General features: G+C 52.5%; 2 protein-coding genes and 1 long non-coding RNA gene across 3 annotated transcripts; 2 read left to right on the forward strand and 1 right to left on the reverse strand.

Annotated features, from left to right (window-relative positions):
- Positions 1-16,984: 16,984 nt before the first annotated feature.
- On the forward strand, positions 16,985-18,917 carry LOC119112813 (uncharacterized). The gene is made up of 3 exons (XR_005095788.1): positions 16,985-17,620; positions 18,105-18,280; positions 18,872-18,917. It is a non-coding gene; the product is annotated as an uncharacterized LOC119112813 (long non-coding RNA).
- A 12-nt stretch (positions 18,918-18,929) lies between these two features.
- Positions 18,930-51,457, forward strand: LOC119111246 (kinesin-like protein KIF9). The gene is made up of 11 exons (XM_037235066.1): positions 18,930-18,965; positions 19,526-19,708; positions 20,224-20,412; positions 25,369-25,485; positions 26,896-26,996; positions 34,502-34,646; positions 48,541-48,717; positions 50,369-50,511; positions 50,563-50,710; positions 50,930-51,144; positions 51,406-51,457. Exons 2-11 carry the CDS (start codon positions 19,607-19,609, stop codon positions 51,455-51,457), a joined length of 1,389 nt encoding a protein of 462 aa, XP_037090961.1. The 5' UTR covers positions 18,930-18,965; positions 19,526-19,606.
- Positions 51,458-55,893: 4,436 nt separating this feature from the next.
- Positions 55,894-111,357, reverse strand: LOC119111247 (homeotic protein empty spiracles). The gene is made up of 4 exons (XM_037235068.1): positions 111,173-111,357; positions 110,722-110,920; positions 77,855-78,027; positions 55,894-60,171 (listed from the first exon to the last, which is right to left on the reverse strand). The coding sequence occupies exons 1-4, from the start codon at positions 111,278-111,280 to the stop codon at positions 60,007-60,009; spliced, it is 645 nt and encodes a 214-aa protein (XP_037090963.1). The 5' UTR covers positions 111,281-111,357; the 3' UTR covers positions 55,894-60,006.
- Positions 111,358-144,179: the final 32,822 nt, after the last annotated feature.

The following is a 144,179-nucleotide window of genomic DNA, read 5'->3' on the forward strand; positions in this document are numbered from 1 at the left end:
GGGACCGGTGTGCGACCGCAGACCTGAGCCTCCGGTGCCCCGGTGCCAGGGACGAGAGACATGTAGTCGATAGCCGGAGACTGCAGGATCGCCGCCTCTAGTAAGGTGGCTGGAAGGCAGCGCTCTGCTCTGACCGCGGGCGTGCGCGACTGGACCCATGCCGGGAGGAGGCGCTGCGCCACTGCACATGCCACCAGCCCGTCGCCGCGAGCCCCGCCACTGGGTCCGTCCGGCGGCTGCAGGGAAAGTGGCAGAGTCAGTGCGGTGCGGCAAGGCTTGCAACAATCACCCCAATGTTTTCCGTACGCAGGTGGATGCGCTGCCTAATTCATGGCTGGCTTTGAAATTACTTGGCAGTTCTTTTTCTCAGGGACGCATCATGAGCTCCTGCACCGGCGACAAGACCTGTTTATGTTGCAACCACGGGGCTTGCTTTGACCTGCTTTACTGGCATTCCAGGCTACGTACTGGGCAGCTTAGAAGCTTTATATAATTGGCACTGTGTCGCAACGTCACTATCGTCCTTGCCACTCGCCATGTATCTTGGTTATATATATATATATATATATATATATATATATATATATATATATATATATATAGAATCATATGGTTGACATAAACATTACTCCATATGTAAAATTTGGACAAGGTTCTAGCTCAAAACTAGATGCATTTGCAACTGATTGATGCCGTCAGCGGTGTATGCATGAATTTGCAACGGGGAGTGCGGCACAACTCAAAGTTATATTTCTGAAGAGCCGGTTTGGCGTACCACGGGCAAATTTCTCGCAAGGCGCAAAACAACATCGTGTCCTCTCGATTTTTACATGTCTACTGCGATTATTATTAGGGTTTACACTTATTCGCACACCTTATAATCTATGTCATAACTTGATGTGGAGGTGGGACATATGTTGCTGAGCCCGCCATGTGGATGCCATTTATGCGTACCTGGAATTAATCATGAGCGTTTGTGGTCATGAATGCTGCCGTGAAATGACGAGTAGTCTCAAAATATCAACTAATGATTGCCCACCCCGCCGTTCTACATGTACTTCCCGGTATATCGATGGTCGGCTATTTTCATCATAAACCCTAGTCATGTTAAGTGTTGTCCGAACCTAATGCACGCCTTTGAACTAGACATGCCCGACAAAAAGTTGCGGGTTCTGTCAGTACAAAAATATTTTTATCCGCACAACAGTATTGTCGGCGATAGCTGCTTAACACTGCGGCAGCTGCTGTCGAACCACCATCATACTCACTGAGTACAACAGCGCTATGAGTACTAAATATGGCCTTCATCGTGAATTATACGGTATTAGTCTGGGCATGGCTTAGAACTTAGAAGAACTTGGATTAAGACAGCCGTATTAGCCTTATTCCCCGGAAAAGCCAGGAGGAATGGAAATATAGTTGAGTTGATATTTCGGACACATGCCTTCATCGAAGCAATTAGCGCAAGTCTTGCACTTGTGCGCGACTGCACTGTGACACATCTGGGTGCGTAGAAATTATCGGGTCTATGCTCCTGTGCCATGTAGTTGGGTGTCAATGTCGGCGGCATTCCGGCATTTAATGGCAAAATGCTACAAAAAGTGTCAGTTTCACATTATTGTATATATGTGCAAAGCTGCCAATCGTTTCAGCAAAATGGCCGTCCCGATGACTTATTATCCTCGTTTGGCGCCCATCTGGCCCAATCACATTCTACACAATGTTTTGAAACTTAAAGCCGAATCTGCTTCCAATGGTTGTCGGAGAATGATTGGTCAAGCACGGCCATGACTTATGTTAAATTTTTTGCAAACTTGAACAAGACATTACATACCTGACATTACTGTGAATTTCATTGTGTTGCAGGCATGCAGCGGTCTCGATTGTTTCCGCTGTACTGGTAGGAGTCCAAGTGTCCTTTACCCAGTTCAAGCCTCACAGCCTCATGTTGATCCAAATGCGTACGTAAAAATGTGTTATGCACTTAGTTACCAAAAAGCGGGTTAACTCTTTCTAGGGCGGTCGTCGTAGGGCATTCGGTTCCAATGGTCTGGTAGCTGATGGTGATATAAATGCATATCCCGTAGTTAAGCGTTTCAGCTGCGACTAGGAGCGTTTGCAGAAGGCCTTTTACGGTGAGGTGCTGCCTCGCCACCAATCTCTCAACCTCCTTTCTCAGGTCATTTACGTGCTTCGAACTTTGGATATTAAAATCTGCGGCTGGGTCTCTCCGCCGTGTTTGTTGTCCAAGATATTTCGGGACGGTCAGTATTGCTCCGACAAGGCCTTCACGTCACTCTAACTGCACCAAAGGATGACCATGAAAATGCAATGTGGCGGAAGGAGTCTAGTTTAATCTGCGCGAATCGTAACACACAGTTCACTTGCATTTCAGAAGTAAATGTCACCGGACATTTGAAACAGTTCCACAAGCACACACGAAAATTGCAGCTAACTCACTCTCCTCTCCGCACCGGTGTGGATATCCTGCTCCACGGACACCGCAGCTAACTCACTCTCCTCTCCGCACCGGTGCAGACATCCTGCCCCAGAGACATCGCAGCTAACTCACTCCCCTCTCCGTACCGGTATGGACATCCCCCTTCACGGCCATCGCAGCTACCTCATCCGCCTCTCCACACCGGTGCGGACATCCTGTTCCACGTCATGCAGACATGCAGCCATTACTTCGCCTGATCACACAGCAGCACGGCGGCGGCACGGCCGCCCAGCTGGCGTATCGACTGCGGCCCCTCCCCCGGGCGCTGCACGTATCGACGGCTGGCACGTGTCGTCAGGGGGGAGGGTGCGAGCCAGCCACCGTGTCGCCCCGCCGCCCGCCGGCCGCCCACCTGCCGCGCGTGCACGCGGCCACCATCGATCCTGCTGATCCTGTTTCCGCTGTCTACCGCGCGTTGTGACCAGTCTGCCCTTGGACGCTCGCAGCTGTCTGTCCAGCTTGCCTAACACGGTAACGTCACAATTTTTATGACCGCCGGCAGCCGGCGTGCCTATCGTGTCCTCCCCGGAGACAGTGCAGTGTGATGTGTGGGTTTGGTACCGGTTTAAGAATTCCACTGCTATTCCACCTTCACCACTGTTATTTCGCCGTTTATCGCTGTTCTTCCACGCTGACGACCTGTCGCTCCCTCTCTATCGAACGCGCACATCCAGCCCTCTTTCCGCAGTAGTGTCCGCCGCCAGACTGGCTATCACCACCTCTGATCTGGACCGTCCATGACTCGCAGCTCCTAGATCGGTGGTAATGGCCGCGAGATGACGGGGCGCGGGATGCTCATGAAAGGGATTTCGTGTTTTCACAGGATCGATTTCCACTGAGACGTGACTTGCCCCCAGCTCGGATCTATACGTTTTGTTCTCGATGACCCCAGGTCTTATTAAGATGCCGTCAGCCTGGCCAGTGACGGATCATTGCACACTTATCCTCCCCCGTCGTTTGTCAAGCAGCGACAGTTTCTCAGCACGACCGTTGACAGTCTAGCGCCGCGTCTTGCTCGGTGACCTCCTGCTTGACCAGTGGCGGCTCGTCCTGCAGCTCCAGCTGCCGGTCCTGCCACTCCAGCACCGAGCTCAGAAGCCGGATGTAGCGGATGGAGAGACGCAGGATCTCGTTCTTCGAGAGCTTCTTGTCCGGCGGGTGGGCGGGCACTAGGCGGCGCAACTCCTCAAAAGCGCCACTGACGTTCTGCTGGCGCCATCTCTCGCGCGAGTTGGTAAACAGTTTTCGGATGACTCGCCGCACGCCGGACGGCGGCGCTGCGTACGCGGCGTGCACGAGCGGTGGCGGCTTCCAGGCTGGGCACGGGCGAGTGACAGGGGGAGCCGCAGTCGGAGAGGCTCAGCTCGCTCTCGGTCTCCGAGGCGGCCGGCGGACCCGACCGAGGTGACTCCTCCTCCATCAGCATCCTGCGGCACAACGACCGGTCACGCTGGTGTCATCGTCCAAGCACCGGCAAAACTGCCTGGATGCGCTGATGAGCGTCGTGGATTTGTTAAAACGAACGTGCTCAGGATTTGGCCCATGGGCACATCTGTTGAATGGTAAGGGTAATAAATAGATAGCCGAGATGGTCAAAAGATGTGGTACGGTTACACAACAGAGGATCCAGAAAAACACCGAATTTCCATACAAAATAGACAATCGACCAACAGTATCGGTAAAATGGATTTGATTCACATCAGGTTAGCATTTGTATCACTGAATGACATGCGTCCACGTCCCTGTTTTAAAATAGAGGTATTCTTTTCATGGATGTGGCATCACAAAATAAGGTGACGGGATCGAATACGGAGAAATGGCTTAATTTGTCTTAAATATAGGAAGAAACCCTCTGCCCGGATTGGGACAACTTCTTCTTGAAGTTGGCGGGGTTCAAGCCGACCAACTAAAAACGCTACTATACTTCTGTCTCTTTAGTAGGATCACCTTTTTTACCTTTCTTATGGTGGACACCTTCAAGGTTGCTCCAGAATCTATCCGCGCTGCACTGGTCTCTGAAGGCCTTAGGGCAGGAACGCTTTCAATTAAATGAATCAGTGCGCCATAATGAAAGCCTTCTGTAGCCGATATTTTGGGCTATCATTTGTGAATTGAGGCCTATTCTTGGAGTGCCTTACACAAAAGTGTTGTGAACGTAGTAGTAGGTTACGAACGTAGGTTACGTAGGAACGTAGTAGCAGTAGGAACGTAGAGTATTAGGTAACCGCAACCTAGGTTAAAAAGATGCACTATGACGCAAAGACACGTTAAAAACATGACGTGTATGTGAACGACAAACCACTCGGCAAGACTTTGTGCTGACTTTTGAAAGATATGATAAGAAGTAAATATAGTACAGAAGGGCCGTTCAACGTTGGGTGCGGTCGAAATAGCAACGAAAATAGCATTGTAGCATCCCTTAGCTCACGTCGGGGAGGGCGGCTTGGATTCTGTGTGTGGCAAGGTTGTGGTTGAATCGGCTTAGATTCAGATTAATACAAGAATTATTCAGATTTTCAATGAACTGAAGTGGATTCGACTATCTAGCTTTTAAATTGGTTCTGAATGAACTTTGCTCCGATGTTGTGGCTTGAATCAGGTGAGTCTACACTAAATCAAGGTGTGCCACTTGATATGTTTTCAGAGGGTGGGGGTCTTGCCTCTTCCAGTGCTAAATTAAACCCGCTTCCCAATGCTCCTCTGAGACCGCTCAATGCATATGACTAAACAGAAAACCTTGGTCAAAAAAAATGTGGGATAGTTCTCTCAACCATCAGCACACTAAGTATTTAGGCACAAACTTCATGGTGGGGATAGAAGGGAGAGGTGTATCAGTTTTTACACTGAGCCCCGATCCCCTGCCATAGCTAGTGAGGCCAGGGCTATAATTTTTATATCTGCGAACAGCTATAACATTCTGCCTCAGATGTAGTGATAAAGTATTGGTGAGGACGTCTTCGCTGTTTTGTAAATGATTTCTGAATGACCTCCTCCCAAATGACAGAACTTGCCCCGCCTCGGGGTAATTTGTATCACATGTTAGGAGTAGCGTTTACTGTTTTGATTTTTTGTTATAGAGTAAGTTGCATCGCAAGCAATCTGCATGCAGTATGACATGCAGACTAGATGCTCTCGTCTGTGCTGTTTCGTGATTCGTCGTGATTGCACTTTGACAATGTTTTGCCCTTTTTATTATCGGTGTTTGTTTTAAGACTACTGCCACCTCGGCTTTAGTTGCCCATGTGGAAATCATGGGTCTAAATAGGTAATGTAAGTGTCGACTTACATTCTGGATGACAAGAAGTCGTAGCCATCACGTGAGCCAATTCTTAACGGGAAGTCAGTCAATGACAGACTGCCAGTATATTTCACCACTGATGTAACAGCCCCCCCCCCCCTTACACACAGCCGATACATGCACCGGCCGATATCTTGGAATAAAGTTCGCACCACTCTGGCAAGCAGGTGCCAGCTGTTCCATAATACATACGACACCCTGTTTTGCATTATGTTCTTCCCCGCCACTCGGCAGAGTATTCAGATTGGTCTCGTTGTACCGAAGAGTTCAAACACACTTACACCGGTCGTTATAGTTTTCAACGATGCGCAAAAACTACCTTTGTCGCTCTCGTCTCAAAACGTATGGATGTATGTGACCAGAAGTACGCTGAAAGGCAGGGGGAGCTTCTGTGCGTCAGCTGAGTAAATCAAGATTGCCCCCCCCCCCCATCGCATAGATTTGAGATAAATTACCTTGGTACTCCACAGGCATCACACAACTTACCCCACGCTCTCCTATCATGTCCACTTTATACCAAACAACATCCTTTACCTATCTCATGTTTTTGTCAGGCCAGTCCTCTCATGGTAGGCCAGTCTGCAAATGTCTGACAAGTCAAACGGCGAAACACGATTAACGAAAGCAGCAGTGTAGGCAGCGCATCGACAGCAGCAGTGTAGGCAGTACAGCGACAGCAGCAGTGTAGGCAGTGCAGCGACAGCAGACGTGTAGGCAGCGCAGCGACAGCAGACGTGCAGGCAGCGCAGCGACAGCAACAGTGCGCAGGGCAGCGGCAGCACAGTGTAGGCAACGAATCGACAGCAGCAGTGTAGACAGCGCATCGACAACAGCAGTGTAGGCAGCGCAGCGACAGCAGACGTGTAGGCAGCGCGGCGGCAGCAGCTGTGCAGGCAGAGCAGCGACAGCAGCAGTGCGTGGGTTTTCTTGAAGTGTTAAAATACGTAATAACACCCCGACCAGCGGTGGAGATCTGCAGAGTAATAGTTTGAAACCTAGATAATCGCTGATTCGGCTCAGTAAGCCGACCACGGGGGCAATGCAAAAAATTCCACAAATGGTTTTTCCGGATAATTAAACGCCTAATCAGCTTGGATGCATGACTGCGTGACACGAAATCAGCAACCGCTCCTGTAACGTTTATCTCACTTTCGAATTAATACTATTCCCTGGGTTTACGATCGCTTATTGAAACATATAAAATGATGTTTTTCAGGCTTTCAGAACAGCTACCTCCCAGCACACCAACGCGCATAAAGAGGGCGAGGGAGATGTGGGCTGTCATCCATCAATTTCTGTCAAGACTGCAAGCGATTCGACCCATGATGCTGCACGAAAATTGGCTTCAAGATGCAGTTTGCTTCCCATAACCCAGCAACGTCCCTGACAGGCAGCACATCACACCCAGTTCCCACCAGACATCCCGGCAGTCGGGCAGGGAATCCTGTAAATGATGTTGATGCATCCCGAAATGACGTTTGCACAGACCATACATAGAAGCTCCGCCGCTTAGTGAAGCAGGCCCGCAAGCGCTTGTTCATTCCGATTTACATCACATTGATTCGAATCATGATTTAGGCGCCACTCTGTTCGATTCACAATCAATCAGAAGTAGCCATGCCAATGTACTTGAATCAAGAACTGTCTGGAATCATTCATGGAAGTGATCCAAACGCTGAATCGGCCACAAAAATCTTTCGTCCTAATTTCTTTATCTTTAGTCGTACGCGTTTACTCGCACATGATACACATGATGTACAATTTTTTTTAAAAATGAGGCAAACAGCTTGCTTCGTTAAACAAGACGAAGCGAATGCCAAGGCTGAATTTCAATGACATTTAGGTCTTAACCAGCAATGCAGCTGTACATTTGTCCGCAATATTTTGTCTATAAATGCAAGTAGTGAAAACTTTAAACACGTGATGCTAAAATCGCCTGTAAACCTATTTCTGTGCAGAATATCATCATGTACTGGATCTCATTTTTCACACTCATCCTTTTAGTGGCATTATTGTGGATTTACGCTCAATGCTCCTAAACTACAATGTACGTCACTGAACTGGAATATATCAACTGCTCATGAAGCATAAACTTGATTTGAGAATCTACTGTTGGCGAGGTATGGAAGAATATAGAATGCTTAGCTTCAATTTGTTTACTTCCACAGGCGTAGCCAAGAGACGGGGAGAGTGGACAGTCAGCCCCTCAGAAACCTTCATGGATGGCCTGTGGGGACCCTCAAGACCCCCACAGGAATCCCCCATGGAGACACCAAATGCCGGGGCGTCCCCGAAAAAGCCGTATGGGACCTCTATGAGCCCCTGGTTATTGTAGCTTCGGGGGTCTCCAACCGGCTAAAATCCAGTAAAAAACCGTATCCTCAGGGGGTTTCGCAGTGCCGCCAGCGGCTCATGAGTCCAAAGAGGCCATTTCAGTCATCGCCCCCTCCCCTCTCCCCCACGCTACACGATAACCGACGACCTGGAAGCTACCCTCGAATATGCTATCTGTAGACTAAAAATGATGGAGGGAAGAGGATTTTATTCCGCGGTGGTCGTGTGAAGATGGTGACTGAAGTTCTGCATTTCACCACAATACCAGCTAGAAAAATGCTGTCATGCTGACTTAAGTTTTGCATTCTGCTACAATACCAGCTAGGAATAAATACTGTTATTTTAGAGACTTGTGACCCAATCGATTGCTGCCCTCCACTAATCATCCGCTTAAATTTTTTTCTGCAACGCGTGGCGTAAACAGTTCTTTAAATCCATGAATTCCTTGGCCTCAGAAGTGATGCTTGCTTGAATGATGTAAAGCTGTTATACACAGTTAGGTGTTACACAGTTACACAGTTAGACCTCAGAAGTGATACTTGCTTGAAAAATGTACAGCCGTTACACTCAATCATGACTCGAGTTCTTTGCAATTAACTTGAGTTGAACGGAACAGCCGTGAATAAGTTGCGGTGCTTTGAAAAGGAATATTGTTCACTTCACGCAATTTTACGGAAATTCATCGAAATGTCAATACCGCCAGGTACCCACTGAGCAACTTTTCAAACTCGCCGCGCCAAACAGAGAATTTTTCAGGTGTCTGCACATGTGTCTGAAGTCACGGACGCATGGACCGTAAACGATGCCTCTCTTGCTGTTGCCCCCCTTTTGCCATTCGCGAGCTTCCAGAGAAGCATTAGTTACGGGACATAGTGGGATCTAGGAGCGGCAGCGCAACCAGAATTCGCGCCGGAGGGAGGGGGGGGGGGGGATGACCATAATTTGCGATTGGAAGAGCTTCCAGGATTTGCGATCTTTACGACCGAGTCCCGGCCGTACTGATAAACCTGCGAACTGTGAACAAAGAAGCAGACCTCACAAACGCTGAAAGGTACAGTACTTAGCGTATCAGAGAGCTCTTGATGTTGTTTTGCCCTGGTGCCTTGAACAGTTGTTTCAGCTATGTAGCATACATATCCCCTGGGGTATTCGCCAGTTTCCTTTCTACATCACGGCTGTTGGGCTGTGCATGTCACTGCCCTTGACAATATTTATGTTGTTTAAAAAGTTAAAAAAGCTTCCCTGATCACCAGATGCCAGCAATATCTTCATTAGTATCGTGAAAAACGGCGCTCAAACCTGACTGGTACATACCGGCAATGCCCCGGCAGCTGGTACATACCGGCAATGCCTCGGCAGCTGGTACATATCGGCAATGCCTCGGCGGCTGGTGCATGCCGGCAATGTCTCGGCAGCTGGTGCACATCGGCAATGCCTCGGCAGCTGGTCCATACCAGCAATGCCTCGGCAGCTGGTCCATATCGGTAATGCCTCCCAAGGGCAGCCAGCGTCTTTTCACCAATGGTCCAGCGCTTGGCGCTGGTCAGCTGGTCAGTGGGCAGCCCACTGCAGTAATCAGTGGCGGATCCAGGGAGGGGCACGGGGCCATGCCTCCCTTGGGCCCCACAGGAGCCCCATAGGTTCCCAAAGGGCCCAAAGCTGGCAAAACAGACGCAATTTTAAACACATGACAACAGGATTGGACGTCCATCGCCTTCCAGGCAACCGAGGACAGTAGCAAGCGAAAGTGAAGACCCACGAGCTGACGTAACTTATCATTCGCTGATTGTAAAAGTAGTGATTGAGAGATCTTAAGTCTCATTACGCTCTCAAGAGCCCTTACGCTGTCCCTGGGAGCCCTATATTTCCACTTGAAGGGTACAAATTCGATCGCCAAGAAGTCTTCCACGTCGCCCTTGATTTTTTACATTTTATCGGAGGACCCTGCGCTGTTGGCGGAGCCCTTTCTACTAGCATACCGGGACATTCTTGTCGATCAGGGGTCTTCCACGGGTTTTCTCCATTCATCCCAAAGGCTTTATACACTGTAGCCGGGGGCCCTATCCTGCAGGGGCATTCTCTGTTGTTCAGTGGCCCTTTATGTTAGTTTCGATTAACCTACCAACACGCTCACGATATATTCATGGGCCCTCCACACTGCCCTAGGGCTCGGTCAGCTTCCTGTCACTTGAGCAGGGCCCTACGCTTCTGTTGGGGCCCCCATTTCTTAACCTGTTTGGGCACACGTGATCGTTCGGAGGCCCTCCATATTGGGTCTCGGGTACTTTCCAATGGAATGAGGAGCCCTACGCTCATGTCGGGGGCCCATCTGTCAATTTGTTTGGGCGCACTGTATCGTTCCGGGATTATTCACATTTTGTCTTGGGTGCTTCTTAACTCCCTTGGAGGGCCTGTGCTCTTGTCAGGGGCCCATCTGTTAAACTGCTCGAACACGCTTGACCGCTCGGGGACCCTCCGCGGTGGGTCTCGGTAGTTTCTTATAAATGGAGAGTCCTGCGCTCTTGTCGGGGCACCATCCATAAACCTGTTCGAGCACATTCGATTGTTCACTGGTTCCCCACATTGGGTCTTGGGTGTCTCTAATTGTCTAATGTTGGGTTCTTCCTAATTGACTGAAGGGCTCTATGCTCTCAACGGAGACCCGATCTGTTGAGCTGTTCCGCCGGTGGCGGATCCAGAGAGGGGCGGGACCATGCTCCCCTTGTGTCCCGAAGAGGCCCAAGGGGGGGGGGGGGGCTGGAAGAGGTACAGCCGACTGAACGGATGCAGTTTTATGACACAAAACAGAACAAAATTGAGCGACTTTGGGCCTTCAGACCACCAAGAACAGTCGGAAACAAAAGTGAAGAACCCGTGAGAAGACAAGAACAAGTCTTCGCTGATTCAAGAAGTGGTGATTGGGAGAGACACTAAGCCTCGTTACGGTGTCCAGAGACCCCACGCTGCCGAGGGCCCTGTTTATCACTGGCCGAGTCAATGCGATTGCTAAGGAGCCTTCCACGTTGACCTTGATCTCTCCGCATTTTCTCGTAGGGCGCTACGCTGCTGCTGGGGCACTATCTGGCAACATGCCTGAGCACTCTTGATTGATCAGGAGCCCTCTATGGTTTCTTCCCACTCGCCCGAAATGCTATATACGCTTTTGCGGGGCCGCATATGCCGTAGTACATTCAGCTGCTCAAGGGCCCTTCATATTAGTCTCGGGTTCTTCCCATTTGATCGAAGGGCATTGTGTTGTTGCCGGAGCTCATATACGGTAAGGCACCGAACCACTCAATGCTCAGGGCCCTCTACATTGATCTAGGACTTTCCCTTTGATGTCTTTCGCGGATGACCCTTCACTCCTATCGGGGCCCTTTCTGCTTACCTGTCCGGGCACTCTTGATCGCACAGGTGTATTCATTCGCGCACACTGATCTCTGGTAATTTCCCTTTGCCCAGAGGGCCTGTGCTCTGGCCAGAGTCCTATATGTCAGCCTACGGGGCACTCCCGATCGTTCAAGGGCCCACCACATGGTCTTGGGTTCTTCTCGCTTGCTCTGAGGGCCCTATATTTGTTGACAGAAGCCTCTTTGTCGGCCTGCGCTACCCTCGAACGCTCAGCAGCAGTTCCCATTGGTCTTGGGTTTCCCCAGCTTATCGGAGCGCCTACGTCGTCGACTGGACACTCTTGATTGCCCTCAGCTCCTCCACACTAGTTGTGACCTCTGCGACTTCAGAGGAAGTCAGAGGGATCTTACACTGGTGCTGAAAGCTCCAGGTGTGTTTGCGAGCGTAGGGGCGTTTCGCCCGCCCGTGTGCACGAACCTGACTAAACTACTCCATGTACACTAGTCCAAGACTACAGGATGACAATTTCCCCTGACGCCTCACCCTCGCAGCGGCAGTACGGTACGCCTCGATACAACTGTACGCACCATTGTCGGACATAATTTTATGCCCCGCCAACGTCATGTGTCTTTTCTTTAGTTATTCAACTTGTGACGCATACCATGCTTGCGCATTACGTTCTTGATACATTTTGAGTGCTAGGATATTTTGTACTTCTTTACAACAAAGGAAAAGCTCTTTAACAGTCATCAGTCATCGGCTGATCACATCGCCCAGCCGTCCAGCCGTCAACAAGCTAGGAATCAAGTTCGTGTTTGATTTTGATGGTATTCAGCAGGCAAATTTAGTTTATTTTTCCTGTTTTCTCTGAAATACTTCACCTCAAAATGACGGAAATCACCACGATCTGGAGAAAATGAACAAGCTCCATGTATGTCCTTCCGTAGCACACCTAGTTTTCTAGAGGTGTGGACAGCAAGATTAGTTCCGTATAAAACGTAGCGGATATAAGGATCTTAAAATTGTAGGACCGGAATGTCATGATTTTTTTTAGGGAGCCCAAGTTTTAGGGGGCCCACAATGTTGCATGCAGCCCCCCCCCCCCTGACGAAATCCTGGCTCCACCAGTGGCAGTGGTCAGCCCGGTCTGTGCTGTAGCGGTCAGCCCAGCGAACCCGGCGTGACTGTAGTCTGCGACAGCGAACCCGGCGTGACTGTGATCTGCGACAGCGAACCCGGCGTGACTGTGATCTGCGACAGCGAACCCGGCATGACTGTGATCTGCGACAGCGAACCCGGCGTGACTGTGATCTGCGACAGACCAGGCCTGGACGCAGTGTGTTGGCCAGTCCGTTCCCCGGGCCGGGCCGCTTTAATGGCCTGGCTGAGAGGTGGTGCCGTAGAGACGGGCGGCCCACGCGTCCAGCTAGCCGGGTGAGGTGGTGAGGACACACGTTTCAAGAGACCCGAGAGTCGCGACAAGAGAAGCATGGTTTCCACCACACTTAACCATTGTAGGATGCAAGGCTGCATGTAGCGCGCCAAGGCGCATAGAGCATTTCATAAAAGAGCGTGGTCAGAACCTGCTTGGAAATTCGATTGTTTCCATGCAGGAATATATCATGATAGCTCAAAATTGACGGAAGTCTGTTGAACCATGCATCAGCCGCTCGCTGTTTTTACGCTGGTTGATGCGGCAAAGCGGGACATTGCCACAACAAATGTAGATGCTTGCCTTCGGCCTCACCCGGGAGTCAGCTGATTCAGCCTGCGGCCTCACCTGAGAGTCAGTTGAATGCCTGCGCCCTCACCTGGGAGTCATCTGCATGCCTTCGGCCTCACCTTTGAGTCAGTTGAATGCTTTCGGTCTCACTTGGGAATCAGTTGAATGCGTGCAGCGGCCGGACGTAGACAAGTCAAACTGAAGTTGACATTGAGCCTGGCCCTGCTGGCTGCTCTCGCCGAGCAGCCAGACCAATGGCGTCTCTTCTGGCTGCGGTGGGCGGAGCCGTGCGCGTCGGCATCGGCCGGAGCGGCACCACCGCTGACGACGCGCTCGTCTGCAGATCAATGGCACCGCTTCAGAGCCCCGAAATCACGGCTGGAAAGTTCTCAAAGCAACTAGGGCACACAGTAGGGCGTTGTGACGGTTCACAACGCTCCTCGCATTTATGACCCAATTGAGGTGTTTGGGGAGGCTCAAATTAGCAAATGTGTGGAAGTATCGTCGATACCAGTAATAGGTATTGATCGAATATACGCTACAGAGCAGACCTGAGGTAGCTTCGGATGGAACAAGTCGGTCAATGCGCATAAGCAAATTAGGTAATATCTTGGCAAGTAACCCAAGGCATTGCGAAATATGAAAACATATCTCGAACAACAACTGACTTACACAAATTCAAAGCGACCAAAGGGAAAGGTGAATACAAAATGAGCGGACGAAAAGATATGGAATGTAGAAGGACACAAATGAGAAAGGTAAAAAGACAAATGGTTGAGGGGAAAGCATTTCTAAAGAACAATAGTCCAAGCTGCAACATATCAACGTTCTGAACACAAAAAGGTTCAGTCATCTTAGGCTAATAGAGTCCAGACATAGACAGAGTCCAAACCAAATGAATGGTCTTTTTTGCGCAAATATAAACACCATTTATATACATACGTCTGCTTTGCTCGGCTATCGACTCATGTCACTGTGCAGATCGAACGTGTTGCATGAATCAAAAATTTTCACGGAAGCCAGGTACGTATGTTGGATGTGTAATGGCAACTGAACTTCCTGTATTGGGCAGCGGTGTGCGTCTGGACACGTGTAACACCACACACTTGAGGACCTATGGGTTTACCATGGTTGTGTGAAAATGCGAAGCGCAAGAAGCTGGAAAATGCCAATTCAAATAGAGATATTCCATGGGGTCACGATTTGTCCCGGGACAAAACCATCAAACTTGGCCGACAAATGTAATCACTGGCGTATGACACGAGTTTAGTGTTGCACGTACCACGTGTCACGTGCAAGCGCTAAAGGATTCGTCCTTGTTTTTGAGGTTTTGGAAGCTATTCATCTCAGGCACAAGGTTTGATTAAATCAACAGGCCGCTGTAACGTGTCCCGAATCATGTGAAACCGACTTTAAAAAACATGTCTCCGTTGTTTAATACGGGACAACGGATTGGTTGTCAAACGGGGTAGTCATCGAGAAGCTTATATCTTGCCCGCACAAGTCAGAGCACATAAGCCCCGCCTTAACCTGGAGCTATTGCTGCCTTAAATTCAACGTGTTGATTTAACTTGTTTTCGGGATAGTCTTCACAAAGGTGATATCTTGCCCTTTTCAAGTCAGAAAACATAAAGCCTGCCTTAACCTGGAGCTACTGTACCCATTAGTTCAACATGTTGATTCAAGTTGTTTTCACACTGGACCTCGTCGGGCCGGGTGCTGGTGCTTCCCCCATCGACTGTCAGCTGAGGCCCCACCAGCCCCCTACAGAGCTGGCGCGGCCCCCGCGGCCGTCACGTGCCGGGCTGGGGCGCGGCCATGGGGCGTGAAATCGCTGGCGCTGCCGACGGCGGTCGACCGGGCGCCGTTTCAGCGTCGCTGAGGTCGGTTATTGGTGCCGCACGTGGCCGAGTTGAGCCCTAATCGGCTTAGGCGGCGGCTCATAGCGTGGTGGACCCACTCTGATGCCACAGAGAGAAAGTTCAGACGTTATTGAATTGCGATGTTTCAGGATGAAGGCAATAAACTGTGAATTAGTCGAATAAATTGATGGAATTCGCGGAACGAATGGTGGTTGGTACATCTACCGTGCGTGAATTGTAGCTATCGACTAAAGCAAGCTTGAAGATGATTAGAAATAATATTTCAACAGCTTGTTATTGAATATTTAGCAGTTCGTTTTGCATATAAATCTGTTAACCGACAAATAATCGAATAGAAAACTGTTCATATTTAGGCTTAATGATGAGTGGTATTCAAGCGTCACTGCAAAACTCTACATGTATGGTATTGTTATTGACAGATAAGGTTTGTTGTCCGCGAATGAACCACATTATTTTGGTTGCGACTTGCGAGCCATCGTATAATCTTTGCTCCCAATGTTAGATCTGCTGGTTTCGTTTCACTTATAATCTGAATTTAGCTAAATTCCACATGTTTCCCTTTTGTAGACGATGTTTGATATTCGCCGTGTAGACGATGTTTTTCCCTGGAAAGCCTGACATGTCCCTGACATTGAGCCTAAGGGAATCACCTCTGTTGGAACATCGGGTCCGCAAAGCCTTTACGAGATTGGTTAGAAATGCAATGCGTCACACATTTATTCCGACCATTTATTTTGTTCGCAGTAACTCAAAGCTAAATGCTTCGTAACTAGCATTGACTTTGTTGTTTATGCACAACCTTGGCCGGTTTTCCCTCCCGGTCCCCTTGGTCGTCCCCGAAGTCCCTGGCATTCGCGGACTCCAGTGTCGTCCCAACCCTGCATGTGCGGTATCGGGAGTGCGGCCCGCAGACCCTCCTTCGACTCGACCCGGAAAACGACCCTTCGACCCGACCTGTCAAAGCTTCCTAACCGCCAGCGAGTTAAGGGGCTACTTGACAATCGTTGTGCCCCTTCCCCTGGTTGTTTCTGGAGCTTCGTCACGATTCATCAAATTCAGTGGCCATGCATCATGTGGTCACATTCCTCCCTAACTGTCGCCAACGCGCGTACTTTTCTGTGAGACAACTCGATCATTTCGTAGGACATCTTAACTCCTTGGCGGTGCAAACCGTCCCGGTAACACTGCACATCCCTCCAGGGTTCTGGTTAGTTTAGCGGCCAGAACTACCTCAAATAACACCAACCGTTTCTGGGTGTGGGACCACTTGACCTGAGCAACGGCTGTCTCCTCTCCTTCTCTCTCCATTTCCTGCTCCGTCTTCCTCCACTTTCCAGTCTCTCGCTCCAGCGTTGGTCGACTCCTCGCGGCAACCGGCCGGATTGGCGCCTTATCAGCGGGCCGCAGCGACCGCCTGCCCCGAGGCGATTACGGCCCAATCGACGCCGTCCTCACGGATGAAGGCCTCGGGGCCGCACGGCCGGTCGACCTGACGCAGAGAGATGGCGGTAGGCGTCGACGGCGTAGGTGAGCTGCATACTTTTCGGCATGTGCGTCGTAGGCTGGAAGAACGCTCCTGTCTTGACGCGAAGTATTGAAAAAAGAACAACGGGAAAGGATTCTCCTTATCATGCCGAAACATTGTAGACAAAGATGTGACGAAATTTCAACACAAATGTTTGGGTAATGAGGTACATGCGCGATAGGTACAGCAATTAAGTACCTTCGCAGGCAAAAAAGAACAGCATAAGTTAGACGTAACGTTTATAAAACGGCTAGAAAATGGCTCCAATTTTCAGATTCTTATCAGACATGATAGTTGCCATGGCAACGGTAACAGCATTTCGTGATTGGCACTTGCATGCCTTACAAGCATTTCAGTCCCTTCACAAAGCCGTGCTGAGAACAGATCGATTCAGTATTGAGTTGCATTGGTTTGGTTATGATCAAGGAAGTGTTGCTTTGAGCACAATCGATTCTAATTTCATTATGCTGGCGGGTTGTTTTCCAGTGGGCGTTAGTGATGTGTCTTGGCGCCACAGCTTTCGAATGAACAAATGAATATTGTGCTAACGTAAACCCATCACTATAGTTAAATAATAGCTGACATATCACGGAAAGATTGTCCTGTCGCTTTGCTTGTTCGCCTTGGAGAGCGTGGAAACGTGCATATTCTAGTCTCTTCATTCAAACTGGCTATGTGCTTTAAACTTCTGAAATTAGCGTAGTACATGCGCTTGAGATTTCAACTCCTTTGAAACAGAACCGTCGGCAGTGAAGAATCTCAGTCTATGAAGATGGTAGCGCAGTCGACAAACGAAAACGACACCATGCAGGAGAACGCCCCTCGCTTCAGCTCTCCGAGCTCGAGCTTTCCACAACCTTCGGACCAGCAGCGGAGACGAACGCTGGGCAAATGCGAGCCCTACAAACCTGACCCTGTCGGCGCAAGGCCTGTCGCTACTTTTGTCAGATTCTTGCCAACATCATCCTTTGATCACGAATGCATCAAGGTGGACACGGAAGCCAACGTAAGATAATCTATGGCCTCGTGCCTTAACTTTATGGTAAAAAACAAATATTTACGAGAAAAGAACCATCATTCCGAGTGCTTTTTTAAAGGAAAGGGATTTGAAAGATTATTGAAAAAGAATGTTGTGAATTCTAGAATATAAGAAGTCGTAGAAGTTTCGGTGCATTGTCCTGCTTAATTTCACATAATTCTCTTCTTGGGCATTGCCTTTCATGACTCAAAATTCTGCGAGGTCGTTGTGCGTGCATGGACACCGTCGGGTGACAATGCGGCAGTTGCGCTCTTGTTTATGATTATGCTGTGTATAGGGTTACATCCGGAGGCAATGTGTGGAAGGGGCAATATTTTGATTGTTCTGGATTGCTCTGGCTGCAAAGTTGCCTTTTGTAAACTTGCTCCGGTAAACGTTTCCAAAGGATGGAAATTGGGAATGTTTATTGGGAATGTCCCTGCATGCAGTCGTTCCTGTGTTGCTGTTGCAGACGGTGGGCATAGAATGCGGCGCGGCCACTGGCAAACTTCTTTGCTCGAAGAACCCTCCTCGATCTCGAATGATGTCTTTGAACCAGAAGTTCTTGTCCTTCGGTGCAAATAGTGTGTTCCTGAACGCAAGTCAGGAGGACTTCTTTAACAACGTCATGCAAGATATGGTGGACAAGTAAATACGCCATCTGTGATATCGTCCTTTTCGTTCGCCATTTAGTTCTCACTTGGAGCATGAAGTAAATATGTGGTATCGTCTCTTTCGATTGCCATTTAGTTCCCATCTGAAGCACATGAAATCGTTTCTGGCCCCTTTAATGTTTTTACGTGGTGAAATAAACAGCATTCTTCAGAAACCACTGTAAATGCATTGCTGTACTACACAATTAATCGCGTTATGGACGAAACTGGCACGTCTGATGATTTGCCATTCAAGGGCAAAGTGATGTTAACGACGCAAAAAACGCATTTCTCTGTTCTTTGTGGAATGCTGTTGGCCACGAGCACCTCAAATTTTTCCACGACCCCAAAAATGTCAGTAATGCTCTGAATGTGTGACTTTACTGGGGAGGCAAGCTGGCGCTGTTCGTCCGGTTGACTCAGCCCTTGTGACCGGGCCCAGACACGTTAAGAACGTGTGGGCCTATACCACTGACCGCATGAGGTAAGTTGCCTGAAAACGCTTGAGAGTGAGTGCAAGTACGTGAATGTCGGGACGCTTTTTGTCGTTTGCAAAATGTATTGCAAGGACGTGTGTGCTTTCCAGATCGCTGGATGGCTACAGTGGAACTATCATCGCCTGTGGATCGGTGGGGACTGGCAAGACCTACACCTTGTTCTCTCCCAAGGAGAAGTACCAGGTGCGAACCAGGTGCCTGACTTGTCGAGCTGCTGTGTCCGTCACCGACAACGAGCCGGCCGAGCCGTGGGCTAGAGTAGAGCGAACAGTGATGCGATGTAGGGAGGGGCACAGTCGAGAGATCGCAGATGAACCAACTCGGTTAATACATGGGCTCTTCGAGTCACTTCCAAGAGGCATCTCAGATCATACAAAATGGCTCGAAAAATCGCTCAAAAGATCAACGGCTAGAAGCTGACGTGAGTTGCTGTCATGCATCCTTTCCGGCTTGAAATAACAAAGCAATGCTCTAAGTGTCATCTGTAACAAGAGCTGTCGCCACATCAATTATATTTAATTCCATCGTGTCATATCACTCGAAATGCGCACGCCTGACCAACGCCACCTTTGTGGCGTTGGTCGTCTGTATTTCGTTCAGGGTATCGTTTAGGGACATAGCTTAGGGCCATCTGTATTTCGTTTAGGGTATCATTTAGGGTATCGTTTAGGACATCTGTATTTCGTTTCGCCATTGCGCGCTGCCGCGCTGCCGCAGCCGGACTGAAGCTGCCGCTGTTTCAGTACCGCGGCCTGGTGGCGCGCTGCGTGGAGCGCCTCTTCAAGACACTGGCGGAGTGGGACGAGCGCACCGCTGCCATCTCCATGTCCTTCATCGAAGTGGTCGGCGAGACTGTCTATGACCTGCTGCGACCCAAAAAACCAAGCGTCACCATCGTCGATGGCGGGAACACCCTGCGCTTGAATGTAACGTGTCGCAAGTACCATGGTGCACCGTGGTGCCTCTAGGAGCTGACGTGTAGGAGCCAGTCCGAATGACGAAGTCTTGCCTCCGTAGCGCTCTTGCGGTGCCACAAATATGTACACAAGGGTTGTCGATTTGCCAAAGCGGATACGCTACCAACATTGAACTAGCTGTCGACAGACTGCTACTTTTGGACGCATCCACGAAACCACAGTGAGAGCAAAGTACAACGAATTAAGTGATGTGTAGATGCCAATTGCAAGCCAGTAAGCTATAGATGTTTTGTGACTAACAACCAGGGTATCAGTTGAAAACACTACAAAGGAAGGTTTGATGCCGAAATGTGTACCTTAGACTATATCATGAGTGACTGTGTATTCAACAATGACCAGCCAGCCCCTGTAAGCTGCGGATTCGCTTCCACTTTCGGATTATGATGTCCCACAGCCGAAGGTGGTACTAGGCAGCACACTGGGCGGCAAATACAATACAGCCAGCCACAGCCATACCGTTGCAGGGTATGTTTTCTGAGCGAGTGGTGACGGCGGAGTCGGCGCTGGTGGCGCTGTTCCGTGGCTGCGCGCTGCGCACGACCCACCAGCACCCGCGGAACTCCGCCGGCAGCTCCACCGGCCACGCCATCCTCACGCTCAGCGTCGAGTCGCGCAGCCTGGTGGAGACAGAGCCGTTCGACCGGCACGCCGAGGTGAGACATAGCAGCCAGTCAGCAGCGCTGGAGCCGTTTGACCAGCACGCCGAGGCGAGGAACATCTGCCAGTCAGCAGCGCTGGAGCCGTTTGACGGGCACTCCGAGGTGAGGCACAGCAGCCAGTCAGCAGCGCTGGAGCCCTTTGACCGGCACGCAGGGGTGATGCATATCAGGCAGTCAGCAGCGCTGGTGCAGAGCTTGGTAGCCATTGATGCGATCTACTCTGGCTGTGCATCCTCTGCTCCAGGACCGAAGTCAGACACCACTTTGTCCTCCGCGTACAGCGTGGTATGATCTGAGCAAGGAGACTTCCTGGAGGCAGGACGTCCAAAAAATGCTCCGCGCCTTTGAAATACGTGGCGAAGGTGTACGGCTGCGTCATCTAAAAAATAATGTTAGTTATTCTGCAAATATAGCTCAAAGTGAAGACGAATTAGATGAACGCATATACACCCGACTGCCCCATGAAAACAGCCCGCATCGGTGCGCTAGAACATGAAACCGTTTAATTTCATCTAGCCAATCGGTCGCACATTTGCACAGTTCTGCAGAAGATCACGCACGACTCCTTGGGGTGCCAAATATACATGTCGGATGATCCATAACTTTCACCAACCATAGAAGAGGCTAACTGTCCCAGTCGGTTGTTGGAAGATCGTCAAGAACCAGGGGAATACCAAGAGCCAAGGCCAAAGCTTGTAAACTTGCCGTCATGGCGTAATCAAGGGCAAAATGCCTACCTACAAGCTCCGTATCTCCCTCAAATTTGTGATGGGCTCATCGATTTTGCCGAATTTGCAGGAGTGGTAGGATGTCATGTGACCTATAAGAGCTTATTGCTTATTGTTGGGAAAAATTCGGGATCAAGGGCCAGGGGTCAGGTTCACGTTGTGCCTTTTTTAGCATTGACGTACACTTGAGCCCAATTTAATCCTGCATGACCATTTGCTGTCGACGCGTCCTGAAACTCCAGACACCAGTTTGATGCCCAGATGTTAACAATAGAACTGAGAGGTGCTAAAATGCCGTCCAAGCACATGCAGCCTGGGCTCAGTTTCCGGCCCACTTCTATGTGACCGTGTTGACCCCAAAGTACGATCTCTACAAAACCAAAACTAACTGTCCCTCTGGCCTTTGTTTGTCACTGCCCCAATTCCATTTGGTTTACTGTTGACACTTCGAGATATGGAAGCTATGTCATGTAGTGAAGGAACAAATGGGACTGACAAACACCGAAATTTTTAGACGGACGCTAGTGCTTACGCTGGTAAATATTTTGATCGTTGTAAAGCTTAAATCGACCATTAAGCTTTTTGGAAATATTGAGCACTCGATCCTTTGAGCCTGAATTTGACCTTGAACAGTAGCCTTGAGAGATGGGATACTTTTACTAATGCCAATGCATGCAGCGGTGATTTTTCCGACATGGAGAAGACTCAAATCGACTGGTAATTTTTGGGTGATAGAGTTTCCGTCTTCTAAGAATAAATTTGGCCTTGAAGGGTGACCTTGAAGGGTCAGGACTTCTTAACGGATGCTAGTTTATGCGCCAGTGATTTTCTGATGCTTAGAATTCCAGATCGGCCGGTTGTATGTGGGTGGTATGGAATTCGCCGGCCATTGAGCCCGAACTTAGGGTTTTCAAGTATTATAATATTCACCACTACGTGAACTACCATGCGTCAAAAACCAACACCTTCCGAAGTCCTCTTTCAAGGCCATATTCAGGATTAAAGGATGGAAAACTCCATATTACCAAAAATAACCGCCCGATTTGTACTTTTCAAGCATTACAGTATTCACCAGCGCAAGCGCTAGCGTGCGTCCAAAACTTTGACCCCTCAAGGTCACCCTTTAAGGTAAAATTCAGTCTCACCGGACGAAGAAATCAATAACACGAAAAATTAGCGGCTGCTTTGGGATTTTTGAGTGGCAGAAAAATCACTAGTGTATGAAATAGTGAAAAGGTCCTGACCACTCAAGGCCATTATTCAGGTTAAAATTTAGGCTGAAATGACGGGAAACTCAATGTTATCAGAAACTCTGGGGATTTCGGATTTGTTAGTACCAGAGAACCCACTACAGCATTAACTATCATCCGTCAAAAAGAACTTTTCTTATGGTTACCTTTCAAGCTCAAATTTAGGCTCAAAGAACGGGAACTTGATATCACAAAAAATACCGGCCGATTTCAACTTTTCAAGCATCAGAATATTCACCAGTGAAGGAACTAGCGTCCGTCAAAAAGCCCTTACCTATCAAAGCCATCCAACAAAGTTGAATTCAGCCTCAACTGACGGAGAGCTCGTGTGATCAAAAGCTAAGTTGTCAATTTCAGCTTTTCAAACATCTGAACATTTGTCAGCACAAGAACTAGGGTGCGTCGAAAGGCCCTGAAGACTCAAAGTCATCCTGCAAGGTCAAATTCATTCCGTGATATAGGTAGCGACGATTTACGATGACGATGACGATGCATGATGACGATGATTTCAATGTTACTGAAAATGCGCCTTTTGGTCAATTATGGCACGAGAACAGCAAAAATAACCTTTTTGGGAGGATGGGAGGGGAGAGTTCTTCCACATACGAAAAAATCTTGAACATGTGACACCCCAGTTTTGGCCCCCAATTCTAGTGTCTTGGAGAGGATGCATTTCTCGCTTGTTTTGAGAATCTAATTGCTGACTGACACTGATTCCTGACTTCATGGCAACCAATGGATCCACAAGTTCATGGACGAAATTAGGGACAGGATTACACCGGCGTCATGTCCACCTTAAACATCCGCATCGACAAGATTATTATTACTAGATTTAGAAGATTTACAAGATTATTAAAGATTATTATTACTATTGCAATTTCAGAATCAGAGTAACTCCGAAAATTTGCTTACGTTTTGAGCGGTGCCCTCTTCCACCTAGTGGGCGTCTAAAAGGATAGCGTTCAGCGCAACTTTGCTGGCGGAAAAATATTTTTTTCGTGCACGAATCGCTCAGTGTCAGTCATCTAGTCGCGCGGAAAGAATATTCTGGCTGCCCTGATAAGTCATTCCAGAGTTTGTGGTAGAGTAAAGTGGTTACTCCCGACAACTTAGTCGTAGCGGGAACTCTTGCATCTACCCGGCCAGTGGGGGTAAATGTCGCCTACCCATGTACTGCAGATGACGTAAGCTAGGATCAGGCATTGTTTACCATGACATCATGTTTTGACAGGGAAAGAAGCAGAAAGCCATCTCATTCAGAATTTCAGACTTGGATTAAAACACGTTAGGGGAGACAAGGGAGAGTTGCATCATCTTTATTCAGAGCTCAGCTATAACATAACTACTGAGGATGGTGGACCAATGCGTGTATCCCTGCAGACGATTATAGCCTTCAGCTACATATAAAATGTTAAAATCTGGGAGAACGTCCTCACTTTTTGTTAACTGACATCGGTACGAACACGTTTCAATGATACAACCTGGCCTGCTCTTGGAGCAACCGTATCACATGGTGTGGGGAAGTTATATCAATTTTGTAACTAGAGTAGGTTGAATCGCGAGCAAGCTGAACGTGTTACGATATGCGAGTAAAAAATGCCCGTCACAATTCGTCGTGATTCCCACATGAGAAATATTTTCCCTTTCTAGTCAGCTAGTGTTTACTTTACAACTACTATCACCTCGGTTTTGGTGCTCGGGTAGGTATTGTGGATCTGCATGGGTACTGCAGATGCCGATGTATTGTCTGGATGGCAAAGAGTGGCGGTAATTATTTCATTGAATCATTGATAATAAGCCAGACAGTGACATCTTTGTCGGTGCAATGTATCACTGACACAATATGCCCCATGCACAGCTGGTACAACATGTACTGTCCGCCATCTTGGAAGAAAGCTTGCACCACCCCGAAATCCTTTGCGAGCAGTCGCCAGACGTTTTGCGGCATGTACAACACACGCGCTTCCTACCAATCCGTACAACATTCCACTTAGCCTGCCTTTGTCAGAAAAGTTTGAGAACGCATTTCCACCGATCACTAGAACTTTCAGCGATATGTAAAAAGATATCTGTCGCGCTCACCCCAAGACGCGAGCACGCATGCAGCCGGAAGCACATTGAAAGATAGAGGGGGCTGCTGTGCGTCGGCCGCGTGATTCACGACCATCTGCCGCATGTGTGTAGAGTAAATCGCTCTGATATAACTCATTCCACCCTCCGCTACTTTCCAGCAAAGATCACGCTGTAGGAGTAACGCTTCCGCAACTATACCCTTGTCATGAGCTTTTTAGCCATGAGTTATCTGAGCGTAGGCAAAATTGTTCTTAGTGTAGGCATATGCATGCTTTTTTGTCATGTATCTGACAGAGTGTATCATATCATGATAACCATCCACCTTTGAGAAGGCAAGCTCAAAGAAATTTTCTCACGATTAGAGCTTAAATACACCGGTCTTTATATTCCCTGCTTGAATACACCGGTCTACCCACCTCGTGTTCTGACTTGTTTATATTTAAGCTGATTCACACATATTTAGGCCCAATGAATGTATGTCAGTTTATAATACTGAGCTGGATGACGTGCTCATTCTGTGAATGACAGTTTGACGTGTTTATAGCGTAGTTGACATTGGCACTTTGTCAAGATGTTTGCAAAAGTTCCTGTCATGGTGTCCATGGCTAGCGTTCATGCGTTGCACGCACTGCATCACTTACTTCTGCACTTGTTCTGGCTGCTGGGTGTGTATTTACGGCGTCCGTCTGGGCCACACGCCCCGAGCTGTATTTCAGCTGACGTTTGTGGACATGGCCGGCTTTGTTTCGGCTGCTGGGTGTGTATGTATAGTGCTCGCCTGTGCCACATTTCCCCGGCTGTTTTCCAGCTGACGTTTGTGGACATGGCCGGCTTTGTTTTGGCTGCTGGGTGTGTATGTAAAGCGCCCGCATGTGCCACACTTCCCGGCTGTTTTCCAGCTGACGTTTGTGGACATGGCCGGCTTTGAGAAGCTGCGCAGCTGGGAGAGCTGCTCCGGCCGGCTCATTCCCGGCGTCGTGGTCGGCGTCAACAAGTCCATGACCTTCCTGGAGCAGGTAGGCTTGGAAGGAGCAGACGCGTCTGACCATAGCCAGGGCGTTCAGGCCCACAACGGTGGCCGCAGGGGGAGCTTAACACATTGATCGGCACAGGGTTGGGGTGATCATTTTGGTCATGGTCATGCGTGCGGTGCTATTTGAGGACGCGTTCAGCGGTACAGCGGTGCAGTGGCTGGCAGTGGTGAGCTGTCGGTAAGGGACGCAGCAAACAGAGCATCCGACACACTCAGCGTTCCGTATCAGTTCATGAGCCCTGCACGCATCAGATTGCAGGCATGGTACTGCGGGCTCCGATGATGTATACCCGGATGACTGAATGTGTGGCCATTATAGAAAGCTGTTTTGACAATAAATGCTCATACTTCTACGTCCGGACATATCTCCAGACTCAAGCTCACACGGAACAAGCGTGCACCTACTGCCTTCGCAATGGAAAATGTGGGGTTGAATTTAACTGGTTTAACTAGCGGCACGTACCTCTGTTTAAACCTGCTGACGACTTGTGAAAATTAGGTCATTCCTCGGTCATTCATGAATCTGACCTTTGATACCCGCGCATGGAAAGTGCTCATGCTGCTGGGCTGTGAAATGTGTACTGACAGCAGTTTGGCATATTTTGGAAACCCGCAATATCGTGACCTATGGCCCGTGGTTTAACACCGGGCCTCACGGTCAGTTCGACCTAGGTCATCGGATTTGGGCGTGCTGTGATCTGCCTGACCATGCCAGGCTAAGGTAGGCCAGGCCGAACCTCTCAGGTTGATGTGACCTGTCTGACCATGTCAGGCCGGGGTAGGCCAGGCCGGACCTCTCAAGTTGATGTGACCTGTCTGACCATGTCAGGCCGGGGTAGGCCAGGCCGGACCTCTCAGGTTGATGTGACCTGTCTGACCATGTCAAGCCGGGGTAGGCCAGGCCGGACCTCTCAGGTTGATGTGACCTGTCTGACCATGTCAGGCCGGAGTAGGCCAGGCCGGACCTCTCAGGTCGATGTGGCCTGTCTGACCATGTCAGGCCGGGGTAGGCCAGGCCGGACATTTCAGATCGCTTCAGAGGTTTTTGAAAAAATTCTGGAACTTTACAATAGAACCGTGTAATTGGGGTGTAAAACAAATAAATTACTTCTTAAGAAGGAGATTTCCATGTTTAGTTGTTCCATCCACGACTGCACCGATGGAAAGACAGGCAGTGGATGCACCCAAATTTCGACCATTATCGGAAGCAAATGGAACCTGCCATGCTCCCGTATCAGAGGATTGTTATAAAAATAAATCTGTACCGACGTAGTGTGTCCGCAGCGCTAACTTTTAAGCGATATACACAGCATTTGTAAGAATCGATCGTCTTGCAATAGTTCCAGTCAAACTAAAACTCTATATAGTTTGCTTAATGTAACTTCGTTTTCAGCTGATCATGTCGATGGCAGAGAAGCGTTCATACCTTCCAGTGCGAGTTTCGAAGCTAACCCACATCCTGAAGTCGAAGATCGGTAACAAATGCGACACAAGGTAAGCTGCGACATCGGTTTGCGAGGTTCTTAAAGGGAGTATCCCACATTTGGGAAATGCTCCAGAAGCCTACTCCGGCGAAACCTCAGTACCAGTTACGCCTAAGAATAGCTCTGGGTAGTGCTGACATTTGATGCCTGTGCTAACGCGGCGCCATCAAGATATTATGGAATGATTTATTTGAATTATTCGCGAGTCAAAATTACGCTGACAATGTTTTGACACGGCACCGCACTTCTTTTTCTTAGTAGCCCCAGAGTGTCACCCTAGGTTGGACGAGCGACTATTCGCAGACCCTTCCCATTGAATATCTGTCAATCCTACCGCCACCTATCAACGCGTTTTCAAGTCAACTACGTGACCGCGGCGTGTAGCAGAAGTCTGGCCGGGGCCACCACCATAATATGCATCCATTACGAGTCGTTCTACACGAATGGCTTAATGTTCCGTTCGAGTCAATGTGCTGTATGTTGGATAGCAAAAACGACGATGCAACCATGATGAAAACGCATCAGGAACGTAATGAAGGGCACACAGGAAAACACTTCTCTCGATGTCACGCTAGTAAAATCTTTACAAAAACATAGCGCAACTATGGGAGGTCACAACGGCTGGCGGCAGGCGGCTCCAGGACGAGGCCACAAGATATGGAAACGCCCTGTGAGACATGGATAGTCAGAAAGAGGACAGCTCCAACGAGCCGGTCGCCGTTGGCCGGACACTCCAGGCCAGCAAAATTGCCATCCTTTCATCTTAACCACTCCTACATTACATCATCCCCCTTGCCGTCCGTGAAGATGCTGGGAGCTACCTTCGGCCGTATCCTCCCCTGATAAAAGGCCATCAACATCAGTTAAAAGTACAACATCATTCTGTTCAGCTATATCAATATCCGATTGATCATTTGATTTCATTTCAATCCCGCAAATTCCTTATCGGAGTTGACGTTTCCCTCTCGTCGAGTGCTGCTCTCAGTCTGGGGCGCGGACGCTGCCTGCTATCTCAGCCGCATGCGAAAGGTGAATATCGTGGTCTGGGTCATCCCGTGGGCACGGGGCCGGGATCACATCTCATCCACTTTGGAGTCGCTGGGGTGGCGCGGCATGAATAACTTTGCTACGCGCCTTCACCACACTGGCATCTTCCGGGTTATGAATGACCCTTGCGCTCCGGTGGCGGTCGGTCCGGTCGCTGCCCACCCCTGCACCGTTGTTGGTCAGCGCCTCGCGAGATCGGTGGCGGCTGCCGCCCTCTGGCTGCCCGCTTTCCGGCTGAGACGAAGGAAAGACTGTGTGAAAGACTAAGATTGGCCCGCAGAGCGTCGACGTAATTTGTGGCCTCGTACTGAAACCGCCCGCCGTAGCCGTGGTGGATTCCCGGAGCCGTGCTGTGTTCATGTCCACGCCTTACGAACATGACGTAGAGGAGAGTCTTTGTCTTTGTGCGCTTTTGTTACGTTATTGGTTTGTCTTTATCATTATTGCATATCCGTTCTTAAAGGACAGTTTGAAGCCAATTGACTAGAATGAAACGTTAAGCCACAGATATCGAACGAACCGTGATGAATACAGGATAATGATGACCATTACGGTAGCAGCCAGGAACGTCGCTTTAAAAACCTTCGGAAAGGCCTGAGCCCCTCACCCCTCACCCCCACCCACCCAAGTGCTGACTTGAACCCCCTTAATGCGTATGAGCTAAGAGGGAGCACTGGGCCAAATGGATGCGGGAAATTATCTTAAAAGTTGGAATGCTAGGCAGCAGGCACCTAAACAATCCATTGATATTTTCATGTTCATTGTGTACCAAAAAGTTTCCTGCGGGCATCTCATGCCTTTGCCATGCGAACACCGTCATATGTTTAACCAGTCTGCGTATTCTTGACACGTTCGGACATTCTTGACGACAATAACTGCGTAAGTATTTGTACAAAGAGTAGTTTACCGCAATATGTGGCAATTTTTAAAAGTGCGAGATGGTCCAGATAAACCTTAACGCACGTTTTCCCCAAACAGTGTCAAGTGTGTTTGTTGCATAATGGTGGCTGTGGTGGTTATGCGATACGACCAGCGACGGCGGTAGTCATGAGTGATCCGTTATTAAGATTTATTACGATCCTTTTTTACTGTAAATTTTACTCCATTCCAAGCAATTCATAAAACGCAGCGTATATTTACTTGAAATTTGAAGTCGTACCTCTGCAGAAAAACAATGTTAAGCCTACGAAATCTTAAAGAAGTGTTTTCAATTCTAACATTGAGAGCGGGAATTCAAGAAAGCCAAAATCCGTGGGGGAATCAGGTTTTGGGATTAGGTTAGGTCGACATTTTCTGACAAGTCCCCCCAACTGATTTTAGAAAGTGACACCCCTGGGGTAACTTGTAGCCAAGAGTTCTGTTGTGACGAGCTGCGATCACACCATGTGATTTGAAAACTCGTTGGCAGATGGCAGAAAAATCGGCAAGTATTCCCTGTTGAGGATCCACGAACAGTCGCTCCTCTAGTCCGCGACTGCTGTCGCCATGACAGCGGGCCGTTGTCAGCTATTGTGGACTAGAGGTACCACTGTTGAGCTGTTTTAACCGGCACATTTAGGGTCTGCAGGCCTAAAAAGTTTGAAGTGGTGCGTCACTATCAGAGTTAAAGAAACCGGGTGGAACAAAGTTCAGTTAAAAAACTGCAGTATAAAACAGAAATACACTACATGTACAATGCATGCTAAATCTTCAGTTCATACTAAAATATAAAACATCTAGTTCATACCAAAAACTCCTTGATTTGACGATACGTCTCCCCCAGTTCTTTCTGTGCTATTACCTGTTTCTCGGGAGGTGCTGGGACACACTGTCTTCAGCATGTGGAACTTTGCGGCCTGTGGTTCTGGTGGCTTGTGTTTCCGCTTGCTGAAGGGCAGTTTTCCAGCTATCGGTGACGTCACTTTCACATTGCCAACCCCTGTCTTACCCATTCATATATCCGAGGCGTTTGGAAACATTCCCAAGCCTATTCCATTTCCAAGCCCGGTAGCCTATCTAGCCCACCCGACTTTCGTCCAATATCCCTAGTTCCTATTATCAACAAAGTGGTCAAGCGAGCCATGCAACGGTGGTTTTACCACCACCTACCCCATAACCATCTCCTTACATCTTCCCAGCACGGATCCCGTCCCCGTCACTCCGGAAACCACTCTAGTGTCGGTCTCCGACACCTTTTTGGCGCCACTAATGGAGGGAGGTCTCACTTCTGCGCCTTTTTGGTTGAAGTAAATGTTTTGACGGTATTTAATCACCAAATTTTTATTCAGAAGCTGCAGATGTACGGTGCTGAGACCTCCTGTTTGGCCGCCTATCTTCAGGGGCGCAACTAGAGTGTGTACCTGAATGATGGGTCAGGACACAGTGTGCTGTCACGGTCGGTTGTCAACAATATGGGCGTCTTCCAAGGTTCGGCATCAGGGCCAGTTCCTTTTCACAGTTTGCTCGAATGGTCTGTCTTTGTACGCAGGAAACGCACACGTTTTCTTCAATATGCAGATGACATCCAGATTTTTGTGAGTGGTCCAAAGGACGACCTGGAGGGACTAAATGTAAATAATAGTAATGCAAATGTAAATGTAAATAACAGCAATAGTAAATGATCGCCTGAGCACGATTTATTACTCTCTAGCTTAGTAAGCTACTTTCTTTTTAACTAACCTCACCTCACCTCCTTTACCTCACAGTTCGTCCCGTTGCTCAGTTAGTTAGATAGTGTTCCTTACGGTCCAACCACCTAGGAGGGGAGGGGGGGGGGGGGAGCAAGTCGTTTTAGGCGCTCGCTATTTGGCCTTACCAGGTATGGCCTGCGGCCGACGGCAACGGGCGCACTAAAGGTCAGGTGGTGTCAGAAGGCAGTACGGACCGTGTCGAGCATTGCAGCACGTTTCATTTTGGCCTCCAAATTCTGCCGTTGACCTGGCATTGCACGATCGGATGGCAGGGGTCAGGGAGTCAGACAACAGCCGCCGCTTGGAGGTAGCTCTGGTACCAGAAATTCATCCACTCAGAAGGTTCGGATCAACTTTAAAAAACAACTACGGCGGTGGTCATTGGTCCGCGTATGGCAGCCGTGCACTAACGGTGCGGGTGGCTCGCCGACCGCTATCAACGGCCGGGCATAACCGCTGCAGAGCCAATGATGAGGCTTTGACGCTGCAGGTCGGTGACTATTTCAGACGCAGAGGAATACTGCACCAGGCAACCCTTGAGCTGGAAGGCTTTAAGCTAACATTGGTATCAAAATAAAACATTGCAAGATGTAAATTTTTTCCTTGAAATACTAATAATAATTTTTACTTTAAATTTTCTCTTTTAAATAACGCTGCATAATATAAGCAAATTTTATATGGTAAATATAACTAAGCGTATACGGTAAATGATGCAAACAACCAGGCCGTGATCACAGAAAGTTAAACGTGCCGCCAGTGATGTGCTCCACGTTCACGACACCGGACGACTTCACCAGCTCACTCACCACCAGCTTGTTCATCAGTCGTGCGTGAGACCAGGAGCACGGGCACGAGACTGGGTCTTGGTCGGCACGGTCCCAGGGGCCGCGCGATGCCACCACCAGCGCCCTCACTCGGGCATGACGACAGCGCCACCTCGGCCGCTCGGCAAGCCGCGCGATCCTCTGCCTCGGCAACACGCGGCAGCAAACGACGGCCTCGGCTGTCAACTGTACGACGGCCTCGGCTGTCAACTGTCGCAGCCGCCTCCCGCGGCCCGGCGGCTGCCGTCTTGATGTGCCGGGAGGCGGCGTGGTGCCGCCGTGAGCACTTGCGAGAGGCTAGAAAATATCGGTGGCTCAGGCTCTCCAGACAGTGGCCGCGGTTTTAGGACAAAAGGGGTATGAAAAAGTGCATGTGCATTAAGTGTGTACGCTCAAGTACGTATGTTTGCAAGCGGACGTATATAAGATGCAAAGTTCGTATGGGATAAGTGCGTATGCAAAAGTTCGTACGCAAAGGCTCGTGCGAGAATGTTCGTAAGGTGTGGAACACGTCTGTATAATACTGGTCTTGACTTAAGCTTGCGAAAACAAAAGTTCACACGGAACATGTTCTTAGGCATAAAGGACGTGCGGAAACGTTACAAGCAATTGTACGCAGGCAGAGGTCCGTGACCGATGGCGTTCGTTTCGCAAAAATACGCACGAACAAAATTCGCATGCATTTATCATACAGTGATACGTTTGTATGGGTAGTTCTCCTATGGGGGAGTATTCCATAACAGATGGACCACCCGAGTACCAAGTGATCTTGTCGTCCGCTTTGAGAGTTCAGTGAAAGTTGATCTACATGGTATGTTAGGAGCATGAATATAGCTGTGTAATTTCTGACTCTATCCATCTTACATTTAAAAGTTATACCATCGGGCAATGCTGATTTGGGTGCGGAAGTCCTTATCACATCTGTTGCAACGTGTCCATATTTTGCTCTGGGCTCTGCGGTTCACATAAGTACCCGCATACCGTGTGTTACTCGCGCTTCTGTCCATCGTATTGAACAGGGGAGCTGGCTTTCACCGCGAGCGTCAGCTGCGACCGGCGCGGGAGACGACGTTCCCTTCATCACTCACCCTCACGCCGTCACACTGAGGGATGAGGGGGAACACAACAAACACGGCGGATGATCTGCAGTGATTTTTTTCTTTGCCGGCGGTCCATTCAGTCCCAGGATCAGTTTGCGTCACTCCCATTCACTCTGGCTCATTTCCGGCAACCGGAGGGCAGCTAGCAAATGCAATTGCATAATGGGAACCAGCAAAAAAGTACAAGTTCATTTCATAAAAATTTAGGCTTATCATCAGACTTGAACCAAGATACAAAATTACCTCTGTTCATCGTCGTCCCCAACCTTCCTCCCTCCCTGGTCGACGGGATGTGGTGACTCCCGCAGTGATCAATCATCCAACGCTCGACAAGGATGGGCAGGGCTTCCGCACACGAACATGCAGTGCATACCTGTCCACAATCTGTTGCGTACCTACCTGTCAAACGAACTTTATCCCTGAGCAGCATTTGCATGCAACGACTGTGTTCTTACATGATACATTTGCGTACGAACTTTTCAGTAGGTACTTTTGCTAAACGAACTTGTGGTTGACGAACTCTAGGCGCATGAACATTGTCCTACGAACATGTACCATGGGAGATTTTTCTATGCGCACTTTTGTCCACAACGACGTGAATATGAACGTCTAGACGCAGTTCAACAAAACATTGTAGAGAACGAAATCTTAGCAAACAAATCCTTGGATGCATGCGGACCGCGTTAGCTGCAATGCGTGTTATTGTGCACATGCCCATGCATGCATAACACCATGCGCGAGGACGCTGGCGGTGCGTCCTCGCTGTTGATTGTAGCACGCTTTATTTTTTAGCACATACGTATGATTGCAGTATTTAAGTTACACGCCCGTGCTTGGAAAGGATCCCGCACCGTGGTCATGGTTATGGTGCTGCGCCGGATTATTCAAATACGTTGTGGCCGGTTATGAATTTAAACGTGTGGCCACAATAAGGTAATGGGGTGGTAAGCATTTACAAATGGCACTGTTTATTCTTCAGCAGCCTGCAAGTGGTTAGCAATTCCACTGGCGGGCGAGCAAAGATGGACGTTGACATTTAGCCCATAGCTGTACCCCTGCGTGCAGAACTCGCCTATGCACCCTGAATTTAAAAGACATGGTACTTGCGTGTTATCTTCTGATCTACTGTTATCTTCTGATCTGAACTTCCGGTTCCGATGGAGCATGGTTTATTCGCAAGCAGTGCGGACGACAGGCTGACCCATGGCTGACAGCCGCAGCATGCTCCTGATGGCTGACGGTCGCAGCTGACGACCTGTGGCTGACGACCGCAGCTGACGGCCTGTGGCTGACGGTCGCAGCTGACGGCCTGCGGCTGACGGCCGCAGCATGCTCCTGATGGCTCACGGTCGCAGATGGCAGCCTGTAGCTGACGGTCGCAGCTGACGGCTTTTGGCTGACGGTCGCAGCTGACGGTCTCTGGCTGACGGTCGCAGCATACTCCTGATGGCTGACGGTCGCAGCTGACGGGCTGTGGCTGACGGTCGCAGCATACTCTTGATGGCTGACGGTCGCAGCTGACGGGCTGTGGCTGACGGTCGCAGCATACTCCTGATGGCTGACGGCCGTAGCTGTCGGCCTGTCAGGTTGACGGTCACAGCACGCTCCCGAAGAGACCATGTCTTGAGAGATGCAGGATCAAGCAGCGAAGAACAAACGAGGGAATGCTTTTCATCAGCTTAAAGGCACGGGAGATAGTCCCGAAAGACGGGACGAACTGTACCAGCCTCCATATGCTGACAAGGGCGCAATACTCAGTCGTATGTGCGACGTTAGCAAACGCGGTGCGTCCTTTTTGTGAGCAGTTGCATGAAGCATAACGGCGCTATCGAACATGTGACGTGCCATCTCTTTCCTTGTTTTCATGCTCTGCAGATTGATCGCCTGCGCGAGTGGTGAAGAGGGACATCTATCGGAAACGCTGGCTACTCTCAGGTTCGCTGTTCGGCTACGAGGTGTCGTCTGCAGCCCCAAGCAGGAGCTGATCGACGACCCGACGTTGATGCTGACTAAACTGCAGGTAGGCTGGTCGTTACGTGTGTGAGCGGCATTGTTTTAGAAGGGATCGGGCTCGGGAATGGCGGAGAAACCTTCGGTATCCAATGGGTGTGATTGCTCTTGGCGCTATTAAAGTCGTGTAAATCGTCATAGTCATTAGTCGTTAGTCTTAAATACATGTCATTATGGTCGTAACTTTTAGTCGGTGGTAAATAATAAGTCGGTAAGAAGTGGTTAAACGTTCCTGATCATAAAAGAACTTACCATCCAAGTATATTATCGAAAGTCACTTTTGTTATATTCGCCCTAAACACGTGACTTTCGCAGGTGTACGCCATTTTATTATTTTCCCACTTTTAATTAGTGAGCTACACTACCGAGAAGCATGGCTCATGCAACAGTATACTGTAAATTTATGGTGCACTGACAGTATTCAACGCTTCGAGGTGAAGTTATCCCAATCGTGGCCATAAACCGCAGCCTGAAACGTCTAGTATTGTCAACATAGTAAATGCTGCACTACAATGTCGCTTATCAGTACTGCTGGCATATCGAAGGTTGATAACTCAACACAAGAGCTCGGAACACATCAGGCCGAAAAAACAAAAGCTGAAGTCCTTTCTGTTAAGCCAAGGATTATTTTCCCCGGTATGTTTGTTGTGTGAGCTTGCAGGCAAAAACTTGGATCTCAACGACTTAGGTCAAGTTAGGCCTCATAATGTATTCGTGCTAAAATCCAGCGTCGCCCAATATGTGTACTGAGTTGGCCGCGGGTGTAGTTTCGTAAAGTAAGTTGGGTGAGGGGGACGCTGAGCAGTAAACAATGTCTAAGTTAATACCCAAAATCAGCAAAAAATGGACTTGACCTCGTATTTGGCCCGTTAATTCTCAAACTTACGGGATGCTGAAGACCGCACGCGAATGGAAAGGAGACAACCCTCTAGCATTAGCCCACTTCTTATCTCTCCCTTGAACTTCACTGCTCCTGTCTTGTGCAAGCCCCTTGAGATTTCCACGAGTGGACTGGCTGCCCCCTTGCAGTCAGAGGAGGTATTGGTCAATGCCCTAAGGGTCCTTTATCACCCCTGTCAGTCAGTGCATACAACTTACGATACTATGTCACATAAAACAGACCATACATAAAACGTTTGCTGATGTAACATCTGACGGGCCATGGTACCCCTGCAAACTTCTCGAGGAGGGGCGTTTCGGCCCTTGAAGCCCTTTTTGTTACCCGGTGGCCCTCTCGTGCATCGCATGGGCCCACACTTAGGTTAATGTGAATGCTCGTTGTACATGTGTGCCACTGTTCCTCTCTTTTTCAAACGAGGAAGCAGCAAACAACGTCAAACCTGCCTTCTAATAACGATGAACGCATGCATGACGCATGCATTCGACCACTAAAGGTGCGCATGGGTGCTTTATTCTATTGGCGTTGACACAGTCTGCTACCGAGCCATGGCTTCAAACGTCCAGGATCGCGATATAATCTGTCAATGGGGAACACGTGACCGAGCACGCCTTGCTCAAACTGCGAGAAGAATGTCAAGAAAGACGCTTGCCCAAAACGATCCGACCACTCACCAGACTTTCCCTGACATGACTGGACATGATCTGACCTGACATGACATGACCTGACATGACCTGACATGACATGACGTGACCTGACATGATCCAACCCTATCTAACCCAACTCAACGCAGCCCGACCCGACCCAAGCCGACCGGGTACCCCGGTCCGGGTCCGAAAGTAAGTCAGTCAGTCACTGGTCATGCCTGCACTCAGGAAGTTTTCGGCAAAAAACAGCGCAATTATTCAAGAACTTTGCCCATTGCAGTACTTCACAGGCGTTCTCATACAAGCTGTTCAATCCTGACAAGCGTTATTGAAACGCTGCAATATAACCACAAATAAGTGGGAAATAATGGGCTTTCACGCTATATATATAGCCAGAAAGGGGTGGCGAAGGCGCGAGGCTCGATAGGAGTGGCACTGAGCACTTGTGGCGGGCCAGACAAATTGACATCAATGCATGTACCTAGGTATATAGGATGCTGACGTGTTCCATGGACTATAGTACCCAATGGCTGCAAGCGAATCACACATGGTCATAAGTGCGATTTTGTGAAATACAGTCGGGCTCAAGACCCCTTGTGCCCTTCTCAAACATGGCTTTGCCGTTGTGCGAACAGTACTTTAGGGAATTTTGTCAGCTTGAATGAGAACTGATGGTGGCGGGAACAACCGTTTGGGGAGAAAGGCGCTCCAAAGTAGTGAAGTGCTCCTTCGACGCATGTGGTTGACGTGCATGCAGCATACAGTCCAGGGGTGGATCTAGAGGGGGGGGGGGGGCACGGGATTATGTCCCCCTTTGGTCCCTTTAGGCTCTGAGATGGCCCGTAGCCGGCCGAGCAAACACAGCTGTTTTTTACTCAAAACGCAGAAATTGGACGTCTTTGGGCTTTCAGCCGACTAATAACAGTCGTAAGCAAAAGTTAAGGGCTTACGCGCAGACACAAAATATTCTTCACTGATTGAGAGGGTGGTGATTGGGAGGTCTTAAGACTGCTTACGCTGTCCAGAGGCCCTACGCTGTTTCCGGGGGACCTACATGTTTACCTGCGGGGGTCAACCTGATCGCTAAGGAGCCTTCTGCGTTGCCCTTGACTTCTTTGCATTAGCTCGGAGGGCCCTGCGCTGTTGCTGGGGCTCTTCTTGCTAGCACGCTGGGCACTCTTTGTCAATCAGGGGACTTCCACGGATTCTTTCCACTCGCCCGAACCGCTCTATACGCTAGAGCTGGTGGGCTCCATATGTTAACATGCCGGGTACTCTCGGTTGCTCAGGGGCCCTCCATATTGGTCACGGTTAGCCTACTGGTACACTCACGACATGTTCTCGGGCCCTCTACATTTGTCAAGAGCCCTTCTAATTTTGTGTCACTTGCTTAGGGCCCCACGCTGCTGTCTGGGGCCCATTTGTTGACCTACTCGCGGTCACTCGGCCGTTCGGGCACTCCAAATTGGGTCTTGGGGACTTCCTATTTGAATGGAGGGCCCTATGCACTTGTCGGGGCCTCTATCTGTTTGCCTGCTCGTTTGCACTGGATTGTTCGGGGGCCCTGAGCATTGGATTTTAGTATTTGAATGTAGGGCCCTACGCTTCTGTCGGGGCCATCTGATAGCCTGCTAGGGTGCACCCAATCTTTCGGGGGCCCTCCACACTAGGTTTTAGGTACTTATCTGAATAGATGGCCTTACGCTCTTGTCGGGGGCCCCATCTGATAACCTGCTCGGGGCCCTATCTGTTAACCTGCTCGGGCACACTCGGTCGTTCGGGGGCCCTGTACATTGGGTCTTGGGTGCTTCCTATTTGAGTGTAGAGCCCTACGCCCTGTTAGGGGCCATTTGATAGCCTGCACGGGCACACTCGATCATTCCTGGGCCCTCCATATTGGGTGCTTCTTATTTGAATAGATTACCCTATGTTCTTGTCGGGGCTCATCTGTCAAACTGCTTGGGCTAATGGCGGATTCAGAAGGGGGGACACGAAATCGTGCTCCCTATTGTGCCCCGAACGGACCTATAGGTTCTGAGTGGGCCCATGACTAGGCGAACAGACGCAATTTTCAGACATAAAACAGACAAAAAATGGACGTCTTTGGTCCTTCAGACGATCAAGAGCAGCGACGAGCGAAGGTAAAGCCCGTGAGCAGACAAACTCATTACGCTATCCAGAGGCGTTACGCTGTTGCCGGGGCCCTTTATGTCTACTGGCCGGGTCAATCCGATCGCTAAGGAACCTTTCACGCTGCCCAATATATCTTTGCATTTTCTCGTAGGGCGCTACGCTCCTGTTGGGGCACTATCTGCTAACGTGCCTGGACACCCTTGATCGATCAGGGGCACTCGCCAGGTTCTTTCCACGCGCCCAAAATGCACTGTATGCTTTTGCCGGGGCGCCATATGCCGGGTGCACTCAGTTACTCAGGGGCCTTTCATATTGGTCTCGGGTTCTTTCCACTTGCTCTGAGGGCCTTGTGCTGTTGCTGGGACCAATGTAAGGTGAAACACTGAGCCACTCGATGCTCAGGGGCCTTCTACATTGATATCAGGATTTTTCCTTTTGATGTCGTTTGCGGATGACCCATTTCATATAATACGTTTAATGCTAGAATATGTTGTACTCCTTCATAACGAGCAAAGCAAAAACTCTGTATTAGTCGCCAGCTACCAGCTGATCATGTCAACCAGCCGACTAGCTGTGATTATCCTTGGAATCAAGTTTTTGCTTGATTTAATAGTATTTATGAGCTAACTGTAGCTTCTCTTGCTTTTTGAAAAAAAACTTTGCCTCAAAATGAGAGGATTCATCATGATCTGGAGAAAATGAATAAGCTCCATGCATGTGCATTCGTAGTACGCCTAGGTCTCTAGGAATACGCACGGAAGAATGGGTTTCCGTATAAAAATAACATACTAAGAACCTTGAAATTTAATTGGCGGACTTCGAGGATTTCTTTTGGGGGTCTCTGAACTCTATGGGGCCCTGCAATTTTGCATGCCCCCCGACGAAATCCTGGATCAGCTTCTGATACAATATTTTTTGAGTTAAGGTTTGATCCTTGTCACAGGGCTGGGATGCCCAACGAGATGTGGTTATTCCTTACAAGCTGTAGTTCTAAAAATCAACATAGATGTCGCTGCAGGTATTTATTGCGGAACGATGCCATCTGGGCAGGTGGCTGGACGAGATCATTTCGAACATCCCGCACGTCCGGCAGCACGCCGCCGTACCAATCAGACGTCTCTTTTATCCGCGCATCGTTACGGAAGCCGCTGTTTGGGGCGATCTCATCTGATCGGGGCGCGCAGGCATGCATGGCGCGTCCGTCTGTAAAAATCAGGTCGACCACGTCCGGGCACGGCCGCGTCCAGACATGTGTTCGACTTATATTTTTTTAGAATCTATGAGCCATTGGCTCATTATCCTCATTGCCCGGTTTGAATATCATTTAAGTGATAACATAGTGTTCTTAGAATTGATTCATTGTTGATTCACATCCCAGGTCAATGATTCAGTCATGATTCAAATGTTAATTTTGCAGTGTGTGAATCGATTCGGCATCGATTTATTGTATTTATTTAAATATCATGTGCAGCTTTTATTCCGTTTCAATTGCTTATCATTAATTCACCACCGGTGTGCAGTATTTTTGGCCACATTTTACGTGATTTCAAGTTGCTAAAGACCTACCAACTGATTGACAGGGTTCCCGATAATGGCACTTCATGTCTGCTGTTATGACGATTTGAACCGCAGTGTTTGGATCAAGCAGGTCAGTGTACTTTTTTTAGGTCATGACTCACTGAGTCATGCCTTTAACAAAGGCATACGTTGTGTCCCGAAGTAATTAATAACTCATAGCTCATTTAGTCAATAGCAAAACTCAAAACAATTACCTCAGTTACTCAAACAATTCCTTACTCAGTTACCTTAATTATAAAGCTACTTTAATGAAAGGCAAACCAGTGAGAAATAGTCCTTTTTACCCACGCATGAAATAGATACATGAACAAATTACATGGGTTCTGCAGGCTACATAACGAAGTGTTTCATGCCTATTATGAATTTGTATATTTGTAAGATAAGGAAACGAGGGATCCCGGAAGAAGTGGGTTTTAATACTCCCAAATGCCTCAAATGTGACGCAGCATAAACAATACGCACCACAAGATATATGAGCCGCTAATATGCTTTTGCCCGACCAAGGTAGGCATTACATATTTGGCTGTGAAACTTTGGAACTCAGATAAATGTGAAACCGATTTCAGCTGATACTGGATTCAGTAACCGGGCAAAAATTCCAAGAACAAAATTCCAATGTGACAAAGTAAATGGCAAAACGTCAAAATGGATCAGTCATGTGGATAAAAGTAAAATGATAGTAAGTCAAAAGGACAAAAGTGAAATGGCAAAAACCTAAAAAATAAAACTAAAATGAAAAAGTGAAGTGGTCAAAACATTTAAAGGGATAAAACTGACGCAGGCAAAATTCAACGGGATACAGTAAAATAGCAGGTCAGAAAGATGATAGTCAACTGAGCCAAAAAAGAAAAAGGGCTAAAAGTTACCCGCATAAATTTCAAAGATAACAAGTAAAAACAAAATGGTGCACCACGCCACGGGATTCTGAAGTAGTTAATCGCGCAGGGCCCCTGCTGGAGCAAATCCGGGGCGCTCCGCGCCCTCTGCCCTTCCACGAGGCTTGTTCGCTCCCTGTCGGCAGGCAGGGAACAAGAATATGTTTGCCGCCTCCAGTTTAAATTATTTCTTTTGGCCCAAACTTAAAGTTTTGCGGTCACACACATATGAAAATGAAATAAAAGTAAAATGGAAAAGTCAAGAAGTCAAAACATTCAAAAGGATAAAAGCCACATAGGCAACAAGCAAAAAGGAAAGAGCAAAATAGCAGAAAATCAGAAGGACAAAAGTTCACTAAGCAAATAATCAAAATGGCTTAAAAGTAAGCCGCATAAATGTTAAAGGAAACAAAAGCTAGCAAAGGCAACAAGTGGCATTCCAATCAAGGAGGGCCCATAGTCGAGGTAAAATGTTCTTAATTGTGTTCAGGAAGTCCTTTTCTGCATTAAGAGGCCATTTTCTAGATCACAAAGCCCCATTAGGATTAGGCCTGATTCCAAGTGGGGATGATTGACACTTTGTGTAAGGGAGGGTGCTGACTCGCAAGGTCACCTTTGTGAATCAGAAGGCTCCTGTTCTGGATAAGGAGCTACCCTCATTTAATTAGGAGGCCTTGTTATCGATCAGGAGGCCCCTTAATCACGTGACCTCATTCTTCAAAAACTCTCTGCTCCGGAACAGGAAGCTCGGGTTGGAATAAAGAAGTTTTTCACTGGATTGGAATCCCTTTTTTACACCAGAGCTCGTGATCATTGCACTTTTGGTAAGGCATGTAGCCGCGAGAAATCATTTTTTCTGCACCTCGACGCGCAAGTTTTCCCCCACCCACTCCCCAAATGTTGTAATCAGACACAGTGATTCCAAAACAACTTTACTCTACAGCATCCCGCACGAAAACGCGGCAATCCTTGCCCACAAATCGGTGCTTTGTTGCAGTGTTGTCCCGTTCAACCCGTTTTAGTAACATAGCTGGCGCTGCCAGCCCTGCGGCGACACCGGCCCCGAACTGTCAGTATCATGGGCAGAACGCCCAAGGTTGGAACGCCAAGCAGCGGCCAGGGCAGCTTTCAGGAGCCCGGCGAGCGTCACACCAGCTTGCCGTTCGCCGTGGCGCCACGCACGCCCCCTGTCGGGGTGGCGATCGGCGTCGTGCCACCATCTGAGCAGCGTCCACCTGACCTCAGGTGCAGTCAGGCGATGCAGTGTGAGGCGCTCCGCGCAGTGTGAAGCGCTCCGCGCGGTGTGAAGCGTCCCGCGCGGTGTGAAGCGCTCCGTGTGGTGTGAAGAGCTCCGTGTGGTGTGAAGCGCTCCGCGCGGTGTCAAGCTCCACTCCGTGTGGTGTGAAGAGCTCCGCGCGATGTGAAGAGCTCCGTGTGGTGTGAAGCGCTCCGCGCGGTGTCAAGCTCCGCTCCATGTGGTGTGGAGAGCCCCGTGTGGTTTGAAATGCTCCGTGCGGTTCAAAGACTCCGTGCAGTGTGAAGATTTCCGTGCGGTATGATCCACTCAGTGCGGTGTGGAGCGCTCCACGTGGTATGAAGCGTACCGTGCGGTGTGAAGCACTCCGGGCGGTGTGAAGCGCTCTGCGCGGAGTGATGCGCTCTGCGCGGAGTTAAGCGCTCCGTGCGGTGTGAAGACCTGAAGAGTCAAACGATGCCAAAAAAATGTGGTAGGCATGAAAAGTTTACCTTGGATTTTTCTTAATCGAATTCTAAAACACCGTCGGAAGTAAAAACAGTGCATTTAATGAAAAATCGACTGGTATTACTAGGTTGGAACGGATGAAAGACTCATGGAAGATATGGTGAACTTTACGACTACAGGTTCATTTTGATTTTGACGCATAGGCCGACAGGAGAACTGCCGTTTCAAAAAGTACCATTTCAGCGCAGTTTATTAAAAACGTCTTTGTCTGCCGCAGCACGAGCTACAACGCAATAATGCCTACTTCTTGTAAATACTGCACATCCATGTCGCCTGTCCAATTCGGCACACGATCTCGACGTCATTTGATCATGTATGAATTTCCTCAGTTATGCGTACCAAAGGTGAGCTTATCTCTGGAAACCAGCAAATCGTTCTTTTAAACATGACTTAACAAACCAGACTGCCTGCAATAGCCTTCCTTGTCAGAGCCGGTAACATGCCCGTTTAGCCGATTGTGTCGTCGATTTCGTTCGGATGCAAACTGGAATTGCGAGCGGAGCTGGTGCTTATCCAATGAACGCCGCGGCAGGAGTCGGCTGTCGCCACCAAACCCAAATGTGACCAAGCAGCTTTATCGCACATCACAGACTTACGTGTCAGCTTGAATCGTGTCTGGCGCAGGTGTCGTAAGTACTGATTGTGCACCGGACTGGGGATAAATACAGTGCATACATACACGTGAGAGTCTTGAACGCCTACCAAAGTAGCTTTCTAGGCTCACCTTCCATAGAACGGGCAGAAGATCAAGATGATGAAAGCACTCCATCGACCCCGCTAGATATAGCACCGGGACCATCGTCAGTGTATGTCGCAACTTTGCAGACTCAACTCAATCAGGATTTTTTTGGGAGGCTTTTTCTCTGCAAAGGCCATAAAACAAGCAAATGCTGCTTTCTGCCACTGAAAGGAGCATTTGCTCATAATTGCACGACAGCGAAATCACCCCTTTGTGATCTGGAGGGGCCCAGTGACACCTTGCGAGCTGGCTACGCGCCAATACGTGTACTTGGACCAGCCACGTAGACAAATGTTTTCGCAAGAGAGGCGAAAGTCGAATTTTTCCAAAACATTACGACGTTGGACTTATTCCTTCCCAATTGCCCGGTTTTAAGTGTAAACATTTTGGCCGAGGGCAGTGGAGGGCATGACCCCATTAGCCCTCTTTTTTTACTACATCCCTGACTCAGACTATGAGAGATCTGGTACTGCCAGTCACAACCCTGATAATGGAAGAAATCAACTGTTTTGACCAGACGTCGTATTGCGAGCAGCATGTTTGCCACGCAAAGACAATCAATTTTACTGACCCAGCTGCCGAGGCCTGACACAGGTCTTCAGTGTCATATCTAACCTAGCTGCCGAGGTCTGACACAGATCTTTAGTGCTATATCTAACCTAGCTGCCGAGGTCTGACACAGATCTTCAGTGCCATATCTAATCTAGCTGCCGAGACCTGACACGGGCCTTCAGTGTCATATCTAACCTAGCTGCCGAGACCTGACACAAGTCTTCAGTGTCATATCTAACCTAGCTGCCGAGGTCTGACACAGATCTTCAGTGCCATATGTAATCTAGCTGCCGAGACCTGACAAAGGTCTTCAGTGTCATATCTAACCTAGCTGCCGAGACCTGACACGGGTCTTCAGTGTCATATCTAACCTAGCTGCCGAGACCTGACAAAGGTCTTCAGTGTCATATCTAACCTAGCTGCCGAGGTCTGACACAGATCTACAGGACGCTTTGAACACGGCAAACCATGGCTTCTGCAGGATGCGAGTAACCTATCCCGAAAAGGCGCGGACGCTCACACGACTAAGGGTGGGCATCCGTCCGGGTTTCTGTGCCGCCTGTACACAGGGTGTCCTAAGCATAGGGTCAGGCTCGGATGTGTTAAGGTGATTTCCGAAAAGTGTTGAATGTTTGTGCTTTACCCACGAATATTAATGAGGCACGATGAGGTTGTGCTTTCCATTAAAAACAAGGCAATGCGTAAACAGCACAATGGCGCACTTCCGGATGCAAGCCAGGTTTTTTTTTAGTGCGGGGCGGGGGGGCAGAGCTTTGAGTGACGATTCACCACGCTGGTTTTTATCCTTCTGTTGGGAACTATCTACATCTACGGAGTTAAAAGAGCGCCGGCTTAAGGGGGGGGGGGGGGGGAAGGGGCGCCATCCATCGTTGGCTGCACCTCTGGCGGCACCACGCAGCCTAAACTAAATAAAAGCAGTGTTTAGCAGACTGGTGAGGTGGCAATGATTCAGCTCAGCGTTTGTCTTCATCTCATCCCACGTCTCCGCGTCACGTCAAGCCTAGAATTGGTGCATAACTTGTGTGCAATACACATCCCTTCTCCGAGAGGGGCGGCCCTGATGTGAAAATGTGGAAGGAGGATACAGCACATGACCTCAGTCAATGGTGCCTGAAATGCTGCTGATTCCAGCAAAACCAGCAACCACGATCACTAATTTTAGTCATCTTTAATAATATTAATCGTCACACTATCTTTTAATATGCTAAACGCAAACGGTCTTAAGTCACTGCGGACGGTGAGGCATTCAGGATCTTTCCTAGAAACGGCCAAATCGAGTTGCTTTCAAACGAGAGGCTCCTCTCTAGGGGCCCTGTTTCGTGACTGAAAGGACCTTTTTAGGCTTGAGATACTATTTGGAGGCCTCGGGACCGTTTGTATGCATTAAAAGCCTTTTGGGCGTTTCAACTGCAAGGGCATACTACGACCGACAGCTCCAGTGGGCCCAGTCATCCCAGGGGGCGAAGGGGGCACGGCTCCGAAGCTTCGCTTGCTTACGCCACAGATTTTAAGGTGGCCGTGTCAAGCACTACCGGCTGGTCGCAGCGCCAAATAGCAGAGTCATACTGGGCATGATTGTACGAGGCACGCGTTCAACACTCGGAAACAGTTGCGAGGGTACGCAGGTCCGGTGGCTACTGACACCACCCGTACATGCCATCTGTTTTATGAGGGAGATGGAGAGATAGACATTGGTGGGATTTCCTTCCTAAGATCTACTGACCCTACTTTTCTGCGCATCATGTATTTTGATTACACTAGAGGCACTTGGGGTGGACTTTCCGGTTGCCCTACAGTAGTCTTTCTGCAACTCCATGAGGATTCCAATGATTTTTTTATATTCCGAACAATGGTTCAGCAGCAGAGGTTGTTTTGTAAAACTGCCGGATCATGCAATAGTGGCCAAAAATGGCATGGAACACATGCTTTGGAAAGCCAGCAGTCGGCAATTAAAGCCCGATTTGCAAGTGAACAAAGGCATACATCAGCGTCATTTTTATCACGACGCTGAATGTGTTGCTGGGCCACCACGCTGGCCTCTGAAATTCGGGATATGTAGAGCCTTTGCGGAACTGCCGCTGAACCTGAACCGTTAGCGTGAGCCCAGAGAATTGGACCGGGTGTCAGCCAGGCGCTGCGTGCGCTGACATGACATGCGTCAATGTCATCGGAGAAACGCCAGTGTCAGGCCACGGGCTCTCGTTGCCACGGAGACCGGCACATAGGTTAGGTGCGATCAATAAAGCGGTATAGATGAAGAAACTTCCGTGTAAAGACACGGGTTATTCAGAGAGTTCGTTCAGAAGCCTGTACATTCACAACGTGGGCACAGTGAGTGGCGAAGTAGCCAGCTTCAGCGAACCGCCCGGGTCGTTGGATGGCAGAAGCGATTCGCCCCGTCTATACCGAAGGAGTGCTGCAGGGTAAAGGTTATATTTATTTACCAAAGATGGAGGGTTTCCGACCTACCTATCGATTCCGTCACCCCTGGCACTAGTGGGATGAAATTTGGAACATTGCACAGACGTTTGAAATGCATATTTACAACCGAGCGAGGATTCATCAAGTATTGTCTTCAACAGCCAATCAGATACATTCAAATGTTATCAAAAGCCATTCACGCTTTTCACCTAATCATGGTCATTGCCAACCAGTCAGATATCTGTCATGGACTGCCAGATCGGCCTTGTTTCGAGGGCTGACAGCTCGGACAGGCAGGAGCCAGCTGACTGCGTCACGACCTCACTCAGTAGCGTGCTGCTGGCCGACATGGAGCCACGGTATGGGCGGCCTCGCGGTTTACAGGCACAGCGTCGGCACTTTGCGTGAGGACGGATGTCACAGCATGACAATCGTTTGGGGGAAATTGGACAAGCGATTGACAACAACGGTCCTATCAGCGACATAACCAGCACACGCCCAGGGCGGAACAAGGTCCCAGAGATGGTCTCCTCCAGGTGGGGGGTCTCTAATGACGTCAAGCTGGCCGCCCAGGGCGCAGGAGCGCGCGCGTCCTTGGTAGCTGACGATAGCAGCCAAACACGGCCCTCTGGTCCAGCGGCTCCGAGGTTCGCCGCTGGATCTACACCGCTGGAGTCCTGACGGTGTGGTAAACCACCAGCTTCGCCCTGACGTCCGGGGTGTCTGATCATCCCCACCCTCGCCCAGCTTCGGTGCGTGTGAATTATCTTGACTGTCGCCCGGCTTCTATTTGTGTGAATTATCCCGGCTGTCGCCTGGCTTCGGTGCGTGGAACTACCCCGACTGTCGCCCGGCTTCTGTTTGTGTGAACTACCCCGACTGTTGCCCGGCTTCGGTGCGTGTGAACTACCCCGACTGTCGCCCGGCTTCTGTTTGTGTGACTACCCCGACTGTCGCCCGGCTTCGGTGCGTGTGAACTACCCCGACTGTCGCCCGGCTTCGGTCGTGTGAACTACTACCCGACTGTCGCCGGCTTCTGTTTGTGTGAACTACCCCGACTGTCGCCCGGCTTCGGGTGCGTGTGAACTACCCCGACTGTCGCCCGGGCTTCGGTGCGTGTGAACTAACCCACGGTTGCCCAGCTTCGGTGCGTGTGAACTACCCCGACTGTCGCCCGGCTTCTATTGTTTGTGTGAATTATCCCGGCCGTCGCCTGGCTTCGGTGTTGTGAACTACCCCGACTGTCGCCCGGCTTCTATTGTGTGAATTATCCCGGCTGTCGCCTGCTTCGGTGTGTGTTTGAACTACCCCGACTGTCGCACGGCTTCGGTTTGTGTGAATTATCCCCACTACTGCGAGGCGCCGGGTCTGTCTGAATTATCCCCAGTGTAGCCTGGCGCCGTGGCGAGTGAAATTATCATTATTCTCACCCAGCGTCGGATCCGTGTAAATTATCACCTATCGCCCGCGCGCCGGCTTGGCCGAGTTACCCTCGGTGGCGTCGGGCGCCGGCTCCATCTGAACATTCCCCAGTGTCGTCCAGCGGCGGGCCCGAATCCGCCATCTCAGAGCTGTACCTCAGAGCCTCAGAGCCGCGACGTCTGACTCAGAGGCGCGCTGTTTGTTTTGCCGTTCTGCGCAGTTTGCGTTGCTGCACTGGTCTGAGCTGGGCTCGGTGAACTGCTCGCTTGAGTTGCCCCGGGAACCTAGCCTGCGAGAAAAGTGTGCGCCTCTGTGCACCGCTGCCCGGCGCGGGCATTGGAAACTTCTGATTTGGAAACTTCTGATTTGGAAACTTCTGATTTGGAAACTTCTGATTTGGGCAGGCCCCAGGGCACCGAGCCCCGCCCACGCAAACATGGAGACGTCACAGGGCGGCAAGAAGCATCGAACACGAGTATTGCCCTTTCGAACATCGAAACACTCAGGCGTGGTAAGAGGCCTCGAACACTAAGGCTTGCCTATGCGAACAGCGAGACACCCTAGCGTAGCAAAAAACATCGAATACTGAGGCTCGTTTAGGTGAGCACTGCGACCTAGTGGCGTAGGTACGGTGTATGACCTTGAAGACTCAAGCCTCACATCCCTACCCCTTCCCCCACCTCGGCTCCCCGTCGAGCTCTTGGCTGACCCGCATCGGCGGCACATTCAGGATTTTCTTGCCATCTATGATGAAGCGCCCGAATTTTTCGGTCCGACCTGCGGCCCCGCCGCTTCCCTCCCGCGTTCCTGCTTGACTGCGCCCCTGCTGAGCCGCCTGCTGTGTTTGCCCCCGCAGAAGGACCTGGTGAGCCTGCAGCAGGAGCTGTTCATGCAGGACATGATGGCGCGGCGCGCGCCCAAGCTGCACGGCGAGCTGTCGCACCAGGAGCGCGCCACGGTCGAGCAGCAGGTGCAGCTCTACCTGGACGGCCAGCTCGACAACATCCAGATCGTCAGCGTCAAGCAGATCGAGGTGCGGGACGCGCGTGGTACGCCTGACTCCGCACGCCGATGGCTTTGTTTGTCCCCTTGATGACCCCCACCATGACTTCCGGGACATCAACTGATATAGCACCAGGCATATGTAATGCAATGAATCGATACCGTCCCATCGCATGTGGCCTGGGTAACACCGTAAATGGGCGCAGGCGCGTCCACCGTCGGTATGTCCTCAGTTACGTTTGGCGGACCATGGAAGGTCTTATGGAAATGTCTTGACATGCACTATAGATAGGCGTTGTTTAAGTGCGCCCGTCCATGCACTGCTGTCATGAACGCCGCCGTAACAACCGCTTCACTGTGAACACGCATGGAAGGAGCTCATGGTGACTGGTCAACTTACCGGGTTTGTTTTAATGCATTCCGAATACGTGAAATTAATAGTCCCAAAATGTCTTGCAAGTCCGCCAAGGATTGACATCTCTCATTGTCATGTATAATGCAGCGTCAGTGTCAAGCGTAACTCAGTGTCAGTGTCATGAGAAACTTAGCATCGGTATCGCGTGTCACGAGTTACTGAGTATCAGTATCGTGTGGCACTCAGTGTCAGTGTCATGCGTAGCTCAGTGCTACTGCCGTGTCCAATTTATCGCCAATGTCATGTGTCACTGACATTGCCAGAGATGCGTGGCCCCTATTGGCAGTGTCTGTATTATTTGCACTGGTTGTCGGTTTTGTAACGAAACCTGTGTTAGAATGTCTTGCAAAAAAGCCCACAAGAAGTTCAATATCAGTATCGAGTGTAAATCAGTGTCAATAGCACGTGAAGTTCAGTGGCACTGCCATGCGTACGTCGATGTCAGTGATGGGGCATCACATCTCACGATCCCTCCAGATATCTAGCACAGCGTCCGCTCCATGCGTGACCGCTCAACGATGTATCGTAATGTTAACACCGTGCGCAAATGTCAGCCTCAGGTGTCTGTGTCACTGTGTCAGTCGTGCAGCCCAGTGTCAGAGTAACTCTGAGCACGGTGCGGTTATGATATCACCTTGCATCAGTGGCGTCACATGTGCTTCTCAGCATTATTAATTTGTTTAACTTGGTAGGAGTGCAGTAGGGCAGAGTTGTAACTTAATGCCAGTGGCATGTGCAGATGTGTGTGGATGTTGCGGGTAGCACTGTCATCGCCTTGCACAGCTGAGTGTCAGTGTCACGGGTAACACTGACATTGCCTCGCACAGCTGAGTGTCAGTGTCACGGGTAACACTGTCATTGCCTTGCACAGCTGAGTAGTGTCACAGTGTACTGCCATTGCCTTGCACAGCTGAGTGTCAGTGTCACGGGAAACACTGCCATTGCCTTGCACAGCTGAGTGTCAGTGTCACGAGTAACACTGCCATTGCCTTGCACAGCTGAGTGTCAGTGTCACGGGTAACACTGCCATTGCCTTACACAGCTGAGTGTCAGTGTCACGAGTCACACTGCCATTGCCTTGCACAGCTGAGTGTCAGTGTCACGGGTAACACTGCCATTGCCTTACACAGCTGAGTGTCAGTGTCACGGGCAACACTGCCATTGCCTTGCACAACTGAGTGTCAGTGTTACGGGTAACACTGGCATTGCCTTTCGCAGCTGAGTGTCAGTATCACGGGTAACTCTGCCGTTGCTCCGCACGTCGCAGGCGGTGCTGGAATCGGTGAAGACTGTCCAGCTCCAGCGGGAGGGCGCGTTGCGGGCCGAGGTGACCGCCGACATGCAGCAGCAGATGCAGCAGCAGATGCAGCAGCTGCAGCAGCAGCTGGCCGCCGGGCAGCAGCCGGCGGCGTCCACCGACCACCGGCCGAGCCTGCCGTCTCACGGCCGGGAGCGCGGCAGCAAGCGCAAGACCAGCCGCGGCCGCGTCAACCGGGAGCCGGCCGACGACGACCGCACGACGACCGGCGAGCGCAGCCGACGTGACGAGCGGCAGGTGTCGGCTGGCGCCGCCGGCGCGGATCAGAGCGGGCCCGGCTTCGGCGCCGGCGTGGCTGACGGGCGGCCGGCCGCCGCTGCCGTGGCCATGTCGGTGCGCGCGCGCGGCCGCGGCGGCGGCGCGGCGCGCCCGACTCCCTCGGAGCGGCCGGCCTCGCCGCCGGCCAGCCTGCCGGACGAGCCGGCCGAGGAGACGCCGGTGCCGCTGCCGACCGAGGCGACCGCCGCCGGCAGTCAGGAGGCGCTGCGCCAGCTGCCGAACGGCGCCCAGCTGCAGGCCGAACTGGACCAGTGGCAGCGCACCATTGCTGAGCGCCACCAACAGTACGCGACGCTTGCGCGCCAGCTGCGTGGGCAGCGCTGCCAGCAGGGTGGCCTGCTGACCGACCTCCAGCTGCTGCAGGCGGAGCGGCACGTGCAGGGCGAGCATTACGACGCCGACGACAACGTGGTGCTGAGCACCGACGAGCGCCAGCTGCAGCACCGGCTGCGCGACCTGGCCGGCCAGCTGGCCGACAGCCAGGACCGTCTGCTGACGCTGCGTCGCGAGCTGGTGGACGCGCAGCGCCAGCAGGCCGAGAAGAAGGCAGAGCTGGCCACCGCGCTTGCCGACTTCCGGCTGCGTAGCAATGTGGTGCCGGAGGAGCCAATAGCAGCGGCGGCGCGCGTCTCCAGCGCTACCGGCGCGTCGGCGGCCGTGCAGGTGCCGCCGCCGGCGGAGCGCGGCTCGCCCGGTGTCTACTACAGCGCGCAGCGGCGCGCGCGCGCCCAGCTGCGTCGCACGCGGTGCCCCAAGTAGGCGCTCTCCGCCTGTCAGGGGACTTCTCCGCACGTGGCACGCTCAGCTGTCTCCGCCGAGGGCTTCTGGATAACTTGTTCGTTGTGCCACATAGCATTGGGCGTGTATCGTATAGTCCTCCACATGGTCCTTTCTATCGCTTTGCGGCAGCTGTTCCACAGCGGTCTACAACGTAGGCTCGGTGCGAAATGCCTTTGGGGCTGGACGCCAGGCTGCTTGGCCTTAGCCGTCCGTTCGTAAATTGCCGGGCGTGGTCCCCGAGCTCGCCGGCGCCCTCTGCTGTAGAGTTCCAGGTCTGTCGCCACGTCATCGCCTTCCTCTGCTCCCGCCCCTCATGTTCGCCCGCTGCGTGAGCCAACTCAATCACGGGTATAATTGCCAGCCCATGCAAATTGAGCTATCGAATCAATCAAGATTTCATGCTAATGTGAATTAATACGCGTGGCCTTCGCCGTACGTCATCAGTCTTTGTTCTCCATCGTTAATTCGGCCTGGTCGTGCGCTTGATTTCCCGGCTCTATGGCGGCCATATTTGAATAATACACCATAATGTCGGACAGCCATTTCTAGCAATTAATGCCACCAAAGTACTGAGTAGCGGTGCAGAGGGCCGGGCCGTATTTTCGGCGGCACCCGTTATGATCAGGGTGCTGTCGCGAGCCCCGCTCGTTAGCCAGGCCTCCGATGACGGACGAGCGTCGGGCCAATCGCCGTTCTTCACACCTTGTTATTAGCACACGCCGTATTTACTCTCCAATCGGAGCGCACGGCCGTCTCTCATTATCAGCTGGTTTTCCCTCAAATCTGCAAAAGGCTCTTTGGAAGTGGGGTCACGTCCAACTGGCGTCTCAAGCGCGATACTCGTGCCCCGGCTGATGGAGGGAGCCTGGCTCCCCTCCAGACTGCAGACGGGAGCCTGCTCCGCGTGCCGGCTCCGCTCGGAGCCCTGACCTGGGAGGACACGCGATGAACGCTGTAAACCTACCGGGATTAGCATGACGGGTCGGAGCCGGTATGCCCGGGAGCGGCTGGCGCCCGGTTTTTGTTTGCCGCCGACCGCGCCATGCGGGCTGCACCTGCGGTCGAAAACGGGTTCTGGTGGCGGTTCGACGGGCCGGCTGCGACCTGGTTCCACGCGACCTGGCCTGACATGACCTGAGGCCGTGGCGCCCACGGAGGGGACCGCCCGCTGAGCGCGTGTGCGTCGGTGGCGTCTCCATCGGGCCCGTGGGCTCGGCAACAGCGGCTCGGAAGGCCACGCACCGCACCGAGCTCAGCGGCGATAAAAACTCGCCCCGAGCGGCGACCGACACCGCCCAACGAGCCGCCTATTGAAATATGCCCAGTGTTAATGGCTTGTAACGAGGTGTTTGCTGTACACCTGTGGGGCAAATGGTTCAGCCCCTCTACAAGGCTTCATTGTGTTCCCGATTACAAAGACGACGTCTGGAACGGTGTTTACTGGCCAGAAACGCTGTCCCGAACAAACCCGGCCCGACTACAAATCCTTTTTATGCACTGTTAAGGGCGTATTAATTGGATTTGGGGTACAAAAGAAATTATGAGGGACGCATAAGTAATTACCATCGGTGATCCTTTGATGATGAAGGCCCATTGTGTCAGTTAAGTTTATGGTCTCGAGGGAGAAAATTAGCAGTTGAGGCAGATCCATCTGGATCTATCTATCTGGCCCGGGGTGCCGTCAGCCCTACACCATTCTATTCAAATAGGAGGAGCGGTTAACCGGCGCGCAGACCGCTTATCAGCCAAACAGGCGGCGGGCACGGCTGACAGAAACGGCCCTTTGGCGGGGCTCTGTGGCGGGCACGGCTCTCTGGCGGGGTCTGTGGTGGGCACGGCTCTCTGGCGGGGGGGGGGGGGCTCTCTGGCGGGGCTCTCTTGCGGGGCCCTCTGGCGGGACTCTCTGGCGGGCACGGCTCTCTGACGGGGCTCTCTGGCGGGCACGGCTCTCTGGCGGAAACGGCTCTCCATCCGTCCGCCCGTCCGCAGGTGCAGTCCGCAGCCGTGGCAAGCTCCACATCGCTGCGTTCACCATACACACGACACACGCGTCGGGGCGAGGACGGCGTGTTGTGACAATTGGTCGTTTAAAACTACCTGCCAATCACGAGAAGACCCAGCACTCGGCAACTGATTCGCGGCGTACGCAGGCTGCTGCACTCTCTCGTTGTTCCGCGGCTGTGCGTGGCTGGCTCGAGGCTGAGAAAGTTCTTGCCTTGAACTTCGCCCGCCACCCGACGTTTTTTCCTGCTTTTGACTTTGAACGTCGTCAGTCTGGTGCAAGTTGCGTGTCTGGCGTTCGAAGGAATTCGGACATGCGAGCCATCGTGCGTGCGTCGGACTGCCCGGCTGTTGTTCCGCGTTATCCTGTTGTGCTTGTACTGCGGCACTGACGTCCGATGTAATGACGACATCAGTTCAGACATCTGCCGTCAGCCCATCAGATACGCGGGGATGAGGAAAAACAACGGCCTCGATTACAGCAAACCACCCGCACGAAAACACCCGGTTCATTAGAACGCTGGCGGCAGCTGGACCGCGCGGCCGCGGCGGTCCTGCTGCAGCTCCGGTCATCACGCTGCGCTCCGGCGGACGGGGTCCGGTCGGGTCCGGGCCAGACCGCGACCGAGCTGTCCCGCCGTCCGCCGCGCCGCCAGCTGACTGACTCGCCCAGGAATGTCGTGTTAACACTGGTCCGGTATTTCAACGGCGTCCACCTGGCCGGCGTGATCGGTTATAAATTAATGGCCGTAACCCTTCTGGCGGGCAGCGGCGGGACGTGGGACCGGCCCGCCGCCGATCGGAATGGCAGACAAGCGCCGGCGTCCGGCGGAGCGGCGGCCAGCCGGCGGTGATACGGCCTCTGGTCAGGGACAGCCCCGCACCGGGCACATCTACAGGGACGGTTCAGCTTACCGTGCAACGACGGGGCCGGTCCTGCACTGGATACAGCTACAGAGATGGCTCAACTCTTGGTGCAACGACAGGGGCGGTTCTGCACTGGATACATTTACAGGGACGGTTCAACTCACAGTGCAACATCAGGGAGGGTTCCGCGCTGGATACCGCTCCAGACATAGTTCAAATTCCGGTGCAGCATCGGGCACGGTACTGTACTGGATGCAGCTTCAAGGACGGTTCAACTCAAAGAATCACGGCAGGGTCGGTCTTGCACTGAGGACAGATCACCTGACAGGGCCAGTTCCACTCTGGGTCCAGCAGATTAGGAAACAGCCAGGAACAGGAACATGAACAACTCACCTGTGAGCTCAGCAGCGGGATTAGTTCACCTGTGAGCTCAGCAGGAGGAACAGCTCACCTGTGAGCTCAACGGGAGGAGCAGCTCATCTGTGAGCTCAGCAGCAGAAGAAGCTCACCTGTGAGCTCAGCAGCTGGAGCAGCTCACCTGTGAGCTCAGCAGCAGGAGCAGTTCACCTGTGAGCTCTGCAGCAGGAGCAGTTTATCGTTTGGTGCAGTACCATGGATGTCGGAAACAGCAGCGGCGTTTCATGGTCTTCCATGGGTACAAGGTCGCAATGTACTTAGTGCAAGGTACGCAGGTCTTCCATGGGTGCAGCAGCACAGGTATTTCGGTTTCGGGCGCATCCGCAGGGTCCCAAGAATGGCATGTGGAATAGACAGGACGACAGCATGTGGAAGAGCACAACAGCAAGGCCAGGTCCGCTTTTGGTACAACATCAGTGAGTGAGTGAATCAACGTAAATAGTAAGAGTCTAGCTCTGCGCACGGCGACAAAGACGGGGCTGCTCTGCGTATAGCACCAGTGAATGGGTGAACCATAGTAACAGTCTGGCTCCGCGTATAGCGGCAAAGACAGGGCTGCTCTGCGTATAGCACCAATGAATGGGTGAACCATAGTAACAGTCTGGCTCCGCGTATAGCGGCGGAGGCAGGACTGCTCTGCGTATGGTAGCATGACCGATATCCCGCTGGGTGCAGCAGCAGGGACAGTTCTGCTACGGGCGCGGGCGGTGCCACCGGATGGTACGCCAGGGCGAACCATCCCCAACAATCACGACATCTAAATCACTCCTCTGGTGTTGCATGGCAAAAATGAGCTCGCAATGCCCCATCCCCCAACCCGCCAGTCTCGTGCGCGACACCCTTGGTCCTCGGTAGTCAGCCTCCCTGACCGTGGTAGATAGATGGTAGCAGCCATTCGTGATATCGGGATCTATTAGTCGGGATCTTATATATATATATATATATATATATATATATATATATATATATATATATATATCGGGATCTCTTAGTCTTCACATCGCATTTCTTCAACCGCTCACTTTTCCAAAAGACGTCGGATGTTTGGTTGCATGCGCATTATAATATTTGTCATGCGAGGTAGTCGTTAAAGCTCCCACAACCCCCTCAGAAAATGCCACATCGTACGACACTGTATTGTCAGTTTTCTGTCAGGGTTCATCGACACACACACAGACGTACACTCCCACACAGACAATCACACACACACATAGCATCAGGACAAATCGCTGGAGGGTGGCGGGAACTACGAGCCAACCGCCAATATATATGCATGACACAACCAGTATATGAATACTACATATGCACACGGGTGGCGCCGCGGTAGGTGACTGTACGGGGTCCTAACACGAGCTCATGGTGGACGCCCAACGTGATACGATGCGGACGACCTTCGCAAATCAATATTAGACTGGTTTACAGATGCAGCAACGTGTCACACTACTCAGGAACAACGTAACGCACAGGTGTCGGAGCAAATAAACTATACGCTGAGCTGGCTGGGCCAGGTGGTCACATCCGACATGGACTCTCTGAACGGTGCGAATAAATTCAGTGTTTGTCTCTCCAGCACCCTACGCTTGTTCTCACCAAGCGATGCGCCGACCCTCGACAACATAGGTCAAGGTCAGTGTGGGCATAGGCAGAGCCCGGCCCAACCATCGTTCGTCGATGACAGTTATTGGAACAGCCGTGGATAAACCAATCAATCAAAATTCAGAGCGTTGGCGCGAAAAGCCGGCGGCACAAGACACGCTTCAGTTCTAGAAGTCTGCGAGCGCGGCTGTTCCATCGACTCAGACATTTAAACGCAAGCCTGCCCTGTGGAGATGCCCATGACCTCAGCGCATGACGAGGCTCAGGCTTGGTCCTGCAACCTGTTTGCATAGGTCTCCAGACGACGAACGAGCACGGCGTTGATACACCATCCCGCCTTTGTTTTCAGACCCGGCTTGAAAGGGGGACGTTTCACGCCACGCTGGCCCGATATTGACCCCGTATGACCCAGAGACAAGGTGACGCTCCGAATCAAACGGCTTCTGGCGTTGAAATGATCGGACCTGCCATACATTTCTGCAATGACATTGTTCCCAGAGGGAATAGAGCATTATCGTGCCACAGGCGGCTGTTCAGCCCCAGCAGACCCGAAACACCTGAAATATTGCCCCTTTTGCACTTGGTCTTAGGACGTAACGCTATGAATGAAAGGCATTGTACGGGTTTCTTTCCTGAAATGGAATGTACATCTTTGAGTTAATTTAGCTGCAAATGCGCATTTCATTGTCAGAGGCATACCACTGCTTATAAAATCCGCTGTCTTGGTAATTACTAGCGTTGGAACTTATATTGTTTTTAATACCTGTGGAAGGACAGAACGTTTAATCAAGGGTGTTGTATAATAGTACAGCACGATGCACTTCAACTCATTATCAATTTTGAGTATCTGCGTATTCCATTTAACCAGCGGTCTAATGGTATGATAAAAGCCGGCATATCTTAAAATGGATAGCAAGGAAAAATTGGTTTTACACGTTAAAGCTATAGCTGAGTTATTTATGTTAACATGCTAGAGACGGACAGCATGGTATCATGTGATCCTGAAGAAGGCTTGTGGTGGCATCACCGTACATCCTGGAACGCCATCTGGCGCTGATGACGTCATGTCTAGAGAAATGTCGTTACAACCGCTATCTTGATCTTGTTCCTTATGAAACTCTATTTTTTATGGAAAAACGTTGTTTTCCCTTAAAACTTATAAGAGATGCAGCTTGGGCCACCCCTGTATGCTGTTCATTTCCGACATTTATAAGGTCAAAACTTTGGAGGTCAAAACTTTGCAGAATTATTGCAGTGTTAAGACAGATTGGTGAGAGGGAAGGCATGCACTGAATGAAAAGGATGTGCTGCTTTCCAGTCGTCAAACTCTAAAATCACTTTTAGGTACGCTACTCGCCTTTAAAGCAGCTTGAAATGACAGACAGTGAAGAAATTGCTAGCACGCCGTCCCATGCAGCACACATGTGACCTGTCTCATGGGGGGGGGGATCAAAAACATCTGAAAGGATGCATGTTCAACGGAGCACACAATGTACGCTAAAAGCTATAAGCTGGCTTTGTTGGCAGAATAAAAAGGCGTCCGATCAACAGCGCAGAAGCCAGGTGCAGCACCCGGCAGGCATTGGATGAACACCTGATAATCACGTAATGGTCTGATGGGGACGTGTGGCGGAAACGGTTCCACTGACCCATAACGTGCTCAGGATCACGGCCCTGAAAACACGTGAGGATGACCTAGCCAAAAAAGTGCCGCGATCCATGTTAAACGGGGGCGGGAGGCGGAGTTTGTGCACACAAACAACAGCATGACCGTAAATTGCTACAACTTTAATTTTAACTGACCTCAACTTAGTGGCGACACTGTCCACACTCGTCACATCCAGAACCCGTTCGAGAAGCCATCCGGCTGGGTCGCAGGATTTAACAATGCAGGGTTTAACAATGATTCGTACCAATGGTTTGTACGAACACCCACCCAACCCCACGGGTACCTGAAGCTGGCATGGGGCCGAAAGCCCTTGTTTTTCCTCGTAGTCATTGGGCCATTAAGCTGATTCGTATAACTTTATAATAAAAGACTGCAGACGCACGACTTCAGGGTTTTCACTTGAAGAGGTGTGACACTGTGCCGTCATGAGGCTGACAGATAATTTTTTTAAGTTTAGACCGTATGCTGTTTTATGTGGTCTTGAAATTCCGATAACTAAAAGAGGATAGGTCTTTGAGCTATACCTGTCTTTGGCTCAAAAGTTGTTTCATCCCTGCGTAAACTGGCGCGCAATGTCACCGCACACAACATGATGAAAGCCAAAAGACCAGGTGTGAATAATAACAGAGGCCCAGTGTGATGCCCCGTCCGAGGCGTTACAGCATAAGTGCTAGAAAACCTGTCTGCCATTGAGGACCGCGAATTATGAGACCCTCCGCACACTGTAGGCGCGGCCACGCATCGCCAGGCGGTTACGGCAGGGACAACCACCGGACTCGGCCGACGGCATCGCCACGTGTGGCAGGGACATTGGACGTCACATCGGGCCGTGACACTGACAGGCGTCTGACATGGTGTCGAGCCGTGACACTGACAGACCTCTGACGCCGTGTCGGACCGTGACGCTGATGACAGGCGTCTGACGTGGTATCGGACCATGACACTGACAGACGTCTGACGCCGCGTCGGACCGTGACGCTGACAGGCGCCTGACGTCGTGTTGGAGCTTGACGCTGACGGGCGTCTGACGTCGTGATGGAGCTTGACGCTGACGGGCGTCTGACGTCGTGATGGAGCTTGACGCTGATGACAGGCGTCTGACGTCGTGTTGGAGCTTGACGCTGACGGGCGTCTGACGTCGTGTTGGAGCTTGACGCTGACAGGTGCCTGACGTCGTGTTGGAGCTTGACACTAACAGGCGTCTGACGTCGTGTTGGAGCTTGACGCTGATGACAGGCGTCTGACATGATGTCGGACCATGACACTGACAGACGTCCGACGTCGCGCCGGACCGCGACACTAACAGGTGCCTGACGTCGTGTCGGACCGTGACGCTGGCAGGCGTCTGACGTGGTGTCGGACCATGACACTGACAGACGTCTGACGCTGTGTCGGACCGTGACGCTGACAGGCGCCTGACGTCGTGTCGGAGCTTGACGCTGACAGGCGCCTGACGTGGTGTCGGAACGTGACGCTGACAGGCGCCTGACGTGGTGTCGGACCGTGACGCTGACAGGCGTCTGACGTCGTGTCGGACCGTGACGCTGACAGACGTCTGCTCGCTTCTCCACCAGTGACGTTGGTGCTGACATCGGGCTGGTACGTCACACGATAACGTCATACATGCCCCTATCGATGACAGCGCTGCGCAGGTTACGCCGCCTCAGTCGGTGTCGTCGCATAGGCCCCAGCTGAAGACACCGGCTCGGGTGGTGTCGCTGGCCCAGTTGGCGGCGTCAGACATGCTTCAGGTGGCAACGTTTACACGGTCTGTGATATGCTTCCGCTGATGATGCTCGTGAGGATGGCGTCTGGTATGCCTCAGCTGGCGACAGCGGCAGAAAAGCCGGCTGAGTCACTGACATCATCCTTCCTTAGCTGACGACAGTGGCGCTTCGGTGACGTCGGTGGGTATTCGCCATCCCGTACCGCTGCTTCACCTGATGACGCCAGATATTCCTCAGTTGATGACGTCAACTCAGTTGGTGACGTCGATGCCGACGCTGGCATTGTCCTCCGAGTCGGACCCGGAGCCGGCAAGCGGCTGCTCGGCCTCCTTGCCGGCCTCGTCGGCGGCGCCGCCCTCGCCGTCCGTCGTCGACCGTTTGTGCTTGGTGCGCCGGTTTTGGAACCACACCTTCACCTGCGGGGGACAGAGGCGTTCAGTTGTGCAGCGAGGTCGTCGCTGCGCTGGAGCGCTGCTGGCAATCGATGTGTATTGGCGATTTCTTAACATGTCTAAGACGCTGGACTTTAAAAAGCGTGTCGAGCACATCATGATTTATAACGCATTTGGCCTGCACAGCGTGTGACGACCTCGATGGCCTCGGGTGGGGACCGCGGACCGCGATAGCCTAGGGCAGGGACCGAGAAACTCGATGGCCTAGGGCAGGGACCAGGGACCTCGATGGCCTAGGGCAGGGACCGAGAACCTCGATGGCCTAGGGCAGGGACCGGGGACCTCGATGGCCTAGGGCAAGGATCGGGGACCTGGCCACAGACGGCGGGACAGCCCAAAGCCAACAGCATGTTGTGTAGAATGGTATGTGGATGCATGTGTTGGCCATGTTGGGGAGGTTAGTACTCGAAACGGTTTGGTATTTTCAGTTCAGAAACGTTTCCCGGTTTGGTGTTCATCAGAAATGCCGAAGTCGAAGAACGCAAATTAAATGATCCAAAAAACAGACTGCAAGACCTTGAACGTGCTCGGAATGAATGCTGTTGTGTCCATTCTCTAACTTTGACCTATCCTGAGTGTGTAGGTGGACAAGGGCTTGGAGCTTTCAACATGGACCACTCACTCCCTTCTCCTTCAGTCAGTGGTACATGCTCGCCTGATCCATGTAATGTTAACGCGAACGCATCTACCACAGCCTTGTCCGTAAAAACTTGGCTGAAAATGAAGATCAGGTTGAACAAGGAGTAAATAAGGTAGTACAGCCCTATCGATCAAAGTATGCCCAAGTGAGGAAACCCTTACATCAGGAATGTTTCAAAAACTTGGCGCATCTTTAAGGTAAACTGTCCTCACATGGCTGGTTTGGAACGTAACCAAGGTTTGCAATTGAGCGCAACGCGACATAAAGCGTTGCTGTCGTCAGATGCGTAAATAATGGGCCGTTTCATCACCCCATGGGTGAAATCCTTTACATTGCATGACTTTGCAAATGTTTAACAACATAGCTGGGATCAGCCCGGATATAGGAAATCTCTCTAGCAGATGTTACACAAGTTGCAGCAGCTTATGGTCGGGCTAATTGTGAAACATAAACTCAAGGCAAGGCAAGACTTATAGTAAACGCATGAGACAGCCCATTTAGCTCGTGCAGATAGCTAAAAATAATATTTACTACTCGTGAAACAATCGTGTCCGTAGCAGTGTTGTTGCTGGTCTAACTCAGAAATCACCTACACGAAACGCAGCTTTCTGACCTGCTAAACTTATCTACTGGACCTGTCCTAAGCAAAGGAGGTATTTGCCGGGTTGAGGGTCTCAATGCCCGGTATCCATCTCATGGTAAATGCTGGCAAAATATGACCCCGTTCCACTGTTTTCCAAGCGCGATTATTTCCAAGACATTCTTATAATTGTTTGCTGTAATTGGAAAAGCAGTACCATGAATCCTGCAAATTGGCCACGCTTAGCAACAGGTGCAGGGCGCCACGCTAAGCAGGGAGCCGCACCTGGAGCGTCTTTGCGGTGCCGCACCTGGGGCAATTAGTCCGGTAAACGGGATAATTGCGGCACGCCGGGCTTTCGCAGGTTAAGACCAAGGCTGGCCAGAGCCGGCGAGACGCGCCGAAGTTCTGGAAAATGCCGCCTTTCTGGACGATTCGACGCCTACTCGTGCAACGCAGCAACAGATCCATTGCGTTTGGCTCTAGAACATTCTACTCAAGATTATGGTCATGCATTTGGAAGCACTCTAGCTTAAGTGAGCTGTCTCTCGGGCTGCCTGGGCTGGTTGTAGCTGTACCGTATCGCATCACAAGCACAAGCAGAGGAATATATCATGATTCCCTTGCATGCTGTACGTTTCTAACGAGTTTAAATGACGTTGATACCGTTCATGCTACGGCAAAAGCAAAAATACGGACCTGGTAATCACCGCTCAGCATTGTTTGCGTGATGACTGTGAGCTATAAAGGCAAACCGAATCACGTGGTCGGGCCATAAAACCACGCCCACGTCTTGCCATCACGGACAATGAATCGCTAGCATTTGCGGGGTGTCGTGCAAGGTGTCCAAGATCAGACAAAGCTGGCGTGGACACGAGCCGAACAGAGATCGGTCGTTGCTATACGGACGTCGGTCATGCCTGTCGCATGCAAAAACCGCTTGCGCCGGCCCTACCACCGACACTCAGATACCACTTTTCGCTGCACGAGACGCGCGACGGCCCACCGGCCGGGCTGCGACGCAGGCGGAGCGGCCGCGCCACCGCACCGCACCGCAGCCACCGTTCGCAACCGGTGACAAAAAGACGCCAGCCGTATTTGCATGATTGCAACTGCCGACCGGTAATGTGATTGCACGGCTACGGACTGCAGTGGGGGTGGGGCTATTGTGTCGCGGTGTTGGCGGCGCGCAGGCTCGCATTAATCATACACATTCTGCTGTAGCTCAACTAATGACCGCCTGCACAATGCGGGCTCAAATTGATTCGGAGGTCGTGAGTGGCGCGCCGGATATGCAATTACACCCCGACTGCACCGAGCCGCGGCCCCGGCCGGCCAGCAACAACGCACAAGCGCTGAGGCGGCGGCAGGCTCCCCTACATCCGGGGCACGTGAACAGCTGCTCCACGGACGCGGTGCGCGACGGATGCGCGGGAGACGAGGGTTCACGTCCCAGAATACGGGCTTTTGTGACTCGTTTGTGACGGCCAAATGGCGAGTCCGCGCGAATGAGGCTGAAAAAGATCGTCGAAGCGTTAGATGTCAAGTAAAAATCCTCCGGCAAAGACAGATCGCTGAAATGGCATTGCTTCACTGGGCTGATGGGGTCGTAGTCTTCGCAATCAGCCGCGCTCAGCAGATGATCTGATTCTGAAGCTATCTCGGCAAAATAATCGGTGTAGCATCGGAATCAAAATGTAGGGGATAGCCGCTTCCCCCCAGCAGTCTGACGTCATGCCAATCACATCTGAGGGTCTATGTATTCGACGGCCCGGTTCAGTAGCGCAGCCAACCGAGAGCTTTTGGTGCCACGACTCCGCTGACCTAAAGGTGGTGGAGGCCTCCCCCAACTTTTTTGATTGTCTGAAAGCCCTGAAGGCTTTCTGAAATATAACGGTGACAGCTGAAACATCAAAATAGAATCCCGGGCCTAAAAAGCTCCTCCCAATTCAAAATGGGCCCTCAGAAATACGAAATGGGGACCCCGCTGCTGAAGAGCCCCTTGTGACCTGATTTGGATCCTTCCTGGGTGAAAGCCTGGCTACGCAACTGGCCCGGTCACCGAGCTGAGCCTAAGTCTCCCAACCGGTCGTCATTGACATGTGACGTTATCCAGCCCGGGTTATGAAGTGCTCCAGATGGCGGGCATGTCGATTTGAGTTAGTGTCAGGGAAGATGCTGCCCAGCCAAGTGAGCTAATGGAGGCGCATTACCCTCTACGTCCTTGTTTAAGCACATTGGCTGCGGGCCCATTTAAGATTTACAGACGCGGGCTGGCGGCTCTGAGCTCCCTTTCATGCGTGAAAGCTACACCCATGGTTGACATCGTCCACGTTTCAAGAGGACGGTTAGAGTCAGCCTCCCACCGAGGGGAAGTCTGAGCACTTGGCAGCCAAATTGAGGGTCATATGTAACTCGACCACCGCTAGGGGTCTGCTCATTTGGGGCCGCAGCAGCGTCGGCTGACCTATATCGTGATCAAGTCACTGGTTTGAAAGGCGACGCTGGCATATCATGCGGGCTTAAGTGTAACTAGGCCACGGCATGTCATTAATCTCTAAGAAAGAGAGCTTATCAAAACGCTCGCGGGTGCCGAGCGGCAGTTCAGCTCGCTGTAAGATGCGTCTCCGTCTCGCCCCTGCTCTCCAGCGTAACGTTAAATCCCCCTCACCCCCACCCCCCGCCCTCACCCCCGGTGCACGTGACAGCGGCCGGGGCTGGTAATCGCTTCCCCTCTGACTACGAGTGCCGTCACACCAGAGCCTGCTCGATATCTCCTCGTCACGGGTGACTGGACCTCACTGCAGGCGACGCCTGCCATGACTGCGCTCCCACCGCCGCGCGTGGACCGCCATGGACGGCAGTGGACACTCGTCCACCACCGCAGCGCGTGGACCGCCATGGACGGCGGTGGACACTCGTCCACCACCGCCGCGCGTCGGCTGGCGCAGCTGTTACAGCTGCACGGTGAGATAGCGCAGTCGGGCTAGATCGCTCGCGAGTCGTAACGCGGCAGCTCGGTCGCGAGTCGTAACGCGGCAGCTCGGTCGCGAGTCGTAACGCGGCAGCTCGGGGCCCGGTGCGAAGCATCATGCAGTAACCGATCGTTACGTTTGTTGCATCGAATATTTGGACGTGGACGTAGACCAACATCCAGTTGCTAGTGTATCGGGTTCTTCAATGGTCCAATGTCTCGACATTTTCACGGTCATCAACTGCAAAACATTTCATCGCAAGAAGCGTTTCGGCTAAGCCGGAGCTCTCCAAACATAAAACATATCGACATGAGCCAAACTAAATGACGAGAGGCACATATTCCCAAAACATTTGTACTTAAGCATCATAGAAAGAAACCCGACCCGCACATGTGCCCCACTTACTTTGCGGAAACGAGCCTGGAGTAGCTATCCGGCTAATATATATATATATATATATATATATATATATATATATATATATATATATATATATATAAACCAGTCAGTTCGATGTAAGGAAGGTCAATCACGTGTCAGCTGGGTTGGCGTCCGGTTCTAAGTGAAACCATCGGTAATAACCGGTGTACAGCCAAATTAAAACATCGGGCGAGCGGAGGCGTTTTTCGGCGATTACCGGCACGAAGCGGGGCGATTTTTCGTCGGCTGGACCACGCGTGCTCCAATAGAGCTGTCGGTGCGCCTGCATGCCACCGGCTGGCAGACTGTCCAGCTGGGGCCGAGGGCGTCCGAAGGTCCAGGCGCACCGGTACTCCGGCGCCAGCCTGCACCGAGCGTCGCAGCCCTCTTCTCCTCGCCCAGCGGGGGCCGAGGGCGTCCGAAGGTTCAGGCGCGCCGCTTAGCCGGCGCCACAGCCTTGTACCGAGCGGTCGCGCCCCGCTTCTTCCTCGTCCAGAGGGGCCGAGGGCGTCCGAAGGTTCAGGCGCGCCACTACTCCGGCGCCAGCCTGTACCGAGCGTCGCAGCCCTCTTCTCCTCATCCAGAGGGGGCCGAGGGCGTCCGAAGGTTCAGGCGCGCCGGTACTCCGGCGCCAGCCTGCACCGAGCGTCGCAGCCCTCTTCTCCTCGTCCAGCGGGGGCCGAGGGCGTCCGAAGGTTCAGGCGCGCAGGTATTCCGGCGTCAGCCTGTACCGAGCGTCGCAGCCCTCTTCTCCTCGTCCAGCGGGGGCCGAGGGCGTCCGAAGGTTCAGGCGCGCCGGCAGTCCGGCGCGAGCTTTTCCGGGTCGTTTGCACCGAACGTCGCAGCCCTCGCTCCTCGTCCAGAGGGGGCCGAGGAGCGAGGAGGAGAGCGGGGTCGGAGGGTGCTAGTGCAGTGATACTCCCGCGCCAGCCTCCCCGGGTCGCTTGCACCGAACGTCGCAGCCCTCTCTCCTCGTCTAGCGGAGGCCGCGGGGTGGGGGGGGGGGGGGGGGGAGAGGAGAGGGGCACTCCGGTGCCAGCCTCTTCGGATCGCCTGTACAGAGCATCGCAGCCCTCCCTCCTCGTCCAGCGGAGGCGGCGGGGGGGGGGGGGGAGAGGGGCACTCCGGTGCCAGCCTCTCCGGATCGCCTGTACCGAGCATCGCAGCGTCGCCACAGGGCCGTACATCACCAGTCCTCGTCCATATCCCGTTGCAGCATCTCACTCAGCTATTCGGGCGAGTCACCAGGTGGGCGAGCGCCCCGTGGTGTGCCTTAATCCGCGCCTATCTTTTGCAGGTGACTGTGAGCCAGACGCTAATTGTCACATCCGTGCAAATCGTCACTAAACGGACAGCAAATAAGCAAACAAGCTGTCGCGCGTAGCGAAGGCACGCCTCGGTCCGACCGGCGAGCCCCGCCCGCCACAACAGAGCGGCGCCGACGGCCGAGTCCCCGCAGCTGGGCCGGCGCGGTCCGGGATCGGGACTCGGAGAGCAACCCCGCGCGCGCCGCCGCCGACCCCTGGCCGCAGCTGGGCCGGCGCGGCCCGGGATCGGGGCGCGGAGAACAGACCCGCGTGCACCGCCGCCGACCCCTGACCGCAGCTGGGCCGGCACGGCCCGGGATCGGGGCGCGGAGAGCAGACCCGCGCGCGCCGCCGCCGACCCCTGACGCCGTTCGTTCCGCGCGGCCATTAAGGCGCCGGGGCCGGCAGTTAAGAGCCGCACTCAGGAGGCTGGCAGCCCGCCTTAACGGCGCATTAATGCATGCGCCATCGCAGGACGACTGTGAAAATGAATAATAGAATTAATCAACAATTAATAACTTTTACGACGTAGTTAAATTTCGTCGCTACTTACACGGAATGAAATAAGGCTGTATGGCCAGAATTCAAATTGGTGCTGGACAAAGCGGTGCGGATTTTACGATAAAGGTAAACGGCATGGGCGAGCTCGGCGTCTTCATCGCGGTTTGACACGAATGCCGTGAAGAGCAGGAGGTGGCCGTGCGGCACCGGATAATCCGCAGATAAATGACAAACACGGCCGCGGAGCGGCCGGGGCGCCGCTGCACGCCGCGTGCAGCCGCGCTAAACCGAATGAATGCGCGTGCCAAGTGGAACAGGCACGACAAAGCGCGAGAAGCGATGGCGCGGCCGGCTGCGAGGTGCTGTTCTTGGGTCTGGACGGTTTGTCAGGCCGGACGCGGTGTCAGCGCGGCGACAAGCTGTTCCAAACTCTTCTGAGGGCGTTAAGGTGTTAAGAACGTGTGTCTGTAGTTAAAAAGAGTGTGTTCTGAAGACGGCAAAAGGGCAGGAAATATCAAAATCTGAATGGTACCAGGCAACAACGAAGCTTGAAGGCACGGAAGCAAGGAGGGACAACAACAGGTCCAGACAAAGGTAGCATGGACGGGGGTACTTGGAAGTGTACACAACACGCACAAGAAGAGATGATATATGATGGAGAAACGAAAACTGGTGGAGAAAAATGGACGGAAGGCAAGCAAGAAGACAAAAGCAGTTTGGGGCCAATGGTGCTTCAGTTGAAATAATTTGCCTTACGAGCTGAGGACATCCAAACGTCACGTAGGCCCATCCAGAGTTGAAACATTTGGCAGCATTGCGCATCTCTTACAATACGAAACATGAGAAGCATGATACGTAATGCAACGTAATCACGCAATCGCAACGTAACGTAACCTATCGTAATTACAATTTCGGACATCTGCATTCGCTTTTCATAGCTAAATGCTGGCCATCCTTGCCAGCGGCTGTACATTTCAGAACGCCGACGGAAACTCTTTGTACGAGGACGGCTGCTGGAACGTTCCTGTGTGTCTCGCAAAAACACGTGCACATAAACTGCTGTAATTGAGCCACTTAGTCGGTAAGAGGTTAATTTTGTTTACTGCCGGAGCTGCTAATTCTAGTGGAGCTGTTTATTAATGCATCAAATCGAGTGTTTATAAGAGACGATTGTATGCTGTCTGTGCTGATAATGGATTGTTAATTACCCTCCCCAGCAGATAGCATCCGGTGCAGTGTTTCCTCCAAAAAATCATCGGCCGTAGACTGGCTTTACCGGGCACACCGTAATTGGCATCAGTGTTCCAAACAATTACCGGCCCCATTGTGGCAGTCTTGACCGGACCTTTGCGCCGACGCCGCAGCTGCAGCAAATGGTGCCGTATCGTATGGAATCGGTCGAGAAGACGCTATTATTAATTCTGCGCCGCTCGTGACTGAGACGGAAAGATGTGAGCCATCACTGTCCGTTCCTGTCGGCGCAGATATCGTGATAAGGCATGGCTGTCGCGGTCAGTCGTCATGACAACGGCGGGCCGCCGCTCAGACCGGCCGCTGGCGGTGCAAGCACATCTGACAACGGAAGCTGAGAGCTGCGCCTAACCCTGCAATGTGGAGCAGGGACGTCGGTAAGGTGTGGCCACTCCGACATTCCTCGTGAGGAATCGAGTTGCGCCGTGAAAGTGAACTGAATCGCAAAAATCCGACCCATGGAGATATGTGGGGGTTATCTGGTGACTATCTGAAGGCTATCTGGAGACTATCTGAGGACTTCGCCAACTTGCTGGTATCGCTGGACAGCGTTATACTTCCCTGGTGATGGGAGCACCATTGGTGAAGACGACCTTCACAATTGGTGAAGTGACGCACCCCTCTCCCACGCCCACATTTACACGGACGTCGAACTGACTCCAGAACTTTCCCAAATTGGATGGCGCGCCTTCACCATCCCTCGTGAAAGCGCCTTGTCGTTTGTCTCGCCCAACCCGTGGGCAGCTTCACGCCCTTTGATTGACAGCCTCAACGCACCCGTGACTCTTGCTGTGACTCGAGCGGCTCCTGACCGGCACGGCAGGCGTGGCGGCCCGGCGGCGCGTGCAGTGATGAAGCCGTGACCAGCGCGACAACTGTCAGTGCCGGGAACGACCACCCGCCGCGCCGCCGCCACTGCAGCCGAGCCAGGGCGGGCGTGACCCCGTCCGCCCCGACAGAGGACGCGGCGGAGAGATGGGGGGGGGGGGGGGGGAGGAAGAGCGACGCCATGGCGACTTCTCCGGTCCGGTCCGTCACTGCACGGTGACCCCGCGGGCGGTGGGGCACGACGCGGCGTCGCTGGGCGCTTCGGACCCGAACCCCGGCCGTGCCGGGAGCGAACGTAACTCCTCACTGCGCTGGATCTGTATCACGGCAACGAATATCGCAGCGGCAGGCGGCCTACCGTGTCGGCCTCCGCCCGGTTCGTGTACACGTGCAGTACAAAACAGCGTGCAACGAGTCATCATCAACTTGCTCTTCACGCGGTTTCACGGTTTCCACATCCCCCCCCCCCCCCCGCTCTCTTGCCCACCTTTCGTCCAGCGCGGGCCTACACAAACACAGCTGGAGTCTGCAGCAGACATGGGCAAACTAAGAGGACACAGGTAGTCATTCTCCTGACACCACGAAAATATTACGGGTGATCACGTAGGATCGGTTGTTCGGAAGCCTATTCCAATGTCGCCGTCATCAGACACGAGGTGAGGTGATGGGAATGATCGTCCAGATCGTGCATCCGGTCAAATAGCCTCGTTTCTCCGGCAGTCGGCCCCCTGGCTGCCGAGGGCCGAGCCCGGGTGCAGGGCAGACCCGGCGGCCCGGTCGGACCGCTGGTGCTGCTCCTCCGAATCAGCGAGCGGCAGCTTAAGGGAATGTTCCACAATAAGACAGTTGCAATCATCTTATATTCAATTGTGGCTCTCATGACCTCGATCGCAGCATGGCCAATGGAATGGCAGGATTTGAATCACGTTATTATGGCGTCATGGATGCCTGGCTGACTTTGAAATAGTCTGCACATCTTCGCGGGCGTGTGGCTCAGGAACTAAAAATGTTTAGATCTTAAGAAGGACAGTGCTGTGAACTGCAGCGGATGATATTCAAGATGAATATTTCAGCTCAAAATCCCATATAAATGTGAAGCATTACCTTCAATAGAGCGTGTGAACAATATTAAACAACTAAAATTGCCGACTGACATGTTAGAACACCACGAGAAAGGCCAAAAACACGCACACATGATGATATTAGGGTTCTGCCAACAACGCACAGATAGCACAACAGCTCTCGAGAAGTTGAAGCACTTCAGATGAGTCAGCCCGTCCGCTGCGGAACGGTTACGGTGGCAATTTTGCACGGCCAGTTTGGCATCCCCTCCGGCGCCATACAAACGCTCCATGACGCAATCAAGGGATGACGAATTGAGCAGCATACCTACTTAATAGTGAAATTTGGTTCTCTTTAGCAGTCTTCTGCACTTAAAAGTATGCCAACAGCGACAAGTGATCTTATTTTATAATAGCTGAAGCTTGCTTCAATACCTTCAAAATGTGGAACATCCAATCCAAACTTTGCGGTAGCGTTTAGGAACGCAAGGCTGCGCACCAGACGGTCAGGGGATCGTTAGACGGTGCGCATCTGGTCTGTCTGTCCGGTACACCAGACAACACAATCCAACGGTGACCGGAACGTTGGCCAATATGGGAGATAAGCTTCGAAAGAGACGACCACAGGGACGTCAGCCTGACGGCCAGACCGGACACAAGACGGTCTCACTTCAGCGTCAGCCTGGACACAAGACGGTCTCACTTCAGCGTCAGACCGGACATCAGACGGCCGCTCTTCAGAGTCAGACCGGACATCAGACAGCCGCTCTTCAGCGTCAGAACGGACACCAGACGGTCACACTTCAGCGTCAGCCTGGACACAAGACGGTCTCACCTCAGCGTCAGACTGGACAACAGACGGTCACACTTCAGCGTCAGACCGGACACCAGACGGTCATACTTCAGTGTCAGACCGGACACCAGACGGTCATACTTTAGTGTCAGACCGGACACCAGACAGTCACACTTCAGCGTCAGCCTGGACACCAGACGGTCACACTTCAGCGTCAGCCTGGACACCAAACGGTCACAGTTCAGCGTCAGCCTGGACACCAGACGACTGCAGTCCAGCGCCAGACCGGACACCAGGCGACCACAGTTCAACGTCAGCCCGGACATCAGACGGTCACACTTCAGCGTCAGACTGGACACCATACGGTCTCACTTCAGTATCAGACCGGACACCAGACGGTCACAGTTTAGCGTCAGCCTGGACACCAGACGGCTGCAGTCCAGCGCCAGACCGGACACCAGGCGACCACAATTCAACGTCAGCCTGGACATCAGACGGTCACACTTCAGCGTCAGACTGGACACCAGACGGTCTCACTTCAGTGTCAGACCGGACATCAGACGGCGAGGGCAGCCGCAAGCGCGGTGCAGGCGGCCGAGCCGCCGCAGCTCCTGTGAATAACGCGCGGCCAATGCTGATGGGACAACTGGCGTCCGACATTGATAAACGCGGCGCGGGCGGACAACACAATGGACAAAAACGACGCACCGGAGACAATCATCTGAATCAGCGGCGGCCGGAGTGGTGACTCTCGGGCCAGCCGATCGGTCGCCGCATCCGAGAACGCCGTGGTGCGTGCCGCGGCCGCCGCAGCCGGCCGGCCGGCGGCGCCCGGACGCAGCGGGCAGGCTGTGGGCGGCACGCCTGAATGCACGCGTCGCCAGAGGGCTCGTGGTGCGGGCTCAAGACGCGAAAAGTCGGGGATGACGTGGAGGAGCTAGGTAGAGCGGTCAAGGATGACGTAGAGCAGCTAGTTACTGCGGTCGAGGATGGCATAGAGAAGCTGGGTACAGCGGTCGGGAATGACGTAGAACAGCTGGTTGCTGCGGTCAGGGATGACGTAGAGCAGCTGGTTACTGCGATCGGGAATAACGTAGACCAGCTGGTTACAGCGGTCGCCCGCGATCCTTTACGTCATATTGCGGTTTAGAGCCTGACATCCGACTTAGTGTTTCAGTGCCCCCGCGTTGGCTGGCGCGAGAAAGCGGACGCGAAGCAGCCAGATCAGGGCAATGTATCGTTAAACAACTCAGCAATTAATGAAAGGTCAGTTTCGTCGAACGGCCGGATAATACGCCAGCAAATTTTCGTACACGACACATACATCTGGTTAGTATTGGTACGTGCACAGATCACGGCGTCCCAAGGGGGGCAAGTAACCACGAAGCGACGCGGTCTCAACGCGGTGAGATGAATCGCCATCGCTTACTTAGTTTGCAGTTAGTACTTAGTACAGTTAGTACAGTTAGTACTTAGTTTACTTAGTTTGTAGCAACAAAAGCGTCATGTGCGTTAGCATCCGATCACTTGATTAGAGTTCTGAATTATTCAGGTGTGAACAGCCCTTCATTAGTGTGTGATAGGAAAATTGAGCGCCTGCAGCAATCGTCCGTGAAAGGTTGACGGCTATAGATTGCTTCGGTGTATGATCGAAATTAATTGCCACCCATTCCCTTTATCAAACGTGCTTCACTGCGCCATTCAGATTGCTCGTAACCGAGCTGGTAATAAGGCATGTCTATGCACGGTGATAAGAATAGCATGCCAGCATAGATTAGTATTTATCGACTGCCTGACGGCAACAGAACCGCTGGACAGAGATCTGCAACACGACTGAAGGCAAGCGATGTGGCAGAGAGGTGAGGAAAAATGAAGTTCTCCCAAAGTAGAGCAAAGGTAGGAAGGTAAACAGCAGGGGTAACATGCAGTACGATAAAATGTTGAAGGTGGAGGAGGGGGGGGGGGGGGCACAGACAAAATCACACGGAGAGAAATCGTGATGAACTTTACGGCTTTTAAACGCTGTTGTAAAAAAATAATGAAGGCGACTGGGAAAAATTAGAGGAGAACGGAAAAACTTGAAGGGTTAGACTATATCAGTTATCAGACAAATAGCATTTACGAATAACCGTTATCATCTACACAATGAATACTAAATATACGGAGGGAGAAAGGTGTCAGGCAAAGGAATGAGATGATGATAAAACACAAAATGTTTTAGGAATGTAGCTCTGAAAAATGGCCATCCCAGAAATGCGTATGAAATGAAAGGCTTATGCACTATTACCGCGTCGTAACTGCCAGAAGGCTCGTGCACTAACAGCACTGGTGATCCGGTTATCTGGCCGGCCGACGTCGCGGGCGCCAGGGCCGAAAGCCCCACGCGCCGCCGACCACCTGCCCCGCCGGCTCTGTCACAATTTAGCCAATCAGACCGACAGCATGCAGCCGGCGGGTGATGTTTCAATAACGCGGGCCGCCATCTTGCGTGCGCTCTGTCGGCCTGACAAATGGTTGCCGGCAGTTCAGGGCGTGCGTTTGGACGGATCCCTGACACATGCGGAGCCAGGCGGCCAGTGCACGCTTTTGGATGCGTTGTGTACACATGACATGTATGAGAAGTGATTGACACATATCCATACGTTCCCTGAAGGTGACCAGGGTGTTCCACTACTGGCTCTTGGGGTTACACCTATCAGCGGAACAACCGTCTGCGATGTCGTGGCGGTGGACAGTGGAGCTCGACTCCTCCCTTTGGGACGCCGCAGCCACTGGGAGATCCAGCCACAGAGAGGTGCAGCGTGCGCACGCGCGGTATGAAGAGACGAGAAACAACGTGGTGGATCCTACCATCTAAAGCATACAGGTAGTGCGGAGAACACTCGGGAGACTGCCCAGCATACTTTCCTAATTGCACACATTGCTGCAAAAAAGGTCATAACCGAACACGATAGGCATGTCAGACACGGAATTTTAAACGACAGACCCGGGTCGGCAGCAAAAAGCAGTCGTGGATTCAGATGCTTGATTACATATATTCCCTGCCTAATCGAGCCATGTGTCGTTCCCTTTGTCGCTGTCGTAAACGTCACCGGTTTGAAGAGTCAATGCATCATCGTACCATACACCTCTCCGGAGCCGCGCATCAGCGGGCCTTTGAAATGCCACGGCCCCAACGCAGCCGCATCCCTGCGCGCCAGAAAAACGGCCGCAGAACGCGAACATGGACGGCGGACCGGATGGCCAGGTACATACATGTTCCATTTATCTGGGCGGAGGCTGTAAGAAGTCGGGGGGTGGCGGGAGTGCTGTCTTGAAGGCGTGCTTTGGCGAGCAATTGCCTGGTAAATTTCCGGCTGGTCTTTTTGACAAAGCAAGATGCTGGATCTTGACTCTTGCCGGCTCTTTTGATAAGGCAAAATCCTGGATCCTAGTTCCCACTGGTTCCTTCGACACAACAAAAGTTTTGATCCTGCTTCTTGCTGGTTGTTTTGAGAAATCCAAGATCCTGTGGCTTGGTTTTCGCTAGTCCTTTCCACAAAATACTAGATCCTGGTTCCTACTGGTTCCTTCGACAAAGCCAAGCCTTAGATCTTGGTTCCCTCTGGCTCTTTAGCAGGTCATGGTCCCGGTTCCTGTTTTTCCATTGGATCTTTCGGAAACACGGGACCTTGAATGCTGGTTGTCACCAATTTTTGTGGGTACAAGACCCTGGCCCATGGCTCTCAGCCACAAGGTAATGCAAGCTGCAAAAGACAGCCAACATATTTTTGTTTTCACGTTTATTAGAAGTTGCACGCCACCGACAAGTCAACCGGCGTGCCCTGATAGAACCAATGCAACTGACAAAGCTTAACTGCTTATTGTAGATTATTTGCTTACAACTTAGAAACGGGTGTCCGACAGCTGAAACTGTCACACCAGAAAGCCCATATATTTCTCCCTTCACGCCACATAAAAGTCGCGCATACAGGTAAGTCATGCAGCATGTCCTCATACCACTACTGCTACCCATAAAACTTGACTGTCATTTGAAGAGTATTGCCTACAGATTAGAACTGAGTGTCTGACAGATGAAACTGTCATGAAACTGTCATGAAACTGATGAAACTGACTGGATGATGCACAAATTTGCTATAAAAGCAATTAAATGTCACACACCACAGACAAGTCAAACAAATCAGCATGTCCTGGTACCATCACTACAGCTAATATAGCTTTACTGTTGGTAGGAGTTCATTGCCTAACATTTACTGATGGGTACCCGACAACTGAAACCATGTGCTCATCATTGCAGAATAGAAGGGGTCTATTATGGTTGGTGCACCAATCAACCACACTAGAATCTTGCAATACCAGACTCGATTTCAAGGCAAAAGAAGTATTCTTAAAATTTCAATTATCCATTCATCAATGCCCCCCCCCCCCCTCCCAAAGAATGTTGTCAGGACTGCAGCTTCCAGAGTTACAATAGTTTTTTTTTCTTGTAAAAACGTTTGTATTTCCATCTGACAGGGTTGTGGCCGATGTAGGCGGCAGAGAGGGCTGAGACCCCTGATTTTTGAAAGATTCAAGATTGGCCCTTCCAAGATAAGGCAAATATTGACTATGCGCTGACTGAAAAGAGACAACAAATATGGATCACCGGGGCCCAAATTGGGTGTCCTTCCATTGTCCCTGCTTTCCGATCTCAACAAAACGTGGATAACTGTATAACCTCTCTATGCTGTGTTCACGCCCTTTTTGCTTATCAGACATGTAAATTGCTATCGAATGGTGCCATTCTTTTCATGTCAAAGTGATGACACGAAATGATATGAGATGGACCGAACATAGATCACAAATCAGATGCTGAGAGAAACAGGGTAGTGTCAGCAGTACGGGTCGGTCAGCTGATGATCGGCCCTCCATCCATTGTCTACAAATCGACACGGCCTCCGGGAAAATGCATAACAACGGTATGCTCACTGCCCTTGCAGACCAGATTACTTGATTCTGCATGCTTACATGCAATTGTAGTTTTTCGTAACATAATGATTTATAGACTAGTTGTTTCCAAAATGGTGCTTAGAAAAACGCTCGATGCCCAAGGCCATCTAGCGAGGTCCGTGTTTTGCGCTGGGTTCAGAGCTACCAGTTTCTATTACGCTGGAATAAAGGAATATCAACAAAGCGGATGGTGGAATACCAGTTGAAGTGGGGTCAGATACCACCGTTATTTTTGTGTTCTGGCAGGTACTCTCTGGTCTTGTCGCTAAGATACTGTTGTGGAAACATGCGGTCGCCTGTGTTCGCGGTTGCGGAGGGCTCATTGGGATGGAAAGAAGCTTCCATGACAGCCGTCGGTGAAAGAGGAATTGTTGGCAGGCACGATGTGAAGCAAAGAAATACTGATTTTACTGAGTTTGGAGATATTGTGGCGGAAGCAGCAGATTTCTACGCCTGTGGACATTTTACTAACAACCTTAGAGGAAGGTTCATGTCACAAGGGCCAAAAGTAGATGTTTGAGCCATCTATACAACATGGCATGCACGCATACCAATGCAATTATCAAATTCATACGACTACATTACCCATGTTCCATTCGGCAAAGTATGGCAGATGTTTGCAGGGTCTCATTGTGACAAGACTGCATCATACAACTGAAATTTAGACCATTTTTAAAATGGTTAATGTTCATTAGTTCCATTCATTCTTATCAGTTTTCAGGAACACCAGGGGTGCACTTTTACATTGTTAAGTCAACTCAACCGCCCCCCCCCCCCCCAGGTCTAAAGAAAAAAGTGGAAGTAGGAATAACCCTTTTCACTGCTTAGTCTCCCAAGCTTATTAAAAGAATGTGTCTCTGAGTAACGCCTTGCTGAGCCTCGAAAACAAGGCTAACATGAGTGTCAGGCAAGATGCTGGCTCTTGCTGCATACTTTGGCACCACCCCATACCAAAGACTCGTTCTTGCTGGATCTCAGCTTGATCCTGAGTTGTATCTTGGTTCCCGCTGAACCTCTATTTTTTCCAGACTGTGGCTGGATTTTGGTTCTTTCTGAGTCTCTTGATATCACGTTAGGCTGGATCTTGGTTTCTGTTGAATCCTTCAACAAAATGCCAGGCTGGATCATGGATCTTTCTGGCTCTTTTGGTTTTTGCTGGTTCTCTTGGTTTGGCATCATACTGGATCTTGGTTCTTGCTGGGCCTTTTGACCTATTGTCAAGCTAGATCTGGGGTCTTGCTGGAGCTCTTGACGTCAGATGAGGTAGGATCCTGGTTCTTGCTAGATCTTTGGCTTTTGTGAGGCTGGATCCCGATTCCTGCTGAATCCCTCCGCCTAATACCAGCTGGTTCCCAGCTTCGTCCCGGTTCCGGAACAAGGAACCAGGAACTGGTTCCCGGGAAGATGCATTGCGAACCTGGCACATATCTGCGGCAGGCAATCCTACGCAATGGCCGAGAATCAATGTTACATTTTCCAAAGTTCAGGGTCAGCGTTAAAAATTAGACATCGGTCGTTTGATGTTCTTTTAGCTTATATTCCATCATCATAATTTTGCCCCAAAGGTGAAAATTATATCTGTCTGATGCGATACGAATGTGTATTTGTATGTGTATGTGTTCAGCTCCACTGTTCTCTCCGTTATGCAGCAAACGGAAGGTATTATGTAATGCTGGCTGTGCTTTCAGCTGGGCGAATGCAGTTGCATGGGTCGCTCAATCATCTCTATTCAGGGTTACGAAGACCACATAGACAGCGAGGTGCAGAAACGCGGACAGGAGGGGGAGGGGGGGGGGCGTGCCCGTTTAACTTGCATACTCTAACTTCCAAACATGAAAATTTCACCATTTTCCCGTAGCGAAAACGTTGTTTCCATAAAAGCGTCATTGTTGCCAAAAGGCCTCCCGTCGCTAGCGCGTGGACAGGGGCACCTAAGGATGCATGCCTTATGATAAGATGCATCATTATATACTGGAATGCTTACAAGAGGCGATGCAAAAATGAATCTGGGTTCAGCTCTCCTTGGCAGTTCAAGAGAAATAGCAACATCTGGGCGAGACGAGGTTCAGCTCGTCAGTCGTTAGGACCGAGCATGCCCAGGTGAGGCTAAATACCGTTTACCTGCAGCTGAAGGAGACTCCACACTTCTTACCTGCTTCTAGGGGGGCTATCACTGCTCAGCAATGCCTCGAATGGATTAGCATTGCACATCTGCCTGTCGGAGTGTCTCAACATCGCTCACCTGCGTCACAGAGTGTCTAAATATCGCTCACTTGCGTCACAGTGTTTCATCGTCGCTCACCTGCGTCTCAGAGAGGCTCAGCGTCTGCGCCAGCTGCTTTCGTTCTTGGCCCACCACATAATGGTTCTTCTCGAAGGCGTGCTCCAGCTTCAGAAGCTGCGTCGGCGAGAACGCCGTCCGGATCCGCTTCGGCTTCCGGAACGGTTGAAAAAGAAACTCGGGGAGGTGCGGTCCTGGAAGGTAAACGAGGCGTGAGAAACTCGTGCGGCTCGAAAGTCGTGGAAAAGTCCGGCCTGACTCCCGAGCGGGCGCCGGACCCCTGTGTGGACATCACAGGCTGAGTACATCCACAGAAAGTGCGCCCAGTCATGACAGGTGACTCACAGCATCAACACAACAGGATTTCAATCAAAGCCAGTAGCCCGTGTCAGAAGCAGGCTTTGTGGGTTCTCGTAAACCCTGGTAAAACTGGTGCCCAATCGTAGCACAAACAGCTTCCGCAGTCCTGTCCCGTGGTACGACCCTCATCACTCCGATTCCTCGATAGTCCCCCGTCCCCGAACCCGGCAGCACCACTGACTCCCCGACAGGCCCCCGTCCCCGAGCCTGGCAGCACCACTGATCTCCCCGACAGGTCCCCGTCCTTGAGCCCGGCAGCACCACTGATTCCCCAACAGTCCTCCGTCCCAAGCCCGGCAGCACCCTGATTCCTCGACAGTCCCCCGTTCCCGAGCCTGGCGGCACCACTGACTCCCCGACAGGCTCCCGTCCCCGAGCCTGGCAGCACCACTGACTCCCTGACAGGACCCCCGTCCCCGAGCCTGGCAGCACCACCTGACTCCCCGACAGACCCCCGTCCCCAAGCCCGGCAGCACCACTGCTTCCCAGCGCCGGCGCGTCCGCCGGCGGCCACCGCTGCGGCTCGCCCACCTGTCCGGCCGGCCGATGAAGACGCACGCCCGACCGGCGCCTGACCCGGCGGGACGGCCGGCCAAAAACGGCGCGCAGCCAACTGCCGCCACTGTCAGCTCGGCTCAGGCCTGCCGGCGCGCACCGCGGCAGCCGACCCGCTTTTTACCCGGCCATATTATGCTAAACTGATTAGTGAGGCTCGGCTTATTGTGACCGTCGGCCGGTGCGGAGCGGCGTTATCGCGCTGCTGCGCGCCGCATACTGAGCCGCGGCTGCGCGCTGCCTCCCCGACAGAGGCAGCACGCAGCCAGTCAGCGCTGCCTGGCTGCGCGCTGAGGCGGCGCTGCCCGTTCGCGGTCTGCTCCGCGCTCCGTCGTCCTCGCTGGCGTTCCTGCTCGCTCTCTCGCTCACGCGCTGTCGCAACGGCACTGATGGCGCTTATTACAGGTCAATAATTACCGGTTACTGCTCGGTGTAATATATAACGACTCTAAATCAGTTAAGTAATTGCCAATTTATGAACATTTACATTGTATTTACATTTAATGGACTTTTTAGCATGGCCATAACAAGTGAGTTTGCACTCGTAATAGGGTTAACGCCTGCAGAGCAGCGTTAATGAGAAGAGAAGCGCAAGATCTTTTATGGGGGCTGCATGAGTTGGAGGTCGACTCGCCACAGCCCGTCACTGGGCGGGGTAATGGTCTATCTCAATGGAATTGCATCATGCACTGGTATGCAAGATCGCTTGATGAAGACATTACCGGGGTAATGTATGTAGATTTGGGGCGGAGTCTGGTGATAGGTGTTTGGCAGATGGATAAGTATCTACCACCTGCCCCTCCCTCTTTTGCACCGCTTCATCACCTATGCCCGTTTGATACACAACGTCGGTTCCACCAGCCTGCTCTCTCCTCTCTCTCTCTCTCCCGTACGCTCTGCGCTGGCTCTCGCTGCACATTTTCCCTTGTGTTCTGGGGCCCTATACTGTGTGCAAGCAGTTTTGTGACGCACTGTTTGTTTGCACGTGGCTGTCCATGCCATGCAGTACGACTTCACTGACAATGGCCACCACGTATATGTCAAATTTATGTCTCAAAGGTGTCCGTCTCATCAGAGCACCCCGACCGACTGCGCAATTACCGGCCGCCTCCCATCTCCGAGTGTCCCAGGTCAGTGTCCCGGGATCGAATGTCCCGCAGTTCCCGGCCGCGTCCCGGCCCGGCCGAGTGTCTCCTGGCCGGTCAGCGGGGCTAATCGCGCCTCCAGATCGCGTCCCGTCGGACGTTTATGGAGCTGCGGTAACCCAACCGCCCGGGGAGCGGTCACGAGTGCAGATTAATGGCACGACCGACACCGGCGGGCCTCGCGTTACCAGCCGCGCACAGCACGGCGGCTGCGCACAGCAGCGGGGTCGCCGCGCGCAGCACGGCGGCTGCGCACAGCAGCGAGGCCGCCGCGCACAGCGGCCGCGCGCAGCAGTCGCGCCAAACGCCGCGCAGCGCGGGCCTCGCTGTGCGCTGGGCAGTGCAGGTGGAGCGTTGCAGAACGTGGTAGCCAGCCGCCGAGCCCAGCCGTCAGCAGCAGCAGCGCAGCCCCACCAGCAGCCGCAGCCGAGGAGCATTCGAGACGGGGCCGGCCACACCGGGCCGCCGGCGGCTACCACGCCCGGCCGTGTATTCGGCCGGCGCTGGGCGAGCACAGCGGACGCTAGCCGGCGGTTAGTGGGCCATGTAAACGCCAGCAGTAACCGGGAGCAATGTACACTGACGGGTTGTTAGGGCGGTGTCGCCCGGGGCGCCGCGCCCGACGCAGTAATGGCTGAATTCCGCCTGACGGCCGCCCGGCCAATCATCTCCATTAAACGCCAGCGCTGGACGGACGGGCGAGCGCTCGGCTGCCTGCCTCGTCCGTCAAAGGGTTGCGGGCTCGCGCGCCGGTCTGAATGGTGGCAATGGACAGAACTGGGCTCCACCGGGCACGCTGAAAGGTCAGCTCGAACATCGCCCCGGACGAAAAAGGTCATCCCGGACGCGTCGCCCCGTCCTGGATGCCAAGTGTTCCACCAGCGCCCGAAGCGTGCACCGAGACGTCCTCGGCCCGGAGAAGGGTCCGACCGCCGGAGGTCAGCCGAGCAATGCTCGCGGGCTGAGCCTGGGATGCGTCTGGTCGCCCCGGCAGGTCGAGCAGCCCGCCGGTCCCGGGCCGGCCGCTGGTGAGCCGGGTCCGCAGCCGCTCCGCCAGCCGGTTTGCATACGTGGTATCCAAGAGGACGCAGCGTGGGCTCGCTGCATCCGTCTTGTCCATGCTAATACGGCGATAAAGTGGGAGCCATTAATTGGTTGTCAGGCCGCGGCCGGGGCCAAACGTATGCGGTGGCTAAGTTCGGCAGACCGGCCTACACGACCCGATCGGTCTGCGGCCGGTGCTGCTTGAGATGCGGTGAGAACGACGCGGCCGGCGCGCAGCCCGCCGCTGACCGATCGGCCGCGATGGCATCGCTGGCCGTGATGAACGGGCCCCGGCCGGCCGGCGGCGGCTATTAGAGCCGGCCGAGGTCAGCGGCGGCCGGCGGCTGACGCGGCAGCAGCGACTGCTGACCTGCAGCCCCCAGCCGCTCCGACCGAGCGCAGTAGCAGCGACCTCCTGCTGCTGCCCGGCTGAGCGGCAGCAGCAGCCACGGTGTCCTGTTGCCGCCCCAGCTAAGCGGCTGCGGTGCCCTGCAGCCGCTCCAGCCGGGTGCAGGCGGCGCCCTGCAGCCGTCCGCTAATTGAGCGGCGACATCGCGGCGATACGCATCAGCGCCACCTATGAGACGACCGCAGAAGCAGCTCGGCAGCCATCCGCGCCGGCGCCGCTGCCGGCCGCCGCGTCACTGCCGACCGTCCCGAAGCGTCAGCGCTGCGCGCCGCCGCCGACCCGCCTCGTAAATGCATACAAAATAAATTATCATCCGACTAAGTAAACATTTGTGTAGATCCAATCCCGGGATGCCGGCAAAAACTAATGGTTGTTAGATTAACAGCGCCCCCCGTTGCGCGTGGCATGCGGGTAATAGAGCCGTCAGCGGCGCGCCGGGCCGGGCGCCCCGCCGCGCTGCGCCGCGCCGCGCCGCGACTGTCGGCAGAGCCGGCGCGGCCGCGCCAGGTCCGGCGCCGGGACGACCCAGCGAAGCGGCGCTGGAAGCGGCTCGGGAGGGGGTGGGCGGGGCCGGCAGTGGTTCGGGAGGAGTGGAAGTGGGCGACAGGTGGGATAGGAGCGGGGATGAGAGCACAGAACGGGAGCGGGTTGGGAGCGGGGCTGCGATGGAATGGGGAGGGGCTGGGAGCAGCCTGCCGGGGGCGGACATACCAGTCGACAGGACGCACGCCCCCCAGCCCAGTTTCCGGCAGGGGCTGACAGCTGTCGTGGGAAGCCCGCCGTCCGGGACGAGCTCCGTGTTGATATGGCTACTTTCTAACACGCATTTCTGGCAGTCTGCGGTCCGACAGTTCTGACTTTGACGCTTACACGCTGGTACCGCAGGTGATTACACAATTTTAGCCAGCTGTAATTACTCATAATTCGCCCCACCGGTAGCCATTCAAAACAATTAGCCGCAGAAAATCGCACCAGAAGGGCTCCCAGGACACGTTGATGATACAGTTAACTTTTGATCTGATCATCCAGGCGGTGCGTAATTTTTACGCGTGGCCGTTTTCCGGGCTGAACAAACCTTGCCACACGGCCACCCGTCCAGTGTAAACAACGCCATCATTAGCCCACCGTAATAGGGGGCTTAATTGCTGTGAGTAGGGAATACACCTGAGAAGCGAGTCACACAGCACTAATTAGTGTCATGATGTGGTAACGAAGCCAGCGTTGGCTGAGAAAGATAAAGGGTTGGCCGGGGTTTTTGCGCCGTCGCGGCCGTGCTGACGACGACATGATGGTGACCGGGCACGCAGGGCCGCGGGCCTCAGCGAAGACCCTCGCCGCTCATTCATTGTCTACGGGCAACGCGGCATCGCATTTTTTGGCCGTATCGGCCTCGATTCGCTGGATGAAGCCGCCGCTGACCAAATAAAGCTATGCCAATGACGGACGCGGCAGGCAATGTGCCTTGGCTCTGTTATGGAGCTATAATGCTGTCATGTGGCATGAAAGGTCACATAACGTTGGTCGGTTACATGCCATATTCCTCCCAAGAATGGATAGGAGCTATGCATAATGCAAAATAAGGTAGACAGATGGCATGTACTTAGGAGATTCCAAAAGGGGATTTTCGAATTTCTTCCATGTCAACGTTCATACGACAGTCGTAGAAGAAAAACAACACAAATAAAGTCGGCACACTGCAATGCAGAATTAATCTATCTTCTTCATGCATAGGGGGGCAAGATAGCCCAAAAAAGGTCGCGCAGTTTGCGACAGCTGACACTCGCAGGTCTGCTGTCAGCAATCTCCCTTTGCCAGATGCGCAGATCATGGACGAGCGGCGCCCAATTTCAGTACAGATACGCGGCAGCTGCAGCAGCTCGACGGCCGTTGCCCGTGTGACGCGAGCCGACACATCAGAGCGGCGCTCCATACGCTGTCACAGCATCTCCGGCGCGTCGGCGGCTGTGACGATATCACGCATGGCTGTAATATTGCGGTCACGCATTATATTATAGGTATATATTATATTCCTCGATCAGCAGTTGTTGATCAGACTATTTTGAGTCAACCAGACACTTGCTACCCCGCCACATCTTTCACTACACATCTTTTGAGCTCAGGAAGGTTCAAGGGTACGTCAGCGACAAGAAACTGGGTGTCATCAGCGTACATAAGGTCTTTCCGTGCCGCACATGCTGCGTCAAGTCGTTGGCAAAAATCAGGAAGAGGACTGGGCCGAGGACTGAACCCTGGGCCACATGCATGTCACAGCAGGGACCCTGGTTCCGTCTCGTAATGACTGGTGCGACCCTGGAGCCATGCACCAAATCACGTCGCATCGATGTCGTGCCATCCTAGCGTCTCCCGTAGACGGTCATGCTCAGCTCTGTCAAACGCTCTAGGCGTGTCGGCGGTGACCAGTGACGTCACCCTTCCCATGTTTTCAGTTGCGTGCGTCACAGCGCCAAGCATAGATTCCTTAGTGGGGAGACCTGGACGGAAACCACACGGCGGAGAGCATGGGATGTCACGCGATAACATAATATCATCTGATCAGATAGATTTTTAATCTATTTGATATCTCATATGACCATTATGGGAATCAGCTTTCGGCAAACCACAATCCCCGACACCAGCGGACAGGTCACCGATCACCAACCGGCAATCGGTGACAGGCACGACAGATCACGGACAGGGGGCATAAATTGTGGCGGAACCTTGTTTGCTGGGCATAATGCCTTCAACGCTGACAGATAGCATGGGCTGGATATGGGCTGTTGGGTATGGAGTGTTGAGCAGCCATGTCTCCAACCATGTCAAAGAGCCCAAATAAGTGAGCACGTGCGGACCGGTCTCTTCCAGCCCTTTAGCATGGAGCGTCCGCAAATGCCTTTCTACGAACGAACCACCACCGAAAAAACCGACACTGCAAGTTGAAAGTTTCAATGTCCAGCATTTGTTCGCTCTATGCTGTGACATGCTCTGCGCTAGCAAACTCTGGACAATCTGACCCGCTAGTGAAAATCGCCCTTAACTTTACCTACGTGCTGTCCGGTCAGGTATTTGCCACTGCCATTGTTATTCCGCATACGTAAGCCATAACGCTAATGAGCCGGCCCCGTCCGTGCCGCGCGCGGCCGGGTAGGCCCGCGCCGGCGGCCCGAGTGCGCTGCCCAGCCGTGCTCGGCCGTGGGGTGCTGTAGAGAACTGTAGTTTGGCCGTGGACAACTGCTGTATGGTGCGGAGGACTGCTGTATGGCCGCGGAGGACTGCTGTATGGCCGCGGAGGACTGCTATGTGGCCGTGAAGGACTGCTGTATGGACGTTGAGGACCGCTGTATGGCCGTGAAAGACTGCTGTATGGCTGTGAAGGACTGCTGTGTGGTTGTGAAGGACTGCTGTATGACCGCTTTACTGCGTCTTACCTCATCAGTGCCCTCAGTGCCGTCGGCCCACGAGATAAGGTGCAACGTATAACTCTCGAATGGCGATAAGCTATATTCAGAGACGTAGCCGACGGAGAGGGGGAGGGAAAAACACCCTCCCCCGCCCTAAGTCAATAACTTTAGGTAGGGCTTTCATAATGTGCACAGTTCATAACGTGCACAATTCACAACGTTCACGGTTTATAATGCTCACAGTTTTTAACGCCCACAGTTCAAAATATTTAAAGTTCCTGATGTCCACAGTTCATAATATCCACAGTTCTTAAAGTCCACACTTCATAATGTCCGCAACCTGGTGCTGCCTGCGCTCGCCAGGGTGATACATTTCCGCCTTATGGGAGAGAGACGTCACTAAGTGCCGTGACGTTGCTTCCTCCGATTTGGTGTACAGTCCAGCACCATTATTGCGTAGTGCATCTTCCGTGGCCTCCCGAAGCCCGATCCTGAATAAACCAGAATGGAAAGAGGCCGACTCGGAATAAAAGGCCTGAAACAACCAACTGAAACTAAGCCGACTCCGAGTATGACGGATGAAAACCAGCCCCACAGCTCGACCCTGCATGAAACCGACAGACGTGTCAGCGGCTGTACTGAGGCAGTCACGTGACAGGCCTTACGGGCGAAACTGGCGTACAAAAAGGGGCATGGTGGTGTGGAATCAGGCCGAGCATGCGTCGACATGTAACCTCTCAATCATCAGGGGGAGGTATGAGTCATGACAGCTGTGTCATGTTTGTTTACGGTACGAGTTAGGAAGGTATAGCTATATATATATATATATATATATATATATATATATATATATATATATATATATATATATATATATATATATATGTGTGTGTGTGTATATATAGCTTGGCTGATACAGCATGAATTTGAAACATATATACGCGACAACAGCAAACCCCTCCCAGACCACGGCCAAAAGAGCTACTTGGCACTAAAAGGGGCAACTCTATGAACAGATTACAAACGCCCGGGTCGGCGTCCGTAGTTGCTTACAGCTGGATAGATATCTGGGGTGTCTGAGATCATCTGCACGTTTGTTATTGAGCCAGAGACAATATGTAGGTGCCCATTAGCACCAGCGTTGTTATTTGCCCTGGAAACCTAGTAATTACCTGCGCAGATGTGCAGGGATGTCTTTAGGGATCAAAGCGGGGAGCAAGGGCAAAGCCAGAGCCTTAGTAAGGGGTGGAGACCCAGGGTTGACACAGGTTCCCTGTGGTGAAGGCCCTTCCCCAACGCTTCTCCCAAAAAATCGCCGTATGATCTTTTTCAGTTCATGAGACACCATTTTCTATATTTTATTCTATTTTTGAGAGGCAGTTATCCTGGCTTCAGAAGAAAACCAGAGAAGCCAGCGGCAAATTTCATTGCATTTGTATTCTGAAGCCAGTTACCTGAACAAAGTGGTCGTTAACTGACTGCATGCTGACTTCCGGCGCTGTTCATTTTAAACAGCTAAGCAAACTATTCCTAAACCGAAAACCCCAAAGGCTTTGCCATATTCTTTTTAGTTCTACAGAGATGTTGAGAAGCCCGTGAATGTTGGCTGCAGATCAAAATAGGGTCGAAAATTGCATTCACATAGCCAACCGAAGATGTCTCTTGACCGCTCCCCACTGGACCGGTGTGAGCGGTTATTATCTCCTACCTCCTGTGTAACTGAGGAAGGAGGGGGAAAACTGGTCACGCGACCCTCCCGGTCCAGCGCTGCGACTCGAGACGAGAGGCCGTTATCCTGCGATTCCATAATTGTGGTTGGGGGAACTTGATGCGTCACAGGGGCTTGGCGCTCGGTCCGCTTGCGGCACGGGACTGCAGCATGTAGGGCGGGAAACAGAGGTGAGAGAAGAAGGCCCGTCATATTGTAGGGTCAGGCGAGGGAACAAGTCGTCGTCCAGCTTTGGTGTACCTGATCCTGGCACAGTAGCCGCATAGGTGCCAGGCGGATGACAAATTGACCAGCATGTTTTAAATAGAGCATAAACGTAGCTTCATTGGATGATTGATATGCATCAAATGAAATCTAATTTAGCTCAACGGAGGCTCCCGCAGTCATGGCAATTATAATACAAAGGCGATGGAAAGGGGAGGGCAAAGCGAGGGCGGGTGTCCTACCCGGGCGCGAGCCAAGAATGAGTAGGTTGACGCGGGCGTCAGTGGATGTGTATGCTTGGAGTGAATGTGGTGGGGCGCCGAATGCATAAAGTATTTGTGAATTAGTTGGAGACGAGGGGCCTTCCAGGACTGGTAACCAGCGTGTTCTTCCAATGCAGTTCGCCGGTTGCGTGGGATCCCTGCCAAATTGAGGCGGGCAGCTCCATCCCACCCAAGCGAAAAAAATTGCCTTCAATTTCCTCCAAAAAGACGTTTCTTTAAAAAATCAGAAGAGCTAAAGAGACCTTTTGGAACTCAACAATCGCGATGAATGTTTCGGATGGTATTGAAAATTTTGGCACAATTGCCGGGCATACCAGGAGGATGTTTGCAAGAAAACTCAGTGGGTCGTGTCGTCTTTTCAGAGTGAGGGTTAAAATATTTTCCACTTCGATCGATGTCTCAGCGACTGAAAACAACGCGTGTAATGTGTCCAGAATAGTGCTGCCAAAAACAAAATGAAACTCAAATTGCGCGGAAACGTGTCGATCAGAGCAACAAATAACAGATCCGAGGTGCCAATTACAAGCTTGTAATTTTGTCACTGCGCACCATCCATTGGTCAGTGGATGCCATTGGACAATGCTAACGAAAATGGGACAAGCAGTTTGGAAAGATGTTGACAAACAAAACTGCACACAGCAAAATATTACTGATGACAGGTTTGATGTGGACATGCACGTGTTAAAGCTTTGAGGGGAAGAACATAGCTTCGGTTGCATGCTTTCCCTTGGAAGAGACCATTTCGGCATTTTTGCTCCCCCTGGAGCCATCCGCATTTATACAAACTGGGTAAAGATCTCGATGTGCAGGTTTAGGTAGATGTGCGGGCTTCCATGGTTATATCAAGCCTTAGCTTTAGCGTGAAAATTTGGGGGACTGTTGACACAACCATGTGCGAACATCTCACAGCAATGTACCTCACTGTGGCATTGCTGGGCAGTAAACAGAAGAAGCAAGTGCATACGTGGTAATGTTCTCATGGTCCTGCGTTTGTTGGAGCTCAAAGCCACTTTCGGAAGCACCGCTTCTTCCCCTTCCATGGGTAATAAAGCAAGAAACTATTTGTTTCCCGTTCCCATTCCCTTCCATGCGATGCGCAGCCGGCTTGCGCTATTGGATGCCAGTGTGCTTCCTGTTATATGTGTTAATTCGTACGTTATCTCTGAGCTGCATCCACTCACAGCCCTTTGCTTTGATGTGGGATGATTAAAAGCACGCGGATCAAATGAACTTAAAAAATGTGCACCTTTGCATGGGGAGACAATGTTTATGGCAGTGGACGTTGTTTGTGGAGTACGGTAGCTGACGATCCAGCATGGCTAGAGATATCCTCTGCAGCCCCGCTGGCAGTAACCATAGTCTAGACGGGTGAGATCTTTTGGAAGGGGAACAAGAGAAATAAATTATTGGCGGATACCGTGAGAGCGACAACAAAGTCATGCCTCACAATATCCGTCGAAAAAACAATGCGTCTTGCCGTAGGTTTGTATTTTCTGGTAATTCGTGCTTTACTCGGAAGTTAACCCGCAGTGTTGCATCGGGTCCGCTCATGGTCCACGCAACTCATTTTTCGGATTATGTTTACCTTAGATCTATGGTACGGCTTACGCCAGAGCTGAGTGGTGTCGGGGATCATACGCGTTTCTTTCTTTTCATGCACGAGCCGAATCCTACAATTTTCCAACATTTGTTTGGATCCCTTTGTTCAAAAAATAGCAGTAGGTCCCAGTGCGCAAAAACGAGAACAGGCCGCTGTGAACCACTTCGCCAGCCTTTCGCGAAACTCTAAGGTAAGGTGATAGGCACACTTACAACTCTTACTTCACTTTTTTGCCGCGCTCAGTTTTGAGCCGACTCCATCCCTGCTTCATTACATTCTTAGGAGCTGCGTATTCACACCTGTTACTTATCATCCTGCTCTCTCTCTTTCTTTCTTTCTTTCTTTCTCTCTCTCTCTCTCTCTCTCTCTCTCTCTCTCTCTCTCTCTCTCTCTCTCTCTCTCTCTCTCTCTCTCTCTCTCTCTCTCTCTCTCTCTCTCTCTCTCTCTCTCTCTCTCTCTCTCTCTCTCTCTCTCTCTCTCTCTCTCTCTCTCTCTCTCTCTCTCTCTCTCTCTCTCTCTCTCTCTCTCTCTCTCTCTCTCTCTCTCTCTCTACCTCCCTCTCTCTCAATCTACCTCTCTTTCCCTCTCTCTCTTCCTCTCTCTCTACCTCTCTCTCCCCCCTCTCTCTCTCTCTCTCTCTCTTGTCTAGTTGGATGCGTGAGGCTGTTTGCCGGGTCCTTTTAGTGATAACTTTGTTCCTTGTTCCTTTTCCGCCATCCCTTGCTCTGTATCTAAAGCCTTCCCCTACAGCCCTCCCTCCATCCCTAGGCTGGTAATTATATATTTTACATCCTTATTTTGTAGCAGCAAATTAGGCATTCAGATGGGTGCCAGGTGGTCATAAATTCTGCTCTGAACTACCAGAACAGAGCATAACAGCTTTGTAAATTACACAGCTCGTTATTTATATGAGCAGAAACAAAGAACGAGCCTGTCCTGTGCTTTCTTGACATATGCGAGGGCTTCATCCCTCGGAGCTCAATACCATGAATCCTAGCACCTATTTAGCCTAATACACAATAATGCAGGCTTCCCAGCAGATGGTTGCTGTTATCGCAAGAGCAAATGTTGACGTCATTACAGATCATGAACGCTCGGCGGCGACGCTGGAGCACATTGCTCTGCTGTCGAATAGAGCAAACCCACTTAAGCTTCTCATTGGATAAGCGGCGCTCAGTTCATGCGTTTGTTCCAGATCGGTTGCGACCACCGTGTTAAACAATGACTGCCGTTTGCAATCACAGGTCATGACGCAGTACTTCAGACTTACCAGCGTTGTGGACAGAGTAGGGCTAGGTGCAGTGTGGCCGATGGTGTGCCAAAATATGAAAGGTACAATACATTAGCGACCATTTTTAGGCCTACCAGCCATAATGTTTGACATGCATCTAGATGCGTGGATAGTTATGCATGTTATTTAATTGTTTTTATATTATTTTCTTAAAAGAACGAAGAGAGTAGAAGCGCAAAAAATCATCATCGAAGACGGAGGGTGGTACCTGTTTCAATGTGTCAATGTCATGGAGCAGCAATGTCATCACTCCTTGTAGGCGGTCTTAGGCCAAATGGAAGAACAGACCATGGGAAGTACATGGTATACATGAACACTGCTTTGATAAACAGCGTCATTTGCAGGTGTCTTTGCCGCATTTCCACATCGAATGACTTTTGGTGTTTTGTTGGGGAGTTTAAGTCGCGTCATTTAATCTGAAAACCGACGCAATAAACTTTCCGATACAATAGAAATCTGGATAAAAAAGATGCCTGGTCCAGCTGTCCATCTTCCGGACTAATGCCAATCGCTTCAAAAGATTTCCCGTTGAGCTCGAAAAGCGTTTGAGCTCCAGTCGAATCTGCTTAACTCAGTCCCATTCTAAATCCAATCATTTCCGTTAAAAGGACCCAAATTTCGGGTACATGGCAGCATTTTCTCTGAGCAGACAAAACTGATGCCATGAGGAAAAGCAGCATTGTTTCCGATGAGATCCTAGATTTCGCAAGGTTCAGTGCCATTGTTTTTATCGCCCAAATTGAATTGCTGACACAGCTGGCGATCGCAACACAGCTGTGTGCAGTGCACATAGCTCGTCATTCACATACAGCCCACAATCTGGCTTTGCATAGCGCCCAGCCAGCGTATCAGCTCTGATGCCACCCTCCCCCCCCCCCCCCCCCTTCCTCGCGCTGTATGACTGATGGCTGACGTACGGGAATTCGGGCGTACGTCCGCCAGGTGGCGGCCGCGCGGGCCACAGCTGCACGGCAACAACCGAGCTGGGAGCGCCCCGGCAGCCACACAACACGGCGCCGGGCCGCGGTTTTTTCTGTTGATACAGGGCTGGCATAATGCGGCGCGCTGTGCTGCGACGCGGCGGAAACAATCGGCGCTATCAGAGCGCCATCTGCGCGACAGCGGCGGCACGCGCGCCGCCGCCGCTACCGCCGCCGGCCACCGCCTCGTTACGGAGCGGCTGCGCGCCGAGCGTGCTCTGATGGCCGCGACGGTAAACGGCCGCCGACCGACCGACCGTCACCCGCTAATGAAATCACTTGATGCTGATAACGGCCCGGACCGCGCGCCCTCGAGCATGGGACAGAGGCGGCTCCAGCAGGCGTGTCATGGTGACCGAGCTGACGTGTCGATGGCAGAGGCGGCTCCAGCAGGCGTCTCGTGGTGACCGAGCTGAGGTGCCGGTGGCAAAGGCGGCTCCAGCAGGCGTGTCATGGTGTCCGAGCTGACGCATAGGTGGCGGATGCGGCTCCAGCTTTCTCTTCTTCCGGTGCCCGAGCTGACGTGGTGGCGGCCTCGGCGACCCCGGCCGTCCCATCCCATCTCTCCCGTCCATGTGACGACAGCGGCGGCTTCACGGTGGCTTGAGACGGCCTACCACGGCTCCCGTGTGGTGGCTTCAGACGGCCTACCACGGCTCCCGTGTGGGGGCTTGAGACGGCCTACCACGGCTCCCGTGTGGTGGCTTCAGACGGCCTACCACGGCTCCCGTGTGGGGGCTTGAGACGGCCTACCACGGCTCCCGTGTGGTGGCTTCAGACGGCCTACCACGGCTCTCGTGTGGTGCCTTCAGGCGGTCTACCACGGCTCCCGTGTGGTGGCTTCAGACGGTCTACCACGGCTCCCGTGTGGTGCCTTCAGGCGGTCTGTCCCCGCTGCCGTGCGGTGGCTTCAGATAGTTTGTCCCCTTTGCTGTGTATGGGAGCAAAGGACAGGTGTCGCGGCTCTGAGGCCATGGTGCAGTGACGAGTCTGCTGCCACGCTGGCAGCTGACATGGAGTCGAGCTTGGGAGGATCTCAACAGGGGCGAGCAGCGCTAGTGCGAGGCTGACGAGAAAGATGTCAGGTGGCGGCGCACGGCTGAGAAGAGGTGGGTGGGATGTCCACGGAGCTGACAGGGAGATGGATTGTGTCGTCTGGTTACAATTTCGCTGAATCAAGCTGGCAGGAAGCCCTGCCGTCTAACCCTACTGATCTGTGGCGGATTGTGCGCTCTTCAGTGGACCAGGTATACTGCTAGCCTCTTCAGTGGACCAGGTATACTGCTAGCCTCTTCAGTGGACCAGGTATACTGCTAGCCTCTTCAGTGGACCAGGTATACTGCTAGCCTCTTCAGTGGACCAGGTATACTGCTGGTCTCTTCAGTGGACCAGGTATACTGCTGGTCTCTTCAGTGGACCAGGTATACTGCTAGCCTCTTCAGTGGACCAGGTATACTGCTGGTCCTCTTCAGTGGACCAGGTATACTGCTAGGCCTCTTCAGTGGACCAGGTATACTGCTAGCCTCTTCAGTGGACCAGGCATACTGCTGGTCCTCTCCAGTGGACAAGGTATACTGCTGGCCTTTTCAATGGACCAGAGGTACTGCTGGCATCTAAAATTTTACTTTGCGTTTTTAAATTTGCTCCTGAGTGATGTCTTTTGCATGTTCGCTACGTCAGGGAAATTACTGAAGCATGCTCTGCTGTCTACGCGGGCGCTGAGAGGCAGTACAACGCACCGCACGGGTTCATGGCACACCAGCGTGCGGTGATGTTGCGCAGCCCGTCGATGAGAGCCAAGGCAATGTTGTAGTGTTAGTCCGGTTGGGAGCTGGTGCAGACCGCCGCCTAGACCGCCGCTCCCCCGCTGCTCGCCGCCGCTGGGAGGTGGTGCAGACCGCCGCTTAGACCGCCGCTCCCCTGCTGCCCGCCACCGTTGGCAGCTGGTGCAGACCGCCGATTAGACCGCCGCTCCCCGCTGCTCGCCGCCGCTGGGAGGTGGTGCAGACCGCCGCCTAGACCGCCGCTCCTGCTGCCCGCCACCGTTGGCAACTGGTGCAGACTGCCGCTCCTCCGCTGCCAGCCACCGTTGGCAGCTGGTGCAGACCGCCGCCTAGACCGCCGCTCCCCTGCTGCCCGCCACCGCTGGCAGCTGCTGCAGACCACTGCTTAGACCGCCGCTCCCCTGCTGCCCGCCACCGTTGGCAGCTGGTGCAGACCGCCGCTCCCTCGCTGCCCGCCACCGTTGGCAGCTGGTGCAGACCGCCGCCTAGACCGCCGCTCCTCTGCTGCCCGCCGCCGCAGACCGCCGCTTAGACCGCCGCTCCCCCGCTGCCTGCCGCCGCTCGCAGACACGCCTGGCATGAGGTGGACGGTGGCCAAATATCTCGCGCGAATTCGTCTTTCAGCTGATACCCATGCCCGAGAGGATTTCGTGTGAACAGGCGTCCTGCAGCTATCTAACTAGCTGGCCGCCTGGGGGACGCCTGGATGAGGTACGTCATCAGTCCTTGTTCAAACCCATGTCAAAAATGATGCGCTTAACATATAAATGGTAAGTAATGACCACATTAAGTGTAATGGACGTCCTAAACTTGCATCAGCATTACGTGACAAAGCTCAGCTGTACAGCCTTCGGCAAGAGCCTCTAAATAAGCTAACATTTGTATGCGAACGGGGTTTTCAGCCACCCGCAGGGCCGGCAAATAAGGTAACCAATTGTTCACACTACATTGCTCGCCTCGAACTGCACAGCCATTTTATCCTATATCGCGCTATCGAGTATGATAATAACCACATGTTGCGGTACGTCACCGCAGCGAGATAAGACAATTAAGTTATACATTATCACCAGTTCGAGATAGCCAACTGAACGGCGGGGCGATGAGTCGGTGTGGGTTAGATTAAGTTGTTGCCTGCAGCCGGTCCGCGGTGAGCACATCCCCCACTAACTGAACGGCGGCCGGCCGCGCTGGAATGTTGAGCGCGGTGCGTTGTGTAATGCCCCGTGCGCCTGGCGCGCCACGACCCGAGCGCCGCTCGCCCGGCCGCGCCAGAAAGTGACGAGCGCGCGCTGCTTCGCACGCGCGGAATGCGTGTTTGCCGTGCTGTAATGGATGCGTGCAAAACGAACATGATGTACACGAGGCCATAAACACGTAAACATTGGTGGACGGGCCGGTGGCCGTGGCCGGCCCTGAGGCACGCAAGGCTCGACCCTCGGCCGAGGAGCGTGGGGAATGTGCACTGAATAGTGTGGGAGCCGAGGCGCAGTGGTGGAGGCACCCTGCCTTATGTGATATTTCTGTAAAACCCACCATTCGCTGTGGACACAACTTCAATATCAGCCAGGTAGCGTTGGCTGGTGAGAAGTCCTACCACGCTTTGATGCATAGTTTTTTGCAAGTTTTCGCATCCCTGCCGAGACGAGCATCCCTGCTCTGGGTGATACATTGGTGAGATTGCTATCATTGTCTCATGTTAGGCGCACGGTCAGCACGCACAAGCCTAAAAAAGGTGGTACCGTAAAAAAGTGTCATAAGTGAAAAACCTCGCGCATGTGCACCACACTGCTTTCATAGACGTTGCCGATGGGTCTATTTTTAGTACGTGAATGTGCCGTGTAATTACGTGTGGATTTGACTCAGTACGGACAGTGGCGGACGTCTGGCGAGACTAATTACACGCTTAACATGTCGGAAATATTAAAAGTGCTTCAACTCCGGCAACTCACTGGCCGGGATCCTCTACTAACTGAACAAAGGACATTTGTTCCAGTTCAAATAGGGTTCCACCACTTTGGCCGATCCTAATCGACGTTAAACGGGCTCATTACCGTGCAGCGCTGGCCGGGCTGGCACCGCTGCACCCGTGTCGGCCGGCTGTCGCGCTCGCTGCCCGTCCCCAGCGGCGGCGCCGCGCCGCAGGATCTGCCGCCACGGACCGCTGCGCGTCGCGGCGCTCCGTGTCGCCCGCACTCCTCTGGTCGTTTAGTGGGTTTGGGGCGCGCCGACCGCATCGCCCGCACTCAGCAGTGTGGTCCTTACTCAGCAGTGTGGTCCGTACCCAGCAGTGTGGTCCGTACCCAGCAGTGTGGTCCGTACCCAGCAGTGTGGTCCGCACTCAGCAGTGTGGTCCGCACTCAGCAGTGTACAGTTTTCAGACACAAATTATCTTGCGGGCGCGCGACATCTTTTGCATGAAATACAACCGCATCGCATATTTTGAATCAATTTTTTCGTACGTTTCTTCTCCCATATTTTGGCTGTCGTCATTTCATCACACAAACACATTTACAAATTTGACAAGGGGACGCATGCCAACGGTGTTCGCTCCGCGTGAGGCCGGGGCTGGCGCTGAGGCTGGGACCGGTGGTGGGGCCGGGACCGGTGCTGAGGCCGGACTGGCACTGAGGTTGGGACCGGCGCTGAGGCCGGGCTAGCGCTGGGGCCGGGACCGGTGCTGAAGCCGGGGCTGGCAATGAGGCCGGAACCAGTGCTGAGGCCGGACTGGCGCTGAGGTCAGGGCTAGCGCTGAGGTCGGGATCGGTGCTGAAGCCGGGGCTGGCGATAAGATCAGCACCGGCGCTGGGGCCGGACCTGTCGTGCTTAGGTCGGGCTAGCGCTAAGGTCGGGGCTGGTGCTGAAGCCGGGGCTGGCGATGAGGTCGGGCCTGGTGCTGAGGCCGGGGCTGGCGATGAGGTCGGAGCCGGTACTGAGGTCGGGGCTAGTGGTGGAGTCCGGGACTGGCGGGCGAGCTCCAGCGCTTGGGGCGGCGGCCTGGTCTGCCCCGGTCGACCCTCCGGCCGCCGGCCAGCAGTCACCTGAACCGCGACATTCGTGGATTCCTCATGCCACCTGGATAGGGAAATGTGCATGAGACAAGAGGCCATCGGAAGGGAAAGTTTTCAGAGCGGATGCAGCATGCAGTCGCCCTTGTGTTCACAAAATTTAGAGATTTCTGTTAAGCGATGTCACGTAGGGATAATGCAAAAAGCAAAAGGAAGATGCGGGCTTAATACGTTGGTAATAACTGATAAGATATTTAATTTAATTTTCCGGATTTGAGAGACCGCATGCTCTCCTGAAGCCATTGGCCCGTGGAACCGGTAACGAATATTTCGCTGTGGGAGGGGGGATTTCCAGGATAAGTATCGTGTCTGTCGGATCGTACAACTTGGTACTGTGCGCGTGAGTCAGAAGTTCCAGAGATTAATAAATGTATTGTCAAAGTTACAAAGACTCTCAGGCGATGATCTTTCGAGAATCGTGAGGCGCGGGGGCGTCGCTCGCAATGCTCCAAGGTACAAGCTGGTCGATGGCTTCCTTGAGCAGAAATCAGTGGCGCGTCATTTCAGCAAAGGGAACAACTTTGCTAGTCTGAACTTAAAGGTCATTTCGTGATTAAAAAACTGGTGCCAATAGTGTCTCCCGGATCACTTGACTGAGCTTATGCCACATCCCCACCCACACACAGTGGTGGATCCAGGATTTCGTCGAGGGGGGAGGGGAGAAAAATCGTGCTCCCGTGAAGTTTTGGCCCCCAGAAGTCTTCGTGTTCTGGGTATCAAATCTGAGATTCTTATGTATGAAATTTGGAAAACGGGAACCAATATTTCTGTGTGCAGCCCTAAGAAACTAGACGTATTACGTATGCAAATACGTGAAGCACGTGCATTTTCTCCGGACCATGGTGGATCCTGTTTTTTGTAGGCAAATATTTCGGAAAATATAAGGCACAATAAACAAAATAAAGTTGGCTGCTCAATGCCATCAAAATCAAGTACGGCACGTGATTCCAAGGAAATTTACGGTTTGCCCAAGCTAACCGGCTAGTCCATGTGATCAGCTAATGACCAATGCAGCGTTTTTGCTTTGACTGTTAAGGAGTGCACAACACTTAAGCATTAAAAATGTGTTGAAGTGTGATGCACAAGTGCAAGTGTCACGACTTCATAACTAACGGAAATAAAATATGCAACGGTGGCGGCGCATAAATCATTTTCGGCAATTACAAACCCATTGCTTTGGCGTCATATTTTGAAGGCGATGTTCTTTACGCTGCAGTAATTCAGCCAAGCTTGCCAATTCAATCTCTTGAGTTCTTCTAGAGAAAATGCCCTCGGAAAGCTTGTTCATTACCCACAATCCTTTCTACAGTGCGTTAAAACCCCTCAGCGCCAAAACGGAGAGAAGGCAACGATTCGAGGAAGACCTCAATAACTGGTGAGACGGAGTCCAAGTCCGAACCGCCCACCTCACTTACGCTTACAAAATATATTTCAAGACATCAAAATAACTTTGCCGAACAGCTCACGACTACCACAGATTCTTTCTGCGCCTACCACCGCAATACACAGGGACAGCGGGGATAAATAATGGCTAGTTCGCTATCACACTCGCACATGCGGATCCGTGGCCGCCAGCAGAAGGGCTCCCGAGGGTCGCGTCGCCGAGTTTGGTCGTCGGTCCTCACGCGGAGGTAAAGCTCTTCCGGTTAGAAGCGTCCTCCGCCTGCAGCCCCCAGTGGGCTCACGCGCCAGATTGCGGCGCCAAAAGTTAACCATTCCTGATTGACCATTCTGACGGGAGATGTCGCGCGCCATCTCCGGGGACGTTCCTTGGCAGTGACCTCAACAGCCTTGATCAAACATGGCCCCGCGGAAACATATTGAGGCTCGTCAGACCCTGTGTAGCCAGGTATATGTTCAAAGGAGACGCGGAGCGCGGGTGAAGAGGGCTCCCTTGTCGTGTTCGAGAGAGTCTGACAAACATTGATGCTAGTCCTGCGAGGCCTCGGGTGACTCTCCGCAGTTAAAGGGACTGTCCCACCTTTGGGGCATATCTCAAAAACATACTCCAGAAAAAAACCAGAACTAGCTACGTCTAATAATAGCACTGGATAGTAGTATTACAGCACCTTCAAGACATCATTTAAGGATATCATCATCATCAGCAGCAGCAGCAGCAGCAGCAGCAGCAGCAGCACCTAAGGATATCAAGCTGTTACGCTTCGTAACGGTAATATCCTTCTTCCCTGCAATCGCAACCACCGTCGTCATGACAACGACCGTGCACACCTCTACTAGTGCGAATAAAAAATGTTTGTCATTGGCCCAGCGGGTAAGAGCCTGGCACCGAAAAGTTGGTAGGTTGGAATTTAAACCAGTACGTCACATGGATCATGTGATACTCCCATTCCCAAACCCAAAATATATTTTGCCATTTAATATATCACCTCATTTAAATCCTGTCATTCTATTAGTCATGGTGCGGTTACGGTCAATACAAATATAATTGTCGAGTCGTTCAAATCTCGCGTTCGTGAGTACAATTTCCAGATATAACGGCCGTTAATTGGCCCTCAATCCATGTCGTGCGAGGTGCGATGACGATATTGTTGTCTTAAGCAGTCTTTTTCACTTAAAAGCATACTGATTGTTGAAAGTGGGCTTATCTTATCACATCTGATGCCTGCTTTATCATCTTTAAATGTGCAGCATTCCCTTTTAAGAGCTCTCGCAGAACTCAATGGTCAGTAATGCCACAGGAGAACCTGTGGGGGTTCGGAAAGATACGAAGGGCCAGCAGAGCTCTTCCGTCGTAGGTTTTCTTCCACGCAAAACAAGAAAGATAAAAGAACTGCATAAATCCGTATCGACCGTCGCTTTAATGCCAAAGCATTAGTTATCTGGATCGTGATTCTGCTCTGCGCTCTTCCGGAAGTTACCACGAGCCAGCATCACGCCGCTCACGCTGCGCTCGCCTGATGAACTGCTGGTTCACTGCACCGGAGAGGTGCCCGCCAGATCGGGGCTAATTCACAGAGCCTGCGGCCGGCGCCCACGTGTAGTGTCGTGGATCACAAACAAGACGTGCTGGTGCCGGCGCTGACACCATCTTGAGCGATCACCGCGGATGAGCTTACGGCTAGGGCTGGATGGGAATCAACCCCGCTCTGCGATGCTTTCCAGCCACAAGATTCATAGCTGGAAACGTCTGTCTTCACAGCAATTTGCCGTTGCGGTTTCTGCATGGGCTTAACGTATTGCATTAAGAATTAACACCCGAGTATACCGGTAGGGTAGTAAGGGGATTGTGTGCCTGAAGATGATAGGATATGACACACGAGCATGCCGATGGTTTTCATAAGGGGGTCCCCTGGGTAAAGTCCGGCCAGAGAACAAACTCAACGCCAGGGTGGTTCACGAAGTAATCGATCCACTTCAGAGCCCCAGAAGCGCCTCTTCTTTTACCTGATGCAACCGCGCCAGAATGGCAATAACAATGCAGGACGCACCCAAAGCACTGTGCACACGAGAGACCGGTGGATTCTGCTAAGTAGGGAGGGCGCTGCAGGACATGTGTTTGGTCATAGCAGATGCAAAGCTGCTTTGGTTGTGGAAATCGTGTCATTACGAAAACAATCGGCTATTGCTTCCACCGTTTCTGCGAAACCACAAAAGCCGACCCTGCTAATTCATACGTTACATAACCTTAAACGGCAATGCTTACACTAATGAGATGAGTATTCCCGAAGCTTTGAGGTTTCGCGGTTTCGGGAACGTGTCCCTTACTCAACTGCGACAGGGGCAAAGCGATCGTCTCGGTCAACTGTTGCGATTGAAAGGAATGCATTGTGCGAGCAACGTGATTCCCAAAAAATAGGGAAATAATAAAGCTCACAAATTAATGCAAGCACTGAGAGTTTACGATTATCGCTGACAACGCATGCACTACCATGCTTGTACCTAATCACCTGATACAGAAATTTGTCTCGGCACAGACGTGGTTTGGGGCTTAGCTGGGCGGACTGAAACTCGCGGTCAGTTTAACGGAAGTGTAATTCGCACCGTACTGTCCGATGCTCCGGTTACACTCACCGAGACCGAAGTTCCCTCCCAGCAAGCCGCTTTGAACAGAGTTGTGGGGTGTCACCAGCACTGGAAGCTGTGTGACCGTCAAAGTGATTAAAGGCGACCGTCAAAGTAAAGTAAGACGGTCAAAGTGATTACACAAGGTGGCGACGCGGCATATGCCCAGGGATACTTGTTTGGGAGAGGTAGGACATAAATCCCTTCTCTTTGGACGAAGCTTGAAGTTTACCAAAAATGTAGCTTTTGGATTGCTGTACTACAGTCAGCACCTGCCACCTGCCACCCATTTAAAACGATAAAGTGGACGTTGTTTTCCCCGCAGCAAATATCATCGCATCGTACTTCACCATACCTACCCAATACGATTATACCCATCTACTCATCACCACACATACCTGCTTACCCAATGCTTCACCATACACAACAGGTGTCACATTGGCTTTCTAGCATTTAGCGGATCATAATGTTGAATGTCAGTTTCGGGTTTGCTAATATGCTAGGTTCACGTTCTTTTCCCTGCTTGTATGCCGCGGCACAGAAGTGCTAGTCTGACGTGTGAACACACATGCTGGCACCGCGCGTGCTCCCCCTCACCACCTTTGCGGCGCGCATTAATGCGTGCATGACTAAATTTTGACAGCCAAAAACTGCAGGTAGATTTGTAAAGATAAGAATATCGGGAAGATGCGATATTGTTTAACGACAGCAAGAAAATGTGCGAGCCTAGAGCGCAATAAACTCGGATTTTGGTGAACATTTTTTAGTTTTGTGTGTGTCTTGTAGAGTCAAATTCCTAAACTTTCCAATAAATATGCAAAAACACCACGAAAAGGGATCAAAACACAGGCATATAACATTATTTGGCTCAGCAAACACTCACAGCACCTTTACGGCCACCTCTCCGCGAGTTGAAGTATTACATGTGATTGCTAAGGTGGCAATTTCGCACCGCCAGTTTGGCAGCATCTCAACGTCACGCAAACGTCCCACGACGCAGTAAAAAAATGACCTATTGAGAAGCACATTTACTAAATAGAGAAACCGTGTCGCCTAGAGCAGGCTTGTTCACTTAAAGTGAATGTTCCACAGCTATATGGGGTTTTGAACTGATATTGTCATCTTGAAGACCTTTGGACGCTGTTCATAATCTTGCCCTTCCTAAGACCCCTCTAGTTTTTTAACTACACGCCCACGAAAATAGGGAAAGGTATATCGTGGGGGGTATTTCAAAGTTACCTTGGCATTCATGACCCCATTATAACGTCATTGAATCCTGGCATTCCATAAGCCATGCGGCGATCAAGGCCAATAAAAACATGATCGTCCAGATGTTCATATTTGGTGTTCGTGAGCACGATTTCCAGATACAATGGTCGTTCGTTGGCGGCTCTCCATCAATGTTGTGCAAGGTGCGATGACGTAATCAAACAATGATGCATTGAGGAGAATTTGTACTTAACAGAGAATTGTTCTGTGAAGAGCAGTCTTTTCAGCTTAAAAGTATGCCAATAGTTATAAGTGAGCTTGTTTCAAGATATCTGATTATTGCTTCAATATCTTCAAATGTGAAACATTCCCTTTAACACGCGCTCGGGTGGGAGTCAAACTGCCCCCCCCCCCCCCCGAAGGTTTTCCCCAGAATGGTTTCCGAACGGTGCGGCGCAGCCGCGCCAAGTTTTGCGTAGCTGTAGAAAATTGAATATCACATCGTTTGACATCAACAATTTACATGTAACTTATAAGATCGCTGACCTGTGCCAGGTCAAAGTCAGGCCATGGTTTTCGCCAAGTCAATTTCTAGGGAATCGTTCAATCTGATGCAACAACGCAGTGTTGGATTAAGCCATACATCTCTGAGATGCTTTCTTAGGGCGACACAATCGTTGAATTAGCAAATCACCTTGACCTAAGGTCAGGTATGAAGGTCAGACCAAGGCCAAACCAACCTGTTTTATTACTCTAGGGCTTGCTGTATGGGATAGTTTCTGGTGCTCATTTCCAATGTACTGATGGCATGAACCGCATTATACATCTTCCATGGACTTCTTAGAGGTCAGAATAGGTCATTGACCTGAAATGACCCAGGTCAACATTTTGTTTTTAGAAGCATGCTGCCTAGCGTAATCTTTGTCGCTTATTCAGATGCAAAACTCAGAGCAGTCTTGTATGATTTTGATCACCGTGTCCTTCAAAAGGTCAAACAAGGCCACTGACCTTAACTGAACATTTGACCTTTTGCTTACAAACAGTTACCTAGGTTCTGGGTGCACTTTGGAGACTAACCTGGAATGTGACCTTGTTTGATCTTATTTCAGCCGAATGTCATGACTTAGGAACCTCACACTTTGATTTAAGTGATTTTACGTACAGGTCAATACACTCTGTAAATTTGGTGTCTCTAGCTCTCTTAGTTCCCGAGATCTCAGGGGGTCAAACTGACCCCCACACGAGCGAAGGGTATCTAGCCGGCCACCCGGGCGCGTGTTAAAAGTATACCAACAGTTATACATTATGTCTGTTTCAAGCCTGTTTCAATATCTTCAAATGTAGAGCATTCCCATTAAGTTCACTGCCATTTCTTCTCTGCTCATGTGAGTGATCGGCTGGTCTGGCTTGCACCGCCCTCAAGGACTTTCTACAGGAGTTTGGAAGATTTGTGGTGACGTGCTACCCGGTTCGATAAGTTCTGTTGCGGAAGATTGTCGGGGAACCGCGTGGGGCGTTAACATCAGTAACGTGGATGTGCTTCAGGGACTTAAGCTTTTGGCTCTTAGGAGTGACAACTGAAATCACAGCGATCACGTCCAGCGTGTGTGTTGTGAAGGGATTGCCGCCAATCAGCAGTAGAATATTCGTGCGTCCTATTTGCTCGCAATCCTTCGTAAGCTTGGGGAAATTTGGTCTCCTGTAGCAGAGTGTCATCGCCCAGGAAAATACTTGGCTTATTGACCCGGACACGCAGGCAGTACTCTGATTGAGAAAGGCATTTTACTGGTGGGCTGGGGCCTTCGTGCGCTCTAAACCCTGTAGCGCACATTACACGACTGTGCCTGAACATGGTGCGGTCGAAGCATCTGCGAAAACGGTTCTGTACTGCAACCTCTGGCGTCTCACTGAAAACGTTTGTCGCGTCCGTAACTAAACCCCGCCACAAACTTCCCGACGCAAGCACGTCCGCGTAGGGGGGGGGGGGGGGATTGTGCAGGCGTGGCTTGAAATCTGGGGCCGGGAGCACCTCTTGGAAGGTAAATAGCACGTGCGAAAACCCTAATTGTCGCGAGTAGGTTCGCGCTCTGATCCACTGCAATATCCGAGAGCCGTCCGCAACAGCCATGTGCTGCAAGTGAGAGATTATTTCACTGATGTCACTCCAGCCGGGCAGAATGCCTGCGACTCACGCTGGCATGCTCAAGCATAAGGAGTCACGAGCCCCTGACCCAGATCAGGTAGGTCCGATCGCACGTAAATCCGTGCACGGCTGCAACAAACCCCCACCGACCCTCCGACGGTCCTAGATACCAGATGCAGCCGGAGTAAGCAGAATGTCACCGCCAGGCCTTCTGAGCTCACCACAGCTTATCGAATGCGGTGCTAGCCATGCCAGCCGGCCAATTCCATGGACGGAGCGGAGCGAAACAAACTAATGAAGAGCTTTACCGACCGAATTTGCCACGAAGACCAGCTGCAATCTCTCTTGCAAACGATCGATCACCAAAGCAATCTATCATATCATGAAAAAAGATGTAGTGTAGTGGCGCTTTGAATTACACCCGTCAGCTGAGTCTCAGCATGTTCACTGGCCCTGGCTTTGGCTGAATCTCATCATGTTCACTGGCCCTGGCTTTAGCTGAATCTCATCATGTTCACTGGCTGTGGCTCTGGTTGAGCATCATCATGTTCACTGGCCCTGGCTTTGGCTGAATCTTATCATGTTCACTGGCTCTGGCTTTGGCTCAGTCTCATCATGTTCACTAGCTGTGGCTCTGGTTGGGTATCATCATGTTCACTGGCTCTGGCTTTGGCTGAGTCTCATCATGTTTACTGGTTCTGGTTTTTGCTGAATCTCGTCATGTTGAATGGCTCTGGCTCTGGCTTAGTATCATCATGTTCACTGGCTCTGGCCTTGGCTGAATCTAATCATGTTCACTGGCTCTGGATCTGGCTCAGTCTCACCATGTTTACTGGCTCTGGCTTTGGCTGAGTCTCATCATATTCGCTGACTCATGGTTTAAGATCACATTTCCTCATGACAGGGCGTCTTTCCGCCTTCGTATTTTTTTGTGGCTTTAGTGCAATTTCGAGAAGTGAAAACCGCGGAACAACGGCTTGTCTCCTTCCTCCTTCCATTTTTAGAAGATTTGTTTCAGTAGGTCTGCTTTACGGGAGAGGTCCTGACCAGAATTAGATCGCTTCAGTCACCACAGACATCGGCGTCTGCTATCAAAATATGCGACCGTATCAAGGGAGGCAGCAAAAACGGGCGTGCCCGCTCAGTCAACTAGGCGCGGAGCACTGATCAGGACCTTCAGCCGGTGCTCTACCAAGTACTCCATCCGCTGAACTGCAGCTTGTTTACCGTTCATCTGGCTGTTCAGAAATCAGCCACGTAGCTATTAAGCATTATCACTCAATCTGTTCCTGCTGACAGCACCTATGAATCAATATCTGGTGAGAAGCGGCTGCTGGGGCGGTGTTCGGTGCGTGCTATTGCTGCCACTTATGAGCCCACCGTCCCGCGGGACACGGGCTTGAAAAGCCCGCAGGGATTTTGGCGGGTACTGCTGGGCACATTGTGGGTATTGACGGATATGACATACATGACATTATCCCAGTTGTGTGTTCTGACCCACGAATTTATATGCAGTTCATTAGCAATTGTTGGCAAAAGTGTCAATGGAAAAAGTTAAGCATTGGCACACAAATGATAATGATAAGAAAGCTACATTTGATTATAAGTTTTTTCAGCTACAGAATGCATGTCATTTCAGGAATATAAAATTTATGGCATGATGTAGCCTCGAGAGGAGGCTATGGCTTAAAAACTGTCAAACCCACAGTTAGGTGCAGTTACTTAACTATACACTCTGAGAGGATGAAATCTCAGCACAACAAAAAGAAACATTCTCAAATAATCCCACGTAAACAGAATGCAGGTCACATGCTCAATGACTTGTAGGCACATTCGATCGAAGCACATGAACTACATGTGCATCCATCATTACACAGGACTTGTTCGAACAGCAAACACCCCCCAATGTCTGGATTGAACTGAACGCATGGTCCTGCACTGAAATTCCAATACATGTCTGTTAAATATATAACATCAAACAAAGACAGTTTTCGGCTCCTCAGAACTTGTCTGCAAATTAGGTTACTTTATACAGCAATGCCAGCGATACTTACCGCTTTATGCATATATTTGGTACTTAGCCAGGAGGAAAACCACCGACCAAAAGATACTGACAAAAAATGTCAACTACCTAACCATCCCAGTGATCCCAGCAAAGTTTTAAAACAAACGCATCGAAGGGCGAAATCGGCACAAAGATTGGTCGTCAGCCCAAGGACCTCGAATGTGCAAGGTAGCCTTTACGTGGAGTATGGACGAACTCAACTTTGCTATTCACGTTTGCATGGACCGTCAACTGGGCAGGGGCTAGGCTTGGGATTGGAGGCATTTATGGCGCACGTACCTTTCACCAAATAGCGCGCTCATTTTCTGTTACTTGTCATGTGGCATGACGATGCCAAGGCTAGTAGGCATGAGGCATAATGTGCACACCCGTGTTAAGGGCATTCGGGGATATAAATCCAGCATTAAAAGAACAGTTTTGTTACCAATCTATAAGTCTCGTTATCTCTATTCTAAATCTCTAAGCATCGTTACTGGACGCAAGCAAACAAAATCATCCATTATTCAGCTGTCCACTGCTCATGTTGTCTATGGAACTGGAAATGATCTAATTGTGGTGCCTGAAGGCCATGAGCATTGTTCTGGGCATTCTTTTCATGGCATGTGTCTATGTGATTTTTAATTTCATGCGCTGGCGTTTCCATGCGAAACTGGCAACTTAGCTAGTTTGAAGTATATTCTCCCTGGGGGCTTTGGATGGCCAAATTTTGGTTGCACGAGACATGCATATGCACGTCGAGGGCTGAAGTCATCATATGAGCCCAGGTAATTGTATAGTCAGCCTTAGTTTTTGCATCCTCAGGCTGGTTGGAGCTTCTTGATTTCTTGCCTTTCAAGATATAGATTGTTGGTTCCTTTTGAAGGGCCTTCTGAAGGACGAAGAGGAGTTTGTCTTGGGAAAAGAGAATTTATGCCCAGGACCAAGGGAACTGCATGTGTCGGTTCTTCAGCAGTCTCTTTCAAGTGAGCCACAGTTACAAACCTTGAATTGGTGAACTCCAACAGGTTCACTCGGTGTTAGTCTATAAAAAAGAAATGTAGTGACAATGTTGATAGATTCGGAGATTCCTGCGCCAACCCTCATATTATGGTCAGGCTTAGTATGTATACCTGGGATTAATATAAGATATCTTGATGAAAGGCATGGCAAAAACAAAAAAGAAGGGACGCATATAACTCAAGGTTTCTTACAGCTTCTTGTTTTGGTACTAACAATTAAATCAGGCTGGGTATGCATACAAACAGTGAAAAATAAGGTTGGCAGGCCCATGCAGACTTCTGAGGACATCTATCTTACCTGCCTGGGTGTAGGCTTTCTAATTTTGGTGTGGGGCAGGTGCGAGTATTTCAAATCCAAGATATGGCAGCTGCGCACTCATATCCTCAATGGTCGATTTGTATGCATGTGTGTGAGAGAGAGAGGAGGCATAATACGTGAACTGATGCCAGATCCTCCGTGAGGATGACAAAAAACACCACGGCCCAAAATTCCCGCAGAGATAGACGCATAGCCCTGGCTGTCAGTGTCACGTGTTTGGTGTCATGTGTCAACATGTCCTCGGCACTGTCATCCTGATCGATGCGGTGAATTACGGTATCAAGTGAAAAGGCATCTATAGTCTTATAAACGAGTTTTACGGTGCAGCTACAGGTTACAAGCCACTTAAAATGCAGGGATACGACATATTTACATGGGACCGTTTGACGACGCACTGGAAAAGATGGTTTGTAAATACCAGACGCTCGTTGTCCCCGTGAACGTCCGTGATCCAGTTAAGTAATCGAGAGTCCGACTGAAAGAAAACTGGACACAAAACCAGTGGCTCGTTGCAGGGCGGGATGCACTGGGCACGTTCCTCGTCAGGAACAATATGTGTGAATTTTTAAGATATGAATCCATGCATATCAAACTGCCATGCATTAATGTTGGCATGAAAGCATGCGTCAAGAGCATCCTAAGCCCCCAAAATTGTCCATTTTACAACAAAACACTTCAAATTCTGCAACAGAAATCATGGATCCGGACTTGGTTTGTTTGATGACGTCCCGCGGACGTTCGTGGCCGGTGCACGTAACGGTGAATCGAAGGGATACATTTTTACCTGGACGCTGTGTGCGATATGAAATAGTGACTCGATGGGCCATTGACAGACCGAAATGAATTGACAGCCAGTTGCTTACCCGTGATTCAATACGCGGGAGCATCAAAACCGGCATGTGAATAAAGCTTTTGTCCGTAAAAATGCTCATAACTATACATTTGAGGTGGACAGGTAATAAATTCCGCGGGCCCACGACACCCTACATCGGTTGTTCAGTGACAGAGTTTTGCTTGTCCCCCTCCAACGAAATCCTGTATGGAGCCCCGTACAAGGTTTAAGATGCCTTGGTGACAAATATATTGTGCAGTCCCCCTTCCTTCCCTCCTTTCTCCCCCTCCCCCATTCCTCCAGGATCTTCCTCCACTATCCAGAACAGCTCGCTTCAAGTGAGCGCCATTTGGGTGGATAGCACAGGGCGGTTAGGCAGATAGCACAGGGCGGTTAGGCGGATAGCATAGGGTGGTCAGGCGGATAGCACAGGACGGTTGGGCGGATAGCACAAGGCGGTCAGGCGGATAGCACAGGACGGCTAGGCGGATAGCACAGGGTGGTCAGGCGGCTAGCACAGGGTGATTAGGCGGATAGCACAGGGCGGTTAGGTGGACAGCACGGGGCGGTTGGGCGGATAGCATGGGGCGGTTAGACGAATAGTACAGGGCGGTCAGGCGGATAGCACAGGGTGGTTTGGCGGATAGCACAGGGTGGTCAGGCGGATAGCACGGGGCGGTTTGGCGGATAACATTGGACGGTCAGGCGGATAGCACAGGGCGGTTAGGCGGCCCACTGCGAGCGATCAGAGGATCCATCAGAGGATCAGGGTCCCGACCCATCTCGGTCGCCACATGACAAGGGTTACTTCATGGTTCAGGCCAATTGGTCATTTTGAAGCTTCAGAGCTTCTCATTGGGTGAAGAAAGGCGTGCTGGTTATGTATCTTCTTGCATTTGGTGGTTTGAAGAGCACGCTCTTGCTTTGACCACTTACGATTGGAGCCTTCGGCTTATATGTTTACGTTTATCGGCAATGATCACCTTAACTAATGACCAAGGGCCTCCAGCTGACATGAACCTAAAAAACTACATCCAAAATTATCTGCACAAGGCGTCGAGCCCCCCCCCCCCCCCCCGCCCCTCATCCCCATAGCCCTCATCGCTGTTCTCGACGGGCTGTCGGAGTCGGGGTGGTAAAGGAAACCTTTTTTAGGGAAAAACCAGCGTTAGGCCAATGGTGCGCATCAGACATATCTAACCCAGAAAATCGCTGCACCCACTGTTCGGATGAGAGCAGTCCCTGCCACCCGGCTATCGCTTATCAAAGGCACGGATGCACTGGTCAGCCCTCATTTATATTCGGCACGCTGCAGGCAGATGGTCAGCTTCCGATGAACGATTGAGGGTGCGGATGGCTGCATTAGGCTTGGAGGCGAACGGTGGTGCAGAAATCAGGGGCGTCAGGCACGGCCGCCTCAGCACGTGGGACGGGATCGGCGCCAGCGCCGCGTCGGCACGGACTGAAGCGAGTTGCCGGCCACTCGTCCTTCATTGACAAAAATACTCCGGCCCAGGAGCAGCTGAAATTTATACGTCACTTGCCAGTTGCAAGCAGATTAAGTCAAATCTTGCAAAGCTGTTGTTAGCCACAGACTGTTTCTGGAACACCATCTGGCAGCCTATCGTGAAGAGAGGGTATATATTGCTTTAATGTCATCAACGTGCTTGGCTACCGATCGGTTTTGTAGATATAATTACAGATCGTCCAACATGCTTCATCCTAGGTGAGGCAAGTAATGGGCATCGGCAATGTAACTCAGGCAGATCAGATGGCCAATGAGCGGCTTACCCTAAGCTGTGAATCGGCGGACATTGGCTAATGGGCAGCGGGCCCATGACCACCTCCCGGGGCGACTGGTGGAGCAGTGAGAGGTGGCCACCTCACACGGCGACTGGTGGAACAGCGGGGCCTGGGACCACCTACCACGGCGACTGGTGGAACAGCGGGAGGTGGCCACCTCACATGGCGACTGGTGGAACAGCGGGCCTGTTACCACCTCCCTCAGCGACTGGTCGAGCAGTGGGCCCATGGCCACCTTCCGCGGCGACTGGTGGAGTAGTGAGAGATGGCCACCTCACACGGCGACTGGTGGAACAGCGGGGCCCGTGACCACCTTCCGCGGCGACTGGTGGAACAGCGGGCCAGTGACCACCTCCCTCAGCGACTGGTGAAGCAGCGGGCCCGTGACCACCTCCCATGGCGACTGGTGGAACAGCGGGCCCGTGACCACCTCCCTCAGCGGCTGGTGGAACAGCGGGCCCGTGACCACCTCCCTCAGCGACTGGTGGAGCAGTGGGAGGTGGCCACCTCGCGCTGCGACTGGTAGAGTAGTGGGCCCGTGATCACCTCCCTCAGCGACTGGTGGAGCAGTGGGCCCGTGACCACCTCCCTCAGCGACTGGTGGAGCTGCGGGCCAGTGACCACTTCCCATGGCGACTGGTGGAGCAGTGGGAGGTGGCCACCTCCCTCAGCGACTGGTGGAGTAGCGGGCCCGTGACCACCTCCCTCAGCGACTGGTGGAACAGTCGGCAAGTTCAGAGAAACAATGACAAAGAGCACAGCCGCTAGTTCAGCTCGAACAATAACGGACCCCATCTATAGCAGTGCACGCTGTGGCTCAGATAAGCAGCTTTTGCCACAATGCGGTCACGACGCAAGCAGTCTATGGACTAATAAAGAATGTTCGGTTTTCTGCGCTACTAAAGCACACGCCTGCAGCCGGTCGCAGAGTGCTGGGGCTGTTGATTGGGACTGAGGCCGTTATTCCCGATCTCTAGCGAGCTCCTTGGATGTGTACAATAGCACAGTTGCATGCGTCACGCGCCACTGCCCCGGTCGAGAAAACACACCCACACAGTCGCCGCGTGAGGTGATCACCTCCCTCGGCTCCAGCAGTAGCAGGGTGAAGTGGTCATGTGCGTAAGAACATGCCGTGGCCTGGCGCACCAGCTGGATCTCGCTACAGACAGGGACTTCTGCGCGTCGGAGGCGCGTAACTGGCGCCGGTGGCTCGGCCTCCAGCCGGTGACCCTATCCGCATGGCGGCTGGCGCGACCGCGGCGCTCACTGATGCCAGCTGTTCACGTGGTGACAGACCAACTCAGCTGTGGTGGCTACGGTGCGGTGGTAATGGGTGATCCCTCCGGCGCTCGCATGACCTTGGCGTCGCTAAGCGCCGTAACGCATGCTCGGCGCCCGCCGCAATGTGTCGCTCTGGGAACGGAATGCATCGCAGCTATTGCCGTAAGCGACCGCAGGAAGTCGTCCGCACATGTGCCACACCGGCGGCAGGAATGCTCTGCAAGTTTCATGTCGCAGGTAGCACGGCCCGCCGCCCTGAGGCGCGGTGCGTGGTGAGCCCGTACCACAGCCCGGCCGGCAAGAGCGGCGGGGGACTGCGGGGCGGGGGCCTGCCGCCGGGGAGCGGCCGGTCCGGTGCGGGTCTCACCTGGCGCGTATCGGCCGGGGAACACGCGGCCGTGACGCGACATGAGCCAGGGGTAGAGCGGCATCTCGGAGGGCGCCGCCGGCACCGGGGGCGCCAGTCCGTGCAGCGTGTGCAGGCCGGCTGGCCGCGCCAGCGCCAGCTCGCCGCGTAGCTGCGCCAGCTTCAGACAGCGCGGATCGGCCAGCGGCAGACGCAGCGGCGTCAGAGGGCCGAACGGCAGGCCGGCTGCGCCGCCGCCGCCGCCGCCCAGCCCGTGCGCCAGCAGCCGCTCGTGTAGCGCACGCTCGTGCGCCAGCCGCTGCTGCAGCATGTCCGTGTCGGCGGCCGGCTCTGGCGCCGGCTCGCGCGGCGGCGAGCGCTCCTTGCAGCGTAGCTCGGGGCTGCGCGCCGGCCTCACCGGCTCGGCCGCCGCCCGCGGCACCCGGCTCGGCTGCGGCGCCGGCGTGCTCGCCTTGTCCGCACTGTCTCCCACCAGCGAGTCGATCGAGAAGCCCATCTTGGGCCGTTGCGCCGGCACGCCCGGGGCGGTCGCTACGGGCATCATGCTACAGCACACCATACGCGGGCCACCGCCGGCTGCCGCGGCCGCCGCGCCGCCCTCACCGCGCACGCTCACGCACTGCTACGGCCCATGGCCCGAGCACCTTCCACGCCGGGATCCTGGCGTCGTCTGCAGCGGTCGCGCCCGTCGCCAGCGCCACGCCGTGGCCGGAAATCGTACCACGCTGGCTCCGCCCCCGGTGCGCCGGCCGCCAGCCCAGCGGCCATGATAGTCGCCGCGCGGCCGCCATTGGTCGGCTGCGTCGCTGTCGCCTGTAAAAGCCGGGTAATGGCCGGCTCTGATTGGTGTGTGTCAAACGCCAGAATAATGCCATTGACAATGCCTTATTACCAGCTATTCTATGCACTTCAAGTATCCGTGGCTGTGGACGAGCCGCTAATGAGCTTTACGAATTATTTAATTAGGGATATAAAGGAACTAAAAAGTGGCTGTGAGTAGAAGCAGGCAGCTGGTCTCGTCTTAAAGTCAAAGCCCGACAACAAAATCGGTTCGTAAACCGGAATGGCTGTCAAGCAGCCTCAAAGTTACGCAATTTAAGAACAATCTTTTCAGCCGTAAATGACGTGGATGCCTGTCATAATATTCTGAGCCAAAACAGCTCTGTTTAAGGCCCGTGAGGGTTTGTCGATTTATTTTACTTATGAGCGTGTTTGCAGGATGTGCACAGGTAACAGGCAGCAGGTAACCTGTCCTCCACAAGCTACTCATTCAATTGAATAAGTTTGTGCTATCTGTTTACCTGCATCCTTTCAAATATTAAAAGCCTTCATTCTTATGTACATCCTTTTAATACAAAATACGTTTTCTTCGTATTAATGACATTTAGTTATTTTCGGTAGTTCATGAGTCTGTGGCCCTTAGCTGTGTAAAGAAGGTCTTGCATGCACCTATGGTCAGCTGCATAGGCATACCATATATTGATAGGTGCAGAGACATGTACAACTGTGTGCATATGCATAGTTATATTGATATTGCATAAGTATTTTCCCATCATGCTGCTGCAACATGCCTATATTGTAGCAGCATAATGTACGCAAATTCAGTTTCGCCATGCAATCATGGTGATGTTGAAAACGCCATTTTATACCCAACCACAAGGAAGGGGGCGGAATCATGTGAGTAAGGCTTGGTGGGGAAATGATCGAACAGCTGGATAGTGAGTCTGCTAAAAGATGATGCAAAAATCATCAGAATTGTATGCTCTAAGAAAACAAATGTGAGCGGGTCTTATGTAAGACCACTGGCTGAAGGTTTGGGTATCACATGGTGAGAAACGTTTAGGAACGTCTACATAAATGTCAAAACTGGTGCAGAAACACAACACAGGAGTGTAAAAAACATATGACAAGACAGAAAAAAGGTACGGGTGTAGCGTGTACCCAGCACCTCATTTAATTCTGGCAGTGACTTTACCTGGTCTAACCTTATCTATGTTTGCATGCTACACTGAGAGAAAAGGGTACCCTCATTAAGGTGTTTTGTCAAGCCGCATACCCACGAATTTCCGTGGGGTGCACACTTTGACACCCATAACGGCGGTGGACGGCATGACTTCACCCGATGAGGATTCTGAGAGAATCTTGTTGACCATATGACACCATTAAAACGCCCTATGGGTGTCATTTTGACGCCGTTACTAGAGTTTTGGGGCGGTGTCACACGCCCCACGAGTGTTTCCGGGGATTTTCCGGCCATACTGCATACCCACAGTAATTCAACGGATGTCGACTTTGATGCCCATAATAAAAAACCCGTTGGTATTATGAGGTGATTTAAGGCCATATTACATATTTCACGGAGGTGTTTCACATTTGTATAGGGTTTTAAACTGAAATAGCCATCGTGAAGATTATTCGGTGCAGTTCACAGCCCTTCCCTACTCATGATCTTCACCTGTCTAGTTTCTACGCTACCCGCCCGCGAAGATGAGCAGACCATCTCGGGGACGCTTTTTCAAGGTACCAAGGTATCCATGATGCCATAATAACACCATTCAAATCCTGTCATCTCGTTAGCCACGCGGCGATCAAGGCCAAGAAAAATATCGTTGTCTGGTCGTTCATACCTGGCGTTCGTGAGCACGATTTCCAGACATAACGGCCGTGAATTGGCTCCCAATGAATGTAGTGCAAGATACGATGACGTCATCAAACAATGGACGTCATGAAGAGAATATTTACTAAACAGAGAAATCGTATTGACCAGAGCAGCTTTGTCACTTAAATGCGTACCGAGAGTTATAGGTGTGGCCGCCTCCACTAGCCCTTCACGCTCTCCGGCTCTGAACATACATCACCGGTGTCCGGACACCGCGTCAGCCGGATCGCAGGCGGTGCCTCGCCTCGATCTTGCCTCGCCAGTGCCTTGCTTCGGTGACGCTCTCGTGGCTCATCACCGAGGCAGGCTACCACTGCGCCAGAGACCGGAGCGCAGGCCACTTTCTGTGGCTGGTATACATGCTCCTCTTCGACGCGAGCGACGGTGTACGCCTCCCAGGCGGACAGGATCGGCCCCAAGCTCCAACTGCTTGCTCCTGACCGGAAAACCTCACCGGTATGGACTGTACCTCTCAGCGACACCAGGAGTCTCCATCTGGCAGGCATGAACCTTCCCGGGTTGGTAAGCCCTCGAGTACCAGTAAGTAATGGATAACGCGCTGGTTTGGGACCAGATACTGGAAAGACTACTGGCATGAACTAATGCGGGCATCGGTGGGACCCTTTCGAAATTTCAGTGAGACACTACCTCAAAAAGCGCAAAACAAAACACCGATAAACAAATAAACGCTGCCAAGAAATGCCACGAATTTTTCCTCTGCTGCCCAAAGGCAAAAACTTCTGAGCGCCATTTGGTAAATTGTTCAGATTTTTTTTAACGTTTCGGCGAATTAGATTTTTTGAAAAAGAAACTTTGTTATGTTTTGAAAACATTTTCCTCGCATGTTTTGCTTCACAACGCAAGGTGCTGCTCCTTGAGCTGCATCGAACGATGTAAATCACCATTTTTGAAAGTGTTGTAAAGGCCTTTTTACTTTCGGGCGGCAGTACTCCAGGTGCTTTTTCTATATCTATTTCCATTCACACTAACGTCGCAATCGTCCACGTATGGGTAAGTTCGGGTGTAAAATCTGAAAATCTTTCGTAATTCAGCACGCTAGTGCTAAAAAAAATCAAACGGGTAACTAACGGGTGATTGACACTGATCACGAATAAGGAGTGCGTGGGTCTGGTCGCAGCCCAAGGGTCAGGCTGGAAGGCGTGGCAGGCGGTTCGATCAGGAGCACCACTAACAGTCAAACACCAACAGCACAGCCGTTGCGAAATTAGCGCACTGGTTAGGCCATACCGAAACCCACAACGGGTAAATGTAACCCTCGCGCTTCGGGAGCTTCTTCGACCTTCACCTTACGTGGTGAAGATCAAATGAAAACCTTCTAGGAGGACCTTCTTTTACACATTGGAGCCTAGGCTAAAACCTAAGAAAACCACGGGAAAACGGAATTGGAAATCGACCGTGAAACTGTATCAGATCGGTGTGACTGGACAATGGTGAAGTGACCTTCGACAGGTGAAATCAGGTTATGGGGATCAAATTATGACTTAACAGATCCCTGGTGTCATCTCAGAAGCTAACCATACTTCGACAATGCGGAAGATGGCGTTACATAGCTATCAGGAGCCTCCAACAGATGGACACCAATGAACATCGACAGGCGTAACCTGTAATATGTCACGTCAGGTCAGGGGGGTGCACAAGAAAACTGTACTAAAGGAGTGCCATTCAGTGATCAATGTTAGAAAAGTCATCTAGAAAACCTCTTTAAATCACATTTTCTGCGTGAAATCAGCGCCATTTGTTGATTTTTAGCTAAATGTCGAGGACATTTTCGTTGTTTATTGGTGCTTTCGGGTGCGTCGATTACAGTGATCATTTTGTGTCCAAATGTCACTGCATGATCTCGGGAAAAGGATCTGAGCCCAAAAACCGTTAAGATCGGAAACTTTCAACTTTTACATATGTAAATGCGATGTAAATTGAGCTACCCAAAATTTAAGCACCGTAGTGAAAACGGTTCAGAGATTATTCCGGAAAAAAAATTAGGGGCCATCTGAAGTCCGTTGTAGAGGCCAAAACACTGAGTGATGGTAGTGAGACGGGTCAGTACAAGAAGTTGTAAGGCATGCATACTTTAAATGTAATCCACAAATACGGTGGGTGTAGGCAAATGAAGCGCATTCACGTTTCATAACATGCAGCAGATCATGATGAGTTCTGCTCTGCGAGCATACCAGCGCCTACCATTACCCGGCCTTTCACACCGCTAGCACCGGGTGGTCAACACCGGGTAAGGCCGTAAGTAGCACCGAGTAAGACAAAATTAGCACCAATTAGTCCACTGAACACTAACCTAGAACCGACGAGATCTCGTTAAGACTGCTATGCTTTGCTTTTTGCCCCACGGGCAGCGGGTTGAAAGAAATGCCGAAAATAAAAAAGGAAATGGAAATGCACAATCGGTGTTAGGTAATTTCTAGCATTTGAATATGAATGCGCCTATGAGTCGTGCGTAATGTTAACTGACGTGACGGCGATGATAGCTTCTTAAAGTATACTGACGCGTAATTTCAGGAAGAAGCGTTGACTTAACTCATCATATAATCTTTGTGTAGCAGCAGTAGCTGTTACGCACATTGGGGAGAAGCCTCACAACCAGTGCTCCAGGTATAATTGAGCGGTCAACAATGCTGGCTGTGTGTGGTTTCTGTGCACTGACGAAAACTTAACCATACACGTAGCGGACGGGTGAACACACAGACACACGAACACACACACACACACACACACACACACACACACACACACACACACACACACACACACACACACACACACACACACACACACACACACACACACACATGCACACACACACACACACACACACACACACACACACACACACACACACACACACACACACACACACACACACACACACACACACACACACACACACACATGCGCACGCACGCACGCACGCACGCCGTTTTCCCATCATGTACCCCTGACTAAACGGAGCTAAGCAGCACGTTTTCACACGGCATGACGTCGTACTTTGCATCCGCATATTAGAGGTAATCAATCTGATGCAATGTAACATTCAGCCAATGCCGTGAATCGTGGTGGAACTCGAGCATCCGATCGCCTACATGAGCCACATTCTTGCAGAAAACGGCCGACAGGGATCAGCGTCGTGGAACAGTGCTGACGACTCATCTGGGTCGCTGTCGGAAAGGAATATCGAATTTCGGTTTCGATTGAACCTCGCTAATTGCCAAATGCTGTGGCCTGCAATCCTTGACGAGCTGACAGGTAAGCTAGCCGCAGACTGGCCTCGCGTTTCTGCAGTGTCGACAACGCAACGCAGCTCACTTGCGGCTCATTCTCCGCGGCAAAAATGACTCAATATGTCCAGCGGTCACCGACAAAGAACTTCGGTGCTTCGTCTGAACACGAAGGATGACAAACCAAGGACAAACCGCCCTCCCACACAGCAGCCTACTCAGTCACAAAAAGTGTCCGCAGTGGCTCGACGCGAATTCAAAAGGAAAAAGATTACCGGATATATAGTCCTGCAAAAAAAATGATGTCTTTCCGCAGAAAAGGTGTTCCGTTTTCTCTTGACTTTTCTGACTCACAGAATGCTCAGGCACTCCGACGCCACACGTGTCTGCGCATGACTAACAAACGACGATGGAGTCGGCCTGGCCCACCGGTGGAGCACAGACGCTGCCGCTGCAGGATTGATCACGAACTCGTCTCCAGTCGGATTTCCAAACACATGCCCATGTGTTTACCTGTCTTGCAAGTCTGTCTATGACGTGTCGTGTTCTGGACGCTTACATTTGGTCCTCTTCTCTTTCCTGGCCGTGTATCGGACGAAATGGGCCATAGTGAACTTGTCTTGTTATCCGGTACCGGGTAGACGCCACATTATAGAATGCCAGGGGCATAGCACCAACGTCGTCCACTATCAGGTTTGAGCCTATTCCCTGGACCAGGGACCGTTGTTACCCCGCGTGTGGCAGTGATATGGGAAGACCACACCTGAGGATCACAGGACTCTGCACATCAACACCTGCTGCCAGGATTATCGGGTGGCCGCCTGGTCACATGTCTGCACGTCTGGAGAGGCCTTTGTCACGCATCGGCGCCATCAAGCGACGGCAATATCACGCGTCATTATCACACACCAGCGTTCTCGTGTGGCGACCTCACCACCTCAGGCGGGCAGCAGCATCACGGGTCAACATCAGCAGGTGATGCCTTCACCACGTGTCAGCGCCGCCACGGGTCCAGTGGCGTGCGGGGACGTGGGTACAGTCTGGCGCGTGTCTGGAGGCGTCGACTGTGACACCTTTCCGCGGACCAGTTTTTTCCCACACGTCGGCCGGGCTGGATTGCACCTTCCGTGACTGAATATGTTGCGGCGTTGCTGCTTTCGGTCGGCGAGTGATCACCTTACTCGCGCCGAATCATCAGATCATGCTGTACACGCCCTAAGGGGTGCAAATTACGGCAGTGCATTGCGTGCGCGGTGCTGACGACGCATACCATCAGGTAAAATGCCCCTGATTGCATGTCCGCAGCTATCTGATGATCGGAGTGGCACCTGCGACAGAAACCTTTCGCAGGCCGTTCATCATACCCAGCATGCAATTATCGCCGCCCTCCGCTGACCGACAGTGCAATCACTGCCGTGACCGGGGTGCGTGAATCTTCCAAATCGAGTTGGATGTCAAAACTCTGCGGTCCCTTTTACGGTGATGTGTGTGCTTTGCAAAAATGCGTGGGCACTGTGCACTGCACTCCTGTCCTCGCTGTTTGGGGGTATGCACCGCGTCTTCAGTCAGCATAGGTAGGGCTTTCCAAAGCAAGTTTGGGCTGCTGGGTGAGGGTGGGGGATTTGGAGGTGGGGGCTGCAGAGAATTTAAGTAATATTTCTGCGCAACGCTTGTGGATGCGTGTTAAAACTTATAATTAATGGGTCACCAGGCACTAGCCCTTCAAAAAATTTGCTTATTGGAAATTCCAGCCATGCCTTTCGGATCAGAACGCTTTACAGGAGCAGGAAAGAGCAATAATTCTATGTATGATCTATATATATATATATATATATATATATATATATATATATATATATGAGTGCTGCTAATTCAAGATTGATTGACACCAATTCATTATGCCCCGAGGCCCTACACCAGAAACACAGTGAAACAGTAACGAAGCACATGAAAGACAAGTACAGGGACCGCGTTTTTTAGGAGCATGCTAGTGCAAAAACATGTATTCAAGGAGGAAGACGTGCATTTTGACTATCCACGGTGGACACGCGGCTATTCAAGTCCAACCTCATAGCATTAAAACCAGGATGTCATTGCCTATTAATGCCCACGCACGTACACACAATGCACATTCACAAATACACATTCGCGCACACAGTTGATAAACTTACACCTACCCTTTTTTGCGCAAGCGTAGATGACGCGAACCATTCCGTGGTCAGGGCGGTCTTCGACACAGCAAGTGACCCTTCAGCGCGCATCAAAAACTTGTCAAAGTGAGCTGTGTCAGGTCACGCGGAGGGAAATATACTGCGGGAGGTGTGAGAGGTCATGCGGAAGGGGATTATACTGAGGGAGCTGTGTCAAGACACGCGGAACGGGACTATAGTGAGGGAGCTGTGTCGGGTCACGTGGAACGGGATTATACTGAGGGAGCTGTGTCAGGTTACGTGGAACGGGATTGTACTGAGAGAGCTGTGTCAGGTCACGTGGAACAGGATTATACTGAGGGAACTGTGTCAGGTCGCGTGGAACGGGATTGTACTGAGGGAGCTGTGTCAGGTTACGTGGAACGGGATTATGCTGAGGGAGCTGTGTCAGGTCACGCGGAACGGGATTATACTGAGGGAACTGTGTCAGGTCGCATGGAACGGGATTACACTGAGGGAGCTGTGTCAGGTCGCGTGGAACGGGATTATACTGAGGGAACTGTGTCATGTCGCGTGGAACGGGATTATACTGAGGGAGCTGTGTCAGGTACGTGGAACGGGATTGTACTGAGAGAGCTGTGTCAGGTCACGTGGAACAGGATTATACTGAGGGAACTGTGTCAGGTCGCGTGGAACGGGATTGTACTGAGGGAGCTGTGTCAGGTTACGTGGAACGGGATTATGCTGAGGGAGCTGTGTCAGGTCACGCGGAACGGGATTATACTGAGGGAACTGTGTCATGTCGCGTGGAACGGGATTATACTGAGGGAGCTGTGTCAGGTCGCATGGAACGGGATTACACTGAGGGAGCTGTGTCAGGTCGCGTGGAACGGGATTATACTGAGGGAACTGTGTCATGTCGCGTGGAACGGGATTATACTGAGGGAGCTGTGTCAGGTCGCATGGAACGGGATTATGCTGAGGGAGCTGTGTCAGGTCACGTGGAACGGGAGGTATACTGCGTGGCAGCTCGGCAGCACAAACGTCTCCACCTCATCTCGGTACGTAACCTAGGGACGAACAGATCTCAATCCTGGTGTGTATGTGACAGTCTCTGGTTTAGGGGAACACCTAGAACTCACGGGCCAGCGCTTACGGCTCTCCAGAACGGAGCGTCTTATGGAGAAGCGGCAACGTGCGAAATTTGACCAGAGAGCAAAGATACCCGAGAATTTGATCTTCCGTAGAGAGCAAGCCGAGCCTCTCCAGTACGTCCGAGGCGTGATCAAACTTTTCCCACCCAAAGGCTACTTTTTACGTAAAGTGAATGTATTTTAGTATCTCAAAACTTTGTTTCTTAGTGGAATGGCCTCAAACTGAGAAGCTGCATCGAACCTGCGGGAAGACCAGCCCGTTCCTCAAGTTAGCGACGACACTGGGGGGGGGGGGGGGGGGGGGGGGGGGCAAGTAATACCTCAGCTGTGATCGACCAGAGAGGAGGCCTAAGTCGCGGTCCGATAGATGCATGATAGTTCCAGCTGGAAGACGAATCAAAGACTAGCCCTATATTTTTTTCTATCCGAAGGGGGGGGGAGAGCTGGTGCTCACGGAAGATCCAGGAAAATCCCAGGGTGGCACGGGGTTATTCCCCTCTCCCCCCCCCCCCCCCCCCGGTAAAAGACCTACGCCAGATACGGTGCGATTTTACAAGAACTCGGCCAAAAATGGTAAATATTCGAAGAAATCTTACATCTTCCGATGGAAATTCTGTCTTCATGCCTACGTGTAGCTCAGCACAGCATAGCGCGTAACACGTAATCCGATACAATCCCATTTCCATCTGAAAGCAGGTGCTGAAAACAAAAAACTTCTGCCTGCTTTCAGCAGCCCAATTTTAGGCATACTTCAAAGTCTCCGAATGATTTAACTTACATGACTAGTGACCAATGTCCATGGGGTAGAGGTGACCGTAACCATGTGATCACGGGATATCCTGGACGTGCCTTGTCGGTGTGCCACCCGCTAATAGTCTCGTGGAAACAGTGGCTTCCAAATGTTTGCATGTCCCACGCAAGCGTATGTGAGCATGCCGGATAGTTTCAAGGCGTAGTGAAGTGGTCACGTAAGCCACCTTCTTACACGTTCAATTCAATGACAAAAATGACGTTCAACATTTTCTAAAGCTGTCATGGAATCCCCGAAGCGGATCACCTCCCGCCGCAACGGAATCATCAGCTGGCATTCGTTGAAGTTGTCCTATTAACATATTTGCATGTTGCCTTGGACCCCTCCGGTAAGCGATGCGGATACAGATCCGGATCAGATAAACCAATAGCCAAACAGCGCCGTTCCCAAACGGCATCGGCGGCGCGGTCGGCGGAATCGCGTGCCTAACTGAGTGAGGAGGCCTCCGATCCGAGCCCGACATCGGCGGTGTTTTCCTCCCCCAGCCCGCTGTCCAAGAGGAAGAAGTAACTGGTGAGTAACGGACACGGACGCGTGCGGCGGTGGGATCGCGAGTACGGTCTGCCCTTGGTTGGACACGACACTTCGGAAACCTGCCCCGAGCACAACGCTTCGCTCTGCGTTGCCGAAGCCCTCGTCTTTCCGCCGGCTCAGAGGATTCGGGATATACAGAGAAGTATGCGTGCTTGCTACGGCGAGGATCTTGAAAAAAGCGAATGGTCGAGACCATGTCTGCCAAGTGCGTTGTATGGATTTGTGTAGTGTGATCCTGAGAAATATATAACCAGAAAGGTATTAATGATGGGTCACCAGGGACATAAGGTCAAGTGAGAACGATTTCATTCAGCAACCAAGGCCAAGGCTCTTTTTGCGCCTGGTTGGGTTCATGCACCATCCTACAAATGTGATATGACCTTTATTTACCACGGCAAACGAAGGCTCATCAACGAATCTGAACGAATCGCACAAGCAAACTCTACGGATCAGAAGTTAAGCAAGAAGAGTGCCTTCGCACCCTTTAGGCCTGCGGTCAGCTTAATCCTTGTCGTCGTCATTGGGGCTTCACGACGCACTCAGCTGTTCGGGCTACATGGCGGTGCCTGCCTCTCACCCTGGCAGGAGGGCGGTCACCGCGGAGATTCGAACCCCGGACCTATGACATGAGTGATGCGCCGTGGCAACGCATGCCCACTAATGCACGGGCTAAATTTGAATTTTCTTCCTTCTGGAAGGCACCTCCTGCCTACCTCTCTCGCAACGTACACAGTTCGTTTAGGAGTGATGCGGGCGGAATAGCTTATGGCAGCACATCTACCCGGTTTATCATGATCAATTGTGATCGGACAATAGCGCCTTCAAGATTCCCTCTGCTATAAGCTTCTTTCCAGCTTTTCCAGATGGCCCTGGAAGTGTTTGAGGTCACTACAACACATTGTCAGAGCAGTGATATATCTGATTTTGCGGTTTACCGATTCTTTGCACGTGCGATACACGAGCCAAATACGTACGGTCAGTATGCTGGCCTGGCGTGGTCAGTGCTATGGATAATCGTTTCTTCATTAGTGAGATCCATGAGCTGAAGGAAATAAATGCTACAGGAAACCACAAGTCGACAGCATTGGTGGAGCTTAACATTTTTTTTCTTTGAGGGGATTCAGTTGTCAAAATATTTGGCTCAGCTCCCAATGTCAAGCCAAAAACAATACAACTCACATCAAAATAAAAGAAACAAGTATAATGATGTGTGCCCTTTCCATCCCGCCGATTTTAATCTTCAAATGCTGTTGCTACCTTCAAAGAGATTGGGGTTGTCACGTAAATTCCTAGAGTTAAATGCACCAAACATTTCAACATTTGCTCTTGCTTGATGAGGCACCTTTCTTTTTCCAGCTGTTGGCTTTTGATGATTGAATACTTCTGCGAAGTTTTTACTTCAGCAAGGGGCTTACGGGTGGAAATTATTACATAGTTGCAGCCACAATTATGACAGTGCTTGGACCATAGCATTTCGACTGAAGATAAGGTAAAAAGAGGGTAGCATTCTCATTCTTTGACATTTTTGGACGGATGAAAAGCTGTTTCTGTGATCACAGTTTTCCGCTAGTTCTAAAAAACAAGCGTTATGTTTTAAATAGGCCTGATGCCTTTAAGCCGCCACAATATTAGAGAAGTAGGAAGAGTAGCGCGGAGTTTTTATAACTAAAGATTGTGAAATGGCATTTGTATTGCTTAGGGAAATTAATATGTCGCATCGCGTGGCACTGATCGCACTATTTTCTGGTACGTCGCCCTGGGACAATCCTATTGAGTCACTTCTAACCGGTAACCTGAGCAAAAAAAAACCCTGGTGTCATACAAACTCTAGATGTCGGACCTTGGACAAACATTTTGAGCCATCAGCACTCAAACCAGATTCCCGGAATTACATGTGTGCCATCGTGTTTTAGTGCGTATATCTGTCTGACTTTGATGAAGCTCACGACATTTCTTACTGATGATGGCAAACACCCTGCCCACTACCCGTCCGCTGATGAGGCCTCTACCGTCCGCTGCGAGAGTCACTACCGTCCGCTGATGAGGCCACTACCATCCGCTGATGAGGCCACTGCCGTCCGCTGATGAGGCCACCACCGTCCGCTCATGAGGCCACTACCGCCCGCTGATGAGGTAACTGCTGTCCGCTGATTGAGCCACCACCGTCCGCTGATCGGACCACTAGCGTCCGCTGATAGGCCACTACCGTCGGCTGATAGGGCCACTGGGTCCGCTGCGGAGCCACTACCATTCGCTGCAGGAGCCACTATCGTCCGCTGATGGGTCACTGCTGTCCGCTGATGGAGCCACTACCGTCCCCTGATGGAGCCACTACCGTCCGCTGATGGGGCCACTAGCTTCCGCTGATAGGCTACTACCGTCGGCTGATAGGGCCACTAGGTCCGCTGCGGAGCCACTTCCATTCGCTGCATGAGCCACTGCCGTCCGCTGAAGGGTCACTGCTGTCCGCTGATGGAGCCACTATCGTCCGCTGATGGAGCCACTACCGTCCGCTGATGGAGCCACTACCGTCCGCTGATGGAGCCACTATCGTCCGCTGATGGAGCCGCTACCGTCCGCTGATGGAGCCACTACCGTCCGCTGATAGCGTCACTACCGTCCGTTCAGGGAGCGGATGAAACCGCTGGCGCCCCGCGGGCGGCGGAGTCGGCGTGAAAGCGTCCGCCGCCGCCGCCGCCGCGCCGACAAGCGGCCTCTAATTACCTCATTCCCATTCGGGGTCGCCGCGGCCGCGCCCGGTATTCGTCCGGCCGAGATCTCAATCAATTATCATCGACGCCGACACTCCAAAACAAACCATTCAATCACGCCGTGTTAATTCAGCCAATGCTGAATCACAATTCGTTTATTGGAAAGTCACGCGCGCCGAGTAACGGTTCATGTCTCAATCGTGCGCGGCCGCGCGGCGCCGCGCGTAATAGAATTCCGCGCCCGAATGAAGACAAATTGATAGTCATGGCATGTTTCATAATGTCGCTCCCCCGTCGCGTGCCTTATCGCGCGGCCGCCCGATCCGCGTGTAGCCGCGGCCGGCGCGCGCGAGCGCGTGGGACCGGCGCCGGCGGCGCGCGGAGACGGCTGGGTGACATGACGGCGGAGCCCGGCGGCGGCCACGGCCGGCGTGGGTCCCGTGCGTGGGTCCCGTGCCACCGGGCAGGGCGGCCCGCCGCGGCGCGGACCCTCCGAGGCCTGGCCGAGCTGGCGTCACCGACGGCCGGCCGGGAGACGGCCGGGCGCCGGCTGAGCGCGCGCTGTCTGGCGGCCAGTATATGTATCGGGGAGACGGGCAAAGCCAGCGGTTTAAATAAAACTTCCTGGCGCGGAAAGCCGCCTTCTGTACACATGTATACGCTACACGGGCGTATGTCCAGCTTTCTACCACCCACCCCCGCTGGCTTGGCTTGTCCCCACCTCTGCCGTGGCACTCGTCCATCCCTAAATTTTCTAACACACATCAGCCTCCGGGCAGGCCGTCCTCCGTCAAATATCCAGTGTCCTGTCGACTGTCCTGCACACCGCCCCATCCATCGTCCCTATCAGGCCACCATTCGGTGCACGTATGCGAGCTGAATGTGAATGCATCTTTCTTGCTGATGGCATCGAACTCTCCGTGGACACGCTGAGGGCGAGCATCGTTGTCCAGGGTTATGCACCACAGTCAGTTGTGTATCATACTTATTCAGGGCGTGTATCATAGGCACCTGTCATAGTTCACTCGGTCCATCTTTATCGTGCAATAATTTAACGCATATTGGCCATACGAGGCGTCTAGGAGGTTCAATTGGAAATATTTTTAAACGGGGGTTTCTCTAGGGATTCAGTTCGGTTTAGGTTAGTCGATTGCGTTCACATCCTCGGATGCCTCCCTAATTTTCATTAAACCTGAGTCAAGATTGAAAATGGAGGAGCAAACAGTGATGGGGTAAACCGTATACGGGGGAAAAGTGGATGACCATGATCAAGAACCGTAGGTGAAGTGAAACAAACTCACAATTCTCACAATGCAACAAACTCAAAATTCACAGCTGGCGCAGTAATGTACACTCCGTTCAGCAGATCGCCTCGGAGCAGATGGTAAATTAGGACTGTCTGTAGTATGACACGTGCCTGGCGTTTTGTATGACGGTTGGTAGGCGGCTGCACAGTGACGCAGCTTCGTGACTGAGCCTCCGCTTGCTGGCGTTGGAACTGGCTCACGCCACTCTTTGATGTCATGGCTGTCGAGTGGCTTCGGTGTTTTGGACGGTTTGGAATAATGCTCGGAGATCTACTCCTTGTTTTGTGTGAAGTATGGACTTGGTAATGCCTAGTTTATAATATTTTAGTGGCTTTTGAGTCAGCAAAATGTCTTAACGTGCTACTTTCCCTGAATCTCTATCGTACGTCTTTTTGGCTGAAATGATATGTGTGCAAAAACTGACAAATTGTTGTGCTCGGGGAAGTTATTCGCAATCCTCATTCCTTTTTATGACCCTGTGTATCATATGTATAGCAAGTTTAACGCTACGCCACGTGTCCAAATTCTTGTGATTTGATCGGGCTATTTGCATTGATAAAGGAAAGTACAAAAAAGTGCTTGATCACGTGACTTTTTATGCATATTATACCTTAAAGCTGCGAACAGAATATAAATGATAGTGTGCCACGAACTACTCAAGGATTGGCGATTCAAAACGCAGCACCTGATGCTGGTATGGTCCAACACGCCAAGCTGACGCTGAATCAGCATTAGCCCACTGGACTAAAACATGGATTCGTGGCATGGTTTGCATGGTATCGTAGGTTCCTACGCCTTGTGTGGGTTCGGAGTTGTTTATTTTACAAGTGAAAATGGTAAAAATCAACACACGGTCTGTCGGGCTCAGGTCGCTGGGGTGTTTCGCGCGGTGCTTCGCAATCATGCCTTACGAGACAGCAGGAGAGAGCACCTGGGGTACATGCACCGACGGTACCTGGCTTCTGCTGACCCGGTAAATCTGCTAACTTAACTGACCTATGCCGACCATGGTAGATTTCCTAACTTGACCGACCTCTGCTGACCTCGGCAGATCTCCGAACTTGACCGGTCTCTACAATGGTCAGCTGGGCCTATTCGGGAAAGTACCTCGCCGGCCGGCCTCAGGTACCCTACCCACCGTACCCTGCCGGCCGACCTCAGCCGAGCCCCGCCCCACACCGTACCCTGCCGGCAGGCATCTGGGCACAGGTACCAGCCAAGCCCTACCCCACACTGTACCCTGCCGGCCGGCCTCAGGTACTAACCGAGCCCCGCCCCACACCGTACCCTGCCGGCCGGCCTCAGGTGCCTGGGGTACCAGCCGGGGCTCACATTCCGGCGGCTAGATGCGGGCTGGCCGGTATCGCACCATCTCCGGCCCGGGCGCCCCGCAATTCTTTAGCGCGGCGCGCCTCGTCTATCGCGCCCCGAATCTCTGGGAAAAAGACCAATCAGCCGCGCCATTACCAGCGACAATGCCCGGCATGCAGCGCGCGCGACACGGTGTGAGGTGCGACCGGTCGCGCCTGGTCCCCCACCAGATCGGTGGTCTCAAAAACAAATGGCGCCGCTGTTCGATGGTGTTGTGGATAGGCGTGCGGGTGCAAAACAGGCGCGCGCGCCGACCCTTGTTATGGCCGCCCGGCCGAAGAACAGGAATGCCCGCCGCTTGCGACCCAGCGCGCGGTAATTGTACAACTCGGACACGGGTAAAACAAACCCATTAAAGCGGCCGGTGCCAAACTATGTGTTTTGCATAACAAAGTGGGTGCCAAGTTAGCGGAGAATTGGAAAACAGCGGCGCGATGCTGGCGGCGGATCGGCGGGGTACCGCGCGACACGACCCGGCTCATCACAGGGCGACGGGCCACGCCGGTGGCGCTCTCCTCCGTGGCGCGTGACCCGATCCCAGACCCGACACATATGTGCGTCGAAGAGAAACGCGGTTATTCTATATCTGATGCAACCTGTGATAGATACGTGTGACGGACGCGTTTGCCTCGAAAACGGTGACGGATCGGGTCAGGCAGAGCCAGTGTGTCGTCACAACGCATTGTCACGTGACGCTATAAAAATGCGAAAACGTTAGAATTTAGTATGTCGCGTAGTTTTTCATCATTTCAATTTGAGATTTTCGTCAGGAATGTACCACCAGTGCTGATGCTTTAACGTTCATCCACATTTGTATATATTTAAGGGGGCTGAATAGACGTGAACAATGGCAAAAGTTTCAAACTCCAATGTTTTTTGTAGGTTGTGTAATGCTTCCTTTCATCATAACGCAAGCACGTTTGTGTTTTCTGTTCTTGAAGCCGACACAAATAAATCTTTGTGGAAACCGAGCATCATCTATGCGGTCCAGCTGCACAAAAACAAGCGCGGGGCGGTAAAGTCACGTTCGTTTTATACTCATGTTATCACTGTACTTCATAGTGATATGGTTTTCAAATCGCTGCAGATTCAGTGTTGAGGTGCAGGGTTGAAGCTCTGATTTTGAATATTTGAATGTTTGTTTAAATCTTCAAATTCAGTGAACGTTTGAATTCCCAGATCGGTGGAGACTTTTCGAAAACAGCCGAAGAGTTGGTGAGATAAATGCATCACTGTAGAAAGAACACTCAATTTCAGTTTAGTCCGAATCAGACCTGAGCTTGGCTAGGCCTTTTTAGATCTCAAAGCATTCGAATCTTACATCAGAAACGCAAACCTTACGAATTATACCACAAACGGCGTAATATCTAAAAGCAGCTTTTGGGCCACAGCTCATGTGCTGAAGATAGCAAAATCGCGATTGGCGCAATGAGGACTTTGGCTCATTCTGTAGTGACGCAAAAACATCACTACGGTGTCGCACTGCTACTACATCGCTGGTGCATTGGACTGCCGCTGAGCCTCTGACAAAACATGACAGTCACTGCAGGGTGAAGATTGAACGACCGCCAAGCAGGGAAGAATGGGGTGGCAAGAGAAACCGTGACAATGAAGCGAAAATAATATAATTTGCTATGTTTATGCTTCAAGTCTCCTACTTTCCCTTAAGTCCGTCCAAGCTGGGATTTGTTATTTTTTAACGTGTCAGTTTACCTGATGCTTGTTTGAGCACACACCAAAGGCTGCGCGTCCTGCCTGGCCCATCTCCCAAAAAAGACTCACAAACCAAAAAGCGATGCTCTTTGACATGGAACGTGAGTTGCACAGGTACTCTGCATGCCTTAAAATGTGAAAGAAGAATCTTAAAGTTTTCTCAGCCGTGGGATCACCCTTCCAGTGATGTTGACTTTGCAAAGCTGTGCGTGACAGGGCTGTCATACAATGCTGCATGTTTAACGTTGGCGTCAATATTTTTCTCCGCCAGATTGATGACACGTGTTGCCGAAAGAGCTCCCACAAAAATGCTGGATTTTCCATCTGTGCTCTGTTTTTTTTATATTCTTGGCGTGGTGTGAGCTTAAGAACCTGACCTGTGGTGGACGTAAGGTGTCGTGGCTGGGTATTGAACAATGCTCACAGATTTTCGAATTGTGTGATAACCATAACGTTTTTTCAAGGTCAAAGCTACCGATTTTCTATTCTTCCTTGATAATCACTTCTCCAATCTAAGAACTGATCCCACTTCCATGACTTTTTAGTGACCTTTTCCCCCATCGTGCCCCGCATCCCTGTGACCCAGTACCGTACCCACTAGTCTGTCTTTGGCAATAACAGCCTTTTCTTCAGCTGCACTCTGGCGGTAAACAGGCGCGTAGGCCAGGATGAAAATGTGTGAGTCCTCCATCCTATCCCAGGGAGGGAGCTGCCAACACAGTGCCAGCGATTTTCACAGAACAAGAAGACAGTGAACTTAGCGCGGTGCAATCTAGGTACAGCATCGGAGTTCATGGTATCATACCGCATATTTAACTCTCATTTCAAAGAAAAGATTGAGCTCACGGCAGGTATTTCGAATTAAAATTTAATGGTGAGGAGTTTCAGCTCCTTGCCTACTTCTGGCTTGCGTGGACAAAATCGGTAGTAGTGTATGCCTCTAAGTTTCTGTACATCATGTTTCCAAAAATGGAGCGGTTTTGAAGCAATGGGGCCTTGTTTGATGAATAAGAATTTTATAAATGTGCACCAGACGGTAAATGTCGCAAACGCACGCGTGCATCCAGTTGAAATAGCCACCCCAACAACATTATTCGTGAGGTTATATTTTTGCGAGCCTGCATAATAGCACATAATTCTGCAAGGTGTGTTCTTCCCGTCTCCCACCGACGGCGGACCCAGCTAGCCCGATGAACGTCCGTGTTCAGCAGCGGTCGACCTACCGCCGCATGCCCTCAGGCCGCGGGCTCCGGTGCCTCTCCATCTTCTGCAGCCGCCGCATACCCTCAGGCCGCGGTGCCTCGGTGCCTCTCCATCTCCTGCAGCCACCGCGTGTCCTCAGGCCCTGTGTGTGTGCCCCGGTGTCCTTCCATCTCCTACGGCCACCACGTGTCCTCAGGCCCCGTGTGTGTGCCCCGGTGTCCCTCCATCTCCTGCAGCCACCGCGTGTCCTCAGGCCCCGTGTGTGTGCCCCGGTGTCCCTCCATCTCCTGCAGCCGCCGAGGGTCCTCAGGCCCTGTTGTGTGCCCCGGTGTCCCTCCATCTCCTGCCGCCGTCGAGGGTCCTCAGGCCCCGTGTGTGTGCCCCGGTGTCCCTCCATCTCCTGCAGCCGTCGAGGGTCCTCAGGCCCCGTGTGTGTGCCCCGGTGTCCCTCCATCTCCTGCAGCCACCGCGTGTCCTCAGGCCCTGTGTGTGTGCCCCGGTGTCCCTCCATCTCCTGCCGCCGCCGCGTGTCCTCAGGCCCTGTGTGTGTGCCCCGGTGTCCTCCATCTCTGCACCGCCTTGTGTCCCGTGTCCCTCCATCTCCTGAGCCCGTGTCCTCAGCCCGTGTGTGTGCCCCGGTGTCCTTCCATCTCCGCGGCCACCAGTGTCCTCAGGCCCTGTGTGTGTGCCCCGGTGTCCCCCATCCCTGCAGCCACGGTTCTCAGCCCTGTGTGTGTGCCCCGGTGCCTCTCCATCTCCTGTGGCCGCCGTGTGTCCTCAGGCCCTGTGTGTGTGCCCCGGTGTCCCTCCATCTCCTGCCGCCGCCGAGGGTCCTCAGGCCCTGTGTGTGTGCCCCGGTGTCCCTCCATCTCCTGCCGCCGCCGAGGGTCCTCAGGCCCCGTGCGTGTGCCCCGGTGTCCCTCCATCTCCTGCCGCCGTCGAGGGTCCTGTGCTCTGACGAACGGCCGGATATCGTCATATATCTGACATGGTCACTGGTCACGCAGGGGAGGGGAGGGGGGTGGGGAGGCCCGGAAACAGGGCCCGGTGGACGGCTGTAGGCAGGACCATGTAACTCTAGCAGCTCCCCTACGACGACGGCCAGTGCGGGCTCGACTGGCGGACATCCTTGGGTGATGAGCTATGGACTCTGGTGATCTCGACGTGACTTGCGGCCGGCGGAAGAAACACCCTGGGTCGCACGCGCGGAGAGAACCGAACTTCGGAGGGGATCTGCAACAATACAGCGAAGTGAGGGCGCGGCTGACCAATTGGGATATCCAGCGATCTAATCGGAAGGAAGCAAGAGAATCAGTGCAGTGATCGGCGCCCTTGCTGGCCTCCGAGTCGTTGATGATGACTGGACATTTGTGGCCTTAAGTGGGGAGCCTGGCTATTCTGGTAAACAAAGGCAGGACTTCGATGTACGCCTAGCTGACGATGATGACCGCAAAGCAGAAAAGTATGATCGGGAATGAAGCCCCGCTCGTCATGAAGACTAGACATGTCCACCCCCCCCCCCCCCCCCCCAGAATAAATTCCTGCAACTTGTAACCAGCAGCTTATGCACAGCAGGAGCTGTGTCATCAAGGGCTCAGTCCAAGCCTTTACAAGAGGGGTGAAAGCACAGGGCTGACAAAAGGCTCACTGATAATAAAAGCCCGCCCCCAAAAACGTCGTTGGAATAGGTCCATTTGTGAATGAGAGCATGCTTCTCTCTGTCATTTTTTTATTTTTACCTTCTTTACGGAAGCAGCACCAGAAGCTACCACGAGACCAGTTCTGCCTGAATGTGTCCATCGACTGGAGACATCATGTGTTAACGACTGCGTGAAATAAATCGTCCGCGCTTTTGATTCTACAGTGGTTCAGTGGACTCCTTCCAATCCGATAAAGCCCAAAACATTTGCCAGAAGTTAGATATGGGTTCTACAGAGATATTAGGGACCTGCGAGTGCAGATTTTAGACAAAAATGGTTCGCCAATTTGTTTTAACATGCCAAAGCCATGTTTCTGCGGAAATATCCGAAATTAAGTCAGAATCGGTTAGCGTTGTAAATCATGCAATGCGGTTTTAAGCATGCGCACTCGCAAATCTTAGCAACAAATTTTCTACTCCAGACGTTGCAGTTTCCGTCAGCCACGCGCCATCGGTTCAGCGGCAATACTAAGCCGTGACCAACGGGTGGACGGGAATGATGGCACATCGGAAAGAAGCCCCTAAAAACGTTTTAGGACAGCAAATCTTACATTTAAAATATAGTACGGGCGTTTATTTCACCCGTGCGATTTTTAGATTGCTGATAACATCGCCTTGGCCTTTACAGCACCGCGAAGTGGTGCTGGAATCTGGTGGTTGAACTAAAAGAGTAAGAACAGCATCTCTATTTGTCGCGTCGCTGTGACTGTCTATCTGTACAGAGGACAACCTTGAAGTTGTGAAATGTTTCGCCCGCTCTAATCTTTGATGGCACGCATTATTTTTGAAAAGCGTTCGCGGGCATTTTTCACGACGGTCGCTCTCGCGCGCACGGCACCCGCCACCTGGTCCCGCTTGCGCTGCCCAACGCCGTTCGGCTTTACGGAAAATACAACCCAGGCCATCGCTGCACTTGCTCCCGAGATTGCGGACGCGCTGGCTCAAACCTTTTGGCGTAATTTGTTTCACTGGTCGATTCTGCAAAAGAATGCACGTTCTCAGGCAAACATGGGATGGGACGGTTCATTTCTTAACTTATTTTGACTCACTCTGTTAAACACTAATGAGACCCCAAGCTGCTTTCCGGGCAAAGGGCCTCTCGTGCAGAGTGCTATGGAGCGCATTTTTGTTCGCGGTCAAGAGCTGAAAGACGGTCCTGCCCAACCGCGGTGTAATCTCTGGTTGCCATTCTGGCCGAACGGGTCAGGATCCCCTGGCCGATCGGGAGGTCCTCAGAGGGATGCATCCCGTCCCATTGGCTCCCTCAATGACGCGGGAGGCTTCCTGACCGTTGCAGATGGCCTCGGATCGACGCAGGAACACTCACTGACACAACGTGATCCCTGATCGCCACAGGTAGTTCAATGATTGGCACGTAGACTCCAGTTAGGCTCAACGGGCCTGCGCTGGTATTGGGTTGAGAGACCGGCACTGTTCTGCCCCGATGGCCCCTTACTGGCACAGGATCCTTTGATTGTCTTCATGCAAACACTCATCATAAGTTATCATGTTTCCCGTTAATTGTCAGAGGGCACCGACCAACGCAAGAGACCCTCCGGCGTCGGGGTCCCGTGCCTGCCCCTATTCAACAACCGTTCCTCTGACCGAATCGAGATCATTTATTGGCACAGGAGACCCTGTCAGGCACTGTGGGTTCATGATCAATGCAGGGACCCAGCATTGTTGCAGTGACCCCGACCAACGTAAATGGCGGGCGACATAGAGGAACGCTCTGTATCAGGGGTCCCCAATCAGTGCAAGAGACACTCTGACATTTTAGATCACGGCCCTACGGCGGGGTTTGTCAATGTGACCTACTGTCAGCCTTCCTGGCCCTTCAGCCTTCTAATCGGGCCCTTAGTCTTTGGTTTATAGAGACCCTTCGGCCCCTCTTCAAGGCCCTCAAACGCGGCTCTTGGCTTACTCGGGGCCACTTGCCAACACAGGGCCCCCTGTTAGGCGCTTTGGGGCCCTGACTGACGCTGGGGCCCTGACCCATGTAAATTGCTAGCTTCAGCTTTGTATCTGTTGGAAGATGGGCCCCCACGCCCATACCGACACGGAGCCGACTATGCGTTACTGGTGGTGTCTGACCGACATACGTATGACCGTGATCACTTAGGGGGCTCCTGATCAGCGCGCAGAGCCCTCTGGCTAGCATTGGAGTGCCCAGCTCTGCGAGCCGAGGCCGCTAAATATGACCTCCGGCATGCCTTTCTAGCCCTCCAGCACTCAGGTCGGGCCCTTATTCGTAGGTTCCTGGGAGCCCTTTGAGCCACTCGGAACCTAAGGAAGAGGGGGACATTCTCCTACGGCCCCCCTCCTGCCTGCGCCACTGTGTCATCGAGCATGTGACATCTGCTGTTCGGAGAGCAATGCAGCCAAAGACCTGAGATTATTTGTTGTTTTTATCACCTACTAGCTACGAGGTGGTCACTGAAGAACTCGAGAATGATTTTCACATTTCGGTGCCTTCACCACTCCATATTATTAGGTAACACACTATTGTAAGCGAAAGCGAAAGGTGCGATGAAAGAAGATGGTGGACACAGAGGTGAGAGCGACCCCCATTTCCGAGCTATCACGCCGATATACTGTTTACTGCATATCAAAACGTCCCTCCCCAGTGTCATCGCTCAGCCGGCCCGTCAGATGAGAGAGAGCGAAAGAGTCCAGCGTGACAGGCTTCACAACCGTGACTTCTGTTCCAAGAGCGAAGCGTGGCAGCGACGCTTATATGGCCGCTCGCCGCTTATATGGCCGCTCGCCGCTGATGTGGCCGCTCACCGCTGATACGGCCGCTCGCCGCTGATACGGCCGCTCGCCGCTGATACGGCCGCTCGCCGCTGACATGGCCGCTCGCCGCTGATACGCCCGCTCGTCACTGATACGGCCGCTCGCCGCTAATACGGCCGCTCGCCGCTGACACGGCCGCACGCTCAGCCGCCGGCCCAAGCCGCGGCAGTGACGGACATCAGCTCGACCCGGCGGGTGACCGGGACCTGCCAGGGCCCGAGCCTGCAAAAGAGGTTCCTGCACCGCTGGAGAGAGTCTTGGAACATCCCTTGGTGCCTGACTGAAGGACAGAGTCGTGCGCAGCGTGGGGTCGGCGCGTCACCGCCGTGGGCCGAGTGAGACGTCTCCCGACGAGGGCGCCCAGAGTGCGAGGCGTGCAGCGGGGGTCCCGTCGGGACAGGGGCGCACCGCGGCCGGAACGGACCCCCGCGCGCGCCCAGCTCCCCGGCTCGGGGGGCAGCCGGCACATATCTCACTCCATGACACGGACAATATTAACCGGCTGCCAGCTGAAGGACGGCCATTGTTCCGGCCCGGCCACATCGGCCAAATACTGGCGACACACAAAGCTGACCCGCTGGGCGGCCGGGCCAGCATCAGTGGCCCACTCAGGCCCGTCGGACCGCCGCGACGCTATTCTGCGCGTGCGGCTGACCAGAAACGCCGCCGCCACGCCGCAATAGACCGCCGGTAATTGATGGAGCCGTCCTCGGCTGACCACGCGGCTGCGGCGGCGAGACGGCGCCCCGGCGGCGGGTGCAGCTGAGCAGGACAGCGTGCAGATGCTGGAAGGGTGGTCCTCCCTCCCCGTGTCCACCCCTCTGTCAGCTGTAGACCGTCACCACTGGGTGCATCTCCCTCCCTGTGTCCATGCCTCTGTCAGCTGTAGACCGTCACTACTGGACGGACCTTCATCCCTGTGTCCACTCCTCTGTCAGCTGTAGACTTCCACTACTGAACCTCCCTCCCTGTGTCCGGCTCTCTGTCCACCCCTCTGCCACCACTGGACGGACCTCCCTCCTTGTGTCGACCCCTCTGTCAGCTGTAGACCGTCACCGCTGGATGGACCTCCATCCTTGTGTCCACCCCTCTGTCAGCTGTAGACCCTCCCCACTGAGTGGGTCTCCCTCTCCGTGTCCAACCCTCTGTCAGCTGTAGACCGTCACCATTGAATGGGTCTCCCTCCCTATGTCCACCCTTCTGTCAGCTGTAGACCGTCACCACCGGACGGACCTCCCTTCCCGCGTCCACCACTCTGTCAGCTGTAGACCGTCACCAACCACTAGGCGGACCTCCCTCCCTGTGTCCACCCCTCTCGTCAGCCGTGGTCTGCGACCAACAGTGGGGCGTAGCGGACAGTCCGCCACCCGACAGTGACGTGGCCACCTTGCGAGAACTGCAATAGACGATCTCTCGGAACGCGCGCTGCTCGTGCATTTCAATGACGGGTTAATGTCGTCATCCCTCCTGATCTATTTCGCTTCGGCTCACCGAGATAGTCTTCCCGGGTGGCATTGTGGGCGAGATAGTCTTCCCGGGTGGCATTGTGGGCGTGATAGTCTCCACGGGTGGCAATGTGGCCGCGGTAGCCTTCACAGGTGGCAATGTGGGCACCGTTCAGCACGCTTGCAAAGCAGCGCCCATTTCGCGCTGCCCAGGACATCTCAATGAGCTTGTCAACCACGATATAACCTTGGTAAAGTCTTTAAACTTACATGGCATAGCTGGGTGCAAGACGAACTCTCATGTCGACGCGCCCTTAAATCCCAAATCATCATCACACGGCACAGCAGCCAGGTGAGTTAGCTTGCCTCTCCCACACTCCATCCATCTCTATCTCCTGCTCTCCCGTCGCCGTGTCGTGCTTCCCTCCACTCTCCCCGCCTCCGGCCGACACGTCCGCTGGCTCTGACAGCTGTATCCCCACACCGTCGGCGTGCAGGTCGGCCGTCGCATCTCACTCCGCGCCTGCATGAATGGCCGCCACCCTTTGTGCTCGCTCACCGCACATCTGCCGCGCGATGCTTCTCTGCCGCTGCAGCGGTGTCCACGTCCGAGCACCCTGGGCGGCGGATGTCGGCGACGGCCTCGGCTCTGTCGGCGCACCGCCATCAGCGCTGATATAGCTTGTTATTTTCCCGCTCGTTACCTGGCCGCGCCAAAGTACTACCGACGTCGTGCTGTGGGTGGCGTTCGGCAACGATTCAATGTCTGACACCTGCTAGTTACAATCCGGCCGAATATACGACCTCATAATGCCCATAATAAGCGCATGAGCCGACCGTACTCGGGCTGAAATAAATGGCCGGCGAATAACACTAGCTTGAAGGCTAACAATACAACCCTTAACTGATGTTATAGACTCACGCTTGCAATTTGCATAATTCGACAAGTTTTATTTGCGCTGGCGGGCGGGTGGTGGTCGGGCGGAACGAAGCGGAGCTGAGTCTGCTGCGGCGGGAGGCGCCTGCAGGAGCCGGCCCCGGCGGGAGCCGGGCTCGGCCGCGCTCGGGGCGGCGCGGAGCCCTGTCGCGACTGCACCGCCGGCCGCCGCTGAGCAGGCCTGCCTCGGCAGCACGCGCCGGGCTGCTGCGGACGACCGGCGAGCCGGGGCGCGGCGGCCGACGCGCCGACGGCCGCCTCGCCGCGCCCATCGGCTCCGTCCCGGCTGGCGGCATTTGAAAGCGACGTACCCTGGGCGGCCCGGCATTGCCAAGGTGACATATTTAAATAAGCCTTTGAGGAGTTGACGGCGCGGCCTATTCTCCGGGAGCCGCGGCTCGCATATTGCGGCCGGATTAGAATTGTTTCGCCGATGCTGATTGACAGGGCCGTGTCGGACCCCATATGAAAATGAGCGCAGGCTCCTATCAGTCGGCGGCATCGGCGGAACCGTCTGTGCCGGGCGGGCCGCACGTCCTTCTCTGGGGCCTGGACGGCCAGTCCTGACCATTGCACGGCGACCGACAGCCGGCAGCGGCGTCCGGCCCGGCCGACAGCGCTCCAGCGCGGTCCACGGCCACAGCCCGGCCCCGTGCGCCGGCCAGCGCCGCAGCCCCGGCCGGGCCCCGGCGCCTCGGCGGGGTGGCCCGGCCGGGCCCGGCGGCCGGGCCGGGCCACGGCCCCCCGGCCGCCGGGGCCCGGCCCGCCGATGATGGAGCGAGCGGCTCATCAGTATGCGCCGCCGCAGACCGGCCGGCATTCTGGCGCGGCAATAAAACAGCGCCGCCCGGTCCGGACGTAATGAAGACGCCACCAGTGGCATTTATGCTAGCTCCGCGCCAGTGGCGCACAGCAGCCGGACAGAAATCTCGGCCGCCGGAATAAGCACGCTCATTAGTCGCTGTCTGAAAACAATGGCCCGTTCAAAATGCATCTGTGAAACGGACACGTCATGGAAATATGGCCGTTTTGGGCCGGCGCGACACGCATCCCAAATATGCCAGGCCCACAGATGTCATGTACGGGACAGCTTCTCACAGTGATCATCGGCGAAAACCTGCATGTCGATGCAATCTTTCCAGGGGGGCATAAATAAGCTGTAATTGTAAGGCGACCTGCTCGCTATCTGGAATACCGGTCGGTGACGACAAATGGCGCACCAGAGTAGCGAGCGCCTCCAGACGCGTCGGCGTGCCGGCGCCGCCTCCAGATGACAATGTCCGGCTGGTCGGGAATGCCCGGTACTGCGGAGACGTGACGTCATCAGCTGTCACCAGCTGTCAGCTGAGCCGTGATGCATGACGCCTCTTGAGCGCCTCCCACAGGGCTTTCCCTTGGGATCGGGCGTCGGCTGGCGGCAGCGGCGCCCGCCTCACGCCCCGCGCCCTTAAACGGGGGCTCACGGTGGCGTGTGGCAGAGCATAGAAGTGTCGTCGGACTCTATCCAGCCGTTCCCCCTCCGAAATTCACTTCGCGCCGAAGCTGAGCGTTTCGAACTGCGCCCCCGCCTGCAACAGTCCCGACATGACCCGAGCGGCGGCACCCAGCCATTCTCCGCCGCGGCTCCGGTCGGCTCCGACGTAACCCGAGCGGCGGCACCCAGTCATTCCCGGCCTCGGCTCCGGACCGGCGCCGCCTGGTGGGTGCCTGGCCGCGCTGCCGGGCGACCTCCGGCCGGCGGCCGTGCAGCGGTGTGACGCGGGGCGGCGGCCGTGACGCCGCCGCACTCGTCTAGTGGCCGGGGTCGGGGTCGGGGTCGGCCGGCCGGCGCGCCCCCCGCCCGACCGCGGCGTCTTGCGTGCGGCGCCGCCGCGGCCGCCTCACACCAACAGACAGCCGTGGTCTAATGAGTGTATTATTATTCGCGGCCGCATCGTGACGGCAGATTAATTCGCACCTGATTAGCGTGGCTGGAATGCGATGGCGTGGAGCGCGGCGAATTGGGCGGCGCCGCCGCCACCGGCCGCCAGAGGCGCTGGCGTCGGCGGGTTCCAGCCCGGCCGTGACGTCGGCGACCGGCCGTGTATTGACGCCGGAGCGTGAGACGACGCCATGTCCGGCAGCCGCTGAACGGATAATCACCGGCTTAGGAATGTAATGGACCTAATTTCATAATAGAATACAGACTTTAGGCGTAATTTAAGTTCCATTCGGCTTCCCAATCGCGCCCGGTCACGAACGCCTTTCATTAGGGGGCCGCGCGGCGTGCAGGCCGGCGCCGCCGGGAACGGCCGGGCCGGCTGGCCGGCGGCGCTCCTCACTTGTTAACCCAGATAATGTCGACGCCACCACGCCCGATACCATCGACCAAACCAAGCACGTACCTAGCGAGCTGCTAAACGCCAGTTGGACCGCCTGATTTACGCCGGGACGGATTAGATGGGACTCGGCGCTACAGGGACGGACGCGGCGCGACGGGACCGCGGGCGGCGGCGGCGACCGCACGGCTCGGCCCAAGCCGGCCGACGCTGCCGCGGCATTAAAGCGCAGTTAAGCGCCATTACCACAATACGTGCAGATTTAATAAGACCGCACAAGTGTTTTTGCCCAACCGAAGCGTAACTGTCTCATTACCTGAGACAAATGTTGAATAATAACACTGCCAAACGGGGTACAACACTTGTGGCCCGACAATGATATCTAAATCCGCCACCGCGGCGTCGCCTGATTGCCGCGTAATGACGACTAATGGCGGCCGGCAATAGATGCTGATTGCGCCGGTGGTAATGGCCAAAGTAATAGCTCCGGCGACCGGCCGCGGCCGGCGCCGGCAGGGCTGACCGGCGCGGCCGACGCGTGAGAACGCGTCAGGCCGGCCCGGTCGTGACCCGGCTGCTCAGGTCGGCCGTGCATCCGGCCGTTATCTGCTCATCTGGAGCGAGCGGCGTCAGAGTCGACATGGCCACTATGCGCGCCCGGCCGGGCCGTGCTCCATCACAGACGTGGAGGGGCGCGGCGGCGGCCGAGGTGTCGGCCGGGAACGTGGCCGAGCGGGCTCGGCTGGCAGCGGCGCGCCGGGATCGCCGCCGCGCCGCAGCCGCCGCCGCCGCTGACACTGTCGGCTCAGGGGACCCCCGGGCGGCGCCGGGCGCACGCCCGGGGTACCGACCGTGGTATGCTTCTCAGTTATCACATATGTGTGTCAGACTAGAAGCTTGTCGCATTTCGTTCGTGTTTTCGTGCCTGAAATGCTTCCCAAATGCTGGCTTGGTTCCAGGAAGTCACAGGCACTAGATTACTACTGATTCGTGGGTAGCACCACGGGGGTAAACTGAAACAAACAAGTAATTAATGTGTTTTTTTTGTTGTTATTTATGACTGTGTTACAAACTTTATTGTGATTTTATACTACAGTGCTAAGCAACTGTTTTAGAAAAAGGATTATCGCCTCTTTTAACATTATTTTTAATGCTCGCCTCATTCTGGGGAACGCCGAATCCTACAAACATCAGATCTGCACAAATTCTTGCGATCTCCTCACCCAAGGCCTCCCCTGTTCCGCAACGGTCACCTTGGCCAGTGGCTGGCCATTACTGGGAAGCTCACGCAATGGGACGGCGTCGCCGGCCGAGCGCGCGGTATGTGGTGCACTGTGCTGCGCACGCGCGTGTGCACCGGAAACGACAGACGGCACCGTACGGGTGCCGTGTCACGTGCAACACCGGAGGGCGCTGGTGGTCTGCTGCGTCACTACAGTCCAGACCACCGCTGGAGGGCACTGGTGGTCTGCTGCGTCACCACAGTCCAGACCACCAGCGCCGGAGGGAGCTGGTGGTCTGCTGCGTCACCACAGTCCAGACCACCACCGGAGGGCGCTGGTGGTCTGCTGCATCACCACATCACCACAGACCACCGCTGGAGGGCGCTGGTGGTCTGCTGCGTCACCACAGTCCAGACCACCGCCGGAGGGCGCTGGTGGTCTGCGGCGTCGCCATGTCCACATCAGCGTTGGTGCTGTGTCCGTCCTGTGAGAAACGATTGACAAATGGCAGATGGAAGCCCGACAGCTGAGAGGTGACCTGACGAGACGCAGCTGTGATGACACACTCAGCGAATCAATCCTGTCGAAACATGAATATGTGAGGACAAAGTTCAGGTCGTCTTAACCATTCCGTAACAACGAAAGAGCCTAGAGTAGAGCTCAGAAGAGCTCACAAGTACGATTTAAGCGAGTTGTAGTGTTGGAATAATAATGCGTCTGCAATGTTCCGCTGGTCTGCTTGCTCGGGCGACATTAATGGTCTTGCAATTGGCAACCCGGCAGCTGTGATGGAGTGTGGCCCGTTTACCCGACAAATATTCGCGCAGGTTTTGCCATCGTCATGTCAGTTGTCACACCAGCTAACTGACGGAAGGCACAGAAGGTTTTACCCTGATGACTTAATATAACAACGAATAAGCTAACTGACGGATGGCACAGAAGGGTTTACCCTAATGACTTAATATAACAACGAACGCATGATAATCGACCGCGGTCGAAATATGTTCCTAGCAGCAGTCGTTTAACCGTCTCTGATTGTTTGGAAGCTCTTAGAAAGCATGTAATGCTCATAACAAGCTACGTGATTATTTTACAAGCAAGTTGCGTGATTATTTCAGGCAGAACTTAGGAGTTTTGACCTTCGGAAAAGCACGTAAGTGGACGCAGCTAATCCGAAGCTAACAGCAAACGGCCGAACACGCCATGGCGAAAAGTCAGTCTTCTCCTCTGCCGGTGCATATGTCATGGCCGCGGTCTCTGCCGGTGCATATGTCGTGGCCGCCGTCTCTGCCTGTGCATACGTCATGGCCACGGCCTCTGCCGGTGCATATGTCATGGTCGCCGCCTCTGCCGGTGCATATGTCATGGCCGCGGTCTCTGCCGGTGTATATGTCATGGCCGCGGTCTCTGCCGGTGTATATGTCATGGCCGCGGTCTCTGCCGGTGCATATATCATGGCCGCGGTCTCTGCCGGTGTATATGCCATGGCCGCGGTCTCTGCCGGTGCACATGTCATGGCCGCGGTCTCTGCCGGTGCATATGTCATGGCCGCGGTCTCTGCCGGTACATATGTCATGGTCGCCGCCTCTGCCGGTGCATATGTCATGGCCGCGGTCTCTGCCGGTGTATATGTCATGGCCGCGGTCTCTGCCGGTGCATATGTCATGGCCGCGGTCTCTGCCGGTGTATATGTCATGGCCGCGGTCTCTGCCGGTGCACATGTCATGGCCGCGGTCTCTGCCGGTGCATATGTCATGGTCGCCGCCTCTGCCGGTGCATATGTCATGGCCGCGGTCTCTGCCGGTGCATGTGTCATGGCCGCTGTCTCTGCCGGCGCAGATGTCATGGCCGCGGTCTCTGCCGGCGCGCATTGTGTCGTGGCCGCCGCCCACGCCCCGCCTTCTGCTCTGTGGAGCGCGGCTCCGCATTTCAGCGTTCAGTCCATCGCGTAGGCGAAGGAGCCGGTCGGGAAACGCTCTGGAATGTGTCGCCCTTGGCATCTGTCGTCAAAGCTTGGCCGTATAGCGGTGCGCGCAAAAGTCAGCAGCAAAACGGGCTCGGTTCTCTATTTTGGGACGGTCGGACGCCTCTGCTGTATCGATCCGTTACGGCCCATCATGACGAGAGCATGCATGCCGCCAGCGCACATTTAAGGGATTTTGAGTGGAGAGAGGGGGGTGAATCGAGACATTATGAGAGAACCCAATGGTGAACACCCTCGACGTATATTCCACATTTACCACATTTAGATATCCCCTCGGATTGAGGTTGCTTTGTTCTTGCGTGTAAATGTAGCGACAAAAGTGATGCAGCGAACTGGCTGCAATATGCGATCGGGCTAGAGCGAGGCTGGAATGACTGTGAGTACGTAGGATAAATATTCGGTTATTTTAGGGGGAATTAAGTGCGGGAGTGTTTCTCCCCTCCCCACATTTAATATGTTCAAAAGATACCTTGCTGCCAGGCGTCATCTGTTCCCTTCAAACCGTCCGTTCATCTGCAGCTGGTGCCCAGCAGACGCTGACCGGTGCCCAGCGTCAGCCCGCAGCCGTCCCGCCCCGCCCGGCCGCTCCCCGCCGCTCCCCGCCGCTCCCTGCCGCTCCCCGCCGCTCCCCGCCGCTCCCCGCCGCCCCGCGCCGCGCCTGCGGTCCGGCTGCTGCGCCGCCTCGGCGTCGGACGGCGGCTGTGGACCACCCCAGCCGTCTGCAGCCGGCCACATGTCATGGTGCGACGGGCGCTCCCTCGCCCGCCCCCTCGCCCTCCCAGCCCCTCTTCCCGGTCACCATTTGATTCTCCCATTTACCCCATTATATCTGTATCATTTCTCCACCAGTCCCATTATTGGGCCCGGTCTGCTCGTCTCCCCTACATATGGGGCGCTCTGCATCATTTGCCGTAAATGGCAGCGCTCGGCGCGCGTTATCATAATAAAGCCTTTTAATTCCGACTCTCTGATTGGTCGGCCCAGATAATCCGATGCACGCTATTGGGTAATGAAGGTAACGCAATTGCGCGGCGGAATAGGGCGTCGCGCTGGGCCCAGCGGATTGGTTTACACTTAATTCGGAACAAATTGCCGCCGGGCCGTGTCGCCATAAATTAAGTAACGATGTCGATGAATCGCTGAGCGGTGTGTGCACAGGCGGAACGGTGGCAAATGGAAATTGAATATAAGCAATGGCTAAAGCGAAGACAAACATTGGGCCTTTTCCAGGGTTTTTGAAAGGAAGAATTTCTTTCAGGCTGTGTTAGATTACTGAGCGAGTTGATTGCACCAAATGGGTGCATAGAACTAAAACCACACTTCAGAGGAGGGGATTTTTCAACAGATCTTAAAGCAATATTGACTGAGAAACACGCCTTTCATCGATACCTGCGTGAGTGGCAATGTGGCACCGAAGTATCCTAACGAATAGTTGTGTTTACAGTGCAACCAGCAGACAGGTACTGCCACATATTCTTATCTTTCTATGTTGAAGGGGCTCTAGCCGCACTGCAAAAATTGTCCAACTCCGCGATTCTTGGTGAAAACGTGAGGCGTAAGCCCTTCTCCACCCTTACCTAAAATCCGGAGGGATGAAAAGTACCTATCGCGTTTGCAGATAAATCGCCAACTAATGGATTGGTTCGTTTAAGAAAACGATAGTACGGAGCTCACTGCGATCTGCTTAACATCATGCTCCATACACGAAGCCACCCAGCCGTACAATACATCTGTTTCTGTGACGAATGTAAACTACTCCGGCCATTATTTGTGAAACCTACGGTCATTCTGTTAATATATACAAACATGCTATAAACTTTTATTCAGCTTTAGCTGCGCAGTATAAGAGTGTTCCTGTGATCCCTTCGTAATATACTGAATTACGTAGACGTCCTATAGCTTAAATTGCGATGCTCCAAATGCTTATAGCTTTTGTAGCTTCCGTATTAACTGAAAGTTTTGATGCAGCCACTCTAAACATCACATCTGCAACCAGATTCGTAACAGAGAAAGGCGTTAAACTATTGACGTAGGAGCAGCTTCTCAAGCTTTTACTTCGGATCCGCGGGCACAAAATAACGAGTAACTATGTACTCCCGCGCCCTTAAAATTCTACCATCTACCAGAAAATTTAAAATAAGGAGTTACTCTGCGTTTCAACAAGCATCCATCTGGTTTCCTAAAAGCAGCTGATT

The sequence above is a fragment of the Pollicipes pollicipes genome, unplaced genomic scaffold (assembly GCF_011947565.3).
Source record: "Pollicipes pollicipes isolate AB1234 unplaced genomic scaffold, Ppol_2.1 Scaffold_7261;HRSCAF=8764_pilon_pilon_pilon, whole genome shotgun sequence".
NCBI classification, from domain to species: Eukaryota; Metazoa; Arthropoda; class Thecostraca; order Pollicipedomorpha; family Pollicipedidae; genus Pollicipes; species Pollicipes pollicipes.

Excerpts from the sequence above, each read along its gene's own strand:
- LOC119111247 (XM_037235068.1), bottom strand. The coding sequence starts at position 111,280 with ATGGTGTGCTGTAGCATGATGCCCGTAGCGACCGCCCCGGGCGTGCCG. Across the intron at positions 78,028-110,721 it reads CCCCGGCCGATACGCGCCAG|GACCGCACCTCCCCGAGTTT; the intron begins GTGAGACCCGCA and ends TTTACCTTCCAG. Across the intron at positions 60,172-77,854 it reads TGAGCCTCTCTGAGACGCAG|GTGAAGGTGTGGTTCCAAAA; the intron begins GTGAGCGACGAT and ends TGTCCCCCGCAG.
- LOC119111246 (XM_037235066.1), top strand. The coding sequence starts at position 19,607 with ATGTCCTTCATCGAAGTGGTCGGCGAGACTGTCTATGACCTGCTGCGA. Across the intron at positions 20,413-25,368 it reads CGTTCGACCGGCACGCCGAG|CTGACGTTTGTGGACATGGC; the intron begins GTGAGACATAGC and ends GCTGTTTTCCAG. Across the intron at positions 26,997-34,501 it reads GGTAACAAATGCGACACAAG|ATTGATCGCCTGCGCGAGTG; the intron begins GTAAGCTGCGAC and ends CATGCTCTGCAG.